The sequence below is a fragment of the Somniosus microcephalus genome, chromosome 7, assembly GCF_052327205.1.
Source record: "Somniosus microcephalus isolate GS21.2 chromosome 7, FLI_Smic_1.0, whole genome shotgun sequence".
In the NCBI taxonomy this organism is placed as follows: Eukaryota; Metazoa; Chordata; class Chondrichthyes; order Squaliformes; family Somniosidae; genus Somniosus; species Somniosus microcephalus.
In genome coordinates, this window is record NC_140993.1 from 263,557,729 (window position 1) to 263,701,907 (window position 144,179).

At 47.7% G+C, this 144,179-nt stretch overlaps 2 protein-coding genes across 2 annotated transcripts; one reads left to right on the forward strand and one right to left on the reverse strand.

Moving 5' to 3' along the window:
* Positions 1 to 20,346: 20,346 nt before the first annotated feature.
* On the forward strand, positions 20,347 to 81,563 carry gask1a (golgi associated kinase 1A). Its single transcript, XM_085993697.1, has 5 exons — positions 20,347 to 20,832; positions 37,653 to 39,149; positions 50,645 to 50,767; positions 64,185 to 64,288; positions 81,024 to 81,563. The coding sequence occupies exons 1-5, from the start codon at positions 20,830 to 20,832 to the stop codon at positions 81,223 to 81,225; spliced, it is 1,929 nt and encodes a 642-aa protein (XP_085849823.1). The 5' UTR covers positions 20,347 to 20,829; the 3' UTR covers positions 81,226 to 81,563.
* Positions 81,564 to 136,036: 54,473 nt separating this feature from the next.
* On the reverse strand, positions 136,037 to 138,161 carry pomgnt2 (protein O-linked mannose N-acetylglucosaminyltransferase 2 (beta 1,4-)). Its single transcript, XM_085993698.1, has one exon. The coding sequence runs from the start codon at positions 137,833 to 137,835 to the stop codon at positions 136,081 to 136,083; it is 1,755 nt and encodes a 584-aa protein (XP_085849824.1). The 5' UTR covers positions 137,836 to 138,161; the 3' UTR covers positions 136,037 to 136,080.
* Positions 138,162 to 144,179: the final 6,018 nt, after the last annotated feature.

Sequence of the window (144,179 nt, forward strand, 5' to 3'; positions counted from 1 at the left end):
CCAGAAATTCGGGTCGGAGGCTTCCCGCAGGTGCAAGCCCCCGACCTGCACTTAGCTTGCGCGCCGGCCGTTGAGCTGTGGGCCCCCGTGGGATTCCGATCCTGGGCCTCCTCCAACTGCCGGTGTGCAGTGCTTGCGTATCCCAGGGGCGCAGTTAGTTCGATGCATCCCCTGGGATCACGTGGGCCATGGGGAGCCAATCGGAGCAGGGAATGCTTCATTCATAAGTTTGACAGGAAGGGCTGTCAAACTTATAAATACTATAAGCCCCAAAACATCACTAAATCTTCAAATATTTTTTTTTAAAACATCACATTTTAAAAATAAACTATAAATTACATGAAATAACTATTTTAAACAATAATTTAAATTTTTGAAAAAAATAATTTTATTTTCTAACGGGGCTAAAAATAAACTTACCTTTCTTTAAAGTATTAAAAAATAATAAACCTGTGGAAAAAATGTTTTAATTTTAATTAATTCACCACTTACCTTGTAAAAAGCAGGCCTTGCGACTGCTTTTTAAATGTGTAACTTCTGGAGACTTACCCTCCCGGGAAAACCTGCAAAAAAAAGTAAGTTCGATGCGCACGCGCAGCCTCTCCTGCGCACGCGTTCGAACTCTGAACCCCTTCTTTCAGGGGAACGGAAGTGCCGGTTTCCCGCGCATGCGCAGTGCATGCAGGAAACCGGCACTTCCATTGGGCTTACGGGTGAGTACCCCGTGCGTACTCACCCGTGGAGACCCGAAGTTCTGGGCCATTAATACCTGCAATGCATCTTCTCTCCATTGGTGGCACTGCAGTGCTCCTTCAACTGATTCACGACTGCTCTCTGGTAGCCCCCTTGCAAAAAGTTCCATCTTACAGGCACTTTCCTCAGTTTAAATGAGTTTCTTTCGCTTAACATCGTAAAAAATAAGTTGTTTGCTTTCTGGTCTGTACTTCTGTGCAGCATAAGGATGTCCCAAGGCAATTCACAGGAGTATTAAAAGACAAAAACCTTGACACCGAGCCACATAAGAAGAAATTAGGGCAGGTGACCAAGAGCATGATCAAAGAGGTAGGTTTTAAGGAGCGTCTTAAAGGAGGAAAGAGAGCTGGACAGGTTTAGGCAGGGAATTCCAGAGCTTAGGGTCTTGGCAGCTGAAGGCACGGCCGCCAATGGTTGAGCGATTATAATCAGGGATGTTCAAGAGGGCAGAATTAGAGGAGCGCAGATATCTCAGGGGGGTGGGGGGCGGGGGAGGTTGTGGGGCTGAAGGAGATTACAGAGATAGGAAGGGGCGAGGCCATGGAGGAATTTGAAAACAAGGATGAGAATTTTGAAATCGAGGCGTTGCTTTGCCAGGAGCCAATGTAGGTCAGCAAGCACAAGGGAGATGGATAAACAGGACTTGGTGCGAGTTAGGACCCGAGTTTTGGATCACCTCAAGTTTACGTAGGGTAGAATGTGGGAGGCCAGTCAGGAGTGCATTGGAATAGTCAAGTCTAGAGGTAACAAAGGCATGGATGAGGGTTTCAGCAGCAGATGAGCTGAGGCAAGGGCAGAGACGGGCAATGTTATGGAGGTGGAAGTAGGCGGTCTTAGTTATGCTGCGGATATGTGGTCGGAAGCTCATTTCAGGGTCAAATATGACATTAAGGTTGCGAACAATGTGGTTCAGCCTTCATCAAATGTTAGCAAGAGGGATGGAGTCAGTGGCTAGGGAACGGAGTTTGTGGTGGGGACCAAAATCAATGGCTTCGGTCTTCCCAGTATTGAATTGGAGAACATTTCAGCTCTTCCAGAACTGGATGTCGGACAAGCAGTCTGACAATTTAGAGAATCAAGAGAAGTGGTAGTTTACATAGGATGTACGGCACAGAAACAGGCCACCCAGCCCAACCAGTCCATGCCGGTGTTTATGCTCCACTCGAGCCTCCTCCCGTCTTTCCTCATCTAACTCTATCAGCGTAACCCTCTATTCCCTTCTCCCTCATATGCTTGTCTAGCCTCCCCTTAAATGCATCTATACTATTCGCTTCAACCACTCCCTGTGGTAGCGAGTTCCACATTCTCACCACTCTCTGGGTAAAGAAGTTTCTTCTGAATTCCCTATTGGATTTCTTGGTGACTATCTTATATTGATGGCCTCTAGTTATGCTCTTCCCCACAAGTGGAAACATTCTCTCTGTATCCTCGCATTTCTGGTATCATCCTTATAAATCTTCTCTGCACCCTCGCCAGTGCCTCTATATCCTTTTTATAATATGGCGACCAGAACTGTACGCAGTACTCCAAGTGTGGTCTAACCAAGGTTCGATACAGGTTTAGCATAACTTCCCTACTTATCAATTCTATCCCTCTAGAAATAAACCCTAGTGCTTGGTTTGCTTTTTTTATGGCCTTGCTAACCTGTGTCGCAACTTTTAGTGATTTGTGTATTTGTACTCCGAGATCCCTTTGTTCCTCTACCCCACCTAGAGTCACACCCTCCAAGTAATAAGTGACCTCCCTATTCTTCCTACCACAATGTAATACCTCACATTTATCTGTGTTGAACTTCATTTGCCAATTATATGCCCATTCTGCAAGTTTATTAATGTCCTCCTGTAACTTGTTGCAGTCCTTCTCAGTATTGACTATCCCCCCAATTTGGTGTCATCCGCAAGTTTAGAAATTGTGTTTTTGATTCCAAAGTCTAAATCGTTAATATAAATTGTGAACAGCAGTGGTCCCAGCACTGATCCTTGTGGAACACCACGACCCACCTTCTGCCACTGTGAATAGCTACCCTTTACTCCCACTCTCTGCTTTCTGTCCTGAAGCCAGCTAGCTATCCATTCTGCTACTTGTCCCCTACTCTGCATTCTCTGACCTTATTCATCAGTCTATTATGGGGTACCTTATTGAAAGCCTTTTGAAAATCCAGATAAATTACATCTACTGTATTACCCTTGTCTACTCTCTCTGTTACCTCTTCAAAACATTCAATGAGGTTGGTCAAGCAAGACTTTCCCTTTTGAAATCCATGCTGACTATTCCTTATTATATTTTTGGTTTCCAGGTGTTCTTCTATTTTCTCCTTTAGTAGGGATTCCATTATTTTTCCTACTACCAATGTTAAGCTGACTGGTCTATAATTCCCTGGACATGTTCTATCCCCCTTCTTAAATATAGGTATTGCGTTAGCTACCTGCCAGTCTTCTGGCACTACACCGTTTTCTAACGAATTATTAAATATGTGTAGTAAAGCCTCTGCTATCTCTTCTCTAGATTCTTTTGAAATGCATGGATGCAATCCATCTGGACCAGGAGTTTTATTCTCTTTGAGTTTGATTAGTTTATTTAATATATCTCCTCTTATTATTTTTAATGCACTTATCTCATTACTAATCTCATCATCCAATGTCATGTCCACCTGTTCTATCTCCCTGGTAAATACTGAAGCAAAATAATTATTTAATATTTCTGCCATCTCTCTTTCGTTACCTGTGGCATTATCCTGTCTATCCCTTAATGGCCCTATTCCCATTCCAACCTTTCTTTTTTTATAGATGTGCCTGTAAAATATTTTACTATTTTGTTTTATGTTCCTTGATAATTTAATTTCATAATTCCTCTTTGCCTTCGTAATTGTTTTTTGGACTTCTCTCCTAATCTCTTTGTATTCTCCCTTATCATGCACACCCCTGCTGTCCATGTACTTAACGTATGCCTCTTTCCTCAGCCTCAATTGTTCCCTTTATTCATCCTTGGAGTCTGATTTGTGTTTGGTTTGTCCTTTCCTTTTAGCGGAATATATTGTTCCTGCACTCTGTTGAACACCGTTTTAAATGTAGATGAGAAATGGGAGGGGGCCAAGGATAAATCCTTGGGGGACACCAGAGGTAGTGCTGCGGGAGCGGGAAGAGAAGCCGTTGCAGGTGATTCTCTGGCTACGATTAGATAGATAAGAATGGAACCAGGCGAGTTCAGTCCCACTCAGCTGGATGACGGTGGAGAGGCATTGGAGGAGGATGGAGTGATCAACCGTGTTAAAGGCTGCAGACAAGTCAAGAAGGACGAGAAGGGATAGTTTACCTTTGTCACAGTCACAAAGGATGTCATTTGTAACTTTGATGAGAGCTGTTTCGGTACTGTGGCAAGGGCGGAAACCTGATTGGAGGGATTCAAAATATGGAATTGCGGGAAAGATGGGCACAGATTTGGGAGGCGACAACACGTTCAAGGACTTTGGAGAGGAAAGGGAGGTTGGAGATGGGGTAGTAGTTTGCAAGGACGGAGGGGTCAAGGGTAGGTTTTTTGAGGAGTGGGGTGATGACGGCAGATTTGAGAGAGAGGGGAACAGTACCTGAGGAGAGAGAACCGTTAACAATGTCAGCTAACATGGGAGCCAGAAAAGGAAGTTGGGTGGTCAGCAGTTTGGTGGGAATAGGGTCAAGGGAGCAGGAGGTGGGTCTCATGGACAAGATGAGCACAGAGAGGTCATGAGGGGAGATTGGAGAGAAACTGGAGAAAGATGTGAGTTCAGGGCTAGAGCAGGGGGGAACCTTAGAAGAGGTTTGGCCCAGTGGGCTAGGGGAAGGAAGGGAAGTGGCAGAGGCAGCTGAACGGATGGTCTCAATCTTAGAGACAAAGAAGTCCGTGAGCTCCTCATACTTGTTGTTGGTGGTGAGGGTGGCGGGGACAGGGGTTTAAGAAGATGGTTAGCAGTGAAGAATAGAAGCCGGGGTTTATCTTTGCCTTCCAGAATGATTCTGGAATAGTGAGCAATTTTGGCAGGCGAGAGCAGGACGTAAGAGGGAACATTGGCCGTCACTATATGCAGCCACTGTGTTTTGGCTGAGTCAGCATGCAGTTCCACTACAAAGACAGTGGGTGGCACTGCAATATGTGGATGGGAGGTAAGTGTGTTCAATTGAAAAATAGTTGAACAACAGTACCTAAAAGTATCTGATTCCCTGTCTGTTTAGAGGGTGTTAGGGATGGGGCTGTAAATATCTGAGACACTGTCTAACTAGAGGAAGTTGGGGAGGAGTTGTAAATATTTTTTTTTATTTGTTCATGGGATGTGGGCATCGCTGGCAAGACCAGCCTTTATTGCCCATCCCTAGTTGCCCTTGAGAAGGTGGTGGTGAGCCGCCTTCTTGAACCGCTGCAGTCCGTGTGGTGAATGCGCTCCCACAGTGCTGTTAGGGAGGGAGTTCCAGGATTTTGACCCAGCGACGATGAAGGATCGGCGATATATTTCCAAGTCAGGATGGTGTGTGACTTGGAGGGGAACTTGGAGGTAGTGGTGTTCCCATGCGCCTGCTGCCCTTGTCCTTCTAGGTGGAAGAGGTCACGGGCTTGGGAGGTGCTGCCAAAGAAGCCTTGGCGAGTTGCTGCAGTGCATCCTGTAGATGGTACACACTGCAGCCACGGTACGCTGGTGGTGGAGGGAATGAATGTTTAAGGTGGTGGATGGGGTGCCAATCAAGCGTGCTGCCTTGTCCTGGATGGTGTTGAGCTTCTTTAATCTTGTTGGAGCTGCACTCATCCAGGCAAGTGGAGAGTATTCATTCACACTCCTGACTTGTGCCTTGTAGATGGTGGAAAGGCTTTAGGGAGTCAGGAGGTGAGACACCTGCCACAGAATACCCAGCCTCTGACCTGCTCTTGTAGCCACAGTACTTATGTGGCTGGTCCAGTTAAGTTTCTGATCAATGGTGACCCCCAGGATGTTGATGGTGGGGGATTCAGTGATGGTAATGCCGCTGAATGTCAAGGGGCTGTGGTTAGACTCTCTTTTGTTGGAAATAGTCATTGCCTGGCACTTGTGTGGCACGAATGTTACTTGCCACTCATCAGCCCAAGCCTGAATGTTGTCCAGGTCTTGCTACATGTGGGCACGGACTGCTTTATTATCTAAGGAGTTGTGAATGGCGCTGAACACTGTGCAATCATCAGCAAACATCCCCACTTCCGACCTTATGATGGAGGGAAGGTCATTGATGAAGCAGCTGAAGATGTTTGGTCCTGGGACACTACCCTGAGGAACTCCTGCAGCGATGTCCTGGGGCTAAGAGGATTGGACTCCAACAACCACAACCATCTTCCTTTGTGCTAGATATGACTCCAGCCACTGGAGAGTTTTCCCCCTGATTCCCATTTACTTCAATTTTACTAGGGCTCCTTGGTGCTACACTCAGTCAAATGTTGCCTTGATGTCAAGAGCAGTCACTCTTGCCTCACCCCCGAGACCCAAAATATCTGAGACCCTGTCTGTTTAGAGTGAGTTGGGGAGGGGGCTGTAAATATCAGTAGTTGGGAAAATGCTGGAATCTATTTATAAAGGATGCAATAACCGGGCACTTAGAAACTAATACTAAAATTGGGCAGAGTCAACATGGATTTATGAAAGGGAATCCTGTTTGACAAACCTATTGGAGTTCTTTGAGGATGTAACTAGTGAAGTAGACAAAGGGGAACCGGTAGATGTGGTGTATTTGGATTTTCAGAAGGCCTTCGATAAGGTCCCACACAAGAGGTTGGTGAACAAAATTAGGGCTCGTGGAATTGGGGATAATATACTAGCATGGATTGAGAATTGGTTAACAGACAGAAAACAAAGAGTAGGGATAAACGGGTCTTTTTCAGGATGGCAGGCTGTAACTAGTGGGGTACCGCAAGGATCTGTGCTTGGGCCCCAGCTATTCACAATCTATATCAATGATTTGGATGAGGGGACTAAATGTAACATTCCCAAATTTGCTAATGATAAAAAGCTAGGTGGCAGTGTCAGTTGTGAAGAGGATGTGAAGAGGCTTCAAGGGAATCTCGACAGGTTCAGTAAGTGGGCGAGAACATGGCAGATGGAATATAATGTGGATAAATGTGAAGTTATCCACTTTGGTAGAAAAAACAGAAAGTCAGAGTATTTCCTAAATGGTGAAAGATTGGGGAAAGCAGATGCTCAAAGGGACCTGGGTGTCCTTGTACATGAGTCACTGAAAGTGAATGTGCAGGTGCAACACACCATTAGAAAGGCAAATGGTATGCTGGCCTTCATTACAAGAGGATTTGAGTACAGGCGTAAAGAAGTCTTACTCCAATTATATAGGGCCTTGGTGAGACCACACCTGGAGTACTGTGTACAATTTTGGTCTCCTTACCTAAGGAAGGATATACTTGCCATAGAAGGAGTGCAACGAAGGTTCACGAGATTGATTCCTGGGATGGCGGGACTGTCATATGAGAAGAGATTGAGTAAACTAGGCCTGTATTCTCTTGAATTCAGAAGAATGAGAGGGGATCTCATTGAAGCATATAAATTTATTACAGGGCTTGATAGGGTGGATGCTGGGATAATGTTTCCCTTGGCTGGGGAGTCTAGAACCAGGGGCCACGGCCTCAGGATAAAGGGTAGGCCATTCAGGACTGAGATGAGAAGAAATTTCTTCACACAGAGGGTGGTGAATCTTTGGACTTCTCTACCCCAGAGGGCTGTGAAGGTTCAGTCATTGGGCAAAACAGAAGTCGATAGATTTCTGGCTAGTAAGGTCATCAAGGGATATGGCGATAGGGCCGGTGAATGGAGTTGAGGCAGAAGATCAGCCATGATCTCATTGAATGGTGGAGCAGGCTCGAAGGGCCGAATGGCCTACTCCTGCTGATATTTCTTATGTAATATCCTAGACCCTGTCTGAATAGAGGGAGTTGGGGAGGGGGCTGTAAATACCCTAGGCCCTGTCTGATTAGAGGGAGTTGGGGAGGGGGCTGTAAATATCCTAGGCCCTGTCTGATTAGAGGGAGTTGGGGAGGGGGCTGTAAATATCCTAGGCCCTGTCTGATTAGAGGGAGTTGGGGAGGGGGCTGTAAATATCCTAGACCCTGTCTGATTAGGGAGAGTTGGGGAGGGGGCTGTAAATATCCTAGACCCTGTCTGATTAGAGGGAGTTGGGGAGGGGGCTGTAAATATCCTAGACCCTGTCTGATTAGAGGGAGTTGGGGAGGGGGCTGTAAATACCCTAGACCCTGTCTGATTAGGGAGAGTTGGGGAGGGGGCTGTAAATATCCTAGGCCCTGTCTGATTAGAGGGAGTTGGGGAGGGGGCTGTAAATATCCTAGACCCTGTCTGATTAGGGAGAGTTGGGGAGGGGGCTGTAAATATCCTAGACCCTGTCTGATTAGGGAGAGCTGGGGAAGGGGCTGTAAATATCCTAGACCCTGTCTGATTAGGGAGAGTTGGGGAGGGGGCTGTAAATATCCTAGACCCTGTCTGATTAGGGAGAGTTGGGGAGGGGGCTGTAAATATCCTAGACCCTGTCTGATTAGGGAGAGTTGGGGAAGGGGCTGTAAATATCCTAGACCCTGTCTGATTAGGGAGAGTTGGGGAGGGGCTGTAAATATCCTAGACCCTGTCTGAGAATCGTTTACTCCGAGTTGCTGTGTTTTAATTATAATTTTTAATCGTTTCTGCAGGAAATAAACTAAATACCAAGTGGAACTTTTTAGCATATCATTTACTGGTATCAACAGTCAATTATTACCTGTGCACCCTAAAAGAATGAGGCTGCATGAGTCTTATCAGGGAACAGGAGCAGTTGCTCTGGGATCGGTTTATGACAGACTGACAGCTGTTGTATAGGAGTACAGATTAATAATCATGTTTCTACCCAAACTCTAGGGGAAGCTTTTCATTCAACATTCTTTCGGCTGCCAAACTGTGAAAACAGCAAAGGAAAATGTACCCAGAATAGCCCGCTAGTTATGGCAGTGCAGAGCTGCTCTGCGTTTCTACAGCAGTGACGCCCAGCTGGGCATCCTTTATTGACAGCTGTTCTCTATGTACTCACCCGGAGCCTCGGGCAATGAATTCCAAAATGAACCTTTACCAGATGTATTTTTAATCCATTCTGATCCAGCGGTTCAGCTTTGCCAGTTGTTTGCGGTGCTCGTCATTCAGTCTGAAGCTCTGCGCCCCATGTCTTTAGTTGCATGTAGAGGACAATTAACCTTTTCTTAGTTGATCTCCCATAGCATGGCATGGACAGAGATATTTGAAAAACGTGTTTCTCCCATGGTCTGTTTCTTCCTGAAATAACAACAGAAAATACTGGAAACACTCAGCAGGCCAGGCAGCATCCGTGGAGAGAGAAACAGAGTTAACGTTTCAGGTCTGGGACCCTTCATCAGAACTGGAAAAAGCTGGAGATGTAACAGATATTAAGCAGGTGCAGAGACGGGGGGGTGGGGGTGGTGTTTAGATGGGGAGGAAGGAATTGAAAGAACATACTGTGAAAATGTTGCAAATGGGAATGGCAAAATCATACAGCATGAAAAATGGGGGCAGGGATTATTATCTGAAATTGTTGAACTTGATGTTGAGTCCGGAAGGCTGTAAAGTGCCCAATCGAAAGATGAGGTGCTGTTCCTCGAGCTTACGTTGAGCTTCATTGGAACAATGTAATAGGCCGAGGACAGAGAGATCAGAGTGGGAGTGAAGCGGAGAATTAAAGTGACTTCTTATTAACTGGTTCTCCCCGTCGGCCCTCTTTCTGTTTCTTGCTTTCTTTCACCCTTACTCTGTATGGTTCTCACGCACATTCTCTTATCGTTTCTATATCGCTCTGTCTACTCTTTTCTCACGCCCTTTCTCTACAGTGTCAGCCGTGGCTCTGTGGGTAGCGCTCTCGCCTCTGAATCAGAAGGTTGTGCGTTCAAGACCCACTCCAAGAGGCTTGAGCACATAAATCTAGGCTGACACTCCAGTGCAGTGCTGAGGGAGTGCTGCACTGTTGGAGGTGCCCTCCTTCGGGTGAACTGTTAAACCGAGGCCCTGTCTGCTCTCTAAGGTGGTTGCAAAAGATCCCATAACACTATTTGAAGAAGAGCAGGGGAGCTATCCCCAGTGTCCTGGCCAATATTTATCCCTCAATCAACATCACTAAAACAGATTATCCTGTTATTGGGAGCTTGCTGGGTGCAAATTGGCTGCCGCTTTTCCTACATTACAACAGTGACTACACTTCAAAAAGTACTTCATTGGCTGTAAAGCGCTTTGGGACATCCTGAGGTCGTGAAAGGCACTATATAAATACAATTCTCTTTTTTTCTCTCCCTCCAAGTGTATCCTTTCTCTTCTGTTTGTCGCTCTTTCAATTTATGCCTCTTACAAAGGTTCCTTTACTGATTTACTCAGCTTACATCTTTTTGCCTTTTTCAGAAAACCCAAGGCACACAGGAAGATGGTAGTCAACCCGTGAACATTGGGCAGGGAAGGAACAAGAAAGTGAGAGAGGGCCATTGTCTGAGACAGTGAGGTAGCAGGAAGTTGCAGTGCCACCTGAGTTTGTGACTGGGAAAGCAGGGAGGTCATGAGGCCCAAGCCTGGGTTTCGGTGCGAGGGAAGAGTCAGTGCAGACTTTTTTTTAAATTCATTTATGGGATGTGGGTGTCACTGGCAAGGCCAGCATTTATTGCCCATCCCTAATTGCCCCTTGAGAAGGTGGTGGTGAGGCGCCTTCTTGAACCGTTGCAGTCCGTGTGGTGAAGATACTCCCACAGTGCTGTTGGGGAGGGAGTTCCAGGATTTTGACCCAGCGACGATGAAGGATCGGCGATATATGTCCAAGTCAGGATGGTGTGTGACTTGGAGGGGAACTTGGAGGTGATGGTGTTCCCATGCGCCTGCTGCCATTGTCCTTCTAGGTGGAAGAGGTCGCGGGTGTGGGAGGTGCTGCCGAAGAAGTCTTGGCGAGTTGCTGCAGTACATCTTGTAGATGCTACACACTGCAGCCGCGATATGCCGGTGGTGGAGGACGTTAATGTTTAAGGTGGTGGATGGGGTGCCAATCAAGCAGGCTGCTTTGTCCTGGATGGTGTCGAGCTTCTTGAGTATTGTTGGAGCTGCACTCATCCAGGTAAGTGGAGAGTATTTCATCACACTCCTGACTTGTGCCTTGTAGATGGTGGAAAGGCTTTGGGGAGTCAGGAGGTGAGACACTCGCCACAGAATACCTAGCCTCTGACCTGCTCTTGTTGCCACAGTATTTATGTGGCTGGTCCAGTTAAGTTTCTGGTCAATGGTGACCCCCCAGGATGTTGATGGTGGTGGATTCAGCGATGGTAATGTCGTTGAATGTCAAGGGGCGGTGGGTAGACTCTCGCTTGTTGGAGGTAGTCATTGCCTGGCACTTCTATGGCGCGAATGTTACCTGCCACTTATCAGCCCAAGCCTGAACGTCAACCAGGCCTTGTTGCATGCGGGCATGGACTGCTTCATTATCTGAGGAGTTGTGAATGGCGCTGAACACTGTACAGTCATCAGCGAATATCCCCATTTCTGATCTTATGTTGGAGGGAAGGTCATTGATGAAGCAGCTGAAGATGGTTGGGCCCAGGACACTGCCCTGAGGAACTCCTGCAGCAATGTCCTGGGGCTGTGATGATTGACCTTCAACCACCACAATCATCTTCCGTTGTGCTAGGTATGACTCCAGCCAGTGGAGAGTTTTACCCCCGATTCCCTTTGACTTCAGTTTTACTAGGGCTCCTTGATGCCACACCCAGTCAAATGCTGCCTTGATGTCAAGGGCAGTCACTCTCACCTCACATTTGTCCATGCTTAGACCAAGGCTGCAATGAGGTCGGGAGCCGAGTGGTCTTGGCGGAACCCAAACTGGGCATCAATGAGCAGGTTATTGGTAAGCAAGTGCTGCTTGATAGCACTGTTGATGACACCTTCCATCACTTTGCTGATGATTGAGAGTAGACTGATGGGGCGGTAATTGGCCGGATTGGATTTGTCCTGCTTTTTGTGGACAGGACATACCTGGGCAGTTTTCCACATTGTCGGATAGATGCCAGTGTTGTAGCTGTACTGGAACAGCTTGGCTAGAGGCGCGGCCAGTTCTGGAGCACAAGTCTTCAGCACAATAGCCAGGATGTTGTCAGGGCCCACGGCCTTTGCTGAATCCAGTGCGCTCAGCCTTTTCTTGATATCACATGGAGTGAATCGAATTGGCTGAAGACTGGCTTCTTTGATGGTGGGGACCTCAGGAGTAGGCCGATATGGATCATCCACTCGGCATTTCTGGCTGAAGATGGTTGCAAATGCTTCAGCCTTGTCTTTTGCACTCACGTGCTGGGCTCCACCATCATTGAGGATGGGGATATTCATGGAGCCTTCTCCTCCCGTTAGTTGTTTAATGGTCCACCACCATTCACGACTGGATGTGGCAGGACTGCAGAGCTTTCATCTGATCCGTTGATTGTGGGATCGCTTAGCCCTGTCTATAGCATGCTGCTTCCACTTTTTAGCATGCATGTAGTCCTTTGTTGCAGCTTCCCCAGGTTGGCACCTCATTTTTAGGTACAGCTGATGCTGCTCCTGGCATGCTCTTCTACACTCCTTGAACCCTGGCTTGATGGTAATGGTAGAATGAGGGATATGCCCTGGCCATGAGGTTACAGAATGACTGTGCGGTGGTCACTGCTACCAATACTGTCATGGACAGATGCATCTGCGACAGGTAGATTGGTGAGGACGAGGTCAAGTAGGTTTTTCCCTCGTGTTGGTTCTCTCACCACCTGTCGCAGGCCCAGACTGGCAGCTATGTCCTTCGGGATTCTGCCAGCTCAGTCAGTAGTGGTGCTACTGAGCCACACTTGGTGATGGACATTGAAGTCCCCCACCCAGCGTACGTTCTGTGCCCCTGCTACTCTCAGTGCTTCTTCCAAGTGGTGTTCAACATGGAGGAGTACTGATTCATTAGCTGAGGGAGGGCGGTAGGTGGTAATCAGCAGGAGGTTTCCTTGCCCATGCTTGACCTGAAGCCATAAGACTTCATGGGGTCCAGAGTCAATGTTGAGGACTCCCAGGGCCACTCCTTCCCGACTGTATACCACTGTGCCACCACCTCTGGTGGGTCTGTCCTGCCGGTGGGACAGGACATACCCAGGGATGGTGATGGAGGGGTCTGGGACATTGGCTGAAAGGTATGATTCTGTGAGTATGACTATGTCAGGCTGTTGCTTGACTAGTCTGTGGGACAGCTCTCCCAAGTCCCCAGATGTTGGTGAGGAGGACTTTGCAGGGTTGACTGGGCTGGGTGTGCTGTTGCCGTGTCTGTAGCCGGTGCCGAGGTCGATGCCGGGTGGTCCGTCCGGTTTTATTCTTATTATTGTGTTTCGTAGCGGTTTGTTACAACTGAGTGGCTTGCTAGGCCATTTCAGAGGGCGGTTAAGAGTCAGCCACATTGCTGTGGGTCTGGAGTCACATATAGGCCAGCATAAGGACAGCGGATTGTCTCCCCTAAAGTACATCAGTGAACCAGGTGGGTTTTTACAACAATCCGATAGTTTCATGGTTATCATTACTGATACTAGCTTTTTATTCCAGATTTATTTAGTTAACTGAATTTAAATTCCCCAGCTGCCGTGGTGGGATTTGAACTCACGTCTCTGGTTTATTACAAAAGCAAAATACTGCGGATGCTGGAAATCTGGAATAAAAACAGAAAATGCTGGAAATACTCAGCAGGTCAGCAGCTTCTGTGGAGAGAGAAACAGAGTTAACATTTCAGGTTGATGACCCTTCATCAGAACTGGAAAAAGTTGGAGGTTTTTAAGCAAGTGCAGGGGCAGGGAGAGGTGGGAGGGGAGGAAAGGACAAAAGGGAAGGTCTGTGAGAGGATGGAAGGCAGGAGAGATTAAGAGACAAAAGGGATGATGGTGCAAGGCAAAAGGAGATGGTAATGGGGCAAATTAAGAAACAAAAGATGACTCTAGATGAAGTGTAAATGGCGGTGGCAGAATGATCGACAGCTGCCATGTGAGAGAAAAAAAAGACAGGGGCCGAGGTTCTGGTCTGAAATTGTTGAACTCGATGTTGAGTCCAGAAGGCTGTAAAGTGCCTAATCGAAAGATGAGGTGCTGTTCCTCGAGCTTACGTTGAGCTTCATTGGAACCGTGTAAGAGGCCGAGGATGGAGAGGTCAGAGTGGAACTGGAGCGGAGAATTAAAGTGACAGGCGACGGGAAGCTCGGGATCACCCTTACGGACTGAATGGAGGTGTTCCGCAAAGCGGTCACCGAGTCTGCGTTTGGCCTCCCCAATGTAGAGGAGACCACATCGTGAGCAGCGAATACAGTATATTAAATTGCAAGAAGTACAAGTAAATCGCTGTTTCACCTGGAAGGAGTGTTTGGGGCCCTGGACAGTGGGAAGGGAGGAGGTAAAAGGGCAGGTGTTGCATCTCCTGCGCTTGCACAGGTAGGTGCCGTGGGAAGGGGATGGGGAAGGGATGTTGTGGGTGATAGAGGGGTGGACCAGAGTGTCGCGGAGGGAACGGTCCCTTCGGAATGCTGAAAGTGGAGGTGAGGAGAAGATGTGTTTGGTGGTGGGATCACGCTGGAGGTGGCGGAAATGGCGGAGGATGATCCATTGAATGTGGAGGCTGGTGGGGTGAAAGGTGAGGACAAGGGGAACCGTATCCTGGTTCCGGGAGGGAGGGGAAGGGGTGAGAGCAGAAGTGCGGGAAATAGAACGGACACGGTCAAAGGCCGTGTTAACCACGGTAGAGGGGAATCCTCAGTTGAGGAAAAAGGAAGACATGTCGGAAGCACTGGTATGGAAGGTGGCATCGTCGGAGCAGATGCGGCAGAGACGGAAAAACTGGGAGAATGGAATAGAGTCCTTACAGGAAGCGGGGTGGGAGGAAGTGTAGTCCAGGTAGCTGTGGGAGCCAGTGGGCTTATAGTGAATGTTAGCTAGCCCAGTTACATTACCACTGCGCTGCCGTCCCCCTAAGTTGGCCTAAGGAGGCTGTTAATAATCTCATCATTCATCAAGAAATTACTTGTGAAATAATGCTGGACGGCCAGCTGGTGGCGCCGTCCAAGGAGTATAAATACTCGGGCGTCGGCCCCAGCTTGTCAGGGACATTTTGTAAGACAAGGAACTAGTGAAGTACAACTAGACCTCCATATTTTGCAACAAGTTGATTAAAGCCTTGCTTTATACTCAAACCAAGTGCGTAGTGAGTTTTATTACGTCAGAGGCCACAGGACCAGAGGCTGCACTATTTGAAGGAGAACAGCAGAGTTCTTCCAATGTCCTGGGCAACATTTATTCATCAACCAGCGCTATCAAAACAGATTAACTGACCATTATCTCACTACTGTTTGTGGGACATTGCGTGTGCAAATTAACTAGGTCTTGGATTAATGTTTTATCCAAATGTCGACACCTCTGACAAAGCAGCACTCCCTCAATACTGCACTGGAGTCTCAGCCTAGATTATGTGCTTGAAGGGGCCTTGAACCCACAACCTTACCAATTGAGTCAAGCTGACACTTGTCAATTATAATATGCCATGAAGTGTATCACGTGGTACTCCCTTGTGTATGGGCACCATTATCACTGTTGTTGTGTTGCCTAATGCTATATTCTCTTATTATTATTGATTTTAGTGTAGTTACCATGACAACAGATGTGACACGTTATCCTGAGGCATTTTGTGCGGATTCAATGTACTGGGAATTTTCGGTGGCAAAAACTAACAGTATCGGAGCCTAGTGGATGGGTTTTGTTTCATTTTTAGTGTTTTTCCTCCATGTTCTCAGATGTTTAAATTTTATATCGGCATTTTAGTATGGGGGTGGACATAATTTTTTTACCTCTTGTGAAATTCAATTGGAAAATACAGCAGGCCTGTGATACCTGGTTATGTGATCAACACAAGAGTGGGAAAGATTTTCCAGTCCGGATGCAGAGCTGGACTGTGGCAAAGTCTGACTTCACACTACCTCCGAGGCTTTTGATGTTCTACTTTGATGACATGAGCAGGTCAAATTTTTGCATCAGGACACTTGCTGCCTTTAAGGGAAAGCTAGATAAGCACATGAGGGAGAAAGGAATAGAAGGATCTCATTGAATAGCGGAGCAGGCTTGAAGGGCTGAATGGCCTACTCCTGCTCTTATTTCTTATGTTTTTAATCCAGCCCTTATGTGGCTACAGCAACACCATTTTAGCCACCTGCACTAATCTTAGTTAAAAACGCCTTATACACAACACAGGTAAATGTACTTCACATTTACTTTACAAACATTCGGTAACCAAGGAAGTACAGCAGTCATAATGATTAAAAAACACTTGCACGCTATGCTTTTCATTCTACCATTTTAATAACAAATGCACAAAAAAGTTAAAGTTCACATGCATATGCCATGCGAGCGTGAGTATTGAGATCACAGGCCCAATGACAGTGTGTAATATTTCATCAGAAATGCAATGAGCCACATCTGGATTCCCAATTAGTCACATGTGGCCAGTGGCTGGTGTATTGGGCAACACCGTTGTAAAGATTCGCTTGGGTGCTGCATACAGAGGACAATCAGGCAGGGTTTATTTCCCCTTTATTCTTAACAAGAACTTTAAGGCTTTCTTTTGAATTAAACACTTCCCTACGCACTGTATTGTGCGCAACTCTCTCCCGCCTGACTTTCTGTGTCCGAGTCAATCCTTTACATAAGAACATAAGAAATAGGAGCAGGAATAGGCCACTTGGCCCCTCGAGCCTGCTCCGCCATTCAATTAGGTCATGGCTGATCTTGGGCTCAAAGCCACTTCCCCGCCCGCTCCTCATAACCCTTCACTCCCTTATCTTGCAAAAATCTGTCTCTCTCCACCTTAAATGTATTTAATGACCCAGCCTCCACGGCTCTCTGGGGCAGAGAATTCCACAGATTTACGACCCTCTGAGAGAAGAAATTCCTCCTCATCTCAGTTCTAAAAGGGCGACCCTTTATTCTGAAACTATGCCCCCGAGTTCTAGATTTCCCCACGAGGGGAAACATCCTCTCTGCATCTACCTTGTCGAGCCCCCTCAGTATCTTATATGTTTTAATAAGATCACCTCTCATTCTTCTAAATTCCAATGAGTATAGGCCCAGCCTGCTCAACCTTTCTTCATAAGTCAACCCCCTCATCTCTGGAATTAACCTAGTGAATCGTCTCTGAACAGCCTCCAATGCAAGTATATCCTTCGTTAAACAAGGAGACCAAAACTGTACACAGTACTCCAGGTGTAGTCTCACCAATACCCTGTACAGTTGTAGCAGGACTGCCCTGTTTTTATACTCCAACCCCTTTGAAATAAAGGCCAACATTCCATTTGCCTTTTTGATTACTTGCTGTACCTGCATGCTAACTTTTTGTGTTTCATGCACAAGGACCCCCAGGTCCCTCTGAACTGTAGCATTTTGTAATCTCCGTTTAAATAATAATTTGCTTTTTTATTTTTCCTGCCAAAGTGTATAACCTCGCACTTTCTCACATTATAGCCCATCTGCCAAATGTTTGCCCTCTCACTTAGCCTGTCTATATCCCTTTGCAGATTCTTTGAGTCCTCTGCTCAACTTGTTTTCCCACCCATCTTTGCATCATCCGCAAACTTGGCTACATTACACTCGGTCCCTTCATCCAAGTTATTAATGTAGCTTCTAAATAGTTGAGGCCCCAGCGCCGATCCCTGTGGCACCCCACTAGTTACCGTTTGCCAACCGGAAAATGACCCATTTATCCCGACTCTCTGCTTACATCCAAGGGCAATGAGGAAAATCTACCCTCATAAAATTGTTATAAAGGTTGTTATTTTTTGCATCTTTGCATCTTGCCTTAAAGTTCTCTTGAAGAATAAAGGGAAGGTAATCCATGGCTTCTAATATTGCAAACAGATCCCACTGCACAAAGTTTTCCAAGGAAGGCAATAAGCCAGAAAATTCATATGTTATTTTTGTGACAGTAACACTGAAGGCAAACAACACAGTTATACTTTCATGATGCAGTGATGTGTCATTGCGTGATTTCCAGAGCTTGGTTTACATTTGGCCAACCTAATGAGGATAGCACTTTTGTAATGAAGACGGTGCCCCTTTTCTCAAGTATTTTATTCCAACGATAATAGCGTTATCCCTGTATTTTTAGAAACATCTTTCACAGCTTATTCTGTTGCACTGAAATGCAAAAGGATTTTGCAAAGGAAGAGAGGAAACAGACTCAGCCAATTAACACTGGCATAATTGAATAATGATTTACTGCATAATCAGAAACTGCTTCATCACAAACCATTTGCTTCAGAATCTCATACAGCAGATCAACCAGTTTCCTGTTGTGATTATGAGTAAGGAGTTTATCCCTTAGACTTGGCTGACTACAAAACTCTTAACAAATACCTAACTTTAGTCTGATTCTTTTAAATGGTGCAGAAATGATTAAATTCCCAGTAAAGTCCTATGATCATAAGCTTATGGAAAAAAATCCCCGCTCTCAGGTTTGTTTTCAGCTGTCGCGGAACCCACCGTGTATAAGTGGAGAGATTTGGTGATCGTAAAGTTTACAGGGAGCATACAGCGGGGTATAGGGCAGCTGTTCAGCACATTTGTTTGAGAGCTGGTTGTGGCTATATGACTGTTTCAGTAAAGTTGTTAACCCGTGGTCATTGTTTTTAGATTGTTTGTATTTTTAAATTTTGAAACGTAAAGGCAGCTCAGACGATGGCCGAGAAGTTGGTCTGCGTTTGCTGGTTTTTCGGGCGCTGTTCAGACTGCTAAGGCCCCAATATGGCAGGCAGGAAGCGGGCGCACATTTCCGGCAGGAGGTGCGTCGCCCGCCATATTAGGCAAGGACAGACCAGAGGCATCCTTTACCCACGTTTGAAGCGGGTGTTAGACCCATTGCATATGGCCTTAAAGGACCACATTAAAGGACCCAATTGTTACTCCTGACCCTACCACCCCGCCCTCAAACCCCACCACCACCCTCCCAGCATCGCCGCTGATCCCCGACCCCAATCTGCCCTCTGCTTCCGACCCAATTCCCGACACTGAACCCCCCAGATCCCCGACCCATGCCCCCATCCCTATCCCTGACCTATGCCCCCATCCCGATCCCCGACCCATGCCCCCATCCCGATCCCCGACCCATGCCCCCATCCCAATCCCCGACCCATGCCCCCATCCCGATCCCCGACCCATGCCCCCATCCCGACCCATGGCCCCCATCCCGACCCATGCCCCCATCCCGACCCATGACCCGATCCCGATCCCCGACCCATGCCCCCATCCCGATCCCCGACCCATGCCCCCATCCCGACCCATATCCCAATCCCCGACCCATGCCCCCATCCCGATCCCCGACCCATGCCCCCATCCTGATCCCCGACCCATGCCTCATCCCGAACCCTGACCCATGGCCCCCATCCCGATCCCCAACCCATGCCCCCATCCCGACCCATATCCCGATCCCCGACCCATGCCCCCATCCTGATCCCCGACCCATGCCCCATCCCGAACCCTGACCCATGGCCCCCATCCCGATCCCCGACCCATGCCCCCATCCCGATCCCCGACCCATGCCCCATCCTGACCCATATCCCGATCCCCGACCCATGCCCCCATCCCGATCCCCGACCCATGGCCCCCATCCCAATCACTGACCACGATGGTGGGGGAGTCCAGAACCAGAGGTCAGAGTCTAAGGATAAGGACTGAGATGAGGAGGAATTTCTTCACCCAGAGAGTGGTGAACCTGTGGAATTCTCTACCACAGAAGGCAGTTGAGACCAATTCATTAAATGTATTCAAGAAGGAGTTGGATATATTTCTTAAGGCTAAAGGGATCAAGGGATATGGGGAGAAAGCAGGGACAGGGTACTGAGTTTGGATGATCAGCCATGATCTCATTAAATGGTGGAACAGGCTCGAGGGGCCGAATGGCCTACTCCTGCTCCTATCTTCTATGTTTCTATGCCCCCATCCCGATCCCCGACCCATGCCCCGATCCCCGACCCAAGACCCCATCCCGATCCCCGACCCATTCCCCCATCCCTATCCCCATCTTGATCCCCAACCCAGGCCCTGACCCCTACCAGCACTTACCTGAAGGCTGCTGCGACACTACCAGCGACCCAACCTTGGAGTCCTCTTCACCGAAGGCCTTTTGATGCTTCGCCGGGAACATTGAAATGAGGCCCGAGGCCCAATATTTGGAGAGCCTCGGGCCACACCATTCAGGCGCGGGGTGCGTGAACTAAGCCCGCCGTGTGCCCAAAAATGGCCGTGGCCAAATTTCCAAGCCAATTTAATCTCTTGCATGGATTGCTTTTTCTACCCACTCGTTAAACACCTCACCTTCCTGTCTAAAATTACAAGTATTCGTTTCTTGTGTAAAGTGGATCTTCACATAGAAATAAAGCTTTTACTTTGAAATGATCTTCCACACATAAACGAGCCTCCCTAGAAGGGGAGGAGACAGATGGACAGTTTTAACTGTCTTTCTGCTGGTACTTTTCATTGTAGATTAGAAATGATATAGAGTTCACTGCGGGTGATGTTTAGTAGGCTGAGCCTCTAGGAATACAGGAGCTTATACGAAGCTGGGAGCTTTTGATCGTCCTTTCCTACTCTTCAGCAGCACTTAGCAAAAGAAGTAAGTTTAATCGGAGACAACTGAACAAATAGTTTGTACTGAACTTTTTGCACTGCAGCAGGAGAGGAGAGTTACCTGCTTTCTACTAAAAATGGAAAGCAACACAGAAGGATCTGTGAAGCAAAAGTACTGACCAAAAATATCCCACATATTAAGACTGGCTCCAGTATAAAACTGGCTCAGTGCAAACTAGCTCAGGTTTCTTATTAAAATGCTGCCGCTGCACAGAAGAGGAAAAAAAGCAGGAAATCCCTGCTAACCACCTCATGAAGGAACGGACTGAAGATACCTTATTGAGCAGAAGAACTTTTAACATGAATATAAAAGATATATTTCAAAAGGTGCAAGAGAATCATCATTCCTGAGGAGAAATGGTATGATTTCATTACTCTTATCAAAGTGCTTTTGTACATTTAATTTGAAATATAGAATGTCTCCAAGAGAAAATCTATCAGTGTGACAGTGAGGCAAAGATTCACAGCACATAGACCTGGGTCGGACCTCTGAAATCCGATGCTGTACTGTCATTCCAAGTCACAGCAGGAGGACAGTGGGATGTTAAAACCATATCATAATGTCAAATTAAGATGTGCTGTAAAAGAAAGACGTGTATTTATATAACGCCATTCACAACCTCAGGATGTCCCAAAGTTCTTTACAGCCAATGAAGTACTTTTGAAGTGAAACTGTTGTAATTAATGTAGGAAACGTGGCAGCCAAATTGCACACAGCAAGCGCCCACAAACAGCAATGTGATAATGACCAGATAATCTGTTTTTTAGTGATGTCGATTGAGGGATAAATATTGAGCAGAACATCGGGGAGATTTCCCCTGCTCTTCTTCAAAGTAGTGCCATGAGATCTTTTAATTCCACCTGAGAGGGCGGACGGGGACCTTAGTTTAATGTCTCATCCGAAAGACAGCACCTCTGACAGTGCAGCACTTCCTCAGTACTGCACTGGAGTGTCAGCCTAGATTTTTATGCTCAAGTCTCTGGAGTGGGACGATGAACCCACAACCTTCTAACCCAGAGGCGGAAGTGCTACCCACTGAGCCACGACTAACACTATAGTATTGCTTCCAGTAGATAGGTACTTTGTGCCATTGTGAGAATCCAAATAATAGTGGCAGCTTGGCTCGGTGGGAGTACTGGTGCCTCTGCTAGCAGAAGGTTGTGGGTTTGAGCCCCACTCCCGGATTTGAGCACTTAATCTAGGCTGACACTTCAGTACTGTTGTGTATGTACCCTTAAGAGAATAACTGGTCTCAGACTGCAGTACCAGCAGTGACCACGCCTGTATAAAAGGCGCTAGAGAGCCTCTGTTGTGTTAGTTTTGTTTATACCTTTCACCAGTAAAGACTTGTTTGTTTCTCTCCTGCTAGTCCGTGTCTCAATCATTCACGGACTTAACACTGGCGACGAGTTAGAAATGAACTTACCTGCAACTCAGCAGCAGCTCCGACGACGTGTTGAAGGTCGGAGCCAGAAGAAAAAAAAAAATAGGCCATTGAAACTCGAGAAACGGGCGTCGACCGTCAATCATCGATTTCAAAACTCGCAGGAGAGACTGTCCAGAGCCAGGCTGGGTTCCTCGGTCCGTGGTTTCCCAGCTAATCGGGCTGGTGGCAGGTAGTGTTCTGATCCTTCCTGGGCTGCAACGGGGCCGGGCAGCGAGTCGGGAAGCAAGGAGAGAGAGAGAGGGTGGAGCATACAGGGCGCGGCCGGTGTTTCGAAGCTGGGCAGCGTTCGGACCTCAGAAGAGGGAGGGAAGTGTCCCAGAGGGTCCGCTCCACGATGGGAAAATAATAAAAGAAAAAGAATACGCGCAAGAAACTGTGGAAAGCAGCGCTAACAACAGCGGGGAAGAAGGAAAAGCGCGGGAGGCGCCATTTTGTTAAATCGGAGAAGAAGGCAAAGCGCGGGAGGTGCCATTTTAGATTTGCAAGATGCCGAAGACTGGCTGTATCACTGCTTTTGATAATACATTAGAGGACTGGACCACGTATGTGGAAAGAGTCGAGGTATATTTCGAGGCAAATGAAATAGCGGAGGGGAAAAAGGCATCAATATTGCTAAACGTAATGGGCGCTAGAACATACGGCCTATTGCGGGATCTGATTACTCCAGCCAAACCGAAGGCGAAGAGTTTTAACGAAATTGTTGCTGTTCTACAGGAGCACTGAAACCCTGCACCGCTGTTGATAGCAGTGTGATGAAATATTCCATTCATCACTGCCTGTGACTGTGGTCAGTTTCAGTTTCATTTCCCTTCCCCCAGTTCCGTTTCCTCACCATTGTATTGTATATTGGAATGTGTTGTGTGTAGGGCTCCGCCCATACCTGGCCCCTATGTAAGCAAGCTCAGTTTGGCCTCATATCCAGTACTGCAGCCCTCCGGATGGAAGATACCTCTCTCCACTACGTGTTACCTTCTAAGTTAATAAAAGCCTTGTTTTCTTTCGCTAACATCGAGTCTCGGAATTATTGAGGCACATCAATTTTATTAACTTATTTTTCAACACAATGGATCAACTCCTGAAACCCGAACGTTTGGATTTGGATCAGCATGCTCCGGACGCATCAGCATGCTTCGGACACTGGTTTATGTGTATGGAATTCTTCCTGGACAATTCCGCAGCCGTCAAAGATGCTACGGACGCTGCGAGTATGAAACTCGGAATTCTGCGGAATTGGGTAAGCCACCGGGTTTACCCCCTCATCCAAGACGCCGACACGTACCTGGCCGCCTGCGACATCTTAAAGGCGCATTTCCAGCAGCCTACGAATGAGGTGTATGCTAGGCATCTGCTCGCTACTCGCGCACAGCGACCTGGGGAATCGGTGGAGGAGTTCCTAGGCACCCTGAAAATGCTTGGCAAAGACTGCAAGTGCCGAGATGTAAAAGCCGCAGTGTACACTGACGAGCTTGTTCGCGATGCCTTTATCACAGGCCTCAGCTCCACTTACATCCGGCAAAGACTGCTGGAAAAAACGGGATTGGACCTGAAACAGGCTGCGGACACCGCGCGATCCCTGGATGTGGCCCAGAGAAACTCGGACGCCTACTCTTCAGCCCGCGCCGTCCACGCCGCCACGTGTGCACCAAGGGCGCCGCCATCTTGGAAGGCATCTTCCCCGCCTGGCAGCCCGACACCGTCGGGGCCCCGCTCTCCCCCCAGAAGCCCTACGACAGCCGCGACGCGTCGGGGACCCAACTGCTACTTCTGCGGGCAGCCAAAGCACACCAGAAACCTGTGCCCGGCGAAAGGCACCACCTGCTTTAAGTGCGGTAAGAAGGGGCACTTCGGGAAGGTGTGCAGAGGGAACCCCGCCGGAAAACCAACCGCCGGAAAACCCGCCACCGCCGCGTGCGCGCCGTGGGAGCGGCCATCTTGGACGCCATCTTGCCCGACCTCGTGGGGTCCGCCATCTTATGAGCAGACAGCGTGGACGCCATCTTGTCTCGATCAGGGCCCTACAGTGGCATCGGTCACAGTGGACCAGACCAGGCCGCACCCGCTATCCAAATCAATGGTGGACATCGAGGTAAACGGGTGCAGGGTTAAATGTTTAATTGACAGTGGAAGCACGGAGAGTTTTATCCACCCTGAACTGGCACAACAACTCTCCCTAAAGGTGGTCCCTACTCAGGGTACCATCTCTATGGCTGATAAAACCCAGACATCGACCATTCTGGGTTACTGCACGGTACAATTGTCCGTTAACGGAACTGTATATGATAATTTTAAAATATTAATCATGAAGAATCTATGTGCGAGCGTGATCTTGGGCCTGGATTTCCAGTGCAACCACCAAAGCATCACGCTCAAGTACGGTGGGTCCCAGCTGCCCCTCACAGTGTGCGGTTTGGCTACCCTGAAGGTAAAGCCGCCTTCGCTATTCGCGAACCTTACCCCTAACTGCCGGCCAATAGCGACCAAAAGCAGGAGGTACAGCTGGGAGGACAGGCGGTTTATCGCGACCGAGGTAGACAGGCTCCTGAAAGAGCGCATTATTGAACGCAGCAACAGCCCGTGGCGCGCCCAAGTGGTAGTGGTAAGGGGTAGCGAGAAGAAACGGATGGTGATCGACTATAGCCAAACGATCAACAGGTACACCCAACTAGACGCCTACCCGCTACCCCGCATATCAGAAATGGTGAACCAAATCGCCCAATACCGGGTGTTCTCCACCATCGACCTTAAGTCAGCGTACCACCAGCTCCCTATCAGACCAGAGGACCGCCCGTACACCGCCTTCGAGGCGAACGGACGCCTCTACCAATTCCTCAGAGTCCCCTTTGGGGTGACGAATGGGGTCTCGGTCTTCCAGAGGGAGATGGACCGCATGGTCGATGACCACCACTTGCAGGCAACCTTCCCCTACCTCGACAACGTCACCATCTGCGGTCACAACCAGCAGGATCACGACTCGAACCTCGAGAGGTTCCTGGAAACCGCACAAAAACTCAACCTCACCTACAACGAGGACAAGTGCGTTTTCAACACCACGCGCCTCTGCATACTAGGCAGCGTGGTGGAGAATGGGGAAATCGGACCAGACCCCGACCGATTGCGCCCCCTACGGGAGCTGCCCCTGCCCAACACTCCCAAAGCCCTGAAAAGGTGCCTGGGGTTATTTTCGTATTATTCCCAATGGGTCCCCAACTACTCCGACAAAGCCCGCCCCCTCTTGAAAGCATCCTCTTTTCCGCTCTCTGCTGAGGCCCACGCCGCCTTCAAAAGCATTAAGCAGGATATTGAGCGGGCCACGCTACAGGCAGTGGACGAGAACACTCCATTTCAAGTGGAAAGTGATGCGTCTGACTTCGCCTTGGCGGCCACCCTCAACCAGGCGGGGCGGCCCATAGCTTTCTTCTCGAGGACCCTCCAAGGGCCCGAGATCAGACACTCCTCCGTGGAAAAGGAGGCCCAAGCCATCGTGGAGGCAGTGCGCCACTGGCGCCACTATCTAGCCGGCAAACGCTTCACCCTACTTACCGGCCAGCGGTCGGTAGCGTTTATGTTCAATAATAAACAGAGGGGGAAGATTAAAAATGATAAGATTCTTAGGTGGCGGATCGAGCTCTCCACCTTCGAGTATGACATCATTTACCGGCCAGGGGCCCTTAACGAATCCCCTGACGCCCTCTCACGAGGGATGTGTGCCAGCGCCACCGGGGATCGGCTACAGACCCTCCACAACGACCTCTGCCACCCAGGGGTCACGCGGCTGTTCCACTTCATAAAGTCCCGTAACTTACCCTACTCGATTGAGGAAGTTCGGTCTCTGACCAGGAACTGCCGCACTTGCGCTGAGTGCAAGCCTCGGTTCTACCGCCCAGATAGAGCCCACTTAATCAAAGCTACACGGCCCTTTGAGCGGCTCAGCTTAGATTTCAAGGGCCCCCTCCCGTCCGTCGACCGCAATGTTTACTTCCTGAACATTGTGGACGAATACTCCCGGTTCCCATTCGCCTTCCCCTGCCCAGACATGACCAGCGCCACGGTCATTAAATGCCTCAACAGCCTGTTCTGCCTGTTCGGTATGCCGAGCTACATCCATACGGATAGGGGGGCGTCCTTCATGAGTGAAGAGCTACGCCAGTACATGCTGTCCAGGGGGATCGCCACGAGCCGTACCACCAGCTACAACCCCCGGGGTAACGGCCAAGTGGAGCGAGAGAACGGGACAGTATGGAAAGCAGTCACTCTAGCTCTAAGGACCAAGGGCCTCCCTATCTCCCGCTGGCAGGAAGTCCTCTCGGATGTGCTCCATTCGATACGGTCGCTATTGTGTACTGCCACTAATGCCACGCCTCATGAACGAATGTTTGTCTTTCCTCGGAAATCCACCTCAGGCGTATCCATGCCGTCATGGCTCTCCACCCCAGGTCCGGTATTCGTGCGAAGGCATGTGAGGGGCCACAAGACGGACCCCCTCGTGGAGCCAGTGTACCTACTCCACGCCAACCCCCAATACGCATATGTCCGGCACGCCGACGGAAGGGAGGACACCGTGTCCATAAAAGACGTCGCCCCAGCCGGTAACGACAACAACCACGGCGATAGCAGCGACAACGATCGCAGCAACTCTTACCCACCCACTACTCTTTCATCACCCCCGGAAGAACATCGACCAACGGCACCCCCACCAACTACCCCTTCAACAACCCTGGCGGCACCCCCGGCAGAGACCCAGGAGGCTACCGGGGACACCCAGCCGACACCCGCGGCACCGCAACAGCCACGTCGGTCGCAGAGGACTATCAAACCCCCGAACAGACTAAATCTATAGAAGGGGTGAATGTGATGAAATATTCCATTCATCACTGCCTGTGACTGTGGTCGGTTTCAGTTTCATTTCCCTTCCCCCAGTTCCGTTTCCTCACCATTGTATTGTATATTGGAATGTGTTGTGTGTAGGGCTCCGCCCATACCTGGCCCCTATGTAAGCAAGCTCAGTCTGGCCTCATATCCAGTACTGCAGCCCTCCGGATGGAAGATACCTCTCTCCACTATGTGTTACCTTCTAAGTTAATAAAAGCCTTGTTTTCTTTCGCTAACATCGAGTCTCGGAATTATTGAGGCACATCAAGCAGAAAGATTTAAATTCCACAGGAGAACTCAGCACAAAGATGAGAGCAATGCTGAGTATCTTACGGAACTACGCAAGCTATCAAAGCACTGCCAGTTCGGAGCAGGACTGGCAGATACCCTACGGGACAAATTTGTCTGTGGACTCCTGAGTGAAGGAACACAGAAGAAGTTACTCGCAGAAAAAGAGCTGACGCTAGATAAGGCTTTCAGCGTGGCAGTATCGTATGAAGCAGCAGCCAGGGGAGCTGCAGAAATTCAACAAAAACCACAGGAATACGGCACCCACGAAATGACACGGGGATTTGCAAAATGTTATCGCTGCGGCAAAACTAACCATGACCAGAAGGACTGCTGGTCCAAAGACAAAATATGCAGACAATGCGGGAAGATTGGACACATTGCACGAGTTTGTAGGTCTGGGAAGAAGACCAGCGACAACAAAAAGGCTACTAAGGAACCGTACAAGAAAGTACAAAAGATGACGGGCAGTAGTTCCGAAGACCAGATGAGCGATAGTGAATCCGAGAACAGGAGATTAAGCTGTCTCAAACTTCACAATGTAATCGCAAAAGAGGATCACCGAACCATTTGGGTCACCCTCACGATAGCAGGGTCCCAAGTTAAAATGGAATTGGATACAGGATCAGCGCTAACCGTCATGAATCGACGAGACTATGAGCGGCTATTTTCACACATACCCTTGAGAGAGACATCCATCGTCTTGACGACATATACGGGGCAAAACGTATACCCCAGAGGAAAAATAAGGGTGCCTGTCGAATACAATGGCAAGAAAATACGGAAATTGTATCTCTACATACTGCCAAATGGTGGACCACCGTTATTGGGACGGGAATGGATCAGGAAGATAAACTTAGATTTGCATTCCATTCATGCAATGACGGTGGACGGTAAAAAAGATGAAGACGTCACTCCTGGACGATTGTCAACAATCTTAGCTAACGCCAAAGAGGTATTTCAACAAGAACTGGGCACGCTTAAAGGCGTAACCGCCTCATTAAAAATAGAAGAGAATGCAGTTCCCAAGTTTTTCAAAGCGAGACCGGTACCATTTGCAATTCGTCCAGCCGTCGAGGCAGAGCTGGAGAATCTGGAGAAGGCGGGCGTGTTGTCTAAGGTCGACTGGAGCGAGTGGGCAACACCCATCGTTCCTGTCATGAAGAAAACGTTAAGCAATAAGTCCGGAGAGCCAAGGAAGATTCGCATCTGTGGGGATTTCAAGGTGACGGTGAACCCTGTCCTTCACACAGTACAATATCCTCTTCCAAGGATAGAAGACATCTTCGCCTCACTGTCTAGAGGGAAGCGTTTTACAAAAATTGACCTAGCACAAGCATATTTGCAGATGGAGGTTGAAGAGTCCTCTAGGAAGTATCTCACGATAAACACTCACAAAGGTCTTTACCAGTATCATCGATTGGTATTCGGAGTAGCATCGGCTCCGGCGATATGGCAAAGAGCGATGGAACAAGTCCTGCAAGGGATTCCGGGGACTCAGTGTTACTTGGACGACATCCTTGTAACAGGTGAAGATGACAGTGAACACCTTAACAACCTAGAACAGGTGCTCACTAGACTACGGGAACATGGGCTGCGAGCCAACCGCCCCAAGTGCGAATTTTTAAAGAAACAGATATCGTATTGTGGCCACGTGATTGATGAAGAGGGGTTACATAAGTCCCCTGACAAAATTGAAGCGGTTGTTAAGGCCCCAGCGCCTGAAAATGTGTCGCAACTGAGGTCATTCCTCGGGTTGGTGAATTACTATCATAAGTTTTTGCCGAATTTGTCGACAATTCTGCACCCACTGAACGCCTTGCTACGAACGGGGGTAGCATGGAAATGGAGTGATGATTGTAAGCGTGCTTTTCAGAAGAGTAAGGACTTAATCACTTCAAAGGAAGTATTGGCTCACTACAACCCAGCACTGCCAATCAGGCTGGCGTGTGATGCGTCTCCCTACGGCATTGGGGCGGTACTGTCACATAAATTCCTTGATGGTTCGGAGAGGCCGATAGCTTTTGCGTCACGCTCGTTAACCTCTGCCGAGCATAACTACGCCCAGATTGACAGAGAGGCCCTCAGCCTAGTGTGGGGGGTGAAGAAGTTCAATCACTACCTGCACGGTCAAAAATTTACTCTACTAACCGATCATCAACCTCTTGTCTCCATTTTCAACCCTCAGAAGGGCGTACCGATAATGACAGCACAACGGCTGCAGAGATGGTCCCTTTTCCTAGGGGCACACCAATATGCCATCGAGTACAAAGGAACTAAACAGCATGGAAATGCTGATGGATTGTCACGTCTACCGTTGCCGACGGTGGAAGAAGAAGACCTTGCAGTGGATCCAATGGAGTTATTCCACTCGACCATAGTCAAATGTCTCCCTGTGACGAATGCAAACATAGAAAAGGAAACACGGAATGACCCGACACTATCACGGGTCTATGATTTAACGGTGAAGGGATGGCCAGCACATGGCGAACCACTGCTGCCAGCATTCTCGCCGAGAAGAGAACAGCTGTCAGTGTGCAGAGGAACCTTGATGTGTGGATCCAGAGTAGTAATTCCACCTAAGTTGACGGATAGAGTGCTCAATGAGCTTCATGAGGGTCATCTGGGTGGGGTAAAAATGAAGAGCTTAGCCAGAGCGTTTGTGTGGTGGCCGGGAATCGATAGAGAAATCGAAGAGATGACCAAGAGCTGTGCAGGATGCCAGAAGGTCCAAAACGCCCCACCACAAGCTCCTCTGCATCCATGGGAGTGGCCCTCATCTCCATGGCAAAGGGTGCACATTGATTTTGCTGGTCCCTTCATGGACTCGATGTTTTTAATTGCGGTGGATGCACATTCAAAGTGGCCAGAGGTAATAAAAATGTCTTCAACCACCACGGAAAAAACTATCACAGTTTTACGAACCATATTCGCCAGGAATGGGCTGCCTGAACAGATTTGCTCTGACAATGGACCACAGTTTGTGTCTGAAGAGTTCCGGAGGTTCTTAAAGAACAATGGTGTTAAGCATTACACATCTGCCCCATATCATCCAGCCACTAATGGATTGGCCGAGAGGTTTGTCCAAACATTCAAGAAGGCTATCAAGGCAATGTGTAATGAAGATATACCCCTACAACACAAGGTGGACAACTTCTTGTTTGCCTACTGGAATGCGACACATGCGGTTACCAACCAAACTCCAGCCATGATGTTCTTCAATCGAAGACTACGATGCCGCTTGGATTTGGTTAAGCCAAACGTCCGAAGAGATGTGGAGAACAGGCAGTTTCAGAATATGAATGAAAGGCCGACCAGGAGTTTTAAGATAGGTCAACCAGTTTTGGCCCGGGACTACCGCACTGAGAAATGGCAGCCAGGAACGATTTGTACACGACAAGGACCTCTCATGTATACCGTGGACGTTGGGGAGAGCATTGTAAGACGCCATGCTGACCAGATTCTAGAGTCACTGGAAAACGTCAACTCCACACCACGATCTGATACACCTGGTAATGAAATCGACGTTCCAATTGCAGCTACCGCAGAATCGGTGATATTGGAAACAAATGAACCAAACAACGACATTGATCCCGACTCAACATTGCCAGAAGAACCTGATACCCCAAGAGGCGTTATCCAGACAGAATCAGGAAGCCTCCTCAAAGACTGAACTTATAATTGCTTAAACTTAACCAATGTATCTAGCAACAGTAATTGTGATTGTAATTCGTTATCATTAGTTGTTAAATGAATGTTATGTACTGTTTATCTAAAAGGGGAGGAATTGTTGTGTATGTACCTTTAAGAGAATAACTGGTCTCAGACTGCAGTACTGGCAGTGACCACCCCTGTATAAAAGGCACTAGAGAGCCTCTGTTGTGTTAGTTTCGTTTATGCCTTTCACCAGTAAAGACTTGTTTGTTTCTCTCCTGCTAGTCCGTGTCTCAATCATTCACGGACTTAACAAGTACCATTCTGAGCAAGTGTTGCGTTGCCAGAGTTGCCTTCTTTTGGTGGAGATGTTAAACCGAGGACCTATCTGCCTGGTCAGTTGAATGCCAAAGATTCCATGGTGCTTTTTTAAAGAGGTGCTTGGAGCCCTGCCAATGACCTGGCCAACATTCATCCTTCAACCAACACCAACACAACTTGATTCGTCTCACTGCTGTTAGTGGGAGCTTGCTTTGCGCAAATTGGCTGCTGCGTTTGCTTACATAACACTTCAAATGTAATTCATTGGCTGAAAAGCACTTTGGGACGTTGCGAGGATGTGAAAGGCAATTATAGAAATAAAAAGACTTCATGTCAGAGTTTAAACTAATCCCATTACCAGCTGTGCTACGTGTGTTACACATGAGGTAGACTTCAGGAAATTTATTCGGGAGGTTCCGAGAATTCTTGTGAACCAAATCCCCTCTGTTCAGTATGGGTGTGCTTTGAGTTTTTGGCTGGGCTTCTAATCCGAAGCAAAGGAAGTGGACAGGACAGAAAAATAGTAAACAAGGACTCAAACATAAAAACAATAGTGTTTTTAAAACATATAAGGGAAGATTTTCCCGGGTCTACCCCCAGGCACATTAGATTACTTGGTGCAGCAAATATCAAAAAATCGGGGCAGTTAGAGAGTGGATTCCTATAAAGGAATCTGCCTGACTATCTTTTGATTTAAATTAATAGAAGGAAAAGCGGGCAGGATCGATTACAGGTGTGCGCGCCAACCAGCCCAATCTTTTGATACTTGCTGCTCTCCAGCGATCCTGGGCGCAGACCGAGGAAAGTTTAATAAACTACAACACTGAGCAAAAATGTACTTTTAAGAGGTGGGAGTCTGTAGTTATAGAACGTGGGATTCTCAAATCGGGTGCCAACGCATTGACTCTAATGGAACAGACGTGATGGGTCGAATGGCCTCCAATGCGCTGTAAACGTCTACTTTCATTGTGTAAGTGCTGCCAAATCATGGCCGTGATGTAGATGATAATGTGGCAGTGAATGTGCCATCTTGGAGAGGGGGAATAATTGGTATTATTCCATGGTATGGCCTCATTGTTGTTCCCACAAGTCCAAGGGGCGCGGATTTGGCGCACAACTGGTTTAGCCATCCATCGACAGCTCTGGCTGGACCACAGCAAGCGCTATCGATTCTCATTCTCCTCTGCCAAATCCACCCTCATCACCCCTTTCCTCAAAAAACCCACCCTTGACCCTTCTGTCCTTGCAAACTATCACACCATCTCCAACCTTCCTTTCCTCTCCAACGTTCTTGAACCTGTTGTCGCCTCCCAAATCTGTGCCCATCTTTCTTGCAACTCCACGTTTGAATTTCTCCAATCAGGTTTCCATCTCTAGACACAGCCTAGAAACAGCCCTAACCAAAGTCACAAATGATATCCTCTGAGACTGTGACTGTGGTGCATCTTCCCTCCTTGTCCTCGACCTCTCTGCATCCTTTGATACAGTCAACCACATCATCCTCCTCCTCCAATGGCATTCCTCTGTTGCCCGGCTCTGTGGAACTGCCCTCACTTTGTCCCACTCTTACCTATCCGATCGTAAGTAGAGCATCTCCAGCAATGGCTTCTCTTTCTACCCCGCACCGTTGCCTCCAGAGTTCCCCAAGGATTTATCCTTGGTCTCCTCATTTACATGCTGCCTTTCAGTGGTTTCGTCTGCAAACATGACGTCAGCTTCCACATGTACACTGACGACACGCTGCTCTACCTCTCCATCACTTCTCTTGACCTCTCCATTGCCCATATATTGTCAAACTGCTTGTCCGATATCCAGAATAACAACAGAAAATACTGGAAAAACTCAGCAGGTCAGGCAACATCCGTGGAGAGAAATTTGAGTTGACGTTTCGGGTCGAAACCCTTCTTCACAACTGGAAAGAAAATATAATAGATCGAAGGCAAGACTGCGATCGAACAAAAGAAGTAAAAGAGACAATAAAAGGTATTCGAAGCCAGATGAGATGGTAATAGGCCCGTGGAGACAAAAGGCAGCTGAGATTTTACTTTGGTTAACCATTGGGAAGACTGGAGACATCGTTTTGTCCCCGCTATGCACTCCGTACCCTTACCACTGATTTCATCCCCATTGCCTCAGGCTGAACCAGACTGTTTGGACTCTTGGCATCCTATTCAACCCTGAGCTGAGCTTCCGAGCCCATATCCAATCCATGATAACGACCGCCTACTTCCACCTCCATAACATCGCCCATCTCCGCCCCTGTCTCCGCCCATCTGCCGCTGAAACCCTCATCCATGCCTCTGTCAGCTCTAGGCTTGACTATTCCAACGCTCTCTTGGCCAATCTCCTATCTGCTACCCTCCATAAACTCCAGCTCATCCAAAACTCTGCTGCCTGTATCCTATCCTCCACCGGGCCCTGCTCACCCAGTTTCCTTGCCAACCTGCATTGGCTCCTGATCCCCCAACGCCTGCAGTTTAAAAGTCTCACTTGATGCTTAGCATTTTTCTCCATGGGACTATTTCAAATAACATTCTCGAGGTTGTTTCTGAAATTTTATTTCCTCAGGTGGCAATTTGTCCTGAAAACTATTTACGGGCCTCTGTTAATACCAGTCGCTTAGGTAATAAGAGCAGCAGTGGATGTCTTGCCATCATGAGGAGTTGCCTCAACTACTCAAAACTATTTTGTTAAAGACAACAGTGTCCAACTACTGATGTTGAAATTTTAGAACAAGATCTCATTCGTGAACAGTGGGAGTAAATCCAGAGAGTGGTTAGAATGTGGAACTTACTACCACAACAACAACAACAACTTGTATTTATATAGCACCTTTAACATAGTAAAATGTCCCAAGGTGCTTTACAGGAGTATTATCAAAACAATATTTGACACCGAGCCATATAAGGAGATATTAGGGCAAATGACCAAAAGCTTGGTCAAAGAGGTAGGTATTAAGAAGCGTCTTAAAGTAGAAAAGAGAGGCTTAGGGAGGGAATTCCAGAGCTTACGGCCTAGACAGCTGAAGGCATGGACACCAATGGTGGAGCAATTAAAATCGGGGATGTTCAAGAGGCCAGAATTGGTGGAGCGCAGAGATCTCGGGGGACTGCAGGGCTGGAAGAAATTACAGAGATAGGGAGGTCTGAAGCCATGGAGGGATTTGAAAGCATTGGCCTAGAAATTGGAGATTGCTAAAAACCTGCCGGTGCCACCGCGGGCCGGAGCTAACTGCCACCCGCCAAAATAGATGGCGCTGGCAGGACCGGTAAATTGATGCTGGTTGCTAATTAACATTAGCCCAGCACTAAACTTACCACGCAAGGCCATTTTTCACAGAAACCCCCACAATGCAGATAGAGGCCATTTTGGCCCATCGAGCCTGCATCGACACATATCCCACCCGATCCCCGTAACCCCTACACCAACACATATCCCACCCTATCCCCACATATTTAATCCCCCTAACACTAAGGGTCAATTTATCATAGCCAATCAACCTAACCCGCACATCTTTGGACTGTGGGAGGAAACCGGAGGAAACCCACGCAAACACGGGGAGAATGTGCAAACTCCACACAGACAGTCACCTGAGGCCGGATTCGAACCCGGGTCCCTGGCGCTGTGAGGCAACAGTGCTAACCACTATGCCACCATGCGTAAGTCCTGGAAGGACGCCCAAGGTAGCGTGGTCCGAGCGTCATTGCAGCAAGAACAGCATTCTTAAAAGCAAGGCTGTCATATCAGAAAGCAGTTCCGTCCCTTAAAGGGAAACTGCATTCTAGAATGAAAAAAATAAAAATCATTTAAAAATAGGCAGTTTTTAGCCCTTACAGCTCAACTGCCTTCTGAAAAAAAAACATTAAAAAGAATTCCCAAATGGCAGTCTTCAGCTCTTGAAGCTGACTTGCCCTCCGCACCTAAAAAAAAAGGGAAAAGTGCTTCAGCACAAACACAAATGGCCCAGCAAGCCAGGGAAGGGGCAGGGGGTCAACACTGCAAGAGGGGGCCTCTACCCACAGGGGCCAGGAGGCCCCTCCAGAAAGAATGATGTGGGACCAGATCACTGAGGCCATCACTGCCAGCAGTGTCGCCCCCATCACCTGGCTCCAGTGCCCAAAGAATCTTCGTGACCTCAGACCAGTGGTCAAGGTCAGTGAATGCATCTTCAAAAGCCGTCTCCTGCCAACTGCACCACTAGTCTCGCGCACTTCTCAATGCACGACTCCCCCCACCCCAATCACTCACCTACCAACAATCTGTACCAAACACGAGGAACACGTCCCATTCCTAGCTTCACCTCACCCTCACAGAGGAGACGGTGCAGGCCATTCTTGGCAGGGGCATGGCTGAGCCCTTGGCCAGCAGTGGGACTGAAAGGATGCAAGATGCTGGTATCCCCATACGTTATCCTCCTTCTCGCATGCACCTCTTGCATTCCCACCCTCCCCTCACCATAACTCCACTCTTGTGCCTTCCTCATTTCACACACCCAAGAAATGCAGCCTGCCTAGCCAGTGGTTGACCATGAAGAGGGAGAGGAGAGTGAAGAAGAAGAAGAAACACCGTTACTCGATTTCACACTCCCAGCCACCAGCTCCTCAAGGTCGACCAGCAAGGCCATTTGCAGAGTTCCCCACTGAAAGTCAGTAGCCTTCCACTAGCCATGCTGGGTTAGCACTGCGTGACATCAGTAGGATAGGCAAAGGCACACACAAGACAGTCACTAAGGGAATGCATACGGGTGATGAGTTGATTTCTTGATGTCATATTGGATGGATAGATGTATAAAGTTGGATTGGAAAGTTTGCTTTGTGGTGGCCTTTATTTCAACATTGTGGCCAAGAGGATGCAGTAACAGAGGGAAGGGAAGGTGTGGAGCAAATGTTGAAAGGGAAATTGGAGTTGTGGTCACTGGTACCGCAGGCGGATGATTCCATCCTGGATATCCAGGCCAGAAAGGGGCTGTCTGGGTTGCATCCTTCCTCCTGCTTCCTCCTCTTCTGCTTCTTCCACTTCTGCGTCTTTCTCTTCTGCGTCTTCCTCTTCCCTCTTGTGAGCGGATGCTCTAAATCTGAAATGAAAGCATAAAATTCTGTAAATGCTCAGCAGGTCAGGCAGCATCTTGACCTGAGATGTGAACTCTCTTCCTCTCACCACAGATGCTGCCGGACCTGCTGAGTATTTCCAGCATTTTCTGTCTTCTCAGAGGCCTTCCTTTACCATCCGAGGCCATGCAAGCATTCAGCAGCACTCCCTGCACACTTCAAAAAAAACTGTTGACATGCATTGCACCAAGCCACTACTTCAATAAAATATAAAATATCCAGTCCAGAAGCTTAAATGCAAACTTAGCTGAAAGATGTGCATGTCCCTTTAAGAAGTGCTGCCGTCGTCTCTGTCAGTCTGCTGCATGCTCGCTTTTAAGAGCGAGCTTAGGACCTAGCGCTAAACTCAGCGCTAAGGTCCAAGTTTGTCGACTGACATCATGCTCTCCATATTTGCATCTCCAGGGCCAGCTCTGCTATCGGCAGCGCTGAGGCCATCACCAAAATGGCAGCCGCCGAGTCCGGCGCCAAAGAAGGGTGTTAGAGTGGCGGCCGTCATTTTTTGCCAGGATTGCGGCAGTAACTCGTAGTGGTAAGGTAGGGAATTTCTGGGCCAAGGATTTTAAAATTGAGGCGTTGCTCAACTGGGAGTAGTTGAGGTGACCGGCATAGATGCATTTAAGGGGAGGCTAGATAAATACATGAGGGGGAAAGGAATAGAAACTTATGTTAATAGGGTGAGATGAATTAGGGTGGGAGGAGGCTCATGTGGAGCGTAAACACCGGCACAGACCAGTTGGGCCGAATGGCCTGTTTCTGTGCTGTACATTCTATGTAGTTGCCGCTTATTTTGCGTTATCAACTCCATTTTTATGTTTTGTTGTTTATTTCATAATACCACATGCGCGGTATTTTGAATGGCCCATGCAACCCCTTAAAGGGACGGCGTGGCGCCAAAAAGAATTAGAGGGGATTGCCTCCGACCGCCCCCAGCCTCTGATCTCCGACCCCCCCCCCCCCCCCCACCGGCCTTCCGAACCCTCTCCGGCTTTCCAACCCCTGGCCACCGCCCACCGACCCCCGATCCCCCCCCTCCAACCTCCAGCCCCCAACCTTGCCGGTGATCCCCGGCCTTCCGACCTCCCCATTCCCCCCCCCCCCCTCCTCTCTGCGGCCTGGTTCCGCAGGCCTAACCCCCGATAGCCAGCCAGGCTCTCCATCTGGCCAGCTGCGGGCGGGAAACAGAGAATGAAAATGTTAATCAGGCCCTGCCGTTAAATTCGGCAGGGCCTGACGGAAACCCGATCTCCTGGGTTTCCACACCCCTTTCCAGCCCCGCCCCACCCCTGCATCCGACCCGCCCTCAAGTTAAAATTCCGGCCAATGTTTCAGGTCGATGACCTTTCATCAGAACTGGTTTATATTAGTTAGTTTTACAAAACCAATGCATTTTTCATCAACCCTTGTGGTAAAGCGGATTGAGATTTTTATGAAGCTGTACCAAGGTGGTGCAAATTTTGTTGAATTACTGTTTTTTTCTCTCTCCTTTCAGGCACCCAGATTTTCATTGAAGAGAAGGTTAAGGAAGATGCCTGTGGCTGTTTGTTGTTTCTTCACTGCCCTGTCCATGGTGGTGATAAACACTTATCCGTCTCTTCATTTTGACGACAATATATCTGGCCTTGATTATCGAGTGCCCAGCCAGCTACATGGAAAACTTAATCAGCAAAAAAGACTGTGGAGAAACACTGGCTCCTTCCCCAAGCAAACACATACCATCTACAGACACGACAAATTGCTGCCAATGGAAAACAGTCATCTAAAGAGATGGCGTTCGAGTGAGAAGCCACACAGCTACATGGAAGCATTTCAAGAGCAGTACAGCTATGGAGAAACGCACAAAGCTTCCAGCGTGTCAGAGCATAGAAAGAAAAGGCCACAGAAAAGGCACAAAAGTAGAAAGAGTACGCTGCCCGAAGCTCTGAAAAGCCGGACACAGGAAGTCAACAAGGTTGCTGAGCCACCTCGGGTGGCTGGGTCGCTGAGGATTGTCCCGCTATGTTACCAGTCCTCGGTGGAAAAAGCCATTTTACAAGTTCCTAATTCTAACGGGAACACAGCAGCCATCCAAGCTGCTGGGAAGATGTCCGAAAGATCTTCTATTTTGAATTATACAGCAAATACGAAGGACGTGCAGTTTCTGCAGCCTCACTGCAAACAAGCCATTCAGAGCACCGCTGCTAAAAAACGAATATTAGCACAATTTAAAATTCCTTCAAATCAGAACGGAATGCTTATTCAGAATGTTAGGGGCAATGAATACAAGGGTCCTTGGAAAGTACCATTCTTTAACAGTGCAAGGATGAAGTACCTGGATTTTTCCTTGATAAACAATGGGAAAAGTGAGCGACAGACTACTTCACGAGTGAGCAGAAGGATAACAGAGCCTAAGATCTGTGACAGTGTTGAAACCAGTCTTCCAATCTCAGAGATGGAAGATAGCATTAGGCTCCATGAGGATCCCCCACCCTGGTTTGATTCGAGTGACATTGAGAAGATGAAACTTTTGGCTAATGGGTCAGTAATTGTCAAAGCACGGATACCAGCTCACGGGCAAGTAATCAAAGTAGGTCTAAGCTTTCGTTCTCCCATTGTGATCCATGACCTCATGGCGCATTGTCAGGAGGGATTGTGCGGCCTGATAAAGCGGCCCAGTGATCTCGATGAAGTCTTAGCTTTCCATTTGGACCGGGTGCTGGGTCTAAACCGGAGTCTGCCCGTGGTGGCCCGAAGGTTTAGCGATGCGTTGCTCCCGTACAAGTTCACAGACGGCGTGACCAGGCCAATTGTTTGGTGGGATGCAGACATTCAACATCTGGATGATCCCAACAACGACCAAAACTCATTCGAGTTGAGCTGGTTTCAATACCAGGCAGTGCTGCGACAACAGTGCGACATTAATGAGGCGCACAAGAATCACACCATGCCCTGCCTTCGTGTGAAACACTCCGAGTGGGGAAAGTTAGCTCTTTTTGATTTTCTTTTACAGGTAAGGCTTCTCTATTGAGGGTAGAGCTAATCTTCTGCAACCTTTAACAAACTTACACTGAGAAAGAATAGACACGACGGGTAATTTTACAGGTTTCTGTGGGAAGAGTTGCAGTGCTTGGAGGGCATTATTGGATATTGTTCAGAAGTTAGCTGGTGACCCTCATGTGGAGATATTTATGACAGCAAGTTGTATTTAAACAGCGCCTTTAACGTAGTAAAACGTCCCAAAGCGCTTCACAGGAGCGATTATAAAACAAGATTTGACACCGATCCACATAAGGAGATATTAGGGCAGATGACCAAAAAGCTTGGTCAAAGAGGTAGGTTTTAAGGAGCATCTTAAAGGAGGAAAGAGAGGTGGAGAGGTTTAGGGAGGGAATTCCAGAGCTTAGGGCCTTGGCAGCTGAAGGCACGGCCACCAATGGTGGAGCGATTAAAATCGGGGAAGCTCAAGAGGCCAGAACTGGAGGAGCGCAGAGATCTCGGAGGGTTGTAGGGCTGTTTATTTTTATCATATCACACTGCTGCCCTAGACTACTCCCTGTGGCCTTTGCGAATGCTTAATAAAGATGATAACAACAACTTGCATTCATGTAGCACCTTGATGGTCAAAAATCTCAATGGTAAGCACTGCCCGTGACTGTCGGATCATTCAGCAGGAGCTTGAATTTTTGATAAGCCCCAGTAACTAATATTCGGAAAATCGCCTCCATAAAGAACGAGCGAGCTTGCATTTATACATGGCTGCTTTGTAAGGCAAAGTTGGGCAGAGCGCAGCTCACCGCTGCGATCCTCAAGACCCTAGCCGGACTATATTTCAGAGCCCAAAGCCGGAGCCTGGCACTGATCGTGGGTCACGTGACTGCCCTTGACATCAAGGCAGCATTTGGCCAAGTGTGGCATCAAGGAGTCCCAATAAAACTGAAGTCAGTGGGAATCAGGGGGAAAACTTTCCACTGGCTGGAGTCATACCAAGCACAAAGGAAGATGGTTGTGTTTGTTGGAGGCCAATTATCTCAGCCCCAGGACATCGCTGCAGGAGTTCCTCAGGGCAGTGTCCTAGGCCCAACCATCTTCAGCTGCTTCATCAATGACTTTCCCTCCATCATAACGTCAGAAGTAAGGATGCTCACTGATGATTACACAGTGTTCAGTGCCATTCAAACTCATCAGATAATGAAACCATTCGTGCCCATGTGCAGCAAACCCATGACAACATCCAGGCTTGGGCTGATAAGTGGCAAATAATATTTGCACCACACAAGTGCCAGGCAATGACCATCTTCCCTTGACATTCAATGGCATTACCATCATTGAATCCTCCACCGTCAACATCCTGGGGGTCACCATTGACCAGAAACTTAATTGGACCAGCCACATAAATACTGTGGCTACAAGAGCAGGTCAGAGGCTAGTTATTCTGCAGTGAGTGTCTCACCTCCTGACTCCCCAAAGCCTTTTCACCACCTACAAGGCACAAGTCAGGAGTGTGATGGAACACTCTTCACTTGCCTGGTTGAGTGCAGCTCCAACAACACCCAAGAAGCTCAACACCATCCAGGACAAAGCAGCCCACTTGTTGCCACCCCATCCACCACCTTAAACATTCACTCCCTCCACCACCGGTGTACCGTGGCTGCAGTGTGTACCATCTACAAGACGCACTGCAGCAACTCGCCAAGGCTTCTTCGACAGCACCTTCCAAACCCGCGACCTCTTCCACCTAGGGCAGCAGGGGAACACCACCACCTCCAAGTTCCCCTCCTAGCCACACCATCCTGATTTGGAACATTTATCGGCCGTACCTTCATCGTCGCTGGGTCAAAATCCTGGAACTCCCTACCTGCCAGCACTGTGGGATTCCCTTCACCACACAGACTGCAGCGGTTTAAGAAGGCGGCTCACCACCAACTTCTCAAGGGCAATTAGGGATGGGCAATAAATACTGGCCTTGCCAGCACTGCCCACATCCCGTGAATCAATAAAAAAAAGAGACAGCGGTGAGAAACAGAGGAATCGGACCCTGTCTCTCCATCGCCGTATACTTGCGGCAGGTGGTGAAGGTGTGGCCGCCCCTAACAGGGCTGCAGGGAAGGAATTATATTCCAGGGCTGGAATGCAATTTAACCCTAACCCCTTTGGGGGATCCAGGTACCAGCATCAGCCTGGACTCAAGGTTGGCCCCCACTTTATCCCTAATAGCAGGCCGCAACAAACAAAATTCTAGACCCAGAGTTTGGAACTATGCTATTGAGGAAGGCATTATTAAAAGATAGCTACCCATTGGAGGCTGGCAGTACCGCCTAATTTCCCCTGGCTTACCACCGCTCCTCCATGCAATCTCGGGCTGGATAGAGGGATGAAGTCAAGCCCGACGTACCAGGATGCCAAATACATCAGAATAAACCATTGAAAAGTGCTAGTAACGTGAGGGTTTTTTTGTTGCAACTGCCAAATAACAGTACCGAGACACTGTTAAATGGTACCTCGCTTAGACAGAAACCAAAGGAGTTGCTGCACAGGACTGTGAAAGTGCAGCTGTTGTGTCAGTGCTATGATTCATTAAATCATAGGCTGGAAGTAATTCAGTCATGACTCTGCATAGCAGACCTTCAGGATTAAACATTGAAGCAAACATCTAAATGAAAACCCGATGTCCAAACAACTGATAAAACGCATATGCTTTCTGCCACAGAGAATTTGAACATTTTTGCTAGTCATTAAAAGTGCATGTTGTCCTGTTACCTAACATTAGCATAAATGCTTTCAGCTGTCAAATAGGACTGTTGTCAAATGACAGCGAATTGGAGATACTTTCCATCTCCACACACACACATATGGTAAGGGCTGTATATTATTTTTGCGAATCTTGTGTACGCATGCACTTCCAATCCCAAACACTCAACTACAGCCCATATTTTCCAATCGGAGGCTTCGATCTGGAAAAAATCTACGCCTTTACCTGAGGGCTCCAGAGGTCCGGCCATTTCCGCTCCTGGGCCTCTGCTTTACGAAATGCACAGAGGCCCAGGTATCCCAGGGGCGTAGGCAGTTCGCAAGCGTCCCTGGGATCACGTGGGCTATGGGGAACCAATGGAAGAAAGGAATCCCCCTTCATACTTTTGACAGCTTAGACCTGTCAAAAGTATGAATGGGGAGCACTGAAAAAACACATCAAAACATTAAATAATTTTTTTAAATCACGTTTTTAAAGTGCGTTAAAATTACATTAAATATTTTAAACAAAAATTTAATCTTTTGGAAAAAAAATTAAAGTTTTTTACGGGGCTAAAAATAAACGTAACTTTTTAAAAAGTATTTTTAAATTATAAATGAGTGAAAAAATTTTTTTTTTTACTTTTTTCAACTCTTATGCTGGTAAAAGCAGGCCTTACGCCTGCTTTTACCAGGCGTAAGAATTTTAAAGGTTTTCTGCGGGCGGAGGTTCTGCAGAAAGCGGAACTCTCCACTCATAGAGGCCCTTCTCCAGGGTAGGCGAGGTCCCTACAGGTGTGTACACAGCTCGTACACACCCGTAGGGATCGGAAAATACGGGCCTACCTGTTGTCACGATTCAGGTTACCTACAGGATGTGGGCATTGCTTGCAAGCCCAGCATTTATTGCCCATCCCTTAAGTGAACAGCCATGAACTCCCCATGGACCCGAGGAGCCATCTTCTTCTGAATCTACGTTGGAAAATTATCCTCACTACTACTCAGAAAGAGATAAGTAATTGCTTCTCCTCAGAACTTTCCTTATCCTCCCTTTGTGGTGCCCCTCCCTCCCCTACCTTTGACCCCCAAAACATTGACAGTAGCTGGCTGGCCTGGGGTGGGGGGGGAATGGGGTTGCCGGTTCCCTTCCCCCGAAGAACAAACTCGATGCCCAAGTGGTTTCTTTATCAAGGATGCCGCTTCAATCCCCCTACACGCCAACACTCTTTGTCCTCTGCACCTTCAGGGGATGGCGGGGGGAGTCCAGGCACCAACCTGAGTCCAGTCCCACAGATGGGTTCCACTTCCTCCAGGATCAAATTCGCAAACAAATTTCTAGGCCAAGCGCTTGGATCTATGCTACTGAGGAATTAAAGATAGCTACCCATTGGAGAATTTCAGTGAAAAGGAAGAAAGAAAGACTTACATTTATGTAGTATCTTTCACGAGCTCGGGACGTCCCAAAGTGCTTTACAACCAATGAAGTACTTTTGAAGTGTAGTCACTGTTGTAATGTAGGAAATGTGGCAGCCAATTTGGGCACAGCCATGGCCTCACAAATGTGAAAAGGACCCGATAATCAGTTTTGGTGATTGATATTGGTTGAGGGATAAGTATCGGCCAGGGCCAGGAAGCACACCCCTGCTCTTCTTCAAAAATAGTGCTGTGGGATCTTTTACATCCACCTGAGGGGGCAGACGGGACCTCGGTTTAGCGCCTCACCCAAAAGACAGCACCTACGACAGTGCAGCACTCCCTCAGTACTGCACTAGGAATGTCAGCCTAGATTTTGTGCTCTCATGTTTCTGGAGTGGGACTCTGAACCCACATCCTTTGGACTCAGAAGCAAGAGTGCTACCACTAAGCCACAGCTGACACCTATCGTACACCAGCCAGTACACAGTAAGTCCCATTCACTGATTACTACTTTTGGAGAATGATATGCTTCAGATATCTGAAATCTTTAAAAAAATTTTATCAGGTGTTTGACGTGTGCAGACGATCATCACCAAGGAGAAATTAATTTAAGTAGAGTTTCTGATTGGATAAGGGGTCCACACTCACTCCTTGTAGGGATCTCACTTACCGGAGCAGAGAATCTAGGCACAAGGTGGCAGAGTCAAGGTTTAGGACCCCCAAGTGTGCACATGGGTACTGGTATTGTTTCACTAGCTAAAACACTGCACATAGCACTGGCAAGCTTCCTGCTGCTTGCCCAACTCGGACCACCCTACAACAACAACAACTTGTATTTATATCGCGGCTTTAATGAGGTAAAAAGCCCCAAGGCGCTTCACAGAGGCGTTATCAAACAAAATTTGACACCAAGCCACATAAGGAGCTATTAGGACAGGTGAGCAAAAGTTTGGTCAAAGAGGTAGGTTTTAAGGAGCGTCTTAAAGCAGGAGAGAGAGATAGAGAGGCGGAGAGGTTTAGGGAGGGAATTCCAGAGCTTGGGATCTTGGCAGCTGAAGGCACGGCCGCCAATGGTGGAGCGATTTAAAATTGGGGATGCGCAAAAAGCCAGAACTGGAGGAGTGCAGAGCTCTCGGAGGGTTGGAGGAGGGTTGGAGGAGGCCATTGGAGGGATTTGAAAACAAGCATGAGAATTTAAAAATCGAGCACAGGGGTGAACGGGACTTGGTTCGAGTTAGGATACGGGCTGCAGAGATTTGGATGAGCTCCAGTTTATGTGGGGTGTAAGGTGGGAGCCGGCCAGGAGAGCGTTGGAATAGTCGAGTCTGGAGGTAGCAAAAGCATGGATGAGTGTTTCAGCAGCAGACGGGATGAGGCAGGCGCGGAGATGCACAATATTACGGAGGTATTGTCTTTTGCGTATTACCTTCAGGGGTTATATAGACCCTTTATAGAATTATAAAGAATCGCAGCCCCTGATGACCTCTCTCCCCCGGCAAGTCAATCAGCCAGTCTGGACAATGCCCTGGGGTACTACAGACAGGTCAGCTCAGGTTGTCAATTCAGTTTGATGATGCTTCCACTCGTGAGGAAGTCCAAAACTAGGGGCTTATAAAAAAAAGTCACTAATAAATCCAATAGGGAATTCAGAAGAAACTTCTTTACCCAGAGAGTGGAACTTGCTACCACATGGAGTGGTTGAGGCGAATAGTATAGATGCATTTAAGGGGAAGCTAGATAAACACATGAGGGAGAAAGGAATAGAAGGATATGTTGATGGGATTAGGTGAAGTAGGGTAGGAGGAGGCTCGAGTGGAGCATCAACACCAGCATGGAGCAGTTGGGCCGAATGGCCTGTTTCCGTGCTGTAAATTCTATGTCATTCCAATCTCCCATTGTCAGACATGTCATGGAGTAAACGCAATCCCAAAGAGACCATACTCAACATTCTCCTGTATCCGCCCCACCCCAACACGGAGGAGGACAGTACCACTTTATCAAATCCTTGATCATTTTTCCAAGGCTAATTTCATAAATGGAATCACAGGTTTCTGAAAGGCTGCCAGTTACAGCTGGAAAAGCCATTTTCGGAAGTGAGTTGTCCAAACAGTCCAAAAGATAAAGTTATAAAATCTGAGCCGATGTGAACTCCAGCATATCTGTGGAATTTTGGCAAGCAGTGCTACATTCCTTCAGCGATGCTCACAGTGCTGTACCTGCCTCCCGGACCCCAGCCTCACACCTTCTAATGAATGGGGTGCTCCCGTTTGCCGAGGGTTAGCTGCCCTTCAACTTATTTGCATGGGTTAGAAATGCTGACACTGCCTTACACCAGCACACTAAATAAAACCCAACAAGAGTGCTTCGGTCTTCTAAAGATAACTAAACGGAAACATTAGACATTCTTCACCAACCTCAGCCATTTCGCACGGTAAGCTGGCCGGAACTTTTTTGCTTACGTATAGTTTACATAGTATTTACAGCATAGGAACAGGCCATTTGGCCCAACTGGCCCATGCCAGTGTTTATGCTCCACACGAGCCTCCTCCCACCCCTCTTCAACTCACCCCATCAGCCTATCCTTCTATTCTTTCTCCCTCATGTGTTTATCTAGCTTCTGCTTAAATCCATCTCTGCTATTCACCTCAACTCCTCCTTGTGGTAGCGAGTTCCACATTCTCACCACTCTCTGGGTAAAGAAGTATCTCCTGAATTTCCTATTGGATTTATTAGTGACTATCTTATATTCATGGCATCTAGTTTTGGACTTCCCCACAAGTAGAAACATCTTCTCTATGTCTACCCTATCAAACCCCTTCATAATTTTAAAGACCTCTATTCACACCCACTGCCGCGCACCCCCCCCCCCCCCCACCCACCCCCAGGGATGGTGGATGTGAAAGGAGGTGATTAAAGGTTAGTTTTCACATTTAAAAAGCACTTGATCGATATCTGTTGAGAAAGGGGGATTCAGGGTTATCACTGCTATCATTACGAAGCCTTGAAATGCCAAGAGATGATCATAGAGAAGAGTCCCCTCAGTCAACTAGTCCTGGGACTCAGTGAAGTAACTACCAACACTACTAATAATAACCAGCCGCAGGACAGTGACATCCTAGCACAGGGAATTCGACCCAACACAATTATCACTAAACAAAAGGAAAAATATTTGACCTATTGGACAGAAACGACAAAAACCCAAAACAAACTCGATTGCTATTTGGCCCTAAACAGACAATACACCATGGCTGAATACCTGACCATGGTAAAGGATAGCAAACTGAGAAAAGCCTTGACAATGTACAGACTTAGTGAACATAGCCTGGCCATCGAAAAAGGCAGACACAGGCAGACCTGGCTGCCAAGAGAGGACAGGATATGCTCTCACTGCAGTCAGGGAGTGGTGGAGACAGAGATGCACTTCCTCACAACTTGCGGAAACTATCAGGACATAAGGGAGAATTTCTACCCAAAATTCACAAAAATATGCCCTGAATTCAAAAATCTGAATGACCACCAGAAACTCCCATATCTATTTGGGGAACAGAGAAAATGTGTAACTATAGCGGCAAACTATGTTACAGCTTGCCACAAGCAGAGGGACAACCAGTGACACATTAAATCTAAGAAAAGATTATATGCATATTATATGTGTGTATATCTATGTATACATGGGTATACTTGCCTATACACTGTATGTCTAGATCGGGGTTTATGTGGTCAATCATACATGTATTTCTGTGCTTTGGCAACATAAGATGTATCTTGTCATGCCAATAAAGCAATTTGAATTGAATTGAATTGAATATTAACAACACAAACTGATTTTTTTCCAGGGGAGATATGGAAAGGGCCATTTTGTTTTCTAAAGTAGGGATCTTCAGGTGGGGTGGTGGAGCTGTGATAAAATGCCAAAAGTGATCTATCTTGCCACAGACTTTCATATGCTCTTATTCTAGGATGTCTCTCATCTGGCCCAGACACTTTGTACACACTAAATTCCTTGGGTTTCTTCACAACACATACTTTACTGATGCCAATTCAGAGATTGCCGAGCCAGTTTGAGTGGGTCTGGAATCTGACCACAATCTTTATTTGTAAAGACTGAGGTGAACAATTTATTTAACACATCTGGCATCTGCTGATCTCTAATCTTCAGTCACCAATCCCCGGTCCTATATTCCATCTACTTCTAATATAGCTCAAAACAAATTGATCTTCCTGGCAATTATCTGCAATCTGCCTTTCAATTGTCTCCACCTCTTACAGTATTCCCCTCATTTAACCATGCCTGACTCTCAGCCATCACTAGGTTTTGTACTTTATAATCCTTCAGGTTAGTTCTGATCTTAGTTAGCCATTGTAGTCGAGATCTTGCTCGATTTTTCTTCTCATAAAGATTGCGGTTGAGGTTTAGGGACTATCAGCTGCCTAGGCCAAGCTCTGGAATTCCCTCCCTAAACCTCTCCCCCTCGCTACCTCTCTCTCCACCTTTGAGATGCTCCTTAAAACCTACCTCTTTGACCAAGCTTTTGGTCGCCTGTCCTAATATCTCTTTATGTGGCTCGGTGTCAAATTTCTGTTTGATAATCGCTCCCGTGAAGCGCCTTGAGATCTTTTACTACATTAAAGGCCCTATGTAAATGCAATTTATTGTTGTTTGTCAGTCACTTTCCCTTTCAATGGTCTTGTTGCCCATAAGTGGACCTCACTGTCCAGGGGCTGCACTCTCTTGCAGAGATCGCGCATCTGTAGGACCCTCACAGATCCTGCGCTCACACTTCGCTCCTGGTCGTTCTGTAAGAGGGATACCCCGCCCCATCACACCACACACACACATTCATTTCAGACTCTGAACTAGGATTTTTGACAGTGGCTTTAACCAGTATGGCATATGCAGACCAACAAGAACTTGCATTTAAGTAAATGAAGTCCAGCTTCACAATTCAGCAACTTCGCGATCACCACGACTAGCCTCAATTTTCATTTCGGAGCATTTAGTCCAGTAAGATATTGGGTCTGCTAGTTGATGGCCAGCACCTGTTGTGCTGATGCACACCGAGCCCAGAGTCCCTTACAGTCAGGTTCTCTCCACACCTGAGGCAGCTTGCGTGCTCCAGTGCCGACGGCCAGTGCACTGTGAGCCAGCACAGGTTATGCGCAGGGCTCATTAAAGCCCCTTGTTTATTATTCAGATGAGGCCAGGCACCGTGTCAAGCAGCTGAAGTGCCTGAGACGTGCTCCAGCCTCTCTCGCAGCCCATTACAAATGGACACTGCAAGGGAGGGCCACAAGACTTTAACCTTTTTTATCACCTGAGTGACCCTGTCGTTTCAGTGAACCATCCAGGTTTACCAGCCGCCTGAATGTCGGGTAGGGTTACCAACTCTGGTTTAACGGACTCCTGCAGGTTTCATTACAGGGCCTCTCACCTCCAACCACCCCGCCCCATCAAACAGCCTTTTTTCTCCATCTCCAATATTTTTATAATGAATAAATTAATATGTTCAAAGAAATTTTTTAAAAACACTCCATTTTTTTATGCCCCTCTAGCTTTTCTCCTGGTTTTTTAAAAATTCATTCATGGGATGTGGGTATTGCTGGCAAGGCCAGCATTTATTGCCCATCCCTAATTGCCCTCGATAAGGTGGTGGTGAGCCTTCTTCTTGAACCGCTGCAATCCGTGTGGTGAAGGTACTCCCACAGTGCTGTTAGGGAGGGAGTTCCAGGATTTTGACCCAGCGACAATGAAGGATCAGCGCTATATTTCCAAGCCAGGATGGTGTGTGACTTGGAGGGGAACTTGGAGGTGGTAGTGTTCCCTTGCGCCTGCTGCCCTTGTCCTTCTAGGTGGAAGAGGTCGCAAGTTTGGGAGGCGCTCACTGCCATGTCTTGGAGATTAATTATCAATCCCCTGGAGATTCCAGGGCATTCCTGGAGGATTGGCAACCCCAATGTCAGGTCTAAAGGCCTCTCCTGTTCAGGTGCTGTCCTCCTTCGCCCCCAAAAAAGGCCATTTGTGCCTCAGCACCAGCGGCCATTACTTGTGCAGAACATCCCACCCCGTGAACTCAGAACAACCTGCAGCAAATAAAATTTGCATATTAAAATGCTCTGGTCTCCTATTACGGGGCGAAGTCTGATCATTTTAGGAGCAGATATAGAGAGCGCCTGAGCAGTGACCTTGGGGGTCGAGTGTGAGATGGATTTCAACGCTGGTGAGTGTACGGTCATCCATTTTGTACCAAAGAAAGAATAGATGTGAGTATTTTTTTAAATGGTGAAAAAAGCTAGGAACAGTGGAGGTCCAAAGAGATTGAGGGGTCCACGTGCACAGGTCACTAAAATGTAGTAGTTAGGTCCAAAAAAAATAATGAAAAAGGCTAATGAAATGTTAGCTTTTATTAATAGAGAGCTAGAATATAAAGGGGAGGAAGTTTTGCTACAGCTATACAATGCCCTGGTTAGACCACAACTGGAGTACTGTGTACAGTTCTGGGCACCACATCTTAGACAGGATATATTGTACTTGGAAGGAGTGCAGCGCAGATTCATTAGAATCTTTTTTCTCCAGGCTTATATTCCCTGGAACATAGAAGATTAAGGGGTGATTTGATTGGGCTTTTCAGGATTTTGAAAGGGATTGATTGGGTAGATAGAGAGAAACTTTTTCTGCTGGTGGGGGTGTCTAGGACAAGAGGACATAACCTTAAAATCAGAGCCAGGCCATTCAGGAGAGAAGATAGGAAACACTTTGTGGGGTGGTAGAAATATGGAACTCTCTCCCAGAAAAAGCAGTAGATGCTAGCTCAATTAATAATTCTTAAAGCGGCAATCGATAGATTTTTGCTAGACAAGGGTATTAAGGGATATGGAGCCAAGGCGAGTAAATGGAGTTAAGATATAGATCAGCCATGATCTCATTGAATGGTGGAACAGGCTCGAGGGGCTGAATGGCCTCTTCCTCTTCCTTTGAGAGCAGGATTGTGTTATCATAGTATGTTTTCCCTCACTGGCAGCAATATCAACAGAGAATGGCACTGGTTCAATGTCCTACAAACATTAATTGGCACATGAAAAAGCCCTAGCTTTAACTCCTACTCATGTGCTTCAGTCTTTTGCACACAAGAGAACTGAGGTCACCCTGGGTTAACGTTCACTGTCAATTCTAGAGTAGCTGGTGCTATTATGAAATTTGCACTAAATTCTCAACCTACATTCAGGTTTCTGAGAGCTTGAGCTGCAGGCCTGACCCTCACTGGCACATGTCCTGGTACTTTTGAAAGGTGTGGAGATGCTCCAGACATGTGGCAAATGCTTATGTATCTGTTACCTTCACAAACGAGCTTTTCTTTCCCCCAGGTCCACGATCGCCTGGATCGACATTGCTGTGGTTTTAACCCAGGCTTCTCAGAGCCCTGTGTAGAAGATCTGCTGCACGAAAAATGCAGGAATCTTAAGGAGCAGCTTCTTGTGCATATCCTGGTATGTGAGGAACAGGAAACCTTAGTAAAAAGAAAGGCTTGCATTTCTATAGCGCCTTTCACGACCGCAGGACGTCCCGAAGTGCGTTACAGCCAATGAAGTACTTTTTGAAGTGTAGTCACTGTTGTAATGTAGGAAACGCAGTAGCCAATTTGCGCACTATGATAATGGCCAGATAATCTATTTTAGTGATGTTGATTGAGGGATAAATATTGGCCCCAGGACACCGGGGAGAATTCCCCTGCTGTTCTCTGAATAGTGGCGTGGGATCTTTTACACCCTCCCGAGAGGGCAGACGGGACCTCGGTTTAACGTCTCATCCAAAAGACGGCACCTCCCCAACAATGCAACACTCCCTCAGCACTGCACTGGGGGTGTTAGTCTGGATTCTTGTGCTCAAGTCTCTTGGAATGGGACTATGAACCCACAACCTTCTGACTCTGGGGCGAGAGTGCTAGCAACTGAGCCACAGCTGTATTTTGCTGCCTGCAAATTTTCCAGTGCCTGGGGGGGGGCGGTCTCAGGTGTGTGTTCTGACTATGTGCCAAACATCTACATCAGTGCTTCTTGTGATGTTAACCTTCTGGGACTGCAGACACAGGATAGCCGCAGGCCACAGATTTCAATCCGTGTCTGAGGTTCAAAATCAAACTCAAAACTGTTTCATCGCCGGCACACGGGAGCTACTGTATCTTTATCATAGAATGATGTAGCACAGAAGGAGGCCTTTCGGCCCATCCTGCCCATCTACTGTTCCCCCCCTCCCCCCTCTCTTGCTGGGCACAGTTCCACTCGCAATGTCAGCTTTCTGGTGCCTCACCCAAGAGGCCCCTCTTCATCCGTTAACCCAGGACAGCAATTGCAAATAGTTGTTAGTGAAGGATATCACAGCCGAACCTGGCTATCTTCATCCGACCACCCACACAGTGCACAATCCGACGTGGCTGCAGATCTTTCAGGGACATTGCATGACCTTTGCACTAAGAAGTTCCAAGCCATGACCATCTCAACACGGCCCCAGCACCCAATAGCAGCTTCCCACCCTAGTTGCCCCATGTAGGGAACATGTTGGCACGGCCTTAGATTGAAGAGTTGTACATGCACACCTGATAGGGGAAGCACGGCTGTAGGGCTTAGAACACATGTGCACTGTAAATAGCAGAACAAAATGCTGACCTTTTTATTTAACCATTGGTTATGGCCCGGAAGATCTGGGTGCAGGGTCATGCAATGTCCAATGAGAACAGTCAAGTTTGGTGGTGAAGTCCTTCAGTAGAAAATATCCTGCTCATACTTGGACGGTGTTTCATGGATCGGGCTGTGGAGCGGGCTGAAAGATGGGAGGGCAGCATGAGTGCAGGGAATGGGCACCATGTTCTTGGGCCTGTAATATGTGGTTGTTCCCATGTTGGTCAGTGGCAGGAGCTGTCCATCATTGGAAGTAGCTATTTCCAACAAAGCCCACTCCTAACTTCCCTTCCTGTGTATCACTCCCTCCAGGTCACAGGCCTTCTCTTCCTCAACCTTTTCCTGTGGAGTTTTAGCCCCATGGACCTCCTCCTCAGCTTACAGCAAGCTCAGTCCATATCCAGCAGTGAAATTGTGCAGCATATAGCAGACTGGAGAGTTTGGCTGGTCTGTAGAGTAGCACCCCACCTGAGCTGTCCAAACAATAGAATCATACATTAAGGGGTAAAAATTGGGTAGCGCCCCCTTTGGGGGCTAATTTTAGCGCCCCGAAAAAGTTAGCGCCCCCCCGCGGCCGATTTTCCCAGGTAGCGCCCTGAGAGGGAGGAGGGGCACTACTGGAAGCACCCCGCGTCCCTCTTGGGGCGTTGTGAGCCAAGATCGCGGCACTACATACCGCAGTACTGCAGGCCTACATCCCCTTATTAAAGGGGAGGGGCCTGGCGCAGCGCGTCCCGGCACCCAGCTGGGCCACCAGGGATCGGGAGTGCCGGCAAACGAGCCCGGCACTCCTCTTGAGTGCTGGGCTCACGGCGAGCAGCCGGCACCCCGCGGGGGGGGTTCACGGGGGCCGGGGACAGCAACGGTGGCAGGTGCTGGCAGGCGGCCAGCAACAAAAATGGCCGCCCGCCACCTCCCCTTTAACTAGCGCCGCCCCGGCCGCAGGTAGACCCCCTTGACCCCGGCAGACATAGCGTCCGGCGGTAAGCCATCCAATGTTACAGCCGGGGCGCGAGCGGGGCACTGCGCACGGTGATGACATCATCGCCGACGGCGCAGCGCCGCCGCTAACCTCCCACTGAATTTCACGGGAGGCGTTAGGGGCGCCGCACCCAGGCGCTAGTTGATTTGCGCCCCGTTAGCACCCTCTTAGAGCATTAACGGGAGGTGCAAATCAACCAAATTTAGCCCCTTAAAGGCGCTATATCAATACAAGTAATTGTTGTTGTTGTATTCCTTAAGCATCCCTACAGTGTGCTGCACAGAAACTCGGGTGTCGACATGCGGCCCATAGAAACATAGAAACATAGAAGATAGGAGCAGGAGTAGGCCATTCGGCCCCTCGAGCCTGTTCTGCCATTTAACGAGATCATGGCTGATCATCCAAATTCAGTACCCTGTCCCTGCTTTCTCCCCATATCCCTTGATCCTTTTAGCCTTAAGAAATATATCTACCTCCTTCGTGAATATATTTAATAAGTTGGCCTCAACTGCCTTGTGTGGTAGAGAATTCCACAGGTTCACCACTCTCTGGGTGAAGAAATTCCTCCTCATCTCTGTCCTAAATGGCTTACCCCTTATCCTTAGTCTGTGACCCCTGGTTCTGGACTCCCCCGCCATCGAGAACATCCTTTCTGCATCTAGTCTGTCTAGTCCTGTTAGAATGTTATAAGTTTCAATGAGATCCCCTCTCATTCTTCTAAACTCTAGCGAATATAAGCCTAATCGACCCAATCTCTCCTCATACGTCATTCCTGCCATCCCAGGTATCAGCCTGGTGAATCTTCGCTGAACTCCTTCCATGGCAAGAACATCCTTCCTCAGATAAGGCAACCAAAACTGCACACAATACTCACAGTTTCTAATCTGGCATGTGGGGGGTTCCTAACTGGCCAGGGCTTCAAAGGGTAGAATAGTTGCCAACCGTTCGCGTGAAGTGCATGCACATCAGTGATTTCGGAGTGGTGTTTGTGTGCCAACCGCTCCCCCTCATAGTCCACTTTTCTCATGACCTGCAGTCTGCTGGGCTAATTCCCCCAACCCCATCCACTCCCGCCTCACCCCCACAGGACGCCCCAAATGTTATTGGTGTGTGTGTGCATGTGTGTGCACCAACTTTCGAGCATGTGTGGAATTCAGAGCATATGTGCGCCAAGGTTGTGGGTCCCACGCTGGCTTACCTCGGACGTTCCACATAAACATCACAAAACCCAACAGGGTTATCTTTGTCAGCCTTACTCGACAAACGTAAACAGTAAAAATACCTTTCTATATTTTATGACTATTGATATATGCTAAAGTTTCACTGAAGAATAATGCGGCATCTGCATTTCAGTAATGGCATCACTTAAAGGTACTTACCCCAAATTCTGTTACAGTCCTTTTATTCAATTTTCACATTATTTTTTTTTAATATAGCCCAGCATTTTACCATTTGTATTGACAAAGGCTGACTTTTCAATCCCTCAGACACAATCTTGCTCCACAAGGGCCAGAGAGAAGTGTACCTTTATGAGGAAGACTCCGTGCTGCCGTTAAATCAATTGTCAGTCCTCAACTTTTAGGTGAATTTGTTACTCAATGTCCTTGAACAAAAGTATCGCCCATTCTCGGGAAGGAAATCATTGCACAAACATGCACTCTCTCCCCATAACACTGTATGACTGTGTCCTGTAAATACCGACCTGGAATGTCTTCATGTCCTTTCTTTAACTCGAGGGAGTCGCAGAGGAATTTTTCCAGAGAGTTCGGTCTCCTCTACATTGGGGGGAGACCAAATGCAGATTGGGTGACCGCTTTGCGGAACACCTCCGTTCAGTCTGTAAGGGGGACCCCGAGCTTCCGGTGGCCTGTCACTTTAATTCACCGCTCCAGTCCCACTCAGACCTCACCGTCCTCGGCCTCTTGCATTGTTCCACTGAAGCTCAGTGTAAGCTCGAGGAACAGCTCCTCATCTTTCGATTAGGCACTTTACAGCCCTCTGGACTCAACATAGAGTTCAACAATTTCAGATCATAACCTCGGCCCCTATCATATATATATATTTTATCCACACTTTTTGTTTGTGCCTTCTGTTCTTCTCTCCCACAGGCCAGCTGTCCTTCATTCTGCCAGCGCAATTCACACTTCATCTAGAGCCATCCTTTGTTTCTTAACCTGTCCCATTACCATCTCTTTTTGCCTTGAATATCTCTTAATGTCTCTTAACCTCTCCTGCCTTCTATCCTATCACAGACCTTCCCTTTTGTTCTTTCAGCGCCTACACTTGCTTAAAAATCTATTCCATTTCCTGCTTTTTTCCAGATCTGACGAAAGGTCATCGACCTGAAACGTTAACTCTGTTTCTCGCTTCACAGATGCTGCCTGACCTGCTGAGTATCTCCAGCATTCTCTGTTTTTATTTCAGATTTCCAGCATCTGCAGTATTTTCTTTTTGTTTCCAGAGAATTTGTTTCCCTTATGGGCCCTGTTGTTTTTTTGCCACTCCAAGGAGATTATGGGCCTGTATTCTCTGGAGTTTAAAAGAATGAGAGGTGATAAAATTCTTAGAGGGTTTGACAGGGTAGATTCTGAGAGACTGTTTCCCCCTGGCTAGAGAGTCTAAAACTAGGGGTCATAGTCTCAGGAGAAGGGGTCGGCCATTTAGGATTGAGATGAGGAAACATTTCATTGAAATGATCTACTCCAGAGGACTGTGGAGGCTCAGTCGTTGAGTATATTCAAGACAGAGATCGATAGATTATTGGATACTAAGGGAATGGGGATAGAGTGGGAAAGTGGAGTTGAGTTCGAAGATCAGCCATGACCTTATTGAATGGCGGAGCAGGCTCGAGGAACCGTAAGGCCTATTCTTATGTCCTATTATATGGCTGTGGGGGGTTAGGGAGGAAGTGTTTAGTCCTGACGTTCCAGCCATCATGGTGTGTGGGGCAGGCTTGATGAACCAGATGGTCTTTTCCTGCCTGTCAATTTCATAATGTCGGTAACTGACATTGACTCACTGCTGTGCACCCTTTTTGCTGGTTTACACATCCTAGCAGCTCACTAGAACATAGAATTACATAGGATATACAGCACAGAAACAGGCCATTCCGCCCAACTAATCCATGCCGGAGTTTATGCTCCACTCGAGCCTCTTCCTGTCTTTCCTCATCTAACTCTATCAGCATAACCCTCTATTCCCTTCTCCCTCATGTGCTTATCTAGCCACCTCTTAAATGCATCTATACTATTCACCTCAACTACTCCCTGTGGTAGCGAGTTCCACATTCTCACCACTCTCTGGGTAAGGAAGTTTCTACTGAATTCCCGATTGGATTTCTTGGTGACTATCTTATATTGATGGCCTCTTCCCCACAAGTGGAAACATTAACTCTGTGTCTACTCTATCAAAATAATTTGAAAGACCTCTATTAGGTCACCCCTCAGCCTAGACCCAGCCTGTTCATCCTTTCCTGATAGGTATACCCTCGCATTTCTGGCACCATCCTTGTAAATCTTGTATGCACCCTCTCCAGTGCCTCTGTCCTTTTTATAATATGGCAACCAGAATTGTGCACAGTACACCAAGTGTGGTCTAACCAAAGTCCGATACAAGTTTAGCATAGCTTCTCTGCTTTTCAATTCTATCCCTCTAGCAATAAACCCTAGTTTGCCTTTGTTATGGCCTTAGAACAGCAATACCTGCAGTGCAGCTCACTAGAGAAGGGAAACCAGCTGTCAGTAACATAATGCAAGGCAGTAAAAACCAGCCCTGAGCTCTGTATTTAGTACACGGCCAAGTAACGTAGCTGATTGGAAGACAGAAAGCCCATGCAGAAAATCAGTTAGTGAAATACTTAGCAAAGGGAAAAATGAAAGGTTAGAATGAAAAAGGGCAGTGTTTCCCAATTGTACAGTTGATTTATATGCCAGTAGATTGTGCCATTGAATGTAAGGACACAAGGTTATGCCCCTGCTTTCCCACACAGCGATCAGTAACCTTACAGGACCTGCTGAGGACAGGCGGAGGCAACAACAGATGATTGAACAGGTGGTGTTCTCAAGCATTAGCTGGCTTTCAGAGTAGCATTGCTAAGAAACTGATGCCAGGTTGCTTGCCAGTTCTCCTGATCAAGCAATGAGCAATCCAAAAAAAATGGAGAACTAATTTTTGTTTTTTTAAAAAGAAACTAGAAAAACAGCAAGATTCTTCCAGCTGGGAGAGACTATTGACAGTGGTGGTCCTCCAATCTCAAACCACTTCCAGTTGTGAATTAGTGATGGTTCATTTGAGGGCCAATCCCAGATGGATGTTTCTCTGTCCCTTTCTCCCAGCTGCTGTATTCCGGAAACAGACTTGACAAATTGAAGGCTCGGTAAGCGGAAAACCCAAGAGTAGAAAGGGGAGCTCAACCATAGCTGCTGAGGCCCTAAGCTCTGGACTTCTCTCCTTAAACCTCTCAGCCTCTCTACCTCTCTTTCCTCCTTGAAGACGCTCCTTAAAACCTACCTCTTTGACCAAGCTTTTGGTCATCTGCCCAAATATCTCCTTATGTGGCTCAGTGTCAAATTTTGCTTCATAACTGTGTTAAACATAGAAACATAGAAGATAGGAGCAGGAGTAAGCCATTCGGCCCCTCGAGCCTGCTCCGCCATTCAATGAGATCATGGTTGATCATCCAAATTCAGTACCCTGTCCCTGCCTTCTCCCCATATCCCTTGATCCCTTTAGCCTTAAGAAATATATCTAACTCCTTCTTGAATATATTTAATGAATTGGCCTCAACTGCCTTCTGTGGTAGAGAATTCCACAGGTTCACCACTCTCTGGGTGAAGAAATTCCTCCTCATCTCTGTCCTAAATGGCTTACCCCTTATCCTGAGGCTGTGACCCCTGGTTCTGGACTCCCCCGCCATCGGGAACATCCTTCCTGCATCTAGTCTGTCTAGTCCTGTTAGAATTTTATAAGTTTCAATGAGATCCCCTCTCATTCTTCTAAACTCCAGTGAGTATAAGCCCAATCGACCCAATCTCTCCTCATACGTCATTCCTGCCATCCCAGGTATCAGTCTGGTGAATCTTCGATTTAAAGGCGCTATATAAATGCAAGTTGTTGTTGCTGTATAGGAATTTCACCCATTGCCCGCTCCTTCGTAAGGAAAGTCCCAGCCCACTATCATGGCTAGTTCCCTACCTATCACATCACCTGCTCCTGCTCCAGCACCACAGCCAGGTAACCATGTGCTGCAGATGCAGAATTTCCTGACTTTGTGCAATAATATGTACAAGGTTAGTTCACAAGATCAGGGAATTCTGCTTCTGCAGCACTGAGCGAAGTATCTGGCTGTAAGACTGGGGGCTGGGACCACAGGAGGCAAGGAATTAGCCGTCGCATCAGGCAGGCTTTTCCACTGACCTGAGCAAATAAATTGTCATTATGGATGCTCAACTGCAACCGCATCGACCTCTCCGTATTTCTCTGTACATCAGTAACTCCAGCCTGCCAAGCAATCCCCTGTTGCCAAGAGTCACTACTGCTCCATTCCACATGCCAGGTACAAAGATGCTAATAATAAATTCTGCATTCCAATGTAATAAAAAGGAACTTAAGAAAGAAAAGAAAGAAAGACTTGCATTTATACAGTGCCTTTCGCGACCTCAGGACATACCAAAGCGCTTTATAACCAATGAAGTACTTTTCAAGTGTAGTCACTGTTGTAATGTAGGAAATGTAGGAAACGCAGCAGCCAATTTGCGTACAGCAAGCTCCCATAATCAGCAATGTGATAGTAACCAGAGAATCTGTTTTAGTGATGTTGATTGAAGAATAAATATTGGCCAGGAAACTGGGGAGAACTCCCCTACTCTTCTTCGAAATAATGCTGTGGGATTTTTTACGTCCACCTGAGAGAGCAGACAGGGCTTAGGTTTAACATCTCATCGAAAGAACTTACTCAGTAGTGGCTTTGGTCATAGACCTTTAATCACAGGTGTTTTTCAGTTGTTCATTGTTCCTTTTGAGTTGTCAACTTTTTGGGGGCTTTTTTAAAAAAAAGCTGTTTGTCAGCCTTTCCAAGTTTTGTAAGTTGGCCTATATGGGGTAGCCTTGGTCTCCCAAGAGCCCTCCACTCATACCCTTGGGCCAGTTAAATAATCCAGGCAATGCAGATTGTCGCAGAAGGAAAGAATCATGGCTGCTTCCTGGATAACGGGCATTAACACTTCTGTGGCCTGAAACTACTTGCGTATGCATTGTGGTTTATCTTCAAACTCTACATGCTGCCCCTTGGTAACATCATCCGTAAACATGAGGTCAATTTCCAAGGGTATGCTAAGGACACTCAGATATACCTCTCCACCACTTCGCCCCCCCTTGACCTCTCAACTGCCTCTGTGCTGTCAGACCACTTGTTCGACACAAAGTCTTGGATGAATCACAGATTCTTCCAGCTGAACATTAGAAAGATCTCAGCCATCGTCTGCCTCCAGCTCAACCAGATCTTTTTCAGTGTTGGCATTCTATTCGACCCTGAACTTAGTTTCAGACCCCACATCTTCTCCACTACAAAGATCACTTAGTTCCACCTCTGCAATATTGCCACCTCTGTCCCTCCACCTTTGAAATCCTTATGCATGCCTTCATCACCTCCAGACTTGACTACGCCAATCCTCTCCTTGCTAGCCTCCTTCCTCCACCCAACATAATCTCCAACATAATCTCCAACTTGTGCAAAACTCTGCCGCACATATCTTAGCCACATTACATCCCACTCATCAATTACCCCTGTCTTTGCTGACCTACTTTTGCTCTCCATCGCCCAACACTTTAAATTGTAAATCCTTGTCTATTCCTGTATGGCCTCATCCCACCCTATCTCTGCAATCTCCTCCAGTCCAACATCCACATCAACACTCGGTTCCTCTGACTCTTCCCTTTGTCCCACCATTGGTGGCAGAGTCGTCAGTCAATGGAGCCTACTCACCTGGAATTCCTACCCTACGCCTGCACACCTCTCCACCGCCCTTTAAAAAACATGTCTGTTCAGCCAAGCTTTCAGTCACCGCTCCTAATCACCCTTCCTGAATCGCCATCCATTTTGCTTATGCAATTTTGTGGAGTGCCTTCAGGATGTTCTTTTTCCTTAAAGGCGCTGGAGAAATAAATGTTGTCGTCATGTAGAGCTTCGATGGCCACATGGGTTCCAGCTATAATACCCTGGACTCTTGCAAAGCCTGCCAACCAGTAAAGGTTCAATGCCCTCTCCAGTTGGTGTCACCTTTTCCACGGGAATGTGATAAAGATGAAAACATGGCATTAGTTCATGCGTTTTATGTAGGAATTAACTGAAGACTTGCTCATCTAGCAGGTGTCCACTGAAGTGGCTTAGAAAGACCTTGCGCCATAGAATCTTGATGCTATGGCGAAGAGCCATTCTTGGCTAATTCTTAGGTCGGCCTGCAGCAGCTGACGTAGGTCGATCATTGCCTTTGCATTGAAGCACAGGCGCCAAGGACAAATCTCCTCTGACATAGCCATGTAGGAGTGGACTAGTCTGTAAATACAGGACTTAGGGTACTGAATGGAGTGAGCATACTCATTGGGGTGTCTTTGGACCTGGAGATTTTGGCCCACATACTTGGCCAATCATCCCTTCCCCTTATGTCGATGGTCTTAATGGGGGTGGGTGGGGGGGGGAAGACAGAGGCCTAGAAATTGGGTTTTGGCTTAGCCAGGGCTTGAGCGCCGGAAGTTAGTGCCGGCGCTAAGTCCCCCTGCGCGCGCCAAAAATTCAGTAGCGCCGCGCCCAAACGGCTGCCGGCGCTACTGAAGGGTCTTAGCGCCTGGAAAAGGGCGCTAACTGCCGTTTAGCGCCGCAATTCCGGCGCTGCGGCACCCGATGCGGTGCGGCAGGCTGGGGAAGTGCAGGCCTCCTCCTTCCGTTAAGGAGGAGCTGCCTGCACCCGGCCGCGGCCCGCGCAAATCTGTTTAAAAATGAGCCCGGCACCTCGGACAAGTGCTGGGCTTGCATCTGTTCCGGGGGGGGGGGGAGAAGTCCGGGGAGGGAGCTGCGGGCAGGCGGCCGGCGGGAAAGCGGCCGGCCGCCGCGGGGCCTTTAATGCGCCGGCGCAAACACATGTTGGACTCTGTTGCCAGAGTCTTAGTTGCGGCTGCCACGGGCGAGGCGGCCGCAACTGAATTTCGGCGCTGGGGCCCGTCGGCATGGCAACCGGGACGCTGCGCACACCGATGATGTCATCGGTGCCGGCGCAGCGCTACCGGTGCAACGCCGCTTTAGGGCCCCAGGGAATTTTTCAACTGGCCATAACTCTGGCGCTAGTCCCTCTAGCGCCTCAAAAGCGGCGCTAAGGCTAGTGAATTTCTAGGCCAGAGGCTTTGCACCACAAGGTCACACAGGAAACTTGGCTTCACGGATCTGGATCCCAGTGAGGTTTTCATCTGTTCCAGCAGACACCCACTGATGTGGGACGTGTCTACCAGAACAGCTGCACATTTTACATAGAATGTACAGCACAGAAACAGGCCATTCGGCCCAACTAGAGTACCACCGATTTTAAAAATAGAATTATAGATAGAGATTGATATATATACCTTGCATCTAATGTACAGCTGTCACACCTCCAGTGTTTGCCAAACTTGCACCTGATTGGATCGAGTACCATTTTCATAAAACATTGCCAGATCACACCAGAATAGGTGCAGAACATCAATCAACAAATAGAAAACGGGAACGGGAAGCACCAATCAAGAGTGAGCACTTGGCAAAATCTACTAATATGAAAGGGGAATCGATGAAATCGGTCAAAATAATTTTTGGTAGCCATCTTTATTTGTCAAATCACCTCAGGGGAGAGTCTAAAAATAAGATTTCTAACGAGAAAAAGCTTTTAAAAAATTCTCAATAATATCAATAAACTTCGCTGCACGGTTTATTGTGGGATTGAAGGTCCTCATGAATGTTGTTTGGGGAGGCCTGTCACTGTGTTGGAGTTGTGGCAGCTTCCCCAAGTCCCTCAGTGGAGTGCTTCGAGCCGAGTTGCCAATTCCCAGAATGTACCGTGTCATACTGATGGACTACAACTCCCAGACTGCACCCAAGATGACCTCTTTCTATTCTCACTGTGTATTGGACAAAGAGGGTGGGGTTTGACTATTCCATCGCTCTCCCGGCTGGCCTCGCATCTTCCACCCTACTTGAGCTCATCCAAAACTCTGCTGCCCGTGTCCTAACCCGCACCGAGTCATGTTCACACATCGCCCCTGTGCTCGCTGACCTACACTGGCTCCCGGTCCGGCAATGCCTCAATTTTAAAATTCTCATCCTTGTTTTCAAATCCCTCCACGGCCTCGCCCCTCCCTATCTCTGTAACCTCCTCCAGCCCTACAACCCTCCGAGATCTCTACGCTCCACCAATTCTGGCCTCTTGCGCATCCCCGATTTCCTTCACTCCACCATTGGTGGCCGTGCCTTCAGCTGCCTAGGCCCTAACCTTTGGAATTCCCTCCCCAAACCTCTCCGCTTCTCCACCTTTAAGACGCACCTTAAAACCTACCCCTTTGACCAAGCTTTTGGTCACCTGTCCTAATATCTCCTTCTGTGGCTCGGTGCCAGATTTTGTCTGATAATCGCTCCTGTGAAGTGCCTTGGGACGTTTTATTATGTTAAAGGTGCTATATAATTACAAGTTGTTGTTGTGAGGTGGATTCCAATACACTAACTGTAAATGCATGGATGCCCAAGACAGGAGGAGAGAAGATGCAGATCACCTGCGACAAAACAGCAGCCAGGATTGTGGCCTGAACCCCTAATCAAGCCCCACACCAGACATCCGAGCACAAAAATCTAGGCAGGCATTCCATTGAGGGAGTGCTGCACTGTCGGAGGTGCTACCTTTCGGATGAGACGTTAAACCGAGGCCCCGTCTACCCTCTCGGGTGAATGTAAAAGATCCCAGGGCACTATTAAAAGAAGAGCAGGGGAGTTTTTCCCTGTGTCCTGGGCCATTATTTATCCCTCAGTCAACCTCACTAAAAACAGAATATCTGGTCATTATCACATTGCTGTTTTGTGGGAGCTTGCTGTGAGCAAATTGGCTGCCGCGTTTCCTATATTACAGCAGTGACTACACTTCAAAAGTACTTCATTGGCTGTAAAGCGCTTTGGGTGAGGACGTGAAAGGCGCTATAGAAATGCAAGTTCTTTCTTTCTTTCTATTAAATGCAGCCCCCCTTTTATAAGGTGGCTGCTGGGGGTGGTGGGGGCGGGGGGCGGAATCACTTCTTTCGGGGAGGGGCCCCGACAACCAGCCACTCTTCCGCCGCATATTTCAACTTCTTCAGTAGGTGGGCGCGCAAGACTCCCTTAGTGGCGTGAGCTCCCACCGTTGCCATTCAAATTAAGTGACCTCGCCTTGGCCCCCCCATCAAACATTGATGGGGGCAGGGGCAGAGGTTTCTGGGGCAGGCACAAATATGCAGGGGTGTGCATCCCCTTCCCTGTGAGTTTTCATTTCTATAATTTCCAGTCTCCTCCGCTGCCCTACTATTACTGCGTATGGCTGATGTAGCTGGAAAGCAACAACTATAATGTTACATTTAGGTGGTTAAGCCAGATAATTGTGTCAGGAGTAGCGGAGCGTGTCGCTGTGATGCCTCCTTCGTATTTGTGAATCGGGCAGCGAGTCATTCTATGTTCCATGGTCTGTTCTGGGTGACCACAGTCACACACTGGAGAGTTTTGAATTCTCCATTTGTGCATCAAGCAGCCAGATCCGCCACGGTTTGTGCGGCTGCGGTTTAGGCCCGGCCCTAAGCTTCGCGGAAGGTCAAAGCCAGGGATCGCCAGCTTCGGATATTTCACAAGGTGTTTGTTTGTGACTTCTTGTGAACTCCATTCTGCTTTCCAAGCGTCATCAGGGTTTGAAGTCGCATTGTCGAAGGTTAAGCGCGTAGGTCCAAAAGGGCTTGCGTGACTTCAAGCCGAGGTGAGGGACGTTGTTGAGATCCTGGTGGATGGGGAGACGTTCATTTTCCATGGAGGGTTGTGGCATCGTAGCAAATGGATGGGGGAGCGATGTGCGAGTAAAGCATAAGCAACAGAACCAGTAAGTGGTAAATGAGAACCAATGGAAAAATAACCATTCCTGTGGGATATTCGCAACTGGAAAGATACAAGATCCTAAACCTGAACTGCTTGTGATCATTAATGAACATAAATTGTTACATTAGGTTCGAAAAGGCAATCCATCTCAACTTGTCTACATAGACAACGCAGGAAAGCTTCTACAGCCTGAGGACAACCTCAACTTCAGACTGTTGGAGGGCATTGATGAGTAAGTATGTCTTCAGCGTCAGAATTCTAAAGCATGGTTACACATCTCCATCAATGCTGCCCAAATTCAATAACGTTTAAGGCTCCATGGCTGGAGTACTTGGCGCCTTAGCCTCACACTACAGCTACAGCAACTCAATAGTCAGTGCCAACACAGAGGACACACACGTGGTGCGGGAAAGTGCAGCACCAAAAATTATTCCACAAGTCAGGGAAATATTTCAGAGTCACAAGCGATTAAGAACGGTTACTACACAAGAGGCCCATGTCTCTTACCTCCTACACGCCTGAACAAATGCAAAATGAGGCGAGACTGAAACAGAGAAAACTTCAATTTATACAGCGCCTTTCACAACCTCAGGATGTCCCTGATATACCTTAAATAGCTACAGAGACTGGTAGTTATAACTCAAACAGTTGGCTTTTAATAGCTTAGAACTGGACAGAACAGAACACACATGTTAGCCTTCTGACCAGCTTCTCAGAAGTGAACTAGGAGGCGGAGCCAGGGGCAAAGTAACAGATCAGGACAATCAATGGCACAGCAGAGTGGTATACAGTACATCAGCATTCCTGGCCAACCAAGAAAACAGCAGGGTTACAATAGATTACAATAGGAAACTATACACAGGTAGAATAAGGTATATACTTATAAGACTTATTTCACCACATTCACCCCTCCTATAAGTTAAGTCTGACCGGGGGTTTTACAGTTCGTAGTGAGCGACGTAGCGTCGGCCGAGGAACCTCTTGGGGGACTTGCTCAGGTTCCTCCGCCGTCCCGGCGTCTGCTGGGTTTTCCAAAACGACGTTTTGTACGTCTTGTACCTCCGGGCATCCCACCCCCACAGGCGGCGCATCACGGTGCTCCACACCCGCATCTTCGCTAGCAGCATCGCTCTCTCTCTCTTCTCCTGCCGGAGCCAGGTCCTTTATTGAAACAGTATTCTCACGTCCATCAGGGTATTGAATATATGCGTACTGAGGATTGGTGTGGAGGAGCTGTACTTCCTCCACTAGGGGATCAGTCTTATGACCTCTCACATGTTTTCGTAGCAGTACAGTGCCCGGGGACATCAACCACCCGGGTAGTGAAATACCTGAGGAAGATTTCCTGGGGAAACCGAACATCCTCTCATGAGGAGTAGCATTTGTTGCGGTGCACAGCAGAGACCTTATGGAATGCAGTACATCGGGAAGAACTTCCTGCCAGCGAGAGGTCGGTAGGCCTTTCGATTTTAAAGACAGAACGATTGCCTTCCACACTGTCGCATTCTCCCTCTCAACCTGCCCATTGCCCCGGGGGTTGTAGCTAGTGGTTCTACTAGTAGCAATCCCTTTTGATAGTAAGAACCGGCGTAACTCATCACTCATAAACGACGTCCCTCTGTCGCTATGGATATAGTTGGGCATACCGAACAGACAGAATAAGTTGCAGAGGCTTTTGATTACCGTAGCACTGGTCATGTCCGGGCAGGGAATGGCAAAGGGGAAACGAGAGTATTCGTCTATAACATTGAGGAAATAGACATTACGATCAACCGATGGGAGAGGACCTTTGAAATCAAGGCTTAGGCGCTCGAATGGCCGAGTTGCCTTGATGAGGTGAGCTTGTTCGGGCCTGTAGAAGCGGGGTTTGCATTCCGCACAAACGCGGCAGGCTCTGGTCATCGTTCGGACCTCCTCAATGGAGTAGGGTAAGTTGCGAGACTTGATGAAGTGATTCAATCGGGTGATTCCTGGGTGGCAGAGTGCGTCGTGGAGACTTTGGAGCTTGTCAGTACTAAGGCTGGCACATACCCCTCGAGATAGGGCATCGGGTGGCTCGTTGAGTGCTCCTGGCCTGTACATAATATCGTAGTCGTAAGTGGACAGTTCTATCCGCCATCTTAGGATCTTGTCATTTTTTATCTTGCCTCTCTGCTTCGTGTTAAACATGAAGGCCACAGACCGCTGGTCAGTGAGGAGTGTGAAACGTTTGCCGGCGAGATAATGTCTCCAATGTCTGACCGCCTCGATGATTGCTTGTCCTTCCTTCTCAACGGAAGAATGCCTGACTTCAGGACAGTCGTCTACTTTTATGGGGAGCTGGTGATAGGCAGACTTTAAGTCAATAGTGGAAAACACGCGATACTGGGCAATCTGGTTCACCATCTCGGAGATGCGAGGCAAGGGATAAGCGTCTAGTTGCGTATATATGTTGATGGTCTGGCTGTAGTCGACCACGAGCCGTTTCTTTTCGTTAGTTTTAACCACCACTACCTGAGCACGCCACGGGCTATTACTATTTTCGATGCTACCCTCCCGCTGTAGCCTTCCTACTTCTTCTTTTATAAATGTTTTATCTTCCGAACTGTACCGTCGACTTTTGGTCGCGATAGGTCTACAGTTTGGGGCGAGGTTCGCAAACAGGGATGGCGGGCTTATCTTTAAAGTGGAGAGGCCGCAAACTGTGAGCGGGGGCTGGGATCCGCCATATGCAAGTGTGACGCTCTCGTGGTGGCACTGGAAATCTAGGCCTAGAATTAGTTTCACGCAGAGCTGCGGCAACACAAGGAGTTTAAAATCTTTATACTCTGTGCCCTTAACAGTCAGTGTTACTTTACAGAAACCGATTACCTCCGAAGTGAGGGACTTAGATGCCATCGCGACTTTGCTCCGGGTAGGGTACACCTTTAGTGAGTACGGTTTGATGAGGCTAGGGAGAATAAAACTCTCAGTACTCCCGCAATTGATTAAACACTTCGTCGGGTGTCCGTTTACCTTAACGTCCATCATAGACTTTGATAGTGGATGCGGTCTGGACTGGTCAACCGTGACTGAGGCTATCGTAGATCCGTAGGCGGCCGCTGAGACGGTATCAAATTCTGGGACCACGTGTAGGGCCGCGGAGACTGTATCAGGTACGGGATTCCCCTTACATACCTTGCTGAAATGTCCCCGTTTCTTGCACTTGAAACATGAGGCGTCTCTCGCAGGACATCGGTGTCTGGGGTGCTTGAGCTGGCCGCAGAAGTAGCATCTTGGTCCGCGGGACATCGCTGCAGTGGTGGGGCTGGGTGGAGACTCCCGTGGTGTAGGGCTGGTCCGAGGCCCAGGCGGAGAGGATAGCGCCTCCTCGCTCGGCGCGCACGAGGCTGAGAGGGCCGCATGGCCTGACGCATAGGTCTCGGAGTTCTTCTGCGCCACATCCAGCGATCGAGCTGTAGCCACGGCCGTCTTCAGATCCAGAGTGTCCCTTTCAAGCAACCTCTGCCTAATGTAATTTGATCGAAGGCCCGATATAAACGAATCGCGAACCGCTTCTTCCTGGTACAAAATGGCCGTCACGGCCTTGTAGTTGCAGTCCTTCGCCAGGGCCTTTAGATTCTGTAGAAAATCATCCAGCGATTCCTCCGGTAGTTGCCTGCGGGTAGCCAAGAGATGCCTGGCATACACCTCGTTAACAGGCTTCAGTTATTGGGCCTTGAGAGTCGCGAGTGCATCCTCGTATGTAGAAGCGTCCTCGATTAGCGAGTAAGTCCGATGACTTACTAGGTTAGTCAGTAGGCCCAGTTTGTTGGCCCCATCATCGAGCGATGCAATGAAATGTTCGAAACACCGGAGCCAATGTGCGAATTTCTTCGATGCGTCCGCCGAATGTGGATCACTGTCTAGACGCTCCGGCTTCAGGAGTCTGTCCATCCCTGGAAGTAATAAGCTATTAAAATTGATATACCTTAAATAGCTACAGAGACTGGTAGTTATAACTCAAACAGTTGGCTTTTAATAGCTTAGAACTGGACAGCACAGGACACACATGTTAGCCTTCTGACCAGCTTCTCAGAAGTGAACTAGGAGGCGGAGCCAGGGGCGAAGTAACAGATCAGGACAATCAATGGCACAGCAGAGTGGTATACAGTACATCAGCATTCCTGGCCAACCAAGAAAACAGCAGGGTTACAATAGATTACAATAGGAAACTATACACAGGTAGAATAAGGTATATACTTATAAGACTTATTTCACCACAGTCCCAAAGCGCTTTACAGCCAATGAAGTACTTTTGAAGTGTAGCCATTGTTATAATGTAGGAAACATGGCAGCCAGTTTGCATACAGACAACATTGTGATAGTGACCAGATAATCTGTATTAGTTAAGTTAGTTGGGGGATAAATATGGGCCAGGACACTGGGGAGAACTCCCCTGCTCTTCTTTGAAATAGTATAATGGGATGGATCTTTTACGTCCACTTGAGAGGGCAGATGAGGTTTCAGTTTAACGTCTCATCCAAATGACAGCAGCCCCTCAGTACTGCACTGAAACGTCAGCCTGGATTATGTGCTCAAGTCTCTGGAGTGTGACTTGAACCCACAACCTTCTGATTTAAAGGCGAGAGTGCTGCCCACTGAGCCATGGCTGGCACTTCTTTCCATCCATCTGTTGCAAATATTTGATTTTCTCATCTTGCAAATGTACTCTAACAAGACGAGGGGCCATGCAGCCACCCTCAGTGATTATAATGGCACCCTACATAGAAGGATATCAGAGCTATGGCAGGGAGACATCGATGGGTATAGATACATTAATCTTTTAAGGAACTTAGGTAGAAACGGCCATAAAAAAGGCAAGTGGGATTCTGTGTTTTAGCAGGGACATTGAATATGAAAGGAAGAAAGTGACGTTGAATTTCTACAAGACATTAGTTAGGTCACAGTTGGAGTACTGCAAGCATCGCATTATAGTAAGGATAGTGAGGCATGGATTGGGTAGAGCGAACATTCACTGGAGTGATACCAGGAATCAGGGGCTATAGTTAATGAAGAAAGCTTTAAAAAATTAGTTCTTTTTTTCCCACTGGAACAGAGAAGGTTGAAGAGGGACCCAACAGAGGTTTCCAAAATTATGAAGTGTTTTGAGAGAGTAAACAGTGAAAGATTATTCCCACTGGTCGGGAAATCGGTAACAAGGGGTTAGAGACTCAGGATTATCACTGGAGAAATGATACAGGAAATTAGATGAATATTTTCACACACAGTTATTAGAACGTGGAATGCTTCACCACAGTGGCTATTGAGCGGAGACTGTAATAACATTTAAAAGAGAATTGGATAGGTGTCTGTAAAGGAAGAGTATAAAGATATATAAAAGGAATGGGCAGAGAAATCGGATTGGAATAGACTGCCCCAAACAGAGCTGACACGGGCCGAATGGCCTCCTTCGGTGCTGTAGTTTTAATCATTCTACCGTGCAAAGGTGGAAGTGGATGCAGCGAAAATTCATGCAGTGCAGACATTGGCTTTTCCATCACAAGCCAACCATGCTCTGTGCTATCGCCTTCGACCTAAGTACATAAACGTGGTTCAAAGTGGCCAGTTGTATCCATCAGAACTGCAGTTCTGACAAAGGCTTCACACCTGAAACGTTAGCGCATCAGTTCTCTCCTTAGTCTGGGGGTTAAAAAGTTATATTATTGATATTAGGCCAGTGAGCTATACCCTTTCCAAATTTACACCGATGCAAACAAGAACTCCAAACATGACTGCCAGTCATATCGCAGAAAAAATTGCTGGGACTCCTTCTTCATTATTTATCTCTCCTCTCCTTCTCTTTTCTAGGTTTCTCCTTTTCTCTACTCCTCCCTTTTTCTTCTCTTTATTTCTATCCGTCTTCACTCACTGTCATTTTAATAAAACTCCTTCATTTCCACCTATGGATGCTGGGAAAACTCCACTTCCATAACATGCACTCCAGTGAGAACTCAGCGTGCAATGCAGTCTGAACGCAGTGTGCAATGCAGTCTGAACGCAGCGTGCAATGCAGTCTGAACGCAGCGTGCAATGCAGTCTCAACACAGCGTGCAATGCAGTCTCAACGCAGCGTGCAATGCAGTCTCAACGCAGCGTGCAATGCAGTCTCAACGCAGCGTGCAATGCAGTCTGAACGCAGCGTGCAATGCTGTCTGAACGCAGCGTGCAATGCAGTCTCAATGCAGCGTGCAATGCAGTCTGAACGCAGCGTGCAATGCTGTCTGAACGCAGCGTGCAATGCTGTCTGAACGCAGCGTTCAATGCAGTCTCAACGCAGCGTGCAATGCAGTCTCAACGCAGCGTGCAATGCAGTCTCAACGCAGTGTGCAATGCTGTCTGAACGCAGTGTGCAATGCAGTCTGAACGCAGCGTGCAATGCAGTCTGAACACAGCGTGCAATGCAGTCTCAACGCAGCGTGCAATGCTGTCTGAACGCAGCGTGCAATGCTGTCTGAACGCAGCGTGCAATGCAGTCTGAACGCAGCGTGCAATGCAGTCTCAACGCAGCGTGCAATGCTGTCTGAACGCAGCGTGCAATGCTGTCTGAATGCAGCGTGCAATGCAGTTTGAACTCAGCGTGCAATGCCATGCTGTCTGAGCTCAGCATGTAATGCAGTCTGAACGCAGCGTGCAATGCTGTCTGAACGCAGCGTGCAATGCAGTCTGAACTCAGCATGCAATGCAGTCTGAACGCAGCGTGCAATGCAGTCTGAATGCAGCGTGCAATGCTGTCTGAACACAGCATGCAATGCAGTCTGAACTCAGCGTGCAATGCAGTCTGAATGCAGCGTGTAATGCAGTCTGAACGCAGCGTGCAATGCTGTCTGAACACAGCATGCAATGCAGTCTGAACTCAGCGTGCAATGCAGTCTGAACTCAGCGTGCAATGCCATGCTGTCTGAACTCAGCGTGCAATGCAGTCTGAACGCAGTGTGCAATGCAGCGTGCAATGCAGTCTGAATGCAGCATGCAATGCTGTCTGGACACAGCATGCAATGCAGTCTGAACTCAGCGTGCAATGCAGTCTGAACTCAGCGTGCAATGCAGTCTCAACGCAGCGTGCAATGCTGTCTGAACGCAGCGTGCAATGCTGTCTGAACGCAGCGTGCAATGCTGTCTGAACTCAGCATGCAATTCAGTCTGAACGCAGCGTGCAATGCAGTCTGAACGCAGCGTGCAATGCAGTCTGAACGCAGCGTGCAATGCAGTCTGAACGCAGCGTGCAATGCAGTCTGAACGCAGCGTGCAATGCAGTCTCAACGCAGCGTGCAATGCTGTCTGAACGCAGCGTGCAATGCTGTCTGAACGCAGCGTGCAATGCAGTCTGAACTCAGCGTGCAATGCAGTCTGAACGCAGCGTGCAATGCAGTCTGAAAGCAGCGCGCAATGCTGTCTGAGCACAGCATGCAATGCAGTCTGAACTCAGCGTGCAATGCAGTCTGAACGCAGCGTGCAATGCAGTCTGAATGCAGCGTGTAATGCAGTCTGAACGCAGCGTGCAATGCTGTCTGAACACAGCGTGCAATGCCATGCTGTCTGAACTCAGCGTGCAATGCAGTCTGAACGCAGCGTGCAATGCAGCGTGCAATGCAGTCTGAATGCAACATGCAATGCTGTCTGGACACAGCATGCAATGCTGTCTGGACACAGCATGCAGTGCAGTCTGAACTCAGCGTGCAATGCAGTCTGAACGCAGCGTGCAATGCTGTCTGAACGCAGCGTGCAATGCTGTCTGAACTCAGCATGCAATTCAGTCTGAACGCAGTGTGCAATGCAGTCTGAACGCAGCGTGCAATGCAGTCTGAACGCAGCGTGCAATGCAGTCTGAACGCAACGTGTAATGCAGTCTCAACGCAGCGTGCAATGCTGTCTGAACGCAGCGTGCAATGCTGTCTGAACGCAGCGTGCAATGCAGTCTCAACGCAGCGTGCAATGCAGTCTCAACGCAGCGTGCAATGCTGTCTGAACGCAGCGTGCAATGCTGTCTGAACACAGCGTGCAATGCAGTCTCAACGCAGTGTGCAATGCAGTCTCAATGCAGCGTGCAATGCAGTCTCAACGCAGTGTGCAATGCGGTCTGAACGCAGCGTGCAATGCAGCCTGAATGCAGCGTGCAATGCAGTCTGAACGCAGCGCGCAATGCAGTCTCAACGCAGCGTGCAATGCAGTCTGAACGCAGCGTGCAATGCAGTCTCAACGCAGCGTGCAATGCAGTCTCAACGCAGCGTGCAATGCTGTCTGAACGCAGCGTGCAACGCTGTCTGAACGCAGCATGCAACGCAGTCTCAACGCAGCGTGCAATGCAGTCTCAACGCAGCGTGCAATGCAGTCTCAATGCAGTGTGCAATGCTGTCTGAACGCAGCGTGCAATGCAGTCTGAACGCAGCGTGCAATGCAGTCTGAACGCAGCGTGCAATGCAGTCTCAACGCAGCGTGCAATGCAGTCTGAATGCAGCGTGCAATGCAGTCTGAACGCAGCGTGCAATGCAGTCTGAACGCAGCGTGCAATGCAGTCTCAACGCAGCGTGCAATGCTGTCTGAACGCAGCGTGCAATGCTGTCTGAACGCAGCGTGCAATGCAGTCTGAACTCAGCGTGCAATGCAGTCTGAACTCAGCGTGCAATGCAGTCTGAACACAGCGTGCAATGCAGTCTGAATGCAGCGTGCAATGCTGTCTGAACACAGCATGCAATGCAGTCTGAACTCAGCGTGCAATGCAGTCTGAATGCAGCGTGCAATGCAGTCTGAATGCAGCGTGTAATGCAGTCTGAACGCAGCGTGCAATGCTGTCTGAACACAGCATGCAATGCAGTCTGAACTCAGCGTGCAATGCCATGCTGTCTGAAATCAGCGTGCAATGCAGTCTGAACGCAGCGTGCAATGCAGCGTGCAATGCAGTCTGAACACAGCATGCAATGCTGTCTGGACACAGCATGCAGTGCAGTCTGAACTCAGCGTGCAATGCAGTCTGAACTCAGCGTGCAATGCAGTCTGAATGCAGCGTGCAATGCTGTCTGAACGCAGCGTGCAATGCTGTCTGAATGCAGCGTGCAATGCTGTCTGAACTCAGCATGCAATTCAGTCTGAACGCAGTGTGCAATGCAGTCTGAATGCAGCGTGCAATGCAGTCTGAACGCAGCGTGCAATGCAGTCTGAACGCAGCGTGCAATGCAGTCTGAACGCAACGTGTAATGCAGTCTCAACGCAGCGTGCAATGCTGTCTGAATGCAGCATGCAATGCTGTCTGAACGCAGTGTGCAATGCAGTCTCAACACAGCGTGCAATGCAGTCTGAACGCAGCGTGCAATGCTGTCTGAACGCAGCGTGCAATGCTGTCTGAACACAGCGTGCAATGCAGTCTGAACGCAGCGTGCAATGCAGTCTGAACGCAGCGTGCAATGCAGTCTCAACGCAGCGTGCAATGCAGTCTCAACGCAGCGTGCAATGCTGTCTGAACGCAGCGTGCAATGCAGTCTGAACGCAGCGTGCAATGCAGTCTGAACGCAGCGTGCAATGCAGTCTCAACGCAGCGTGCAATGCAGTCTGAACGCAGCGTGCAATGCAGTCTCAACGCAGCGTGCAATGCTGTCTGAACGCAGCGTGCAATGCTGTCTGAATGCAGCGTGCAATGCAGTCTGAACTGAGCGTGCAATGCCATGCTGTCTGAACTCAGCATGTAATGCAGTCTGAACGCAGCGTGCAATGCTGTCTGAACGCAGCGTGCAATGCAGTCTGAACTCAGCATGCAATGCAGTCTGAATGCAGCGTGCAATGCAGTCTGAATGCAGCGTGCAATGCTGTCTGAACACAGCATGCAATGCAGTCTGAACTCAGCGTGCAATGCCATGCTGTCTGAACTCAGCGTGCAATACAGTCTGAACGCAGTGTGCAATGCAGTCTGAATGCAGATGCTGTCTGGACACAGCATGCAATGCAGTCTGAACTCAGCGTGCAATGCAGTCTGAACACAGCGTGCAATGCAGTCTGAACGCAGCATGCAATGCAGTCTGAACGCAGCATGCAATGCAGTCTGAACGCAGCGTGCAATGCAGTCTAAATGCAGCTTGCATTGCAGTCTGAACGCAGCGTGCAATGCAGTCTGAACGCAGCATGCAGTGCAGTCTGAATGCAACGTGCAATGCAGTCTGAACACAGCCTGCAATGCAGTCTGAACGCAGCGTGCAATGCCGTCTGAACGCAGCGTGCAATGCAGTCTGAACGCAGCTTGCAATGCAGTCTGAACGCAGCGTGCAATGCAGTCTGAACTCAGCGTGCAATGCAGTCTGAACGCAGCGTGCAATGCAGTCTGAACGCAGCTTGCAATGCAGTCTGAACTCAGCGTGCAATGCAGTCTGAATGCAGCGTGCAATGCAGTCTGAATGCAGCTTGCAATGCAGTCTGAATGCAGCTTGCAATGCAGTTCTAACGCAGTGTGCAATGCAGTCTGAACTCAGTGTGCAATGCTGTCTGAACTCAGCATGCAATGCAGTCTGAACGCAGCTTGCAATGCAGTCTGAATGCTGCCTCATTATTCAGATTCGACAGGCAATCGGAGTTTAATGAGTCACATAACTAGATAGTGCAGCTGACTTGGTTATTCTGTAGAGTGAGGTTGCCCGTTGGCTTTGCAGAATGTTGTCCTTGGAGATTTCTGAGAGGCTGAGGTTTGAAGAGAGTCAGATTCATCTGCCCACATTCCTGGATGAAAATCTCTATAAATACACTTTAATATATAAAACCAGCTGTTCAAACCAGTTCACTCTGGAGATATTGTGCAGCAGTGGAATTATTCAAACTGGCCTTCTTTGAATATTATGAGCTTTCTGCTCAAACTGGCCTGACTTTACTGGAATTTATATCTGAGCCACCTCAAATTGACAAACCTAGGAAACAAATGAGACTAAAATTTATATAGCCATTGCAGCCTAAAGAGGCTCTAGATGTGCAGTGAGGTGTTAGTGTTGGGCAGATGAATCTGACTCTCTTCAAACCTCAGTGTCCGACACGGCAAGAGAGCCCCTGATGGGCAGAGGAAGCGCTTCAAGGACACCCTCAAAGCCTCCTTGAAAAAGTGCAACATCCCCATCGACACCTGGGAATCCCTGGCCCAAGACCGCACAAAGTGGAGGAGAAGCATCTGGGAAGGCGCCGAACACCTCGAGTCTCTTTGCCGGGAGCAGGCGGAAGCCAAGAGCGAACAGTGGAAGGAGTGCACGTCAACCCAAGCACCCCACCCACCCGCCCCTTCAACCACCGTCTGCCCCACCTGTGACAGAGACTGTAGGTCCCGCATTGGACTCATCAGTCACCTGAGAACTCATTTTTAAAGTGGAAGCAAGTCATCCTCGGTTCCGAGGGACTGCCTAAGAGAACAGAAGGAGGTGTTAGTGATGCTAGTGATTGCATTGACGTGCCTCAATAACTTCAAGACTCGAAGTTAGCAGAATAAAACAAAGGCTTTTATTAGCAAAGAAAAGATGCCGGTGGCTGCACCTAGCTTCACCTGGCATGCTGCTGTTCTACTGCAGGACAAGCCTGGACTTGTCTTAAGTAGGGCCAGGTATGGGCGGAGCCGACACACAAAGGGGGCGGTGCCCTATACACAATACAAGGTACAAACACCGGAGCAGGCAATACAATATATACAGTTAACTACAGAGTCTGATGAGTGACATATTTCATCACATGCATGATGTCTGCTCATCTCATTCACAGCACGTGTGAAGCCACAGATCCCAACAAACATGTATTCTGTGTACACGAGACAGCAGCACTGTGCACTATCAGTGTACGTACATGAGGCAACAACAACTTTCATTTATATCACGCCTTTAATGTAGGAAAGGTGCTTCACAGGAGCGTAATCAGGGAAACATTGACAGCAAGCAAAAGAAGGAGATATTAGATGTGACTAAAAAGGTCTGTTTTAAAGAGCGTCTTAAAGGAGGAGAGAGAGGTGGGAGAGGTATAGGGAGGGAATGCCAGAGTTTAGGGCCGAGACAGCTGAAGGCACAGCTGCTAATGGTGGAGCGATGAAAATCAGGGATGCGCTAGAGGCCAGAATTGGAGGAGCGCAGAGATCTCGGAGGGCTGTAGGCCTGGAGGACGGCGTACTATCATTGTACATACAGGAGGGAACACCAATGTGTACTATAAGCATATGTACATGAGGCAACTACACTGCATACATACAATCAATGTACATACATGAGGCAACAGCCCTGTGTAACTGTACATATATGAGGCAGTAGGACTGCATAATTTCAGGCGGTAGTAGCCAAAGTTCCCTTTAAGCTGCATGGCCGTGCAGCCACGCAGCTGTCTAGAGGTCCCGCACAGCCGGCTCGCCAGCTTTTGAAAGGAAAAACTGCGCATGCGCGGAAATTTGAATGGGCCGTGCACACAAAAATAATTAAAGGGAACGTTGGTAGCAGTGCATTGGTCCCTCTATCTGACCCCTACCCGACCCCTATCCATTTTGCCAGAAGATTCCTTTAAAGCATTGCTAAATCTAAAGGCCCTGCTATTTGCAGACAGGAACTTCTCTAGTCCCTTATTCATGTCTGTTGTTGTTTTTTTAAATATAATTCCACCCACTTTGCTGGTATTCTGTGCCACAAATTTATCACATTTTTAGTGAAAACATTTTGCTCAAATTTTCCATTTTTCATTTGAAATTCTGAACCCTTGATTTGGAATTTTGTAAGCAGCAGGTGGAAATTGCCTTGACGTTGGATAGCACTGCAGAATGAGACGTGGCCAGCTGAATTATATCTTTATTTTTTTGAAAGGTATAGTAGTCTGGCTTTGGAAATGATGTAGCTGATAATGTAGGTAATGGCTCGGGTTTTACATTGAGAATAACAGCGAGGCTATCAGCGCTCACCGTTATTATGGAGTAAATCAGACAGCAACTTCTGGAGTCCGCACATGCACAGTTAAACGCGGAAATCCAGAGGTTGCTGTCCAAATTGCCCTGCTCCTCCACAAGCTGCATTATAACAGTACCTCGCCGATAGACTCGGCATTGAAATCCATGTACTTAGTTACTAGTTACCCACTAAACACCGCAGAAAAGGTTAGGGCTGGTGCATTCAGGTGTAAGTGAATTTTTAACAGCGTGATAAGTCTTAATTACTGCCAAACAGCCTCTCTGGCACTGAAAATGTACTTTTATAAGTGTGGAGTCTGATTCCTTCAGAATTTAATTATTGTTGGAGATTTTTTTTTAATTAAAAATTAAAATTTACTTTTTCTTTCTGTCACTTTTATCTTTCTATCTTAATCCTACCTTTCTTTCCTTCTCTTAATTTTGCTTTCTGTACATGATTTTACATTGAATTAAATATTCTAATTTATACTTCCTGATTTAGACTCTGCGGGGTCGATTTTAACTCAGGTGCGGAGAATTGTCGGGTTCCCCGAATTTAGTGTTTCCCACACGAATCCAAATGGGTCTGTGAGATTGATGCAATTTTAACTCAATTCGCCAATTGATTTCCAACGTGTGGGAAGCCTTGGTAATTGAGTATTTCCAGTCAGAAAGTCGCAGAATATGACGTCATCATTGCTGCTGCTTTTAAGGTCCACAGCAAGCCTTGCTTCTTCTGCAGGCTCCCAAACTTCACCATTGAGATGGCACAGGAGCCTGCAGGAGCAACGGCCAGCGGGAGGGCAAGAGCTGCCTCCAAATTTGATGAGGCTTCACTCCAGGCATTGTTGGATGGTGCTAGGGCCCACAGGGAGGTCCTGTTCCCTTCTTCAGGGAGGAAGAGGACTCCCAGTCAGGCCAAGGCTGTGTGGCTACAGGTGGCTGGGGAGGTCAACTCCTTGGGGCTCACACGGCGCACCTGGATGCAGTGCAGGAAAAGATTCCATGACCTTCATCGCACTGGAAAAGTAAGTACTGTATGAAGTTTCCATCACCCTCAATCTGATCCCCGTTGCCTTTCCTCACCAGCACTCAGCTTTAGCAATCTCTTCCTCCACATCCCACTTGACACTCACATCCATCTTACCCATTCCCTCTCTCTCTATGCTCACATTCACATAACTATTCCACCATGCAGCCCTCACACTCCCTCTCACTCTGATGCTTTGAACACAACTGACTACACACAGGGAGGGCCTTTGGTCTTGCAACCTCACTCCATCTTTGTCTCCTTCTAAGTATCTATGCTATGCAATCTCTGCACTCACTCCTTCATTCTCACTCAACCTCCACTTGTCTCCCTCATTGCAGGAAAAGAGAGCTCACAACAGGAGAGAGCGAGCCAGGACAGGAGGAGGGCCGCCCTCATTAGCCCAGCTCACCCCCTGGGAGGAAGCCGTCCTGGAGATTGTCGGGGCTGACAGAGATGCGGAAGTTGAGGAAGGACAGACAGGTGCATCCCTGCAAGCTGGTGACAGAATAGTTTTCCATCTCTCTCATTGGCATTGCATGAGTCGCTGATAATGATTCTGAAGCTACATCATATGGGGTTATGATCATCTGCAAAATGCAATGTGCATGTAACCTTGGCATCACATCTCTAACTTTTTCCTTGACTCCCCCACAGGACCATCGAGAGCCCCCGTGCCCACTGTGCAGGAGGAAGAGCCTGAGCAGCCAGACTCCTCAGAGGAATCTGCAACCTCTGAGGGCGCATCATCAGCAGAAATAAGCGCACCCAGCACCAGCGCAGACACTCACACCTCGGGGGGACTTTCGGGACATAGAGTAAAGTTGTCACCTGGTGTATCACAGCTCACAAGTGAGCATCAGCAGATTGTGGAGACAGGGACAGCAGTGGAGAGTCCTCATCGCAGGGCGCAGGACTCTGCCAGCTCAGCTCAGCTGCATGTCGACCCTCTGCCTCTGGGTCCATCCATAAGATCAGAGGTGATGGAACTCCATGCACAGATGCAGGAGTCTCTGGCAGGTTTTGTCTCCAGGGTCGCTGCGAGTGTGGAGCGAATGGAGGAGTCCATAGCGAACATGAGCAGAGCCTTTGTGGAGTCAGTGGCGCATGAACGCATCAACACGGAAAAGATGGCTACCTACGTGGAAATGATTGCTGCCTCCGTGGTAAGGCTGGCTACCATAGAGGAGAGGATGGCTATGGTAGAGGAGAGGAGGGCTACGGCCATGGAGGAGGTTAGTTGCCAGGTTATGGAAAACATGGTGAGTGTTCAGAATAGAATGACATCTCTTGAGGAGCGATGGGCATCTATTGAACAGAGAAACCAGACCTTCATGGAAGTCCTTCTGAGTAGGACTGCCATTGCAGATACGGGTCCCCATGGCCCCCCTGATGTGCAGCAAGGTGCTCTCAAGCCACTTGCAGGCACTGAGGGGGACCTGACCCATGAGAGGGAGGTTGGTGGCAGACCTCAAGGAAGTGGGGGCTCCTCTCCAAGTGCTCACACTTCCATGCCACTGCAGAGCCCTCGGTCAGAGCCCTGCCGGAGTCCACACCCAACTGAGATAGACGTCTTAACTCCTGCACGGCCGCAGGAGCAGCAGACAGTTGACGAGCCCTCACAGGCTCGCCACCCCAGAGGACGCCCGCCAAAGGTGTCAAGACAGGAGCAGCAGGAAAGTGAGAAAGGGGCCTCCACATCTGCTGAAGCCACAGGGGAACCACTACGTAGGAGCACGCGTAAGAGGAAAATAAAGCACAAATAGTCACAAGGGTAGTCACTTGGGTGAAATGTTGTGTATTTTGTAAAAATGCCATCAGTTGTTTGTTTTGCATAAAAATTCTGATGGCAACTGCTGCAGTTCTAGCATGTGTCATTTCGCGAATGGGGCTGGAGGTCCTCTAATGCCAAGAAGGGAAGAAAAAAAAGGCCTCCCATGCTTCTGGCAGATGCCTCAGTTGAGGAAGCGCTGAGTGAGGGTGGCGAGAGGGGTCTCGCAGGAGGTCACACTGGAGAAGTGTGTGAGGCTCCAACCTTCCACAGGTGTGGTTAAGCCTGGTAAAAGTTGCCCCGGGCCTGAGACAACAAAGTCCTGCCACCTGCAAATGATGACTGATCAAATCTCCTCTTTAATGGTTGACCTGCAGCTGATAGTCAGCAAGCCAATAGTGCTCACGCCAGGTTTCATAGGCGTGATCCCCACCAAGTGTGTTTTACGTGGGAAAAGGGTTAAACAGGCAAGGGCCTGTTAAAATGGGATTATAAAGGCCAATGAGTGCTGTTTAAGGGCCCTAAAGACCAGTCCCGCCTGTTGAAGGCGGGACTGATTCGGGACCATCAGACACGCCTGGGTTAAAATGGCTAGGTGTCGGGAACCAGGCGGGGGGGGTCCCGACCCTCAGGTTTTGCGATTTTAACCCCCCACACGCCTCAAAGCCCGCCTGACGGCTGAGTTAAAATTGAGCCCTGCGTGTCACAGTGGGGATTCTTCAGTCTGATTGGTTGAAGAGCCTCACTGTTCCTTATCCTGCTCACACATGCCATGTTCCAAGGCGCTTCACAGAAGTGTTATCAAACAAAATTTGACACCGAGCCACAGAAGGAGATAGTAGGATAAGTGACCAAAAGCTTAGTCAAAGAGATAGGTTTTAAGGAGCGTCTTAAAGGAGAGAGGCGGAGAGGTTTAGGGAGGGAATTCCAGAGCTTAGGGCCTAGGCAGCTGAAGGCACGGCCGCCAATGGTGGAGCAACTAAAATCGGGAGAGGGCAGAATTGGAGGAGTGCAGAGATCTCGGAGGGTTGTAGGGCTGGAAGAGGTTAGAGAGATAGGCAGGAGCAAGGCCATGGAGGGATTTGAAAACAAGGATGAGAATTTTAAAATTGAGGCATTGCCGGATCGGGAGCCAATGTGGGTCAGCAAGACTTGGTGTGAGTTAAGATACGGGTTGTAGAGTTTTGGATGAGCTCAGGTTTACAGAGGGCGTTGACTTTCAGCAGCTCTCACCCTCCTTTAACAGTCGATTCTGGTGTCTCTTTCTTCTGTAGGTTTCCTGCGCACGCCGTCTCACTCTTACAGTCTGGATGCTTACGGAGCAGGTTGCTGAGGTCACTGTACATGGACAGCGAGTTCTGGGACAGCCACAATGGGATCAAAGGGCTGAAGAAGCTGGTTCAGGCCATAGAGAAAAGGGCTCAGCTACTGCTCAACTACATCCAGGAGAAAGACATCAAATTAGTTCAGGAATAACGAGAACACAACACAGGCTGCAGTTTAAAGTGTGACATTTTAGCCACCGATTGTTTGAAAACAGAGTTGGGAAGTCTAATCCAGGAAATAACTGCACAATTTCTCATGTTCTGTACATGGTGGGACTCGGGGAGCTGTTATTATCTCTGGAGACAGACTGGTATCAAATCCAGCATTCCAGGCTTGCCGTAATTTTGCTGGATATTCACTGAGAATTCTCCAGGGAGTAGAGTAGGGAAGGGGCTTGCGTCTACCTGGTGTTTGTGCCACTCTCACCCTGGCCCACTTCCCTCAGACAGGAGCATTAAAATGTTTCATGCGAGGGGAGCTGAGGCACCACCTGAAGTGGGGGGTGGGGGCGGGGGGGCGGGTGTAGCTGGTGGTGGGGGGGGGGGGGTGGGGGGTGGGGGGGGTTAGCAGCACAACGACACAGTCTGACCAGCTGTGCCAGTCAAAAATTGTTAAAAATTGCGGCCGGATTTTGAATTTCAGTCAACTACCTTCAACCGATCGTTCTGTGATTGATTGCAGTAGGGAAACGAGGCATTTAAAACTTAAACCCTGACCCCCAACCCCTGGCCCTCAGCAAAATAGACCCCAGGGGTGCAATGGCATCCCTTGTGCCCAGTGTTGCTGGAATATAAATGATGGGCTATGCACTGTATGATGTATTTTCCTCAGTCTCCCATATTGCTGCCGTGTTTCAGATCCACCGTTAGTAAACTAGGCCACACACTGAAATCTATCACCTATAGCATGTTATGTGAACGAACCGGAAATGGTATGTGTGGGAATATGCTTGTCATTGATATCAGTTCTATTCAGGTTTTAAGGAGCGTCTTAAAGGGAGAGAGAGAGGTAGAGAGGCGGAGAGGTTTAGGGAGGGAATTCCAGAGCCAAGCGCAAACAGCGGGAGGCGCGCACGTCAACCCAAGCATCCCACCCACCCGCCCCTTCAACCACCGTCTGCCCCACCTGTGGCAGAGACTGTAGGTCCCGGATTGGACTCATCAGTCACCTGAGAACTCATTTCTAGTGTGGAAGCAAGTCATCCTCGGTTCCGAGGGACTGACGAAGAAGAAGAGAAGATGCAGATCTCCCACATAAGCCTGGATCTGATGTGCGACCAAACCAGAAATGTATATTGACCCACTTCATTCATGACTTCTGGTATACTGCCATCTCAAAAACACAAAGAACAACTTCATGTCACATCGAAACAGCTAGATTTATTTGAGAAAGTCTGTATCTGAGGTTTTAAGTTTAAAAAAACACCCTGCGAAGTTCTCCTCTTTGCCTGTTTGAAATAGACTCCATTTAAAGTATAGCAGTTAATAAAAGAGCTAACAGCAGGATACAGAGCAGGATACAATCTTGCTCAGAAAGTAGCCATCAACAAATGGAGGAGTGGTTAATGGAACTTTCCTAAAACAAAAGTCAAAACCCAAAAACTACCTCCCAGGTCTATAGGAAGAGCCACCTGATTGAGAGAGCTTCCTGAGAGAGCCTGGAATTAGAAACAACCAGTTGTCCTGGGATCACGCAGCACCCAGGGAGCAGGCGATACATCCCATATGATCCCATTAAAAAAAAAACTAACTATGATGGTTTCCTCAAGACTTCAAGGCTTTGGTCCATCTGGACTTTGCAGAGGTTGCATTAAGGCGTTGGGGTAGAAGACAGGGTCACTGGTTTTCTGTCTCTCTTTCTCCATAGGAACATAGGAGCAGGAGGAGGCCACTTAGCCCCTCGAGCCTGTTCTGCCATTCAATGAGATTATGGCTGATCTGTGACCTAACTCCATATACCCACCTTTGTCCCACATCCCTTAACACCTTTGGTATTCTCTCTCACTTGACCTTTCTATTTCGAAGATAAGGCCATCTCTGACCACTTCCTTGTATCGCTTACCACCCACATCCCCCTTCCCCCACCCAACCCTACTTCCTTCTGTGTCCGCCCCTGGAAAAAACTCTCTCCCAACTCCCTTACAACTGCACTTACAAAATCCCAACTGTCCAGCCTTTGGCTCTTCATTTACCACGACATTTCTGCAGCTACCGATCTGCTCCACCACACCCTCACCACCACCATTGATGCCCTAGTCCTTATTAAAACAATTACTCTCTCTCACCCTGGTACGACCCACATCTGCGCTCCCTCAAGTCCAAGAGACGCAGACTTGAATGGATATGGCGGACAACTGGTTTAGTCATTCACCACCAGATCTGGCTGGACCACATAAAGCATTATCGGGTCCTGCTCTCGTCTGCCAAAATTGCTCACTATTCCAGGATAATTCTGGAATGCAAAGATAACCCCTGGCTCCTATTTTCTACTGCTAACCGTCTTCTTAAACCCCTCTCCCCTGTCTCCTCCACACTCACCTCCGACAACAAGTGTGAGGAGCTCATGGACTTCTTTGTCTCTAAGATGAGACCATCTGTTCAGCTGCCTCTGCCACTTCCCTTCCTTCCCTTAGCCCACCGGGCCAAACTTCCTCTAAGGTTCCCCCCTGCTCTAGCGCTGAACTCGCATCTTTCTCCAGTTTCTCTCCGATCTCCCCTCTTGATCTCTCCAAACTCATCCTGTTCATGAGGCCCACTTCCTGCTCCTTCAACCCTATTCCCACTAAACTGCTGACCACCCAACTTCCTTATCTGGCTCCCATGTTAGCTGGCATAGTTAACAGTTCTCTCCCCTCAGGTACTGTTCCCCCTCTCCCTCAAATCTGCCATCATAACCCCTCTGCTCAAAAAACCAACACTTGACCCCTCAGTCCTTGCAAACTACCACCCCATCTCCAACCTCCCTTTCCTCTCCAAAGTCCTTGAATGTGTTGTCGCCTCCCAAATCCGTGCCCGTCTTTCCCACAATTCCATGTTTGAATCCCTCCAATCCAGTTTCCGCCCCGCCATAGTACCGAAACGGCTCTCATCAAAGTCACAAATGACATCCTTTGTGACTGTGACAAAGGTAAACTATCTCTCCTCGTCCTTCTTGACTTGTCTGCAGCCTTTGACACGGTTGACCACTCCATCCTTCTCCAACACCTCTCCACCATCGTCCAGCTGGGTGGGACTGCACTCGCCTGGTTCCATTCTTATCTATATAATCGTAGCCAGAAAATCACCTGCAACGGCTTCTCTTCCCACTCCCGCATCGTTACCTCTGGTGTCTCCCAAGGATCTATCCTTGGCCCCGCCTATTTCTCATCTACATGTTTCCCCTTGGCAACATCATCTGAAAACACAGCGCCAGTTTCCACATGTATGCTGATGACACCCAGCTCTTCCTCACCGCCTCATCTCTCAACCCCTCCATGGTGTCTAAATTGTCAGACTGCTTGTCCGACATCCAGTTCTGGATGAGCAGAAATATTCTCCAATTAAATATTGGGAAGACCAAAGCCATTGTCTTTGGTCCCCACCACAAACTCCGTTCCCTAGCCACCGACTCCATCCCTCTCCCTAGCATCTGTCTGAGGCTGAACCACACTGTTCGCAACCTTGGTGTCATATTTGACCCTGAAATGAGCTTCCGACCACATATCTGTGGCATAACTAAGACCGCCTATTCCCACCTCCATAACATCGCCCGTCTCCACCCCTGCCTCAGCTCATCCGCTGCTGAAACCCTCATCCATGTCTTTGTTACCTCTAGACTTGACTATTCCAACGCACTCCTGGCTGGTCTCCCAAATTGTATCCTACGTAAACTTGAGGTCATCCAAAACTTGGCTGCCCGTGTCCTAACTCACACCAAGTCCCGTTCACCCATCACCCCTGTGCTCACTGACCTACAGTGGCTCCCGGTTAAGCAGCGCCTCGATTTCAAAATTCTCATCCTTGTTTTCAAATCCCTCCATGGCCTCGCTCCTCCCTATCTCTGTAATCTCCTTCAGCCCCACAATTCCCCTGAGATATCTGCGCTCCTCTAATTCTGCCCTCTTGAGCATCCCTGATTATAATTGCTGAACTTTTGGTGGCCGTGCCTTCTGTTGCCGAGGCCCTAAGCTCTGGAACTCCGTCCCTAAACCTCGCTGCCTCGCTACCTCGCTTTCCTCCTTTAAGATGCCCCTTAAAACCTACCTCTTTGACCAAGCTTTTGGTCACCTACCCTAAATTATCCTTATGTGGCTCGGTGTCAATTTTTTGTCTTATAACACTCCTGTAAAGTGCCTTGGGATGTTTTACTATGTTAAAGGCGCTATATAAATACAAGTTGTTGTTGTTGAAACCACATCAGACTCCTCCCATAATGATGAGATCTTAGAATCCTAGAATCCTAGAATGGTACAGCACAGAAGGAGGCCATTCGGCCCATCGAGTCTGCACTGGCTCTTTCGAACAGCAATCCAGTCAGTCCCACTCCCCCGCTCTTTCCCCGTATCCCTGCAATTTTTTGTCCTTCAAGTATTTGTTCAATTCCCTTTTGAAGGCTACTATTGAATCTGTATCCACCGCCCTATCAGACAGAGCATTCCAAATCCCAACCACTCGTTGCGTAAAAACATTTTTCTTCATGTCGCCTCTGGTTCTTTTGCCAATCACCTTAAATCTGTGCCCTCTGGTTATCGACACTTCGGCCATTGGAAACAGTTTCTCTTTATTTACTCTATCTAAACCCTTCATGATTTTAAACACCTCTATCAAATCTCCTTTTAGTCTTCACTGCTCCAAGGAGAACAACCCCAGCTTCTCCAGTCTATCCACGTGACTGTAATCCCTCATCCCTGGAACCATTCCAGTAAATCTCTTCTGCACCCTCTCCAAAGCTTTTACATCCTTCCTAAAGTGTGGTGCCCAGAATTGGACATAATACTCCAGCTGGGGCCGAACTAGTGTTTTATATCGGTTTAGCATAAATTCCTGGTTTTTGTCCTCTCTGCCTCTATTTATAAAGCCCAGGATCCCACGTGCTTTATTAACCGCTTTGTTAACCTGTCCTGCCACCTTCAGAGATTTGGGCACAAACATACCCAGGTCTCTCTGTTCTTGCACCCCCGTTAAAATTGTACCATTTAGCCTGTATTGTCTCTCCTCATTCTACCAAAACATATCACCTCAATCTTCTCTGCATTGAATTTAATCTGCCATGTGTCCGCCCATTCCACCAGCCTGCCTATGTCTTCTTGAAATCTATTACTATCTTCCTCACTGTTTACTACACTTCCAAGTTCCGTGTCATCTGCAAATTTTGAAATTGTGCCCCGTACCCCCAAGCCCAAGTCATTAATGTACATCAAAAACAGCAGTGGTCCCAGTACCGAACCCTGGGGAACGACACTGTATACCTCCCCACCGTCAGGAAAACAGCCATTCACAACTCTCTGTTTTCTATCCCTTCGCCAATGTTGTATCCATGCTGCTACTGGCCCCCATTATCCCATGGGCTTCAATTTTGCTACCAAGCCTAATATGTGGTACTTTATCAAACACCTTTTGAAAGTCCATATACACAACATCAATCGCATTGCCCTCATCCACCCTCTCTGTTACCTCATCAAAAAACTCAATCAAGTTAGTCAAACATGATTTGCTTTTAACAAATCTGTGCTGGCTCTCCTTTTTAGTCCATGCTTTTCCAAGTGGCTGTTAATTTTCTCCTGGATCATTGTTTCTCAAAGCTTCCCCACCACTGAGGTTAAACTGACTGGCCTGCAGTTGCCTGGTTTGATCCTTTTTCCCTTTTTTGAACAACGGTGTAACATTTGCAATCCTCCAGTCCTTTGACACCACCCCAGTATCTAATTAGGATTGGAAGATTGTGGCCAACTCCTCTGCAATTTCTACCCTTATTTCCCTCAGTAACCTCGGATGCAGCCCATCCAGGTGCAGGTGACTTACCCACTTTAAGTACTGCCAGCCTTTCCAGTAACTCCTCTTTATCTATTTTTATCTCATCCAGTATCCCAGCAACCTCCTAATGTAAAGACAATGGAGATCTGGACCAGAGAGCTGAGTAAAAGCAGAGTGGTCTTGTGAGAAACAGCATCTCACTATACTGGTGGGATAAACCAGAATTGGATGGGCTTACCCTGGATAGCTCCTCGCAGTCAAAATTATCTCAATGTGCTTAAATTACTTAAGATTATTGCACCATTTAAATTGTGCTCATTAGACTATCTATATTATTTAGACAATGTAAAGACAATGGAGATGCCAGCTTGCTTTGGTCATCCCAAGTAATAAAGCCTTTAATGTCAACCTGCGTCTGTGCTGTAATTATTTTGAGATCCAATGTGGCCTCCATATAGCCTGCATTACACATTTAGATACGTGGGAGCCGATTGCCCCCTCCCCACCTTTCCCCCTTGCACAAGTGGGGTGGAGCACTGCTAAAACACGCCCCAGTCAAACACACCTGTGCCCACCCTTGTTTCTAGGTTCATAGGTCACTTAAATAGGGCATGAGTGAGCACACCCAAGAGGAGGATTGGAAGATTGAGGCCAGCACCTCCTCAATTTCTACCCTTACTTCCCTCAGCAACCTAGGATGCACCCCATCCGGACCGGGTGACTTATCCACTTTAATTCCCTCCAGCCTTTCCGGTAACTCCTCTTTATCCTCCAGCAGCCCAAAGGCACGTTGGCTCTTTATGAAGTTGGCTGAGCAGATGTCTAGCAGCAGTCGGGGAGGGGGTAGCGGGGTCCCCTGCTTTGAGGACGAGGCTGTTGAAATCTTGCAATACCAAGTTACAGCTCCAGGGGGACCCAGTCTGGCTGCCGTGTTGGTGCGGGACCAGGAGAGGCCAGGTACAAGCCCCCAGTGTCAGCTCATCATTAGATACGTTACCAGCTATCTCGTGCATTCCTTCACTTATTTCCACCTGTTTGTGGGTGCCTGTTATCCTGCACTGTGCACTCTCCAACACCTTCCCCTTGTCCAGCGTCACCTCCTTCAGCAGAAGGCTGCCCAAGACAACCCGTTGTCAACTCCATCAATGGCCAGCATCTGCATGCTGCAACAACTTGCATTTATACAGCACCTTTATAGAAACATAGAAGATAGGAGCAGGAGTAGGCCATTCGGCCCCTCGAGCCTGTTCCGCCATTTAATGAGATCATGGCTGATCATCCAAATTCAGTACCCGGTCCCTGCTTTCTCCCCATATCCCTTGATCCCTTTAGCCTTAAGAAATATATCTAACTCCTTCTTGAATATATTTAATGAATTGGCCTCAACTGCCTTGTGTGGTAGAGAATTCCACAGGTTCACCACTCTCTGGGTGAAGAAATTCCTCCTCATCTCTGTCCTAAATGGCCTACCCCTTATCCTTAGACTGTGACTCCTGGTTCTGGACTCCCCGACCATCGGGAACATCCTTCCTGCATCTAGTCTGTCTAGTCCTGTTAGAATTTTATAAGTTTCAATGAGATCCCCTCTCATTCTTTGAAACTCTAGCAAAGCCTAATCGACCCAATCTCTCCTCATACGTCATTCTCGTAGTAAAACGTCCCAAGGTGATTCACAGGAGTGATTATCAGACAAAGATTTGACATCGAGCCACATTACAAGATATTAGGACATGTTACTAAAAGCTTGGTCAAATGAGTCATGTGTCAAGGAGCGTCTTAAAGGAGGAGAGAGAGGTAGAGAGGCTTAGGGATGGAATTCCACTTTCTACACCTTGTCTTTACAATATCTACAGAGAGCATCTTGGACATAGGAAGAGTCCATTCCACCAATGGCACGTAGTCAGTACATGCTTCTGCTGCTATAGGAACAGGTCGCATTTAACAGGAGGCAGGGGGAGCAGCAAACTTGCACTCTCTGTCCCCGTGTAAGGAGCAGGCCTTCCGAATTCAGGATTTGAAGGAGGAGGCAGGAGGTAGAGGAGCAGGAGGCCCCAGCTTAGGGTTTGTGCAACACATACCCTTCCTTTGGGCGCCATCCTATTGAGTCACGCTAGCCCTGGTACACGAGCTTGCTCCAGACCAGCTGGTTGGTGCAGACTGCTCACCAATAAGCTGTAACAAGGACACGCTCTTTGCGCTTTTCCGTTTTCTGTGGCTACAGGTATGGCAGATGGTGGTGTCACTGGGCCCTCATGCCAGAACTCACCTGACACCCCATCACTCGGTCTCACTCCAGCACCGATCCTTCCTGGAGGATTCAGACAGTTTGAGGGCCACACCCTAAGTGCTCCACAGAGCACACCTGTGCAGGAGCAGGTGGAGGTGGTGACACGCCCGCCTATAGGGGCATGAAGAGTAATATGGTGTCATCAATGATGCCCTGAACTTTTGATAATTCTGCCATCCAGTAGAAACATAGGAATACAAGAACAGGAGTCGGCCATTGAGCCCCTCGAGCCTGTGCCGCCATTCAATGAGATCATGGTTGTTCTGTGGCCTAACGCCATATCTCTTAATACCTTTGGTTAACAAAAAGCTATCAATCTTGGATTTAAAATTAACAATTGATCTAGCACCAATTGCCATTTGCAGATGAGAGTTCCAAACTTCTACCACCCTTTGTGTGTAGAAGTGTTTCCTAACTTCACTCCTAGAGGGCCTGGCTCTAATTTTTAGACTATGTCCCCTAGTCCTAGACTCCCCAACCAGCGGAAATGGTTTCTCTCTATCTACCCTATCAGTTGCCCTTAATATCTTGAAAATTCACCCCTTAATCTTCTAAATTCTAGGGAATGCAACCCTAGTTTGTGTAATGCCGCCTCATAATTTAACCCTTGGAGTCCGGGTATCATTCCTGTAAATCTAGGCTGCACTCCCTCCAAGACCAAACCTAAGGCTCAGGCTTCTTGCTCCCTGGTGTCCTTGGGGAAAACCATGTAGCTGTTTGCTCTGGTGAGCAATGTTATCAGCTACGTTCCCTCTAAGTTGCGTGGTTGCGCAGCTCTCTGCCGGTCCCACGCAGCCCGGGACCGGCTTTTCCAATGTTAAGCTTCACGCATGCGCGGAACTGTGATTGGGCCGCGCAGCCCCTTAAAGGTCAACCAATGTACAAAAGCGTTGGTGATTTAATTTGTATTTATAGAATGATACAGCACAGAAGGAGGCCATTTGGCCCATCGTGCCTGTGCCGGCTCTTTGAAAGAGCGATCCAATTAGTCCCACTAACCCCCTGCTCTTTCCCCATAGCCCTGCAAATTTTTCCTTTAAGTATTTATCCAATTGCCTTTTGAAAGTTACTATTGAATCTGCTTCCACCGCCCTTTCAGGCAGCGCATTCCAGATCACAACAACTCACTGAGCAAAAAGATTTCTCCTCATCTCCCCTCTGGTTCTTTTGCCAATTACCTTAAACCTTTGGTTACTGACCCTCCTGCCAGTGGAAACAGTTTCTCCTTATTTAACTTTGTGTCGTCTGCAAACTTGGAGATATTACATCTAGTTCCCTCGTCTAGATCGTTAATATATATTGTGAATAGCTGGGGTCCTAGCACCGATCCCTGCGGTACCCCACTAGTCACTGTCTGCCACTTGGAAAAAGACCCGTTTATTCCAACTCTTTGCTTCCTGTCTGCCAACCAGTTCTCTATCCAAGTCAGTACCTTGCCCCCAATCCCATGTGCTTTAACTTTGCATGCCATTCTCTTATGTGGGACCTTATCGAAAGCCTTCTGAAAGTCCAAATATACCACATCCACTGGTTCTCCCTTATCTATTCTACCTCATAACCTTTCATAATTTTGAACACCTCTATTAAATCTCTCCTTAACCTTCTCTGCTCGAAGGAGAACAAGGCGATTCTCACTTTGGCAGCAATGTGCCTGTTAGAATCTCCTGTGTCAAGTGGCACATAAAGCAACCCATTTCTTCAACAACTGTCTGTCCAGAACAAGATATTTAACTCTGATGAAAGTATCATCTCGCCTCACATCCAGCAGGTTGTGGTTTTCCACAGTTGATTTTAATATTTGCAAGTCTGCAACAGACTCATCTTTTCTCTGGGTTGTTTCTGTAACAAAAGGGATTTTTATGTGGGCAGGTCATTAGCCTGACTCCCAACTCAGAGGACTGGCCTTTAGTCTGGCTCCTATCTTTCGGCCTGTCTGAACGGGAGCTATACTCCCGCTGGTGTAGCTCTCACCTCAGTGCCCAAAAATCACTAATTATTGAAGCTGGTGCCCGACTCTTTAAACTCCCAAGGGTTTGAAATACAACGTTTCTGAGCATCACACCCAGTCCATATGGGCGCCGTCTGCAGCTGCCTTTCAGAAATGGAAGGAGATTGATGCGCAGGCTCCAGTAATATCACTTGCCGGTCTTTTCAATGTCTTTATATAGTAATCTGGGATGTTATGATTAAGGTTATCCACCAGGTGGTGCTGTAGCCAGTGCTGCCACTAGTTAAGGTCAGGGGGTTGCTTCCTGTCAAGGTCAGCAAAGGTGGAATGCCAGGATGCAGGATGCAGGCCTGTTTTGTTTGCTACACAGTTGATAATAAAGTACTCGTGCTAATTCTAAGATATTGCCTCTTCGAGTTCTTGTTCCACTACATGGATTTATACCCAGTCCATATGGGCGCCGTCTGCAGCTGCCTTTCAGAAATGGGAGGAGATTGATGCGCAGGCTCCAGTAATATCACTTGCCGGTCTTTTCAATGTCTTTGCATCAAAACTCCTGTTGCAGCTGCCGTTGACTCGACCCCCGCCCGACTCACAACCAGAAGTGAATGTGAAGCAGGAATGAGACGAGGACCAGATACAGCGGGGTCTCCACCTCCTTTTTGCTCCGCATTACAGCCGGGAAGTAGTTATACACGGAGCGTAATGCAAAGAAAAATCAACCCCTTAGGAACATAGGAACAGGAGTAGGCCATTCAGCCCCTTGAGCCTGTTCTACCTTGTGGCATATTGGCCCAGATTCTGCCGGAAAAAATAACGGTGAGGCTAATGGCACTCTCTGTTATTTATACGCAAATGGTACAGCAACTTCAGGCGAGGGGCAGATGTGCAGTTAAACTCAAATATCCAGTAGTTGCTGTCCGAGTTGCGCTGCTCCACCGTTAGCTTTGTGAAAATGGCCTCACCACTGAAATGAATTGAATGGCGTGAAGTTGCTGTAATTGCACGGTAGATACAAACTAAACTCACCACAGAAAGTGAAGTCTTGTCCATTCTAACCCAAGTCCCCTTTTAACGTCATGATAAGTCTTAATTACTGCCAGTCAACCTCTGACACTGAAAATTAACTAGTACAAGTGTGGAGTCTCATTCCTTCAGGTTTTAATTGTTGTTGGAGATTTAAAAAATGTAAAATTTTAAGTTAATTTTTTTTCTACTTTTCCTTTCTCTCTCTCTCAATCCAATCTTTCTTTCACTCCCTTTATTTCTCTTTCTGAATCTGATTTGACATTGAATTCACCCATTCTAATTTACACTTCAGTCCGTGCACTGTTAATTTCACAGTCCTTCAATCTGATTGGTTAAGGAGATACCCTGTTGCTTGCCCTGTTCACTCAGGCCCCAGATGCCGTGTTTCCCTCGCTGCAACGTTATCGGCTCGCACTTTTAGCAACTTGCCGGGCAAATATTAAAAAACCGAAATGTGCAAGGGCAAGTCTAACTAACAGCAGACGTCATTAGATGCCCTGCCACAGCAAAGTTATGGCCCAATATGTTTGACGCTATCAATTGGTGAATCACTGAAATCTAACTGCTGCCTGATCTGAATGTCTGAAAATGCCCAAGTTTCAAGCAAAGTCATTTGCAAGGTTTCAATTTTCTAATGCTGAACTCTTTCACAGCACCCTGACAAATGCCGTGAAGAGATGATGTTTAACTGGTTTGGTGCAGCGGGTTCGATTGGACGTGATGGGTTTACTGAGTGAGTGAGGCTTCAGTTGTGCAGCGGTCAAACAGTATAATGAAACATTCCTCTGCCGCTCCGTGACGACACGGCTCAGGAGACAGCACACGAATATATCAGCAGCTTCGGGGTGTTTTTTTTTAAACTAAAAGGCGTCACTTGCAGTCTTTTTTGTCAGAAAACTACAGTAGCTGCATTATATTCACAGGATCCAAGAGGAGAAAAAACGAAGGCAGCGTTTACAGACAAACTCACTGTCTGCACAGGATCAGCAGGAGTGAAAGGAGCCGAGGTATAGAACAGGCCCAAATAATCTAACCCACAGCAGTGCGGTGTTCTAAACAGGCAACAACCACATAAAATAAACAGGCAGTTTGTAAGGCATTCTGAAAGTTGTTGTTTCGCTGCAAAGCTGTTTCTGATATATCGGGATCTTGCTGGAGTGGGGCATCTCGCGGCATGTTAGACTTACCCTGCACCCTTCAGCTCCAAGATCTTTTGCGCTGTAACTTGCTGGGAGTGCGAGCTGATAACGGCGTGTGTGGCGAGGGCATCGGGGCATCTGGGACCTCAGTGAACGACGGGGCCAACAGGTCTATCTCCTTAAGGATTGAGAAAGAAACAGAGGAACGATGGAGAAGGAAATAGGGTGAATTAGAGTCAAACCAGGTACAGCAAGAGACATAAAGAGGGGGAAAGAAAGATTGGATTAAGAGCAAGAGAGAGAAAAAAGACAGAAAGGAAAAATTCAAATTTTCTTTTTTAATTCACATTTTAAAAATCTCTAACAACAATTTACTACCTGCAGGAATGAGATTGAACAGTTTCAATTGTTCAATTTCTGGGCCAGAGATGTTGATTGGTATTGTAGTAACAATTATCACATTGTTAAAAGGGTACTAATGCTGTTAATTATAAGATTTCTGTGGCGAGTGTAATGGGCAATTAATGTGTAAATCCTGCAAGTTGTTAAAAATGCCATTTGTGTGAAGCATACGGTGGAGCGACGTAAATCAAGCAGCAAGTTCTGGAGATTCGCAACTCACGGAGTGTCTCTTCATCCACTGAACTTGCTGGCTGATTTGCATATTAATAACAGTGTGTTTCATTAGCACACCATTATTTTTCCAACGAGTTCCGGACCAATAGTTAGTCGTTGCTATAAAAAGTAACTTCCTAAACAGAGATGCTCCCAGTATTGCACACAGAGAATGATTTAAATAATTGTGGCATCTATTTATTTATCTGCCTGCCTGAAGTTGGTAGGGAAACAAAGCAAAAAAAAATTTCTCTAGGAAATTCCTTGCAAACTTTGTTCCAAATTCTTTCAATAGAGATGAGTGTCACTGTCCTACTTCCTAACCACAACTAGATTGATTCCTGGGATGAGAGGGCTGTCCTATGATGAGAGATTGTGTAGAATGGGCTGATACTCTCTGGAGTTTAGAAGAATGAGAGGCGATCTCATTCAAACATACAAGATTCTGAAGGGGATTGACAGGGTAGATGCTGAGAGGTTGTTTCCCCTGGCTGGAGTGTCTAGAACTAGGGGGCATAGTCTCAGGATAAGGGGTAGGCCATTTAAGACCATTTTCATTGAAACTTATAAAATTCTAACAGGACTAGACAGACTAGATGCAAGATGTTCCCGATGGTCGGGGAGTCCAGAACCAGGGGTCACAGTCTAAGGATAAGGGGTAAGCCATTTAGGACAGAGATGAGGAGGAATTTCTTCACCCAGAGAGTTGTGAACCTGTGGAATTCTCTACCACAGAAGGCAGTTGAGGCCAATTCATTAAATATATTCAAGAAGGAGTTAGATATATTTCTCAAGGCTAAAGGGATCAAGGGGTATGGGGAGAAAGCAGGGACAGGGTACTGAATTTGGATGATCAGCCATGATCTCATTGAATGGCGGAGCAGGCTCGAGGGGCTGAATGGCCTACTCCTGCTCCTATCTTCTATGTTTCTATGAGATGAGGAAGAATTTCTTCACTCAAAGGGCTGTGAATCTTTGGAATTCTCTGCCCCAGAGGGCTGTGAATGCTGAGTCTTTGAGTATATTCAAGGCCGAGATAGATAGATTTTTGGACTCTAGGGGAATCAAGGGATATGGAGATCGGGCGGGAAAGTGGAGTTGAGGTCGGTGATCAGCCATGATCTTATTGAATGGCGGAGCGGGCTCGAGGGGCCGTATGGCCGACTCCTGCTCCTAATTCTTATGTTCTTAACACCTGCTCCCCTTTACAATCTGACTCACTACAGGCAACAGCACAGGGGATCTACTAGTATATAAAAGTCTTGTGCATAGCACGAGTCTGTCACACGTCAAATGTCACACTTGGTTACATATGCAAAATAATAACGTTTTTTTTAAAAAAGAAAGCCAGTTATTTTCTGTTGTTTTTTTCTAACCTTGCCTCTTCCCAAGGCCAAGGGCATGAGATTTATAAATAACGACAGCAACAATTAGCTCCTGATTGATCTCAGAATGTGCTTATTTAGACCTCTTCCCCACAGAGAGTACCTGAGCAATGGTTTTAAAGGGGGCGGGCCAGGTTAAACACAGCTCCATCTTAGCAACAAGCAGTCATAACCATGTTCCAGGGCCCAGATTACCACAGGAGTTCAGCTTTTAAAAAAATATATGGAGGTGCTGTGGTGTATGTAACCTGTTCCACCTTAAGAGATGTACTACTTTCTCTGGCTGCTGTATACGTAATACTGGTGGTGACCACCGGTATATAAGCACTGTGTAGTAATATTGTATTTAGTAGTAGTCCTGACCTCCAACCAGTAAAGACCTGTTGAACTTTAATCTTGTAGTCTGTGTTAGTAATTACAACTAGAACACACAGACTTAACAGTGGCGACGAGTCCGATTCTTACCCTGCGGCAGTTTATATCCACGGCGGCTTCGTCCACAGAACGGACGTCGAAGAGAGGCTTCCACCCTCATCACCCTGCTGGAAGACACGTCGCGCGGCAGACATCGAGAAACCAGAGTGCAGAAGACATCCCGAACTCGAAGCCTCCATCAGCGGCTGTCAGCTATCTTCTTTCTACCTCGGTGGTGGGTAAGCCGGGCAGCGACACGACCAGAAAGTCGGCCGCGTTGGCTGTACAGACGGGGAGGGAAGACGGAGGAATAAGGGCGATGAGATCGATCGCGACCGGAGATAAGGGCCGGGCCGCATTCGGGCCAAAAGGCGCAGTGCGGGGACATCGATCGCGGCTGGTGATAAGGGCCGGGCCGCATTCGGGCTAAAAAGGTGCAGCGTCTGGGGCAACTGAAGGCGCGAGAGCCGCGGTGAAGCGGAGACAGTGTCGGGGGACGGGTGAAGACCGCCAAGCGCGGGAAAACCGCCATTTTGTAGGCAGAGGACGAAGACAAGAGCGGGAAGCCGCCATCTTGGATAAAAATAAAAATAAATTAAATTGCAACGATGCCTAAACATGGGAACATTAATACCTTTGATAGCGACATCGAAGATTGGGCCATGTATGTAGAACGCATACAAAATTATTGTAAAGCAAATAAAATCCCAGATGAAGAGAAAGCACTAACATTATTAAACTTAATGGGTGCGAAGACATACGGGCAATTGAAACACCTTTTATCACCAGATGAACCGGCGGATAAGACGTTCGAGGAGATTGTTACTGTCCTGAAAAATCATCTAAACCCCACGCCGCTGATGCTAGCGGAACGATTTAAATTTTACAGCAGAAGGCAGCTGAAGGATGAAAGCAATGCTGAATATTTAATGGAATTGCGTAAGCTAGCAAAGTACTGTCAGTTTGGAACGAGACTGACAGAGGCGCTACGAGATAAATTTGTGTGTGGTTTATTAAAAGAAGATACACAAAAGCGACTGCTCGAGGAGAATGAGCTGACGCTTGAGAAAGCGGTCACTATGGCAGCAGCACACGAAGCCGCAGCGAGAGGCACGGCAGTAATGCAGCTACGGTCACCGGAACTCAGTACAAATAAATTGGGTTTGAGTACTGTAAAATGTTATCGTTGTGGAAAGACAACGCACGATCAGAACCAGTGTTGGTTTAAAAAACAAGAATGCAGAACGTGTGGCAGGCTTGGCCACATAGCTAAAGTATGCCGGTCAGGAAAGAAGACCAGCAACAAAAAGTCACCGCAAGGAAAATACATAAAGGTACACAAGGTGACAAAGAACAGTTCGACCGAACAGAAGTCAGATTCAGACGCTAGCAGTAATGAACTGGGTAGCTTAAGAGTACACAACATTGGTAAGGATGCAAATCTCCAGACAATTTGGGTCACCCTTCAGATCGCAGGAGTCCAAGTAAAGATGGAATTGGACATTGGATCGGCATTGACGGTCATGAATAAGAAAGATTACAAAAGGTTATTCCAACATATTCCCCTACGGGATACGGAGATTATATTGAAAACATACACAGGGCAAAGAGTGTACCCCATCGGAAAGATAGAGGTAAAAGTGGTCCACAAGGGCGAAGAAAGCCAAGTAATGGACTTATATGTGCTACCTGAAGGAGGTCCACCACTACTGGGACGGGAGTGGATTAGGAAAATGAATATGGACTGGCACTCCTTGAAGGCACTAACGGTAGATTCCGGGGAAACAGATGTCAAACCTAAACGATTGTCCAAAATATTGGATGATGCTAAAGAGGTGTTCCAGCAGGGACTGGGAACACTGAGAGGAATTACGGCAAACATCAAGATTGATGAACATGCACACCCAAAATTTTTTAAAGCCAGACCGGTACCCTATGCAATACGACCTACTGTAGAAGCGGAACTGGAAGCGCTAGAACGTTCAGGTGTACTGTCTAAGGTAGATTGGAGTGAGTGGGCTACGCCCATTGTTCCTGTTATGAAACGTCCTTCGAGCAACAAGCCAGGAGAACCAGGGAAGGTTCGCATCTGTGGAGATTTCAAAATCACCGTTAATCCGGTGCTTCACACGGTGCAGTATCCGCTTCCGCGGATTGAGGATATTTTTGCTTCGTTGTCTGGCGGGAAACACTTCACCAAGATAGACCTGGCGCAGGCGTACTTGCAGATGGAGGTTGAAGAAGAGTCACGCCAATACCTCACGATCAACACGCATCGAGGTTTGTACCGGTACAATAGGCTGGTTTTTGGAGTGGCATCGGCTCCAGCAATTTGGCAGAGGGCCATGGAGCAGGTATTACAGGGAATTCCAGGCACACAATGTTACCTGGACGATATTCTGATTACAGGTGATGGTGATGAAGAACACCTCGCAAACTTGGAACTGGTGCTCAACAGACTGAAAGAGTATGGACTTAGAGTTAATCGGCAGAAATGTGAGTTCTTCCAGAAGCGGATCTCGTACTGTGGTCATGTCATTGACCGGGAGGGGCTTCATAAGTCTCCTGACAAGATAGAGGCAGTTGTAAAGGCTCCCGCTCCGGATAATGTCTCTCAGTTGAGGTCGTTTCTAGGATTGATTAGCTATTACCATAAATTTCTACCAAATCTATCCACGGTACTGCACCCGCTAAACGCTCTTTTACAGAAGGGGGTACCATGGGAATGGAGCGAAAACTGTAAGAAGGCATTTCGCAAAAGCAAAGAATTGATCACCTCAGAGGAAGTGTTGGCTCACTTCAACCCGACACTGCCTATTTGGTTGGCTTGTGATGCTTCTCCATATGGTATTGGGGCAGTACTCTCACACAAGTTGCCAAATGGCACGGAAAGGCCAGTCGCGTTTGCATCCAGATCATTGACCTCCGCTGAGCGCAACTATGCGCAGATCGATAGGGAGGCTCTCAGCCTTGTATGGGGAGTGAAGAAGTTTAATCATTACCTGCAAGGCCAAAAATTCACACTTCTGACAGACCATCAGCCGTTGGTATCCATTTTTAACCCTAAGAAGGGTGTTTCAGTGATGACAGCACAGCGTCTCCAGAGATGGTCCCTTTTCCTAGGGGCACATCAATATCAAATAGAATTCAAAGGTACGAAGCAGCATAGCAATGCTGATGGGCTGTCGCGCCTGCCACTACCTGAAGAAGAAGAAACGACGAAAGTTGACCCTGTTGAGTTATTTCATTCGACCATCATCGAGTGTTTACCAGTCACCAATGCAAGTATTGAAAGAGAAACCAGGAACGACCCGACACTGTCCAGAGTCTACGAGGTGACAGTGAAAGGATGGCCAACACGTGGTGATCCTCTGTTACCGGCATTCTCGGCAAGGCGAGACCAGCTGTCCGTCTGCCATGGTACTTTGATGTACGGGACAAGAGTGATTATTCCTCCCAAGTTAAGGGAAAGAGTTCTAAAAGAACTGCATGAAGGTAATCTGGGGGGAATTAAGATGAAAAGTCTTGCTAGGGCTTATGTATGGTGGCCGGGTATTGACCAACAGATAGAGGAGTTGACGAAAAGCTGCGCTGGGTGCCAAAAAAAGTGCAAAATGCACCTCCGATCGCACCACTACACCCATGGGAATGGCCTTCAGCCCCATGGCAACGCGTACATATTGACTTTGCTGGTCCATTCATGGACTCCATGTTCCTAATTGCGGTGGACGCACATTCCAAATGGCCAGAAGTGATCAAGATGAATACCACTACTTCAGAAAAGACAATTGCGGTGTTAAGAACAATATTCGCAAGGAACGGATTGCCAGAACAGATCTGTTCGGACAACGGACCACAGTTCGTGTTGGAAGAGTTCCAAAAATTCTTAAAGAAGAATGGGGTGAAACATTATACCTCTGCCCCATACCATCCGGTGACAAATGGGTTGGCCGAGAGATTTGTCCAAACATTCAAAAAGGCAATAAAGGCCATGAACGATGATCAGATTCCGCTACAGCACAAGGTGGACAATTTCCTAATGGCATATCGAAACGCCGCTCATGCAGTGACTAACCAAAGTCCTGCCATGATGTTTTATAACAGGAGGTTGCGGTCCAGGCTGGACTTGCTAAAACCAAATGTGCGGAGGGAAGTGGAAAACAAACAGTTCCGGCATATTAATAACAAGACCACTCGAAGTTTCGACGTAGGACAACTAGTGTTGGCAAGGGGCTATGGAAACGAAAAATGGCAGTCCGGAACAATTCGGGCCTACAAGGACCTCTGATGTACACAGTAGATATTGGTAACAATGTGATAAGGCGTCATGCGGATCAACTGGTAGAATCGAGAGCAAGGGTCGAACCCATGGTTGCGACAGAGACAACTGTGGAAGACGTTAATGAACCTGAAGCATCTACCTCGGCAGGGAATGTACCTGATGATGATAACACCCAATGCATGGGAGACCAACTAGAGGAGTCACCTCAGCAACAGGAATCAGAGACCACTGAAAGGCGTTATCCAAACCGAATCAGAAGGTCTCCTGAGAGACTGAACCTTTGAACTGTTTATACCTGAAGTTATATATGTTATTATGTTATGTTAAATGGGGATATGACTGTTAAGCTAAACAGGGAGGATTGTGGTGTATGTAACCTGTTCCACCTTAAGAGAACTTAAGCCTGTTCCACCTTAAGAGATGTACTACTTTCTCTGGCTGCTGTATACGTAATACCGGTGGTGACCACCGGTATATAAGCACTGTGTAGTAATATTGTATTTAGTAGTAGTCCTGACCTCCAACCAGTAAAGACCTGTTGAACTTTAATCTTGTAGTCTGTGTTAGTAATTACAACTAGAACACACAGACTTAACAGGTGCCATTATGCTGTAACTTTCTCACTGACTCGGAATGGTTTTGAGCCTGCATTGGCATGAGGGTGCACGAGGCAGGAGGTGTGAGCCCCCTACCCACCCCCCCACCCCCTCCCCGCCCCACCCGAGTCTCCAGGAAACCATATCACACCAGTTTACACCTGGCGCCATGTAACTGCACAAAGTACTGTCTGGACACGGTCTTCTCTTCGCTCTACTCTCACAGAAGTGCCAACAAACATCACAATAATAGCTCATTTTATTCCATCACAATTGGGGAATTGGTCTGAATATTTGTGCAGACTGACCAATGATTTATAGATTTAGCATTACCCCTTTGTTTCTGTACTGTCTGCTCCTATTCATAAAACCAAGATCCCATGTGCTTTATTTACAGCTTCATCAACTCCTCCTACATTTAAAGATTTGGGCGTCTGAGCCCTTGTCGCTCTATTCCTTTCAAAGTTTTACCATTTAGCATATATTTTCTCTCCTTATTCTTCCTCCCAAAATGTATCACCTCACATTTTGCCATTTAAAATTTAATCTCATGTATATCTGCACAATCTAACTTGTCCAATGTCCTCCTGAAGTCTTTTACAATCCTCTTACACTAACCCATACTCCTATTTTTGTGTCGTCTGTAAATTCTGGACCAGCCACATAAATACTGTGGCTACAAGAGCAGGTCAGAGGTATTCTGCAGCGAGTGTCTCACCTCCTGACTCCCCAAAGCCTTTCCAACATCTACAAGGCTCAAGTCAGGAGTGTGATGGAATACTCTCCACTTGCCTGGATGAGTGCAGCTCCAACAACACTCAAGAAGCTTGACACCATCCAGGACAAAGCAGCCCGCTTGATTGGCACCCCATCCACCTCCTTAAACATTCACTCCCTCCACCATCGGCGTACCGTGGCTACAGTGTGTACCATCTACAAGATGCACTGCAGCAACTCACCAAGGCTTCTGCGGCAGCACCTCCCAAACACGCGACCTCTTCCATCTAGAAGGACAAGGGCAGCAGGCGCATGGGAACACCACCAACTCCAAGTTCCCCTCCAAGTCACACACTATCCTGACTTGGAAATATATCGCCGTTCCTTCATCGTCGCTGGGTCAAAATCTTGGAACTCCCTCCCTAACAGCACTGTGGGAGTACCTTCACCACACGGACTGCAGCGGTTCAAGAAGACAGCTCACCAATAGGGCAATTAGGGATGGGCAATAAATGCTGGCCATGCCAGCGGCACCCATATCCCAAGAATTAATTTTTAAAAGATTGTGCCCCCATGTACCCAAATCTAGATTATTTATATATAGTGAGAGAAACAATGGTTCAACAATGATCACTGGGGGAACACTATTGTTTATATTCTTCCAGTCCAAAACAACTTTCATTAACTGCTACTCTTTAACCAACTTCCTATCCATACTGCCGCATTCCCTTTCATACCATGCGCCGTAATTTTATCACTAAGTCCCGCTCACTCATCACCCTGTGCTCTCTGACCTACACTGGCTCCCGGTCCGGCAACACCTCAATTTTAAAATTCTCACCCATGTCTTCAAATCCCTCCATGGCCTCGCCCCTCACTATCTCTGTAACCTCCTCCAGTCCTACAACCATCCGAGATCTCTGCACTTCTCTAATTCTGGCCTCTTGCGTATCCCCGACTTTAATTGCTCCACCATTGGCGGCCGTGCCTTCAGCTGCCTGGGCCCGAAGCTCTGGAATTCCCTCCTTAAACCTCTCTACCTCTCTCCTTCTTTAAGCCGCTCCTTAAAACCTTCCTCTTTAACCAAGCTTTTGGTCATCTGCCTAACATCTCCTTATGTGGCTCAGTGTCAAATTTTGTTTTTGATAACACTCTTGTGAAGTGCCTTGGGATGTTTTACTACATTAAAGGTGCTATAGAAATGTAAGTTGTTGTTTTTGTCGTAGTGTATATTTTACGGTTGGGATTGTTCCCCTTGGAGCAGAGAAGGTTAAGGGGAGACCTAACAGAGGTGTTCAAAATTACAGGAAACTTTGGTTTATCCGGAGGTTGTATGGCCGGAAACCTCGATCTAACGGCAGAAATCAGCAGCCGTTTTGTTAGGTTTTTTTTCTTTTTTTTTCTTCTCCTAGCATTTTTTTAAACAGTCAGTCTCTGGAAAGCCTCTCTGAAGCTGTTGCTAAGCTACAGAGACGTTTCCAAGGTACGGGCCGACTGTTTACAAGCTGTTGCTAAGCAACAGTGTTTGTTGTCAGATACGGAGATGAAAACCTCCGTATCCTTCAACATTAGCGCTGGTCTGTCCGGAAGTTTTCATAGATCAGCATCACGCCGGTCCCGTCGGTGCCGGATATCGCGAAGTTTCCTGTATAAGGGGTTTTGATAGCGCAAGTAGGGAGAAACGGTTTCCTCTGGCAAGTGGGTCGGTAACCAGAGGACACCGATTTAAAATAACCGGCAAAGGAACCAGAGGGGAAATGAAGAGAATTTGTTTTACATAGAGGGTTGTTAAGATCTGGAACGAACTACTTGAAAGGCTGATGGCCAATGTTCCCGTTAAGCTATGTCTGGAGGTCCCGCGTGTAAGAAATTGTGAATTGGAAGAAATAACTTGAGACAAAAAAGGGCCTAGAAATTAGGTTTGCCTCCGCCAGGGCTTTTGCGCCCGAAATTTTGCGCCCGCGATAATTGCCGCTGCGCCCGCCAAAAATTCAGCTGCCCCGCGCCCAGACGGCTGCGGGCGCTAATGGAGGGTTTCAGCGCCTCGCTATGGGCGCTGAATGCAGGTTTGCGGCGCTAATCCCCCGCTGCGGCACCCGATGCGGTGCGGCAGGCTGGGGTACTGCAGGCCTCCTCCTTCTGTTAAGGAGGAGCTGCCTGCAGCCGACCGCTGACCGGTCGAATCGCCCGACAAATGAGCCCGGCACCTCGGAGAAGTGCCGGGCTCGCGGGCCACACACATCAGTGCCGCGGGGGGGTGGTGGAGGAGTCCGGGGAGGGAGGTGCGGGCAGGCGGCCGCCGGGAAAGCGGCCGGCCGCCGCTCCACCTTAATGCGCCGGCGCTACGTGCTGCAACATCCCGTTGAACAATCGTTGGTTGCGGCTGCCACGGGCGAGGCGGCCGCAACTGAATTTGGGCGTCCGGCCGCGTTGCCACGGCAACCGGGACGCTGCGCACACCGATGACGTCATCGGTGCCGGCGCAGCGCTACCGGCTAACACCGATGGTAGGGCCCAACGCAATTTCGATCGCGGCTATAATTCCGGCGCAAGGCCCTCTAACGCCTCTAATTGGGCGCTAACCCCACCGAATTTCTAGGCCAAGGTCTCTTCAGACTGGTCTTAGAATAACTGGAGAGACGCTTAGAATTTGCTGATGTTCTTGGTTCCCTGCAGATGTTTTAACATTCTGCACCGTGGCGGTGACCTTGTTTCCAGACTCGTTGTCTGCTGTTTGTGTGCCAGAAAGGTTATCTTTGATAATCTACCCTAGGCCCACCCCTAAAAAGAGAGATCTAAAGAGGCTTTTAACACGGTGAAGGGAAGGGAAGAGCTGTTCGCGCACACCAGCCATCTGTCCGATACCAGCCGCTTGTCATGGTCGTATGTCTACTATAAGAAAGACTTGCATTTCTATAGCGCCTTTCATGACCACTGGATGTCTCAAAGCTCTTTACAGCCAATGAAGTACCTTTGAAGTGTAGTCACTGTTGTAATGTGGGAAACACCGCAGCCAATTTGCACACAGCAAGCTCCCACAAACAGCAATGTGATAATGACCAGATTAATCTGTTTTTAGTGATGTTGGTTGAGGGATAAATATTGGCCCCAGGAAGAACCTCTTCTTCAAAATAGTGCCATGGGACCTTTTACATCCACTTGAGAGAGCAGACAGGACCTCGGTTTAATATCTCATCTGAAAGACGGCACCTCTGACAGTGCAGCACTCCCTCAGCATTGCACTGGGAGTGTCAGCCTAGCTTTATGTGCTCAAGTCCCCTGGAGTGGGACTTGAACCCACAACCTTCTGACTCAGAGACAAGGGTGCTACCCACTGAGCCACAGCTGACTAGGTCTATCTTGAGTGCGTGTTGTACTTAACTTAAACTGCCGCTCCTTAATAAAATGCCTTACAACTCCTAAGATGCTCTGGGTGATCTGTGTGTGACCTGTGATCCAAAATCTTACACACACTTGCCGACTTCACAATGGAAAAAAACGGGCATGCGCAGTAATTTGAATGGGAAAAGAATTAGAGGGAACATTGGTGGTGGCATCAGATTCCATAGGAACTTTCAAAAGGCAATTAGACATGTACCTGTACTTGAGGCGGACTAACTTGCAGAGTTATGGGGAGAGAGCAGGGGGAGTGGGACTAAATTGGAGAGCTCTTTCAAAGAGCCGGCACAGGCACGATGGGCCGAATGGCCTCCTTCTGTGTTGTAAGATTCCTTGACACACTTGCCTAACAATTTTTTTTTAATGTTCAGTTACACATGTAGAGCTCTTGCCCTTTCAGGGTTTGTACAGGTCTTGTATTCTTCCAAATACTTCCTGGAACATCTCCCACTGATTGTCTGTAGTTTTATGCATTAATAGTTCTGCCCAGTCGAATGTGGCCAACTCCTGCCTCAACCCTCCAAAGTCCGACTTACCTAAATTTCAGACTTTGGTTCATAGCTCACATACGTAGAAGAATCTTCAACTCATCCTCCTGCTCCTCCATTGCACCATCTAGAGAGCAGATCTTAGATCTTCACAAGCTCACTCCCAAAAGACCACAGAGTCATTCATAGAATCGTAGAATCTTACAGCACAGAAGGAGGCCATTCGGCCCATTGTGCCTGTGCCTGTGCCGGCTCTTTGAAAGAACTGTCCAATTTAGTCCCACACCCCAGCTCTTTCCCCATAACCCTGTAAGTTAGTCCTCTTCAAGTACAGGGTGAATGTGGAGAGGATGTTTCCTCTTGTGGGAGAACCTAGAACTAAGGGTCACTGTTTAAAAATAAGGGGTCGCCCATTTAAGACAGAGATGAGGAGAATTTTTTTCTCACAGAGGGTCGTGAGTCTTTGGAACTCTCTTCCTCAGAGGGCGGTGGTAGCGGAGTCTTTGAATATATTTAAGGCAGAGGTAGATAGATTCTTGATAAGCAAGGGGGTGAAAGGTTATCGGGGGTAGGCGGGAATGTGGAGTAATCGGATCAGCCGTGATCTTATTGAATGGCGGAGCAGGTGCGAAGGGCCGAGTGGCTGACTCCTGCTCCTAATTCGTATGTTCATATGTACGTACCTGCCCAATTGCCTGTTGAAAGTTCCTACGGAATCTGATGCCACCGTCCTTTCGGGTAGTGCGCTCCAGATCTTAACAACTCTTGTCTGAAAAAAAAAAGCTCATTTCCTCTCTAGTTTCTTTGCCAATTATTTTAAATCTAAGGTCTCTGGCTGCCGACCCACTTGCCAGTGGAAACAGTTCCTCCCTACTTGCTCTATCAAAACCCCTCATAATTTGGAACACCTCGATTAAATCTCCCCTTAACCGTCTCTGCTCGTAAGAGGACAATCCCAGCTTCTCTAATCTCTCCATATAACTGAACTCACTCATCCCTGGTATCATCCTGGCACAAGGCATCGCTGTATTTGAGGCGAGGGAAGGGTTGCTCATTCTTTCTGCAGGCTTTTATGTTACCGAGTATTTTGGAAACTTTGTTTCATGGATTGACCTCTCCAGCAGACACACTTCACTTCGTGCCAAAAAAAGTGTAGCTGTTTAATATATTCCTTGGCTGAATCGAGCGATTTGTTAAGGCAAGTTTAACGGAACATTCTTGTGCCTTCAGTTTTGTATCTGACTGCCTCTGTAACAATCAGAATATAATGCAACAGCGGCATTTTCAATGGTTTAATTTGTGCAACAGAAGTGTCAGCTCTCTCGCCTCTGAGTCAGAAGGTTGTGGGTTCAAGTCCCACTCCAGAGACTTGAGCACATAAAGCTAGGCTGACACTCCAATGCAGTACTGAGGGAGTGCCGCACTGTCAGAGGTGCCGTCTTTCGGATGAGATGTTAAACCGAGGCCCTGTCTGCCATCTCAGGTGGATGCAAAAGATCCCACGGCACTATTTCGAGGAAGAGCAGGGGGAGTTTTCCCCAGTGCCCTGGGCCAGTATTTATCCCTCAACCGAAATCTCAAAACAGAGAATCTGGTCATCATCACATTGCTGTTTGTGGGAGCTTGCTGTGCGCAAATTGGCTGCTGCGCTTCTTACTTTACAACAGTGACTACACTTCAAAAAGTACTTAATTGGGTGTAAAGTGCTTTGGGGCTTACTGAGGTCGTGAAAGGCGCTATATAAATGCAATTCTTCCCTCAAAGAAAAGAAAGGCAGAGCACTGCTTTCTGTGTCACTCCACAGCACTGCAGCTTGACTACCAGGAGCTACAGCGAGGTTTCAGGTCTCGGCTGACTGTTACTGTCTCTGCATGTGCTGGCCCTCTGCTTAAGGCAAGGTAAGCACAGGTGTCGTAGCAAAAGAGGGTGCAGCTTCCTTCTGCCTCTCTGCTGACCCAGAACCGGAGAGGACAGGTCCTCACGTCATTCCCAGAACCTGAGGACAGGTCTCCACGTCATTCCCAGAACCTGAGAGGACAGGTCCTCACGTCATTCCCAGAACCTGAGAGGACAGGTCCCCACGTCATTCCCAGAAACTGAGAGGACAGGTCCTCACGTCATTCCCAGAACCTGAGGACAGGTCTCCACGTCATTCCCAGAACCTGAGAGGACAGGTCCTCACGTCATTCCCAGAACCTGAGAGGACAGGTCCTCACGTCATTCCCAGAACCTGAGGACAGGTCCTCACATCATTCCCAGAATCTGAGGACAGGTCTCCACGTCATTCCCAGAACCTGAGAGGACAGGTCCTCACGTCATTCCCAGAACCTGAAAGGACAGGTCCTCACGTCATTCCCAGAACCTGAGAGGACAGGTCCTCACGTCATTCCCAGAACCTGAGAGGACAGGTCCTCACGTCATTCCCAGAATCTGAGGACAGGTCTCCACGTCATTCCCAGAACCTGAGAGGACAGGTCCTCACGTCATTCCCAGAACCTGAGAGGACAGGTCCTCACGTCATTCCCAGAACCTGAGGACAGGTCCGCACATCATTCCCAGAACCTGAGAGGACAGGTCCTCACGTCATTCCCAGAACCTGAGGACAGGTCCTTACGTCATTCCCAGTACCTGAGGACAGGTCCTCACATCATTCCCAGAACCTGAGGACAGGTCCTCACGTCATTCCCAGAACCTGAGGACAGGTCCTCACATCATTCCCAGAACCTGAGGACAGGTCCCCACGTCATTCCCAGAACCTGAGAGGACAGGTCCTCACGTCATTCCCAGAACCTGAGAGGACAGGTCCCCATGTCATTCCCAGAACCGGAGAGGGCAGGTCCTCACGTCATTCCCAGAACCTGAGGACAGGTCTCCACGTCATTCCCAGAACCTGAGAGGACAGGTCCTCACGTCATTCCCAGAACCTGAGAGGACAGGTCCTCACGTCATTCCCAGAACCTGAGGACAGGTCTCCACGTCATTCCCAGAACCTGAGAGGACAGGTCCTCACGTCATTCCCAGAACCTGAGAGGACAGGTCCTCACGTCATTCCCAGAACCTGAGAGGACAGGTCTCCACGTCATTCCCAGAACCTGAGAGGACAGGTCCTCACGTCATTCCCAGAGCCTGAGGACAGGTCCCCACGTCATTCCCAGAGCCTGAGGACAGGTCCTCACGTCATTCCCAGAACCTGAGGACTGGTCCCCACGTCATTCCCAGAACCTGAGAGGACAGGTCCCCATGTCATTCCCAGAACCTGAGAGGACAGGTCCTCACATCATTCCCAGAACCTGAGGACCGGTCCCCACGTCATTCCCAGAACCTGAGAGGACAGGTCCTCACGTCATTCCCAGAACCTGAGAGGACAGGTCCCCATGTCATTCCCAGAACCTGAGAGGACAGGTCTCCACGTCATTCCCAGAACCTGAGAGGACAGGTCCTCACGTCATTCCCAGAACCTGAGGACAGGTCTCCACGTCATTCCCAGAACCTGAGAGGACAGGTCCTCACGTCATTCCCAGAACCTGAGGACAGGTCTCCACGTCATTCCCAGAACCTGAGAGGACAGGTCCTCACATCATTCCCAGAACCTGAGAGGACAGGTCCTCACGTCATTCCCAGAACCTGAGGACAGGTCCTCACATCATTCCCAGAACCTGAGAGGACTGGTCTCCACGTCATTCCCAGAACCTGAGGACAGGTCTCCACGTCATTCCCAGAACCTGAGAGGACAGGTCTCCACGTCATTCCCAGAACCTGAGAGGACAGGTCCCCACGTCATTCCCAGAACCTGAGAGGACAGGTCCTCACGTCATTCCCAGAACCTGAGAGGACAGGTCCTCATGTCATTCCCAGAACCTGAGAGGACAGGTCCTCACATCATTCCCAGAACCTGAGAGGACAGGTCCTCACGTCATTCCCAGAACCTGAGAGGACAGGTCCTCACATCATTCCCAGAACCTGAGGACAGGTCCTCACATCATTCCCAGAACCTGAGGACAGGTCCTCACGTCATTCCCAGAACCTGAGAGGACAGGTCCTCACATCATTCCCAGAACCTGAGGACAGGTCCTCACATCATTCCCAGAACCTGAGGACAGGTCCTCACGTCATTCCCAGAACCTGAGGACAGGTCCTCACGTCATTCCCAGAACCTGAGGACAGGTCCTCACGTCATTCCCAGAACCTGAGAGGACAGGTCCTCACGTCATTCCCAGAACCTGAGGACAGGTCCTCACGTCATTCCCAGAACCTGAGAGGACAGGTCCACGTCATTCCCAGAACCTGAGAGGACAGGTCCTCACGTCATTCCCAGAACCTGAGAGGACAGGTCCTCACATCATTCCCAGAGCCTGAGAGGACAGGTCCTCACGTCATTCCCAGAACCTGAGAGGACCGGTCCTCACGTCATTCCCAGAACCTGAGAGGACAGGTCCACGTCATTCCCAGAACCTGAGAGGACAGGTCCTCACGTCATTCCCAGAACCTGAGAGGACAGGTCCACGTCATTCCCAGAACCTGAGAGGACAGGTCCTCACGTCATTCCCAGAACCTGAGGACAGGTCCCCACCTCATTCCCAGAACCTGAGAGGACAGGTCCTCACGTCATTCCCAGAACCTGAGAGGACAGGTCCTCACGTCATTCCCAGAACCTGAGAGGACAGGTCCTCACGTCATTCCCAGAACCTGAGAGGACAGGTCCTCACATCATTCCCAGAACCTGAGAGGACAGGTCCTCACGTCATTCCCAGAACCTGAGAGGACAGGTCCTCACGTCATTCCCAGAACCTGAGAGGACAGGTCCTCACATCATTCCCAGAACCTGAGAGGACAGGTCCTCACATCATTCCCAGAACCTGAGGACAGGTCCCCACATCATTCCCAGAACCTGAGAGGACAGGTCCTCACGTCATTCCCAGAACCTGAGAGGACAGGTCCTCACGTCATTCCCAGAACCGGAGAGGGCAGGTTTCCCAGGGCCTGCAGAAATGGTAGCCATCTTGGTAAATGCAACACTGGCCCTTGATCACCTTGTACCCTTATACCTCATCGAGCACGACATGTTGTGATTAGGGAGCTTCTGAAGAACCTTTCAGCATAACATTCGCACCTGATGGCGATACTTGGGGTCTGCCGGCATTGCCTCCTGTGGAAAGAGACGTCTCCACCAGCACAGCCTCTGTCAAAGTGTTATCTCTCTCTGCAGACGCAGGAATTCAGGTGCAGGACAGGAGAGCACAGAGCACCTGAACTGCCTGGCATCCCTCCGTAGGTCCTACAGAGAGGTGAGCTCGGAAGACAAGTCCCCACCCCAATGAGACACACCCACAAGAGACACACCCACAGGTGCCAGTAAAGGGAGCGAGGGGCAAAAGAGTGGCAGCAGAGATAAGAGAAGGGCCTTTGAAAAAGCCTACACACATTTACCTTCGAATTCTGCAGGTTTACCCTGAGGCCTCATCGCCACTGTGTTTCCACAGGTGCACTGAGGACTTGGCATATGGCACATCCACAGACCAGGAACTGGAGCAACTCCCTTCCCCACTCTCTTTTAGCTTTCGTTTAACAAGCTTCCTGCCCCTGACCCGCTCGGAAAATGGTGTGGTGCTGAGATTCTGAAAGAATCCAGCGGTGGAGATTTCCGCTGGAATTCCCTGCAACCACTGCCCTGTTTGTGCCCCGAATCTGGGACGGTAGCAATGCTAATGTCAGCCCTGTTGATTTTTCTTTTATCCGTTCCTGGGATGTGGGCGTTGCTGGCAAGGCCAGCACTTATTGCCCATCCCTAATTGCCCCTTGAGAAGGTGGTGGTGAGCCACCTTCTTGAACCGCTGCAGTCCGTGTGGTGAAGGTACTCCCACAGTGCTGTTAGGGAGGGAGTTTCAGGATTTTGACCCAGCGGCAATGAAGGAACGGTGATATATTTCCAAGTCAGGATGGTGTGTGACTTGGAGGGGAACTTGGAGGTGGTGGTGTTTCCATGCACCTGCTGCCCTTGTCCTTCTAGGTGGAAAAGGTCGCGGGTTTGGGAGTTGCTGTAGTGCATCTTGTAGATGGTACACACTGCAGCCACGGTACGCCGGTGATGGAGGGAGTGAATGTTTAAGGTGGTGGATGGGGTGCCAATCAAGCGGGCTGCTTTGTCCTGGATGATGTTGAGCTTCTTGAGTGTTGTTGGAGCTCCACTCATCCAGTCAAGTGGAGAGTATTCCATCACACTCCTTACTTGTGCCTTGTAGATGGTGGAAAGGCTTTGGGGAGTCAGGAGGTGAGACACTCACCACAGAATACCTAGCCTCTGACCTGCTCTTGTTGCCACAGTATTTATGTGGCTGGTCCAGTTAAGTTCCTGGTCAATGGTGACCCCCAGGATGTTGATGGTGGGGGATTCGGTGATGGCAATGCCGTTGAATGTTAAGGGGTGGTGGTTAGACTCGCACTTGTTGGAGATAGTCATTACCTGGCACTTCTGTGGTGCGAATGTTACCTGCCACTTATCAGCCCAAGCCTGAATGTCGTCCAGGTCTTGTTGCATGCGGGCATGGACTGCTTCATTATCTGAGGAGTTGTGAATGGCGCTGAACACTGTGCAGCCATCAGCGAACATCCCCATTTCTGACGTTATGTTGGAGGGAAGGTCATTGATGAAGCAGCTGAAGATGGTTGGGCCTAGGACACTGCCTTGAGGTACTCCTGCAGCGATGTCCTGGGGCTGTGATGATTGACCTTCAACCACCACAACCATCTTCCTTTGTGCTAGGTATGACTCCAGCCAGTGGGGAGTTTTCCCCCCAATTCCCATTGACTTCAGTTTTACTAGGGCTCCTTGAAGCCACACTCGGTCAAATGCTGCATTGATGTCAAGGGCAGTCACTCTCACCTCACCTCTGGAATTCAGTTCCTTTGTCCATGTTTGGACCAAGACTGTAATGAGGTCGGGAGTCGAGTGGTCTTGGCGGAACCCAAACTGGGCATCAGTGAGCAGGTTATTGGTGAGTAAGTGCCGCTTGATAGCACTGTTGATGACACCTTCCATCACTTTGCTGATGATTGAGAGTAGACTGATGGGGCGGTAATTGGCCTGATTGGATTTTTCCTGCTTTTTGTGGACAGGACATACCTGGGCAGTTTTCCACATTGTCGAATGGATGCCAGTGTTGTAGCTGTACTGGAACAGCTTGGCTAGAGGTGCGGCTAGTTCTGGAGCACAAGTCTTCAGCACGATAGCCAGGATGTTGTCAGGGCCCATAGCCTTTGCTGTATCCAGTGCGCGCAGCCATTTCTTGATATCACGTGGAATGAATTGAATTGGCTGAAGACTGGCTTCTATGATGGTGGGGACCTCTGGAGGAGGCCGATATGGATCATCCACTCAGCACTTCTGGCTGAAGGTGGGTGTAAACGCTTCAGCCTTGTCTTTTGCACCCACGTGCTGGGCTCCACCATCATTGAGGATGGGGTTATTCACGGAGCCTCCTCCTCCTGTTAGTTGTTTAATAGTCCACCACCATTCACGACTGGATGTGGCAGGACTGCAGAGCTTTGATCTGATCCGTTGATTGTGGGATCGCTTAGCTCTCTCTATAGCATGCTGCTTCCGCTGTTTATCATGCATGTAGTCCTGTGTTGCAGCTTCCCCAGGTTGGCTCCTCATTTTTAGGTATGCCTGGTGCTGCTCCTGGCATGCTCGTCTACACTCCTTATTGAACCAGGGTTGGTCCCCTGGCTTGATGGTAATGGTAGAGTGAGGGATATGCCGGGCCATGAGGTTACAGATTGTGGTGGAATGTAATTCTGCAGCTGTTGATGGCCCACAGCGCCTCATGGATGACCAGTTTTGAGCTGCTAGATCTGTTCTGAATCTATCCCATTTAGCACGGTGGTAGTGCCACACAACACAATGGAGGGTGTCCTCAGTGTGAAGACGGGACTTTGTCTCCACAATGACTGTGCGGGGGTCACTGCTACCAATACTGTCATGGACAGATGCAGATTCCAAACTAAAACAGGGCCAACTTTCTGCCGTAGGTTTCCTAATCAGAAGCCCCAGGGGAGAACCCGGTGGGTGCGAGAGTATTACCTGTCACCACCATTCTTGAAATCTTGTAAAATTTATGGTGATCTTACCCCTTTGTAGAAGAATTAAATCTCCCCTTCCGCAGGACCAAGCAGATAGGCGTCCATCAAGGGAGAAGGGAATAGAGGGGTATGGGGGCAGTGTGGGAAGAGGTGATTACAGTGGGTGGAGGCTCGTGTGGAGCATAAAAACCAGCAAAGAACTCTTGGGCCGAATGGCCTGTTTCTGTGTTGTAAATTCTATGTAACTGTCTTTTGCCTATCAGCATTTTGTGATTATCAAACCAGCTGAGAATGAAAGATTTTCTAGACATGTGTTGCAGCACTTATTCAGAGAGAAAAACATAATTTGGGGAAAAGTGTGGTTGTCCCAGACGTTTAAGGCCCTAGCAACAGGCATCTGGTGTACTCCCTACCTCTGTAACCTCCTCCAGCCCTACAACCCTCCGAGATCTCTGCGCTCCTCCAATTCTGGCCCCTTGCACATCCCCAATTTTCATCGCTCCACCATTGGCAGCCGTGTCTTCAGCTGCTAAGGCCCTAAGCTCTGGAATTCCCTCCCTAAACCTCTCCGCCTCTCCCTCCTGCTTTAAGATGCTCCTTAATAACCTACCTCTTTGACCAAGCTTTGGGTCACCTGTCCTAATATCTTGTTATGTGGTTCGGTGTCAAATTTTGTCTGATAATCGCTCCTGTGAAGCGCCTTGGGAAGTTTTACTATGTTAATGGCGCTATATAAATACAAGTTGTTGTTGCTGATGATGACATCCTGCTGGATGACCCCAACAGCAGGTGGCGATGTTACAAAAGGCAGGGGAACCAGGATACAGCAGTCGAGCCTCCAGTCAGGACTTGCATCTCATCCACATGTGATAAACGGAGTGACTATTGACACCGCACCTGCACACTGATAAAAGAAAAGAAAGACTTGTATTTCTGTAGCGCCTTTCACGACCTCAGGACGTCCCAAAGTGCTTTACAGCCAATGAAGTGCTTTTTGAAGTGTAGTCACTGTCGTCATGTAGGAAACGCGGCAGTCAATTTGCACACAGCAAGATCCCATAAACAGTAATGTGATAATGACCGGAAGATCTCTTTTTGTCATGTTGGTTGAGAGGATAAACATTGGTCAGGACACCGGGGAGCACTCCCCCCTACTCTTCTTTGAAATAATGCCATGGGATCTTTTACCCCCACCTCCGACAGTGCAGCACTCCCTCAGCACTGCACTGGGAGTGTCAGCCTGGATTGTTGTGCTCAAGGCTCTGGCGTGGGGCTATGAACCCACGAAATTCTGACTCAGAGGCGAGAGTGCTTCCCACTGGGTCACGGCTGACGCTTTGAAATAAGCCTCCTGGGGGTGGGACTCAGGAAAAATAAACGAGTTCTCATTCTGCCCTTTCATATTTCACTTCATTCTGGTTTAGTCATTTATCAGCAGTTTTGTTCTTTTATCTTCACTTTCACATTCATCCTTATATTTACATTTCATCTCTTTCTCGCTCTTCTCAGCCTTTTGTACCTTTAGGTTTTCACACCCATTTCCAGACTAGTGTTTTTTCTTGGCCTGATCAGTTCAAAAAGTAACTGAGCGGATTCCTCGCTAGAGCTAATATCACTGTGTGCAGAAGGTGGATGGAACTTGGTTTCATGCCTCATGCTCACTCTGATCTCCTGGAATTTGCTTTTGCTTGCTTTATGGGGTCATTCTGGCTCTGAAATGGTTTAAAATTCTCATTCTTGTGTTCAAATCCCTCCTTGGCCTCGCCCCGCCCTACCTCTGTAACCTCCTCCGGCCTTGCAACCCTCCAAAATCTCTGCGCTCCTCCAATTCTGGCCTCTTGCGCAATCCCCGATTTTAATCGCTCCACCATTGGCGGCCGTGCCTTCAGTTGCCTGGGCCCCAAGCTGTGGAATTCCCTCCCTAAACCTCTCCACCTCTCTCTCCTCCTTTAAGACGCTCCTTGAAACCTACCTCTTTGACCAACCTGTCCTGATATCTCTTTATGTGGCTCGGTGTCAAGTTTTGTCTGATAATCGCTCCTGCGAAGCGCCTTGGGATGTTTTACTACATTAAAGGTGCTGTATAAATACAAGTTGTTGATGTTGTCAGAGTGGAATTTCTCAGATTTATTTCCCTAAAGTGGCCTAGGACTTTTTATCTGGTTTTTTTTTTTGCCCTGCCACTTTCTAGAGATTACATAACAACTAGTGGGAAGGAAGATTGGGAGACGCGATGCTATGCTGCATTGTGACTGGGACAGGCTGGTGTTTTCCTGTCCTTACATCTTTTTTGTATGTGCGTATGCTCTTCATACTTCCCAGCAACAAATATCAGAACAGATCATCCCCCAGCATGGAGAATCCCATGAGAAATAACTCTGAGATTAGAGCCCATGGTTTCCATTGCCTTAGTTGCAATCCTCTTGTGAATGGGACCTGTCTTAATGGAGACTCTCCTACAGGAGCCCTGGAAGATGCTTCAGGGTTACTTGTAGTTCTGTGATTAGAACTACAAGCCGTCATACTCCACATGGTTCTTTGCTCACTCTCAGAGGACTCTGTGAATTGACGGTGCTCGTTGTTAGGATAAAATTTGGCTTAAGGGATATAAAGGGGTCCTCAATATTCGACCGGTATAAAACTGTCTGAAAGGTACCATTTAGTCTTGTTAGCTGGAAAACGAAATGCAAAGCACCATGGGATACTTGGCTATATTAACTCTTTTAAACTAACAAGAATGACCAAGGACATTCCAAAGCTCTGCTCGTAAATTACTTCGAGTACATGTTTGGAGGAGGCCTCTTGAAAGAGATAAGACACAAAGGCACATTGATGAGATGCTAGCAGACAGGTCTTAGAGAATAGTCAGTTGGCCCTTTTTAACTAGGGCTTTGTTCAGCAAGGCCATGTCGTGCTGGAGATGCCTGCCTCCCTATTTTGATAACAAGAATAAGAGATAAGCTCATGAATGCGAAGTTAGAATGATGCTTTTGCAGCCCATAAGCTTGTCACTGAGGTATTCAGGGGGGTACTCAAGGTGGAAGGACAGGCCTAGTAGTTGATTGATTAACCATGTAAACCAATGAAGTATCAATATTCCCATGTATACACCCCATTAGTAATAAGTGGGGTGTTGTCTAACAAACTGTATAAACTAAGCTGTATTGTTACTTTTCCTCTGAGAACAGTGCCTCCAGCTGGGGTTGGCTGAGGTGGTTCTCCCGTGTGCACTCGTAATAAACTATTGATCTGGGATTAACACCTGAATCTGTTAGTTCTGTTTTACCATCCAGATTTTCCTCGCTTACGCTCGTTCAGCACAGTCTTTATTAAGAGGAAGGTCCTGGCAGGCAGCAGTCCCGCAATTCAGCATCCAAGGGTATGCTAGGGTTGCCAGTACTGGTTGGATGCATCCCTGGAGGTTTTATCACATGACTTCCTGCCTCCAACGTCGCCGCCCTCACGCTCCCACCATTGGTCGGTCGACACCGGCAATCTCACGACGCCCCGCCTCCCCACGGCCAACGTGAAATGAGCAGACTCTTCGTTACCCGATTGGACGATTTTTGACTCTCAGCCAAACAGTCTTTATTTCCCCCCACCTCCAATATTTTTTATCACTAACGAACGGAAGTATTCAAAGAAACACAACGAGACATTAAATTGAGGCCCCGGTTTGATATTGCAACTGAGATTTGTAATAACACATAAATAAAATAAATTGGGGTTACTTTCACTGTCAGGTTTCCACTGATCCACAGGTTTGGAGGAGAGGGTGCAGCTTACAAAGAGCAAGTCTTGGCACACACTGTGAATGGCCAGGCCCAGTTTAATTCATAAAATAGTTCCATGGTGTAGGCACAGAATAATGCTGGGAATCCAGCCTGCAATCCTGCGACCAGTGTCTTTTGACGCCGCTGTGTCAGCCAATGAGTTGGAGGTGGGGCGGGACTTGCAGCAAGACTCGCATCAAACAGCTTCTTTACTCAACAAACAGAGTCTATTTAAAGAGTCCCTACAAACTGCAGCAAACAGAACTCATGACCGAAACTACAGCAACGTCTCCCGATAAAAGCAGGGTAGTTTCTCCAACAAAATGCAGGGAGTGGAGGATAGTTACATACAAATTATGAGTGTAATAGCAATCCCATGCGCAACACAACTAACATAATATCCACCAATTGACATACTGACCTCCCTTGACAAATCTAAATACAATGAAATCTTACATTCAATCTCTTATCAACCTGTCCTATTTGCGATCAGTGTTTTTTTCTTCATTCATGGGATGTGAGCATCACTGGCAAGGCCAGCATTTATTGCCCATCCCTACTTGCCCTGAGAAGGTGGCACTAGTTTTCAACTTATGGACTAGCTGAATACAACTGAAAGCTATTAAGAGATGGCAAACTACTAGATGTAGATGTAGAAATTGATTCATTTCTTCAATTACACTAGTAGCCTACAAGCCTCCGCGATCTCTGTGCTCCTCCAATTCTGGCTCTTGAGCATCTCCGATATTAATCGTTCCACCATTGGCGGCCGTGTCTTCAGCTGCCAAGGCCCTTCCCTCCCTAAACCTCTCCACCTCTCTCTCCTCCTTTAAGACACTCCATGAAACCTACCTCTTTGACCAAGCTTTTGGTCACCCACCCTAATATCTCATGTGGCTCGGTGTCAAATTGTGTTTGATAACGCTCCCAGTCCAGCAACGCCTCGATTTTAAAAGTGTCATCCTCTAGTTCAAATGCCTCCACGGCCTCGCCCCTCCCTATCTCTGTAACCTCCTCCAGACCTACAACCCTCTGTGATTTCTGCGCTCCTCCAATTCTGGCCTCTTGCGCATTCCTAATTTTAATCGCTCCACCATTGACGGCCGTGCCTTCAGTTGCCTGGGCCCTCCGCTCTGGAATTCCCTCCCTAAACCTCTCCGCCTCTCTCTTCTCCTTTAAGATGCTCATTAAAACCTACCTCCTTGCACCCACCCTAATATCTCCTTATGTGGCTCGGTGTCAAATTGTGTTTGATAACGCTCCTGCGAAGTGCCTCAGAACAGTTTACTGCATTAAAGGTGCTAGCTATATAAATATAAGTTGTTGCTTTGGTTGTAGTATAGCACCAGAGCATTTCAGGAAGGTACAGGTTATCTGGTTCAGGATATGTACCCGAGATGAATTGTAAGTCAGTATGAATTGAATAGTGAGTTGTGGAACGCTTTTCAGTTACACGGGGAGAGGTGGTGAAATGTATATCCATCCCAAAGAGAATTTCTGCAGTGGCTTGCCATCAAATAGCTGCTCCGCCCGGAGTGCTCTTCATAAAGAGCGGCTGCACGATCAGCTCCGTGTGTGTGCTTCTCTCTCTGGCATGTCTGCCAAGCAAACGGACGAGGGCTGAGAAAAGAAATGGTGTGGAGATGCATCTGACATTATTCTCTGACTATATAAGCTGTGTTTTTATGCATCTCTCCACTTCACCTGACGAAGGAGCAGCGCCCCGAAAGCTTGTGATTTCAAATAAAGCTGTTGGACTATAACCTGGTGTTGTGTGATTTCTTACATGAGAAAAGGATTGACGTGATTTTAGAATCAGTCAGAAATGGAAGAGACAGGCCATTAATAATAGTGTCTCAGCCCTAGCTGAAGCTGCTGCAGTAGAGCACGTCTGCTGGCTTATCCTTGCAGAAAATAATCTCGAGTGATGAGATGAAGGGAAGCAGGTTCTGATAGGAGACGGTCATCTGATAGAGTTCTCTTAATGCATACTTACAGAGGCAGGAGTCAGCATCAAAAATGATGTGATGGAAACAAAGCAACACGGGATGCTGATTGATACCTTCATCACCTTCATCATTTTCTTATTCTCTTTTTCATTGACGTATGAATCTCCTAGGTTTATAGGTGCCAAGCATGCGTCCAACTAGAGAAAGGCTGAATTACAAGGTGACTTTGTATTTGCAATTAAGACAATTACCCTCAGAATATCTGTCCAGAAGCTGCCTCTTATATAAAAGATGTCACAGTCAAATGGATTATCCACGTAGCATACTTCCAGCATGGAATGTAAAGGGAAATATATCACCATTGGGATGAAATGTTACTGCGTTATATTAGCTTACAGTCTGGGTTTCAGGCCTTTATTGATGCAACAGACAGAAGAATTTTCCTAAGAACACATCAACACATCAGTGTGCCAATATAACGCAGCGCAACTTCAGCCCATTTTTTTTTCAGTCTCTTGCACCTTAGATGAGGCCTGAGAGAATGCACTATTTGAAACACAGAATTATTTAGAATATCACATGGTCTTTACAACTGCAAATTGATGGAGTTGTTTTATTATAGTAACAATGGCCCAGATTTTGCGGTCAGCGGCGCTCACCGTTCATTACGCTTACAGCTGCCCACAGACTTTTTGTCGGCTTTTTAGGGCGGCAACTTACAGTTATTAGAGAGGCGTTACAGCATGGCGCCCTCTACAGGGCATCTGTGGCCTGTGCGAGCTGGACAAACAACAGAGTGGCTCTTCAACCAATCAGATGGAAGAATCCTCAGTGAGACAGGCAGAGTCCAAACCAGGAAGTATAAATTAGAATATTTAATTCAATGTAAACTCATGTACAGAAAGAGAAATAGAGGGAAAGAAAGAGCGAATTAAGGGAGAGAGAGAGATAAAAGAGACAGAACGAAAAATAAATATTAAATCTCCAATAATTAAATTCTAAATCAATGAGATTCCACACTTGTAAAATTTAATTTGCAGGAGCAGAGGTTGTTTGGTAGCAATTAAGACTTATCGTGCCGTTAAAAATTCACTTACACCAGAATGCACCAGCCCTAACTTTTTTCTGGCGTGTTTAGTGGGCAACACGCCCTTCGTAGATTTGAATGCCAAGTCTATCGGCGAGGTACCAGAGTAGCAAAGCTTGTGGAGGAGCAGGGCAAATCGGATAGCAACCCCCGGATATCCACGCTTAACTGCGCATGAGCCGATTTCGGAAGTTGCTCCATAATAACAGTGAGCGCTGATTGCTTTGCCATTATTCTTAACACAAAATCCGAACCATTAAGTGAATAGAACTACCAATCCTAACTGATTGGTTCCAAACTCGCAGCTTTACCCGGCAGATTGTTTCTCATTCTCAGGCTCAGCATCAGTAATTCTGTGCACTGAACACAGCACAGGAACCCAGGCTTTATACAACCTTGCATTTCTCTGTAAAGTAACTGTTTTCTTTCCCCCGCCACCCCAAAGCAGATAATACAAAAAAGTTGATAGCACATTGCCTACAGGTTTCTATTGTAACCGAGTATTCCTTGTGGGGCGGGGGGGGCGGTGGCAGTAGAGAAATTATTCCAGGTTACTTGCATTTGTTTTAAGTCAGTCTTTGCTTGACCTTCCGAGGTAATTGCTAACAGGAACAGCCATGCGTCAGATTTAAATTGTAATGGGACATGTTTATGGAGTGCTTGATTTTCAGTGAATCAGTGCTGTGGTTTAGAGAGGTAGGAACATAGGAATAGGAGGAGGCCATTCAGCTCACTCGAGCCAGTTCCGCTGTTCTATTAGATCATGGCTGATCTGTACCTCAATTCCATTTACCGGTCTTTATTCCATGTCTTGATACCCTTGCCTAAAAAAACTATCAATCTCAGCCTTGAAATTTTCAATTGATCCTCAGCATCCACAGCCTTTTGGGGGAAGAGAGTTCCAGATTTCCACTACCCTTTGTATGAAAAAATGCTTCCTGATTTCACTCCCAAATGGCCAAGATCTAATTTTAAGATTATGGCCTCTTGTTCTGGACTCCACCACCAGAGGAAATAGTTTTTTCATATTCACCCAATCATTTTAAGCACCTCGATTAGACCACCGCTCAACCTTCTAAGCTCAAGGGAATACAAGCCAAGTTTATGCAACCTGTCCTCATAACTTAACCGTTTAAGACCCGGTATCATTCTAGTCAATCTGCACTGTACCCACTCCAAGGCCAATATATCCTTCCCGAGGTGCAGTGCCCAGATCTGAACACAATGCTCCAGATCAGGTCTGACCCAGGCTCTGTACAACTAAAGCAGAACTTCCTCACTTCAGTTGTATCCCAATCCCCTTGAGTTACAGGCCAACGTTCCATTAGCTTTTTGTACCCGTGCACTAGCTTTTAGTGATTTGTACCTGGTCACCTAAATCCCTTTGCTCCTCCACAGCGACATAGAAACATAAACATAGAAACATAGACGATAGGAGCAGGAGTAGGCCATTCGGCCCCTCGAGCCTGTTCTGCCATTTAATGAGATCATGGCTGATCATCCAAATTCAGTACCCTGTCCCTGCTTTCTCCCCATAACCATTGATCCCTTTAGCCTTAAGAAATATATCTAACTCCTTCTTGAATATATTTAATGAATTGGCCTCAACTGCCTTCTGTGGTAGAGAATTCCACAGGTTCACCACTCTCTGGGTGAAGAAATTCCTCCTCATCTCAGTCCTAAATGGCTTACCCCTTATCCTTAGACTGTGACCCCTGGTTCTGGACTCCCCCGCCATCGGGAACATCCCTCCTGCATCTAGTTTGTCCAGCCCTGTTAGAATTTTATAAGTTTCAATGAGATCCCCTCTCATTCTTCTAAACTCTAGCGAATATAAGTCAAATCGACCCAATCTCTCTTCATACGTCATTCCTGCCATCCCAGGTATCAGTCTGGCGACCATTAAGAAAATATTCCGATTTGTCTTTCTCAGATCCAAAGTGGACGACCTCACAATTCCCCACATTGAACTCCATCTGCCACAGTTTTGCCCACTCCCTTAGTTTTTCCTGTGTCCCTTTGTAACTTCCTGCTCACGTCCACACAACTTATGGTGCCTCCTACCTTAGTATCATCTTAATAGCCTGGACACAGCACGGATTTCTAGCACATGGTTTAGGATCTGAGACAGCGAGTTTCAGTTCTCAGCCTGCCAGTTAGAGAGCGGAGACCAAATGGAAGCTTGTGGACTCCCTGGTGAGAGGGAGAGAGAAATCAGTCACTCCAGTCGGCTGTCACACCTCCTAGTTGGAGTTGCCACCCCTCCAGGATTGCACTGGAGTCTCCAGGAATTAAAGATTAATCTCCAAGACACTGCAGTGAGCAACACCCGGGAGAAAAATAATAGGGGCATTAACAAATTGTGGCTTTAAAAAAAAAATTCTTTGAAGATTTTTGTTTGCTGGCCCTGAAATTGCGGAGTCTATGAGTGTACTCTCATATTCCCTTTGAAATGCGCCGCAAGTTCCGGATTTCCACACCCGCTTGCGCAAAATCTGGAACTTGCGATCTGTCAAGGTACGCCTTGACAGATCATCCAAACCACCTGAAAACTGAGTTTTGCTGATGCAGAGCTGGGCTATTTGGCCAGCAATTGCCCACGTAAGTCTTACGGTTGTTGCAAGCAGGCATAGGGCCTGCTTGCATCAGCGTAAGGGGATACCTAAGGCTTAAATAAAACATTTAAAAATCCAAAATTATGCACATACACTTTATTAAATGAGTTTATGCAAATATTGGCCCGGATTACAAATTATCAAAAAATTAAATTTTTATTGAGGTTGGTGCAATGAAGAAACTTGTGAATAAAATTGCAATTGTATTAATGTTTACATTTCGGGATTCCATTGCATATTAGAGGATTCCCTTTGTAAATGACCACAATGGAATCTTCATTGTCATTGGAGGACCGGACGCTTGCGCCCCTGGGGTCCGTGGGCCATGACACTGCCCTCCCCTTCGAGGCCCGAGACCGCAACACTTCGCAGCCTGGGCGCCAGGAGGTACTTCCGGAATTCTTTCGCGGGTCGGAGGCGTACTCCGGGGGTACGCCTCCGACCACAATTTCTAGGCCATTAAGTTATAAAAATATTGGAGATGGGGAAAAAAGGTTGTTTGACGGAGTCAAGAATCATCCAATCAGGTAACGGAGAGACTATTTGCTTTCCAATTGGCCATCGGAAGGTAGGCATCGCGAGGACAGGTGACCAATAGCGGGAGTGTGGGGGCGGGGCAATTGGAGGCAGGAGGTCATGTGATGACACCTCCAAGAATGCATCCAACCAGAGTTGGCAACCCTACTCCTAGTGGATGGCTTAAGCCAATAAGTAGGCTTTTTTTTTTGTTTACACGCTCGATGAGGGACAGCAAATAGACACTTGAAGAAAGAAACGGGTTAAAATGCCTGCTTGTTTATCTTTGTAAGGCAAGTCTGTTGGCACTAGTGTACATTGCTGCCCTTAAATTTGAGTAAAAGGAGCTGATAAATAAAGCTATGCACTAAAAATTAAGTCCCATCCACCCATTAAAAGATTTTTTTGACATTTAATGAGACACCCTTGCTGCAGAAATATGATGAATTAAAGTCCATCGGTGTTGCAGGAATATGATGAATGATATTAAAGCCTCCTTCAGTTATCAATGGCTAGTTAGTTAAAGCAACCCCTTTAATAGTTGAGAAAGCACTCCCTCCAACCTACAACACTTTATCAAGAATCTTCGAAGTCCAGAATCAGGCCAACTGGAAGCCCATGGCCACTCTTCAACTAGCCCAACTGGTGTCACTGGCATTCAGCGGACGTTAACAGCCTCCCCTCCAAAACTCTCAATAGGTAAGAACTGGACTCCCAATCCCAGGTGCCTTCTATAACACTCCACAAAACCAGAGAGCCCATCCCAGGTTTGGATGCCACTTCAATGAGAAAATCCGAGGGAGCAGGCCTGCAATTTCCCAAATGTGCATTTCTGGTGAACTTCTAAAGAGATATGTATCGTTAAAGGGGGTTACATGTAAAGCTAAAGCAGTTATAGAATCATACGGCACAGGAGAATGCCATTCGGCCCATCGTGCCTGTGCCGGCTCTTTGAAAGAGCTCTCCAATTAGTCCCACTCCCCTGCTCTTTCCCCATAGCTCTGCAAATATTTCTTTTTTCAAGTATTTATCCAAATTCCTTTTGAAATTTACTATTGAATCTGCTTCCACCGCCCTTTCAGGCAGCGCATTCCAGATCACAACAGGCTACGTAAAAAAATTCTCATGTCCCCTCTGATTCTTTTGCCAATTGCCTTAAATCTGTGTCCTCTGGTTACCGACCCTCCTGCCACTGGAAACAGTTTCTCCTTACTTACTCTATCAAAACCATTCATAATTTTGAACGCCTTTATTAAATCTCCCCTTAACCTTCTCTGCACCAAGGAGAACAACCCCAGCTACTCTAGTCTCTCCGCATATCTGAAGTCCCTTATCCCCGGTAAAGCTCCTCTGCACCATCTCCAAGGCTTTGACATTCGTCCTAAAGTGCGGTGCTCAGAATTGGACACAATACTCCAGCTGAGGCCTAACCAATGATTAATAAATGTTTAGCATAACCTCCTTGCTTTTGTACCTTATGCCTCGGTTTATAAAACCGTGAAGTGAATTGAATTGTCTGACGACTGGAATCTTTGATGGTGAGGGGACCTCAGGGGGAGGCCAAGAAGGATCATCCACTCGGCACTTCTGGCTGAATGTGGTTGCAAACAGTTCAACCTTGACTTTTGCACAACTAAAGTGGGCAGTAGGTCCAAGGGACATGCTGAGCAGTTTTGACAATATGCCAAGGAGAATGAAGCAGAAACCGAGGACAATGCTTGCTGCAGCAACTGGCATGATTGCTATGCTGTCAGTTTGAACACGATCACTGTTTAGTTTGCTGGGGCAGACCAAGACCAAATGTGAGTGTGAATTATAACAGTAAGTAGAACAATTCAGAAATTCCAATTTTATTGAAGTTAATGGACTTAAACCGCTGGTTTAAAAGATTTCCCACGGTGTTTAGCAAGGTGATGACAACAACAACTTGCTTTTATATAGCGCCTATAACGTAGTAAAACGTCCCAAGGCACTTCACAGGAGCGTTATCAAACAAAATTTGACACGAGACACATAATGAGATATTAGGACAGGTGACTTAGTGAGAGAGGCAGGTTTTAAGGAGCGTCTTAAAGGAGAGAGGGGCGGAGAGGTTTAGGGAGGGATTCGAGCTTAGGGCCTAGGCAGCTGAAGGCACGGTCACCAATAGGGGGGAAGCGATGAAAATCAGGGATACGTAAGAGGCCAGAATTGGAGGAGCGCAGAGATCTTGGGAGGGTTGCTGGGCTGGAGGAGGTTACAGAAATAGGGAGGGGCGAGGCCACGGAGGGATTTGAACACAAGGAATTGAATTTTAAATGACGGTAACAATTAACAACTGGGGTGAGGAGGGTCTATCATTCTCTCGTTTTGCAAATTATTAAACCATAAATGAGTAAACACACAGAGAACTTTGCCAATTTCTTTCTGGAATAAATATTTCAATTTCACGATTTCAAAGTGAATGTGCAGGTTTAACAGATCAGAGAAGATACAGAACAGAATGCAGAGATGAAACTTGAATCTGCTAATCCTATATTTAATTACCCAGATACAGAAATGTCACAACAGATTTATTTTAACACTAAAAGCAAACTGGACAAAAAAAAAAAAAAAATCACACTGCCTTTGGGTCAAATTCTGCTGGAACAAAAATGCACAAATGTATTTGGACACAATATTAAATAACCTGCAACACAGAATTATAACAGCATGTTTCTTTTTGTACAGTTCGTAACACCCTGATCAGTATAACAATATGATTCATTAATAAATAGTTAATATTCCCTGATCCAAAAAAAGTAAAATCACATATTACAAATCAGACAAATATTAAAGACATTTCAAAACATTCACAATACAGCTCTCTTACACTCTCTCACAACACTTAGCATAATACTTCTACATCAGTTTGAATATATTATTTTTGTTTGGCTCCCAAAATTGAAGTGTGTTTTTTGAATTGTTTTTATGTTCATCCCACTTACTGATTTAAAGCTCATGCAGTTAATCATCAGGCCGTCTGCACTTTATTAGTCTTCTATCGAAGTGCTTATTTGGCTGTAAAGAACTTTGGGACATCCTGAGGTCAAGAAAGGTGCTATATAAATGCAAGTCTTTCTTTCTTTATTCATCTACTAAAATGGATGTTATTCTGCACTATTCACATTCATTCGATGTTATTCATGCAGCCACACTGCGCCAGTGGCGGAAGGGGTGGATGTTGAGTTCAGATGTAGGGGTGCCAATCTCAACAGACTGCTTTGTCGTCGATGGTGCTGAGCTGCTTGTGCTGTTGTGTCTGCACCATATTCACATCACTGCAGGGAATAGAAGACTGCTATTCAGCAGCGAGATTGCAATACCTCTGTTGACAAAAGATCTCTACCCAACACGTTAGCCTGCCAGTACAGGTGCTGGCAGACTGGTCCTGTTTTAACCAGCACTGCAATCCTATTCAACAGCTTGGGAGAGCTGGCAGCTTTTGAATCAAGCAGATTCTGTTACTCAGCTTTTGTGTTAAACTAAGGCTGTTAAAATTTACTCCTCTATCATTTGTACCACATAAGTGCCAGGCAATGACCATCACCAAGAAAATGCCAGCAACCAATCCCTGGCCTTCAATGACATGACCATTGCCGAGTCCTCCACTGTTGACATCTCGGGGGGTCATTATTGACCAGAAGCCTAACTGGACCAGCATATCAACACAGTTGCTTCAGGATCGCGGCAGACACGGGGTACTCTGTGACAAGTGACTCACGCCCTGACCCCTTCATGCCTCTCCACCATCTGCAAGGCTCAAGTCAAGAGCATGATGGAATAGTCACCTGAATATGGTGCAGACGCAACAGCACAAGCAGTCTGTTGAGATTGGCACCCCTACATGTGAACTCAACATCCACCCCTTCCACCACTGGCGCAATGTGGCTTCAGTTATGTACCATCCATACCATCCAGTGCAGAGACTCACCAAATTTACTCCAACAGCACAGCCCAACCACGCAAACTCTACTACCGAGAAGGACGAGAGCAGCAAGATCATGGGCACTCCATCACCTCCAAGTCACACAGCATCCTGACTTAAAGAAATAAAGACTTGCATTCCTATAGCGCCTTTAACAACCTCAAGAGGTCTCAAAGCGCTTTACAGCTAATGAGGTACTTTTGAAGCGTAGTCACTGTTGTAATTTGCGCACAGCAAGCTCCCACAAACAGCAATGTGATAATGACCAGATAATCTGTTTTAGTGATGGTGGTTGAGAGATAAATATCGGCCAGGACATCGTGGAGAATACCTGTTCTTCTTCAAAATATTGCCATGGGATCTTTTACGTCCATCTGAGAGAGCAGACGGAGCCTCGGTTCAATGTCTCATCCACAAGATGGCATCTCTGACAGTGCAGCACTCCCTCAGTACCACACTGGAGTGTCAGCTTAGATTTTTGTGCTCAAGTCTCTGGAGTGGGACTTGAACCCACAACCTTCCAAGTGCCACCAACTGAGCCATGGCATATATCGCCATTTCTTCATCGTCGCTGGGTCAAAATCTTGGAATTCATTGCCCAATATTCTCACCGTGGGAACACCTTCACCACAAGGACTGAACTGGTTCGAGGATAAGGTGCACCACCACCTTCTCAGGGAAATCAGGGATGGGCACTAAATGTGGCTCTGCCAGTATTGTCCACATTCGGAGAACATAAAAAATAATTATAGTTCATAGATACTGCAGCTTCTTTAAAGGATATTCTGACAGAAGTGGTTCTGGGCCGGTACAAACAGAGCTTTCTACAACACAATAAAAGGGGAAGATGGTCCAATGGGCTCACTTTTGGTGTGAGCCCTCACACCAAATTCCTGCAGCATCATCAGGCTCACGGCTCCCTCAAGCACCTACTGGAGACTCCTGCCAAAGCATTGCCCCAGGTCCGGAGAAGTGCATTATGATCAGTGGGGCGGGTTCACATCCAGTGATTAATCAGCACATGGCAATGCTGATTTCAGGATAGCTGCCGACTTTAAAATCAATACCGAGCCACTCATTGACACAGGAGCACAGTTAAATAGGTAGGCTCTACATCATAAATTGGGAGATTTACGCTAGTTTCTTTTTTTTTTACATAGAATTAACAGCACAGAAACAGGCCATTCGGCCCAACTGCTGGTGTTTATGCCCCACACGAACCACCTCCCAACCTAATTATTTTTTAATGTATCGAAGAGTAGATTTTAATTGACTGGTTGTCTGTACTTCAAAGGGCCCAAACTGTCCATCTGGAATTAACATAATTAGTCAACTCTCTTCAAGGGTAACAAATTGGCCTCAGCTATGTCAGAAAATTATTTGCATCTGATATGCCTTGTAACCCCAGCCTCCTGAAAATACAGGCCATATAGTTTGATTCCTAGGATCGCTGTGGCTGCATTGTCAATTGTGAGTATTTTGTAAGATGGTTGCTAATGACAAAAAGGTTGCTTCTACATCAAAAGAGATCCGATGAATAAAGCTCCCTGGCTGCTAATTTTTACTTCTGGTATTTGGCTGATAAAAGTTTCACTTGAACTTTGGCAAGTATCATTTCACAAGACGCTGGGAGACTAACTGGCTCTTTTTCCAACAGTCGTCCCAATGCTTGTATTGCAAATGACTACCTGTGCTGTGTAGTGTTTTATATATAATGTGCTTCTAATTCTAAAGAAGCTCAATCAGTACTTTGACCTGTACAAAGTGCGCTTAATGCTGGAGATTTGCTGCAACCAGAATGAACAGATGTAGTGGGTATCCTACCTAAATTTCAAGGAGCAATTTACCATGATCGCAATTCACTGTAAGGTTAGAGGGAGAGGAAATGAAGGAAAGAGAGTTTGCGAAGAGGAAAAGAGAGGGGGGAAGGAGAGAGAGAGAGAGAGAGATAAATAAAGAATACAAACTGCAAGGTAGAACATCTTTGTCTTCAACCAATGTTGTTTTCACTCCTCCACTTCCAACAACTTGAAACAAACACAAAGAGCAAAACACACAGAACAACGCAATTTTGTCTTTTTAAGGATAGATTCCAACTGGGGAGAACACAAAGTGCCACTGATTTCCCTCATTGCTAATAAAACATATACTTGTAAATAGTTGTTATCTAGTAGCACAGTGATTACACTACAACTATTTCTAGAACTACCTTTACGGTAACAGGCCAGATTTTGCTGTCAAAATAACAGTGAGGCTAATGGCGCTCGGCGTTATTTATGCGTGAATGGTACATCAGGCGAGGGGCAGATGCGTGGTTAAACTCGTGTGTGCAGAGGAGCACAACACAGTAATCCAGAAATGTCAACATTCAGTATTTAAATGCGACACCTGGCAAAGACCAGCAGCACCATTACAAATGTTCGAATTTAAGCTGGTTTTCTTTCCATTTTAGAATTCATAAAAAAATCTATTTTATTCCAGATCAGGTTGGCTTGCTGATTTTAAGCTGCTAATGGCTGCATCAACATAAAGAGTCAGATTTCCTGTAAACCAGAATTAGCTAATAGTGGTCCCATTGTGTTGGCACCAGAAGCGAACAGGAAGCAAAAGTGGATGATGCAGATAGGATGGTGTGCATGCTATCTTGCATCAGACTAACCCGTATACGCATTGTTGAGAGCAGCCATTGTCTTTGTGAATTGTGTCATTAACTTCACCTGATAAGTAACCCGACCGCACTGCTGCAAGTGACTGGGATTGATTTTACGCACATCTCTTGTATTGGTGTAACTATCCTCCACTCACTGCACAGGTGATGCAGTCGTGGTGCATTTATATGGCAGGTGAGGTTTAACGCAGAAAAGTGCCAAGTGATACATTTTGGTAGGAAGAACGAGGAGAGGCAATATAAAGGGTACAATTCTAAAGGGGGTGCATGACCAGAGAGGCCTGGGGGTATATGTGCACAAATCGTTGAAGGTGGCAGGGCAGGTTGAGAAAGCGGTTAAAAAAGCGTACGGGATCCTGGGCTTCATAAATAGAGACATGGGGTAGATTTTCCCGAACCTGTCGGGAAGAAGGCGGGACTTCAACTTTCAGGTTTTTGACCCGCCTACATCGACGTCCGGCCAATCTGCGCGATTTTCCCTTGATTGACCTCGTTAAGCCCGCCCAGCAGGCCAATTAAGGGCCACCTGGCAACAGGTGACGTCACAGATGGCAATTTCATCTGTCAAGATTTCTTGACAGATGAAATATCAGTGCTTCACAGCTGTTTGAAGCTGTGAAACACTGACAGTCTGGGTTCTAACCTGAGTCCTTCTGCACAGACTCAGTTAGAACTCTCAGCAGCACTCAAAGCTGAAGGCGTGTCACTTTTCACAGATCGCAGCCGTTCAGCTTTAAGTTCTGGCTGAGTAATGGGCTCCCGACAGCTACAGGAAGAAAGGCTGTTAAGGTAAGTACAGGTAAGTAAAAGTTCTTTACACACTTTAGACACACCAAACACACTTACCTTTGCACTCATGCACACATCACTCACCTGAGCACCGACATCGCGACCCCTCCAACTCCTTCAACCCGACGGCCCGCCTGCTCAACATGGTGTGGTTTGGAGCCGTCGGGAATCCCACACGAAACCCCTCAAAATAGGGATTAGGCTAAAAACTGCCGTTAGCTACCTGTTAACAGGCAGTTAATTGGCACTAATCCCTTCCCACCTGGTTTTGGCGGGTCCCAGTGCGGGGCAGGTACCCGCCGCCCCTGAAAGTTGCGTGGGGCGGGGTTTTGGGCGGGATGGTGTCGGGATCCCCAAATTCCGGATTTCCATCCCCCCCCCACATGCCTGAAACCCCGCCCAACGGCTCGGGGAAAATCGGGGCCATAGAGTACAAAAGCAAGGAAGTTATGATGAATCTTTATAAAACACTGGTTCGGCCTCAACTGGAATATTGTGTCCAATTCTGGGCACCGCACTTTAGGAAGGATGTGAAGGCCTTAAGAGAGGGTGCAGAAAAGATTTACAAGAATGGTTCCAGGGATGAGGGGCTTCAGTTTCCAGGGATGAGGGACTTCAGTTATGTGGATAGACTGGAGAAGCTGGGGTTGTTCTCCTTCAGAGCAGAGAATGCTGAGAGGAGATTTGATCGAGGTGTTCAAAATCATGAGGGATCTGGACAGAGTAGAGAGAAACTGTTCCCATTGGTGGAAGGGTCGAAAGCCAGAGGACACAGATTTAAAGGTGATTGGCAGAAGAACCAAAGGCAACATGAGGAAAAACTTCTTTTACACAGCAAGTGGTTATGATCTGGAATGCACTGCCTGAAAGGGTGGTGGGGGCAGATTCAATCATGGCTTTCAAAGGGGAATTAGATAAGTACCTGAAGGAAAGAAAATTGCAGGGCTACGGAGAAAGAGCAGGGGAGTGGGACTCGCTGACGTGCTCTTGCAGAGAGCCGGCACGGGCTCGACGGGCTGAATGGCCTCCTACTGTGCTGTAACGATTCTATGATTTACCCTTAATATCCCTCTTGAGGCATATCATGTGCTGATACCGAAAGTGAGATGAGAAAACTGAATCAATGGAACGCACTTTGCCAGCACCCTTTGGGGGGAAAATTGGTGATCGCCAGCAAAGCAGCCGTTAACAGCAGCCCGAAATGGCCGCAGCACTAATCGACTTAAATTGGTGTGGGGAGCATGGAGGTAGGTGGCGCAGCGCTAACCTTAGGTGCAACGCTGTCCTGGTGACGTTGCACGAGGGATCCGGGACCAATTTGTAGTCCTGGTGCGCCGTTGCTGCTTCCCCGAGTGTCTGTGCGCGAGATCGCGAAGCTCGCAATGCATTGTGGGCAGTGAGGAGCTCTGAAATTTAAAGGGGCCATGCTCATTGAAGCAAGACAAAATAAAATGCACTGATTCAGTACATTTTTCAGCCCTATTTACAAATATTCAATATTTAAAAGTTCCAAATGTGATTATTCAGCTCTTAAAGCTGAATTACCTTTCTAAACTGAACAAATGGGAAAACTGCCTCAGCACTAACACAAATGGCTCAGCAAGCCAGGGAAGGGGCTCCCAGGGTCTCACACGCAGCACTTCAGCTTTGTGCAGGGGGCCAACACTGCAAGAGCGGCCCGCGACCCACAGGGGCCAGGAGACCCTCCAGAAAGAACAACGTGGGAGTACATCACTAAGGCCATCACTGCCAGCAGTGTCACCCTCACCACCTGGCTCCAGTGCCCAAAGAAGCTTCATGACCTCAGACCACTGGTCAAGGTCAGTGAATGCATCTTCAAAAGCCGTCACCTACCAACAGCACCACTAGCCTCACACACTGCTCAATGCACAACCTCCAATCACTCACCTACCAACAATCTGCACCAATGACGAGGTACATCTACCATCACCTCACCCCCTTGGAGGAGACGGTGCAGCCCATTCTTGGCAGGGGTACGGCTGAGCCCTTGGCCAGCGGCGGGGCTGAAAGGACACAAGATGCGGGTATCCTCATACGTTATCCCCCTTCTGGCCTGCACCTCTAGGTTTCCCGCCCTCCCGTCACCACAACTCCACCCTTGTGTCTTCCACATTTCACACACCCAAGAAATGCAGCCCACCCAGCCAGTGGGTGAACAAGAGGTAGCCTGCCCAGCCAGTGGGACCATAGGTGGATGGTTCCATCCCGGATATCCCGGCCACAAAGGGGCTGTCTGGGATGCATCCTTCCATCTGATTCCTCCTCTTCGGTTTCTTCCTTTTCCCTCTTCAAGCGGATGCTGTAAATGTGAAATGACAGCATAAGATGCAAATATTCAGTTGGTCAGGCAGCACGTCGACCTGAAACATGAACTCCATGGATGTAGCATGTTCTGTCTTCTCAAAGGCGTTCACTTACCATCCGAGCCCTTGCAAATGTCCAACAACTCCCAAAACACTTTTTTTTAAAAAAACTTTTCACATATTGCAGCAAGCCACCACTTTAATAAAATCCAAAAAAACAAAGCCAAACCCTTCCATTCAAACTTACCTGATTGATGTGTGTCTCCCTTTAACAGCTACAGATATCGTTCCGGTCAGCCTGTTTGCACGCCAGGTTAACTTGCCGTGCTTAGGGCCCAGCGCTGAATTGAGCGCTAGGCTCGAAGTTCGCGTGGGTGACGTTAAGTCGCATGCCGCCATTTTGTTATTGCAGGGCGCTGCCGGTTACCGGCAACGCGAAGGGGCCCACAAATATGCGAGAATTGCTGGCGCTAACAGGTAGCAGTAAGTATATGAATTTCTCTCCCTTTGTCTTTAGAAACCAAAGATTTTCTGTTTGTATCCTAAACGTTACTTCTTACAAAGAGCAATTAACCCATTACAGACTATTCTGTTGTAGTTCAGTTTATGTTGTACTGTCAGCATTTTGCTGAATGTTTAGTGTTTTATATTTGTATTTAATTAATACAAGGCTGAAAATTCTAATCTGTGTTTTCTAAAGTGCAAAACTATCACACTCCCATCTCAAAGTGATTGTTTAGCACAAAACTACGGGGTACTTGGACACTGAGGGCAGCAGGACCAGTCCATGAATAGAATGATGCAGCACAGGAGGCAGCCATTCAGCCCATCGTCCCCGTGCCGGAATGAATGACCAATGCCCTCTGTGCACCGATTCCCAGTGCACGGTGCTTCCCACGGCGAGTGCAGATCTGTCAAATCTACTTTTATATTTAATCCAATAAGGTTACTGCAAGTAAGCACTTGATTTATATGTTGTACTATTGCTCCGCAAGTTAATACGGCGCGAGAGTACAACATATAAATCAAGTGGAGATTTTAAGATTATAATTGGCCTTGGCGAGACTACATCTGGATTACCATGTTAGTACAGGTCGACTATCCTTTATCTGAAAACCTTGGGACCAGCTGTGTTTCGGTTTTCGGAATTTTTCGGATTTCAGAAGGTTTTCATCTCCGTATCTGGCAACAAACACTGTTGCTTAGCAACAGCTTGTAAACACTCGGGCCCTGCCTTGGAAGCGTCTCTGAAGCTGTTGCTAAGCTACAGAGACTCTTTCCACAGCCTGACTGTTTAAAAAAATGCTAGGGGAAGAAAAAAAAAACTAACAAAACGGCTGCTGATTTCTGCCGTTAGATCAAGGTTTCTGGCTCCCCCTGCTCCGTATCTGAATTCCTTGACTTAGCGGGGGTCTGGGGCTCGACTGCCGCCGCCAGTTGTGGGAAAGCCAGATATCGGCTGACTCCTACACTAAGCTGGCCTGCAAATCAGGTCCCGGGGGGGGGGGGGGGGGGGGGGGAAGAAAAGACTATCGGACGGGCCGCTGCAGCTATCGGATGGGCCACTGTATTGTTGGGTTCACTCTCCCGGTACCTCCTTCACACTGCCCAGCTCGGCCTGCAATCTCCTACCCAGGAGGGAACTCTGTGACTCTCTGCCCTGCTCACAGGGAAAGGCAGAGCTCCCGGACCACTCGGGTCATGTTTGGCGCCACTCGGGTCATGTCGTGCGCACGACTTACGCTCCACGAAAAAACTTTCAGTTTTTAGAAGTGCAGATAAAGGATAGTCTACCTGTAGAGAGGTTCAGCAAATGAAGAAGATTAATACTAGAATTTAGTGCATTGAGCTGCAATTGCGTACTCTGGGCTTTTTCTCTTCCAGAGAGAGAGAAAACTTGAAAGAAGGGTTTAAGATCATAATTTAGAACCAGGTAAGTTTTAAAAAAATCACATACATGATTTCAGAACCAGGGGAATCGATTCAAGGTGAGGGAAACTTAAGTAAATTGGCACTTTGGTCAGGCTTCTTCCAAATTTCATCAATATATGGAACAATTAGGGATGGGCAATAAATGCTGGCCTTGCCAGAGACGCCCACATCCCATAAAAACAAATTTAAAAAATCGGTGGAGACGGGGAACAGAAAGCTTATAAAGGAACATGTTCTCAGCGTCTGAAAGGAGTCGTGGTTATTATGATTTACGCAGGATACAAAGATGGATTGATGCTCTTCACCAGTTTGCAATATAGCAGTTATAACAAAGTGCAGTTTCTGACTGGAGAGGGACAACCTTTGCTGATGGGAACTGCTGTGAGAGGGGGAAAAAAACGTTTTAACAAGCGGGTTCACTTTAGCTAATCTACATACCGGCAAGTGTGGCTCAGATCACAAGAGGCATGCGTAAAGCTCGCGGCAGCTACGACTTGTTAAGTTTGTTGATGAAGCTTTAGCTGTTTTTTTCACTTCTGTCAAATGATGTATAATACTTCTACACCACACGTATGAGCGAGGTAACTGGTGTTGCTTCAAAACCTCAGATTTGCCTTCATCGTGAACTCAAACATTCACACTCTCTCTCTGACTCACACACTGCAATAGCCAATGGTACCACCACTGGTGGCTCACAATCAGCCCACCCTTATTTAGACATTGAACTTCTGATTTGTGACAGCCCTGGGGTTATATCCAACCACTGCGTTAAGAACCAGTCCAAAACAGGTTATTACTCATTTTAGTTGTGATCCAACACAACCAGCGTGAACTTCATTTCAGCCACATCTTAATTGGCTTTGAACCTGTGCCTCTTTGCATCAAGTCAGCACTAGACTACAGGCTGAATCAATGGTGCACAAAGCCCCAAAAAACCAATTATTAAAGATCTGTCCTGTTATTCACTACACATTTTTTCAGCTAGAGGGCTAACAGAATATTGAAATATGCATTTTTAAGCCACACAACTTACTGAAGTACAAGATGTTTCTTCCTTGCCCGCCCAGCAAGCTTGCATTATGTGTTGCAAGCCAGCACCTCTGCAAATGGGCCAAGGAGGTTTTTATTAAAGATGCACCTTATCCAAACCAGATAGGTTGTAAATGGTTTAATGTTTTCTATGAATGTGTAGTTCTGGTGAGGCAAGATGTATGGCATGTACGTGTTCTCGCCTTGTTCCTGTATCCATACCTCATACTTCACCTCTTTTACTTTTAAGTACTTCAGATTCCAAGGTACTTCCCATGAAATGGACAACTTTGCCTCATTGGTACCCTGAACAGAGGCTTGGCACCTGGAATCTCTCACCTTTCCAGGATATATTATACCGTTTGACTTGACCTTTCTGAGAGCAGGTTTGGATCTCACTGATTGATGAATGGCGCTCATCACTGATGGGATATCCACATGGGTGTCCTGATAAATACGAAATAGCCACTCAGGATTTCGGCAGCACAGGTGGCGAGGGACCTCCTTGCTCTTTATTATGCGCTCTTGCTCAGCTTTATCGAGGTGAGCAATTCCGCCTTGTTCCCATGGCCTGCCGGGGTGGGCAACCGTATTCTCTTCCTTGGTATTCTGCCAGGCAACGTACTGCAGGTCCATGCCTGGGAGAGACGCCAGGGTTTTATAAGGCGTGTAATGTTCTGGGTTAACAGCATAAGGGAAGAGTTCGACAACCACGGCACCCCGGGGCAGAAAGAGCGCCATCACCAGCTGGGATCCGTGCATGCTCACCAGCATTGAGGCTCCACCAATCAGGCGTACAAGATCTCCGAAGGAATGGTCCTCCAGAGACACCACGATAGTCTTCATCTGAAACTCCTGTGCGAAGCCCAAGATCAATTCCGCTTCATTGAGAATCAACCTGTTGATTGTGCGACTGAACACCACAATGTACCCTTCACTACTGGAGTCTGTAGTAGTGTTTAGCCTTTCCACGAGGAAGTGAGTGAATTGCCTAATTTCATTCCCAGATACCAATATATTTGCTTTTGGTCCCTGAGGTTGGATGAACCCATACTGATACCAAGTTGTCATTTTTGACAACCCAACGTAAGACTTTGTAAAGCAAAGCAACTTCCCGAGACTTTTCAGTTGTTCCCTCAGAAGAGGCTGCTTGTTGCTAAGTAATTTGTAGAGGTCAAAGTGCAACCCTTCACTCCACCCTTCCATAAAGACCAATCGTGAATCTCGGTCCAAGTCTGGGAACTGCTGCATAGTGTAGTAGATTGGGAGGAGATCATCGTGAAAGATATGCATGAGGTTGTCTGGGTTGAAACGGTTCATGATCAATGCAACATCTGGCACAAAGACCGGCTTCTGCATGAACTTAAGAGCAGCAACAGGCAATTCCACAAAGTTGAAGTATTGAGTGGTGTGATCTTCTACCGAAGACAGGTCAAGCAGAGCCGGCTGGAAACGCCGGGAGCCGAGATTTGGCAGCAAGACAGAAGCATTGCTGTGGAAGAAGACAAACTCTTCAGCCTCAGTAGAGTAGCAGAGGGACTCGAACCGGCAGATCCGCTCAGTGTGCATTCTTCCCGTGCAGACCATCCTGGTGCCATCTTCCATGAGGGCTTGCAGAGCGGCATGGTAGTCAATCCTCACTTGGGACAGCTCCTGGGTCTGCTGGGACAGCATTAACTCTTCCTCTATGGACACGGCATGTTCCCACAGCTTTGCATACTTCCACAGCACAGCCGCCAGGATGGACACGAGCAGAGCGTTGAAAATAACCGCTAAGCTCATTCTGCAGCTTGATCTATGCATGTAGGGATGAGTGCATTTCACAGCGAGGAGATGGTGATGAGCGCTCTCAGTCAAGGCAGAAGTGAGGACCCTTAAAAGAACAAGATAGCGTTATCAAGCAGTTACTTTTAATCAAAGCCATTGAGAAATTGAATGACACCCGTACTGTAAGAGGAACTACTCTAAAGGATGGGAAACAAGTAGAGGCAACAACAACTTGTATTTATATAGCGCATTTAACGTAGTAAAACATAGAAACATAGAAGATAGGAGCAGGAGTAGGCCATTCGGCCCGTCGAGCCTGCTCCGCCATTCAATGAGATCATGGCTGATCATCCAAATTCAGTACCCTGTCCCTGCCTTCTCCCCATATCCCTTGATCCCTTTAGCCTTAAGAAATATATCCAACTCCTTCTTGAATATATTTAATGAACTGGCCTCCACCGCCCTCTGTGGCAGAGAATTCCACAGGTTCACCACTCTCTGGGTGAAGAAATTCCTCCTCATTTCAGTCCTAAATGGCTTACCCCTTATCCTTAGACTGTGACCCCTGGTTCTGGACTCCCCGACCATCGGGAACATCCTTCCTGCATCTAGTCTGTCCAGACCTGACAGAATTTTATAGGTTTCGATGAGATCCCCTCTCAATCTTCTAAACTCCAGTGAGTCTAAACTAAAGTCCCAAGGTGCTTCACAGGAGCGATTATCAAACAAAATTTGACACCAAGCCACATAAGGAGGTATTCGGACAGGTGAGGTAGGTTTTAAGGAGCGTCTTAAAGGAGGAGAGAGATGTAGAGAGATTTAGGGAGGGAATTCCAGAGCTTAGAGCCTAGCCAGCTGAAGGCACGGCCACCAATGGTGGAGTGATTAAAATCGGGGATGCGAAAGAGGCCAGAATTGGAGGAGCGCAGAGATCTCGGAAGGTTGTAGGGCTGGAGGAGGTTACAGAGACAGGCAGCGGCGAGGCCGTGGAGGGATTTGAAAACAAGGATGAGAATTTTAAAAATCGAGGTGTTGCCAGACCAGGAGCCAATGTAGGTCAGCGAGCACAGGGGGTGCTGGGTGAACGAGAACTGGTGCGAGTTAGGACACGGGCAGTGAGCACAGTGGGTGATGGGTGAACGGGAACTGGTGCGAGTTAGGACACGGGGCAGTGAGCACAGGGGGTGATGGGTGAACGAGAACTGGTGCGAGTTAGGACACGGGCAGCGAGCACAGGGGGTGATGGGTGAACGAGAACTGGTGCGAGTTAGGACACGGGCAGCGAGCACAGGGGGTGATGGGTGAACGAGAACTGGTGCGAGTTAGGACACGGGCAGTGAGCGCAGGGGGTGATGGGTGAACGGGAACTGGTGCGAGTTAGGACACGGGCAGTGAGCACAGGGGGTGATGGGTGAACGAGAACTGGTGCGAGTTAGGACACGGGCAGCGAGCACAGGGGGTGCTGGGTGAACGAGAACTGGTGCGAGTTAGGACACGGGCAGTGAGCACAGGGTGGGTGCTGGGTGAACGAGAACTGGTGCGAGTTAGGACACGGGGCAGTGAGCACAGGGGGTGCTGGGTGAACGAGAACTGGTGCGAGTTAGGACACGGGCAGTGAGCACAGTGGGTGATGGGTGAACGGGAACTGGTGCGAGTTAGGACACGGGGCAGTGAGCACAGGGGGTGATGGGTGAACGAGAACTGGTGCGAGTTAGGACACGGGGCAGTGAGCACAGGGGGTGATGGGTGAACGAGAACTGGTGCGAGTTAGGACACGGGCAGCGAGCACAGGGGGTGATGGGTGAACGAGAACTGGTGCGAGTTAGGACACGGGCAGCGAGCACAGGGGGTGATGGGTGAACAAGAACTGGTGCGAGTTAGGACACGGGCAGCGAGCACAGGGGGTGATGGGTGAACGAGAACTGGTGCGAGTCAGGACATGGGCAGCAGAGTTTTGGATGAGCTCCAAGTTTACAGGCGGTGCAAGGTGGGAGGGTGGCCAGGAAAGCAGAATGAGGGCCCCTTGGTTAAGAGGAATCTTTTTTCTCTCTCATCCCTGGCAGCTTGCTGGACTGTTCATGTCCGTGTGGGAAAGAACCATCCACCTGATGCAGGTGGCAGGTCCATCAGCTACTAGCTCAGCACCAGTCAGACCCTGGGTGCCATTCCTCAAGCCTGGTGCTCAATACATGCACCATTGACAGCTCTCGGACCTGCATCCAGCAACATGGAGGATGCCAATCCTGCTTCTAAATTCTTTCATTAATGCATCTTCCCTTGTATGCGCATCAGGCTGACAGCAAGTGGAGCTTGACTACAGTCTCTCTCAACTGCTGCCATCCCTTTCCTCCTATCTTTGGAATTCCCTACCCCAGAGGACTGTGGAGGCTCAGTCGCTGAATATATTTAAGATTGAGATCGATAGATTTTTGGCACTAAGGGAATCAATGGATATGGGGAGAGAGCGGGGAAGTGGAGTTGATGTAGAAGATCAGCTATGACCTTAATGAATGGCGGAGCAGGCTCGAGGTGCCGAATGCCTTCTCCTGCTCCTATTTCTTATCTCCCCCCTCCGGCCCCTCTTCCTGTTAGTTGGGAGGGAATATTTCAAACTGAAAACACTTGCTCCTACAGCACTGTTCCACTTTAAGTAACATAAACAGAAGTAAAGGTTAAAATTCTTGGTGTGCGACTAGTTTCATAAACAGCAGATAAATAAACAACTCAGTACATCTGTTCTTCCTAACATACAGTTATTCCCATCCAGGAAGAAAACTTTGCTCAAGAGGTAAAAGAGTTTTTTGCCATTTGAAAGGAACTGGAAAAGAAGAACATCCTGTCAGTTCTAATCATTATTAATATGCATAGAATTACACAGAATATACTGCACAGAAACTGGCCATTTGGCCCAACCAGTCCATGCCGGCGTTTATGCTCCACGCGAGCCTCTTCCCATCCTTCCTCATCTAACTTTATCAGCATCTATTCCCTTCTCCCTCATATGCTTATCTAACCGCCCCTTAAATGCATCTATACTATTCGGCTCAACTACTCCTTGTGGTAGCGAGTTCCACATTCTCATCACTCTCTGGGTAAAGAAATTTCTTCTGAATTCCCTATTTGATTTCTTGGTGACTATCTTATATTGATGACCTCTAGTTTTGCTTTTCCCCACAAGTGGAAACACTCTCTGTGTCTACTCTTATCAAAATCTTTCATAACTTTAAAGACCTCTATTAGGTCACCCATCAGCAGTGCCACTACATGTCCCATCAGGAGGTAGTACTAGTGAGCGTAACACAGCGGGAACATAGGAACAGGATTAGGCAATTCAGCCCCTTGAGCCTGTTTCGCCATTCAATGAGATCATGGCTGATCTGTATCTTAACTCCATCCATCTGCCTTGGCTCCATATCCTTTTATACAACCAATAATTATGCTACAGTATGACGATAATGTTTTACTATTTTAAAGGCGCCATATAAATGCAAGTTGTATATATGTAATAAAGTCAAATAATGTAATCATGCAAATAAGTGGAATATAACATTTCTAATGCAATTAACAATCAGTATAATGAACATAGCTTGCATTTCTACAGCTTTCCATGTGACAGTAGACAATCTTGCCTCTCTCCTTTTATAAGACACGCTCCAGTATATTTTACTTGCAATTTCTCCAGTGTATTTTACAGATATATTCTGCAGCCATCGGACACCGATACATTAAATCAAACATTTCTTTTTATCAAGGATTAAACAGCAACAAGATCCCAACCTTTGGGTCTGCCCACCTTCAGCCAGTTCCGCTTGGATCAATATTAAATTGGAAGTGTTGAAGGTTCATTAAATAGCTATCTGATCGCTGCTATCCTCCCAGCTGTATCCAAGCTACTCCCCCTGTTCGGAGTCTGAACTGGTGCTTCTATGGCTGGCTTCCTACAATTTGCCAGCATCCCAAAGGTTGGTCACATGTAGTGCTCCTGCAACTCCCCAAGAGTCAGGAGCAAGGACGGAAATAAACACAAGGTCAACTTTTTTCACAGCCAGCCAGCTGATGTCAATGAAGAAAAGAGCTGCAAACCAGCCTTGTGTGCAGCATGAATAAAACAGTGCAAAAATGGTTTTCTCAAGTACAGCAAAAGATTTAGTCATGAATGCTATTTGTGTCAAATACTGTTTGCCTGTCTGTGCTCAGAATACAGCAACATATGTTTAAGCATCCACTCCACTCTCTGTCTGTCACACACACTCACAGGTTTCCTGTGATGCTGTTCATGATGAGTCAATGTTTTATAGCACGGTCACACTAAGCCCCAATGAAAACCTTCTGAAGAGAGCCCAAGATAGCACCTCACCCCCACTGTGTATCTCCCTAGCTCACTGTATAACAAGTTGCGTCTCACTGTTTCTACCGCCTTGTGTTAACGGGATCTTCTTCCCGTTCCTCCCTCTCCCAACAGGTTCTCTCTTTCATAAATATAATTGCAAAATACTGCGGATGCTGGAAATCTGAAACAACAACAGAAAATGCTGGAAACACTCAGCAGGCCAGGCAGCATCCGTGGAGAGAGAAACAGAGTTAACGTTTCAGGTCTGGGACCCTTCATCAGAACTGGAAAAAGCTGGAGATGTAACAGATATTAAGCAGGTGCAGAGGCAGGGTGGTGGGGTTAGGAGGGGAGGAAGGAATTGAAAGAACATCCTGTACTTTTGTAAGAGGCAGGAGAGATAAAATGTTGCAAATGGGAATGGCAAAAATCATACTGCATGAAAAATGGGGGCAGGGATAATTATCTGAAATTGTTGAACTCAATGTTGAGTCCGGCAGGCTGCAAAGTGCCCAATCGAAAGATGAGGTGCTGTTCCTCGAGCTTACGTTGAGCTTCACTGGAACAATGCAATAGCCCGAGGACAGAGAGATCAGAGTGGGAGTGAAGCGGTGAATTAAAGTGACAGGCGACCGGAAGCTCAGGGTCATCCGCCGACCCAACAGGATGGCTTGCCATCTCTCGGCCAAGCCCAATCCAAGTCGCCCCTCCGCCCAAGAAATCTCTCATCCATAAGCAGCAGAGTGGCTGCTATATTAAAAAAGGACTTAAATGAAGGGACAGAGTGAAATGCATCCAAGTTTGCTGACGATACAAAGCTAGGTGGGAAAGTAAGCTGTGAGCAGGACACAAAGAGCCTGTAAAAGGATATAGTCAGGTTAGGTGAGTAGGCAAGAAGGTGGCAGACGGAGTATAATGTGGGGAAATGTGAGGTTATTCACTTTGGTAGGAAGAATAGAAAAACAGAATCTTTTTTAAATGGTGAGAAACTATTAAATGTTGGTGTTCAGAGAGATTTAGATGTCCTCGTACAGGAAACACAGAGAGTTAATGTTAAGTCTGTGTGTTCCAGTTGTATTAAGATTAATTACTGACACAGACTACAAGAATAAAGTTCAACAGGTCTTTACTAGTTGGAGGTCAGGACTATACTAAATACAATATCACTACACAGTACTTATATACCGGTGGTCACCACCGGTATTACGTATACAGCAGCCAGAGAAAGTAGTACATCTCTTAAGGTGGAACAGGCTTAAGTTCTCTTAAGGTGGAACAGGTTACATACACCACAGTTAACATGCAGGTTCAGGATGGAATGAGGAAGACAAATGGTATGTTGGCCTTTATTGCAAGGGGGTTGGAGTATAAGAGTAAGGAAGTCTTGCTGCAATTGTACAGGGCCTTGGTGAGACCACACCTGGAGTACTGTGCACAGTTTTAGTCTCCGTACCTAAGGAAGGATATACTTGCCTTAGAGGTGATGCAATGAAGGTTCACTAGATTGATTCCTGGGATGAGAGGGTTGTCCTCTGAGGAGAGATTGAGGAGAATGGGCCTATACTCTCTGGAGTTTAGAAGGAGAGGTGATCTCATTGAAACATGCAGGATTCTGAGGGGCTTGACAGGGTAAATGCTGAGAGGTTGTTTCCCCTGGCTAGAGAGTCTAGAACAAGGGGGCATAGTTTCAGGTTAAGGGGTCAGCCATTTAGGACTGAGATGAGGAGAAATTTCTTCACTCAGAGGGTTGTGAATCTTTGGAATTCTCTACCCCAAAGGGCTGCGGATGCTGAGTCGTTGAGTATATTCAAGGCTGAGATAGATAGTTTGTTGGACTCTAGGGAAATCAAGGGATATGGGGATTGGGTGGGAAAGTGGAGTTGAGGTCGAAGATCAGTCATGATCTTATTGAATGGCGGAGTTGGCTCGAGGGCCGTATGGCCTACTCCTGCTCCTAATTCTCATGCTGAAAGTTGGGCGTTTGTTCATCAGAGATGGTTTCCTGGGTTTGCAAATATCTGAGCTGGCACTGATTATATTACTCAAACAT

Bases quoted from the DNA above. Each gene is read 5' to 3' on its own strand.
- gask1a (XM_085993697.1), top strand. The intron at 39,150-50,644 runs GTAAGGCTTCTC...TCTTTCCCCCAG, and splicing joins TTTTTGATTTTCTTTTACAG to GTCCACGATCGCCTGGATCG. The intron at 64,289-81,023 runs GTAAGTATGTCT...TTTCTTCTGTAG, and splicing joins CTGTTGGAGGGCATTGATGA to GTTTCCTGCGCACGCCGTCT.
- pomgnt2 (XM_085993698.1), bottom strand. From the start codon at position 137,835: ATGCATAGATCAAGCTGCAGAATGAGCTTAGCGGTTATTTTCAACGCT.